Below are 140,371 nucleotides of genomic sequence, written 5' to 3'. Positions count from 1 at the left end.
AAGAGCTGGCCTAGTAATAAGATATATTTTGTACAAAAATACCAGTGTTACCATGATGAAACTTGAATCATTAGACTTTTGAAAGGGGCTTAATTTTGGCTGCTGGTATCTTTACCTTTGAAAGAACTTCTAGTTGTTGAGCGATGCTCGCCTCCAGGGCACTGTGCTCACCATCAGGTATCAGGCTCCATTTGCTTGTCACCTTTGGTGACTCTTCAGAATACATATGGCGTTTGGGATGAGAGGACCATGACAAGCCATGTCACTGTCGTTTTGGACCATACAGTAACTTTCCAAAGTTAGATTGGATGACGCAGAAGTTAGCCTTATGACAGCTAGGAACTGTTTCACATGGCTACAGACTGGATAACCATGACAGTTAGTTACAGTCAGCCTCACCCGTTTCATTAATTTGTTTGGATGATGGTTTCAGTGAGGCTGAGCGGTACCGTCAGCTCATCAATACAAGGTCTGAACAGGAAAGTCTATTCAGTGAAATCCTTGAGAGTAAGGGAAAACACATGAGGTTTCCTAGTGCTTAAAATAGAACTTTTCTACTTTGGGGGGAGATTGCCGTATCAACATGGTCTTATTTGCTACCTTTACAACGTATATATTCAAACAAGTTCTTGGGGTGTGTGTGTGTGTTTTGTTGGGATCCAGCCCTGGAGCATCCTGCCTCTCAGCTATACTCCAGTCCTGGTTTATTTTTTATTTGGAAACAAGGGTCTCACTAAGTTGATATGCGCCTCACTGAGTTGCTGAAGCTGGCTTTGAACCTACGATCCTCCGGTCTCATCTTCCCCAAGTACTGGATTACAAGTATGTGCCACCACACCCAGCAGCCAGCAGTTCTTGCTATTTCTTTTCTTCTTTTCTTTCTTTCTTTCTTTCTTTCTTTCTTTCTTTCTTTCTTTCTTTCTTTCTTTTTTTTTTGTGGTACTGGGGGTGGAATCCAGAGGCTTTCTACCTCCGGGCTATACTCCCAGACATATTTTACATTTTTTTAATTTGAAAACAGGATCTTACTAAGTTGCTGAGAGCCTCACTAAGTAGCTGAGGCTGGCTTCAAACCTGTGCGATCCTCCTGTCTCAGCCTCCCAAGCGCGGGGATTACAAACATGCGCCACCACGCCCAGCAGTTCTTGCTATTTTTGAGGTTTGAAAAAGTTCTATGGTAATGTAAAAGTGATATTATTTTTTCTAAATACATTTTTTTGGGGGGAGGTACCAGGAATTGAACCCATGTGCATTTTAACCCTCAGCCCTTTTTATTTTTTTTATTTTTATTATTTTTATGGTGCTAGGGGTTGAACCCAGGAGCATTCTACCTTTGAGCCATACCACCCAACCTCTTTTTATTTTTATTTTTATTTTGAAACAGTGTGTCTCTAGGTTGCTGAGTCTCACTATGTTGAGGCTGTCCTTAATCCTTTGGTCTCAGCCTCCCAAATACTGGGATTACCAGGTGTGTGTCACCACTCCTGGTTTATTTTTTATTTTGAAATAGGGTCTCACTAAGTTCCTGAGGGTCTTGCTAAATGACTGAGGTTAGCCTCAAATCTCAGTTTCTGCTGTCTTAGCCTCCTAAGTGTTGGAATTATAGGCATGTGCCAACCGGCATGGCTAATCTTCCCTTCATTCTGATACTCTTAAGTGCACAGATTATGGCAGAGCCCATTTTCAAAGCAGATCAAAGAGATTTAGCTGTATAATTTACCATTGGTCACCAAGAAAGTAAAAACCAAAGAACCAGATAGCTGCTGAGAGAAAATGTGATAATAACAAGCTTATTATGGGGTCTGTAGAACGGAGAACAAGAAGAATGCTTGGGGAATAGTGGTGCCAGGGAGCTGATTGGTATTAACAGAAATAGGAAAATAGAAATTTGGTTACTATACCAAAGACTTGTTTTGTTTGGCAGGTCTGGAGATGGAACCCAGGGGCATTTGATCTCCAAGCTTCACCCCTGCCCTAGTTTTTTATTTTTATTTTTAATTCTTTATTTTGAAACAGGGTCTTACTGAGTTGCAGAGGGCTTCACTAAGTAGCTGAGGCTGTCTGCGAACCATGATCCTCCAGTCTCAGCCTCCCGAATGCTGGGATTACAAGCGTGCACTACCACGCCTGGATCTATACCAAACACTTTTTAACATTTTTTGTTTTCCTTTTCTGGTGCTAGGTATTGAATCTAGGGGTGTTCTATCTCCAAGCTACATTTTCAATTCTCTTTTTTTTTAAATTGGTACTGGGGATAGAACCTAAGGGCATACTACTTCTGAGTTACACCCCTAGCCCTATTTTATTTTATTTGTGGTACTGGTGATTGAACCCAGGAGCATTTTACCTCTGAACTACATGCCCAGCCTTATTTATTTATTTATTTATTTAACTGATGGTTGACCCCAAGGGCATTCATTCTACCTCTTAACTACACCTCCTGCCTTATTTTTATGTATTTATGTATTTATTTATTTATTTATTTATTTTTTGCGGGTTTGTGGGTGGAACCCAGGGTCATTCTAACTCCGAGCTACACCCCCTGCCCTATTTTTTATTCTTTATATTGAAACCGGGTCTCACTAAGTTGCGGGGGGCCTCACTAGGCAGCTGAGGCTGTCTCAGCCTTCCGAATGCTGGGATTACAAGTGTGCACCACCACGCCCGGTTTTATTTAGGTTTTTATTTTGAAAAAGGGTCACTAGGTTGATGAGAGTCTCACTACTTGCTCAAGCTGTTCTTGAACCTTCATTGTCTTGGCCTTCCAAGTACTGGGATTAAAGGTGTGCCTCACCATGCCCAGTTTTATTTTTATTTTGAAACGGTCTCGCTAAGTTGCATAGGGCCTCACTAAGTTGCTGAGGCTGGCTGAGAACCTGTGTTCCTCCTGTCTCAGTCTTCTAATACTGAGATTACATTCATGTGCCACTCTGACCATCAAAAGACATGTGTGTGTTGTGTGTGGTATTGGGAATTGAATGCAGCAGCATTCTACCTCCAAGCTACACCCCCTCACCTGGCTCTTTTTTAATTTTCTGTGTTTTTTTTTTGTGTGTGTGTGTGTGGGGGGGGTACTGGGGATTGAACTCAGGGGCATTGTACCTCCAAGATACACCCTCAGCCCTATTTTTTAGTCTTTTTATTGTTGAAACAGGGTCTCACTGAGTTGCGAGTAGCCTCGCTACATAGCTGAGGCTGTCCGGCAAACTGCGATCCTCTGGTCTCAACTTCCTGTATGCTGGGATTACAAGTGTGCTAATTTTCTGTTTTGAAATAGGGTCTTGATAGCTTGCTGAGAATTTCACTAAATTGCTGAGATTGGTCTTAACTCCATGACCCTCCTGTCTCAGCCTCCCAAGTACTGGGATTATAGGTATGCACTATCATGCCTAACTCCAAAGATATTCTACTAACAAAATTTGTCTTGTAAAGCTTTTGTGATCGTTGGAATGCCACAGAATGTGTGTGTGTGGTGGGGGGTACTGGGGACTGAACCCAGGGGCATTCTACCTCTGAGCTACACCTTCAGCCCTATTTTATTTTTTATTTTAAAATAGAGTCTCACTAAGTTGTAGAGTTTTTCACTAAGTAACTGAGGCTGGCCCTGAACCTGTGATCCTCCTGTCATAGTACCTGCCTACCTAGTACAAGTGTGCACCACCATGTCAGGCTTTAATAATGTCCTTTGACTTTTTGTCCTACATCATTTGAATTAAAACAGACCCTTTAGCCAGGCGTGGTGGCGCGCTCTTGTAATCCCCCCGATTACGATTACGAGGGAGGTGGAGATGGGAGGATCGTGCAGGTTCGAAGCCAGCCATGCTGGTTTAAGAGACCCTGTTTCGAAGTAAAAATAGGTCTGGGAGTGTAACTTGGAGGTAGAAGGGTTTCCAGGAACCCCAGTACCACCAAAAACAAAAAACAGACCCTTTAACATGATTTATGGCAGGCAAGAAATACCAGTTCAGTTTGGGCAAGTGGTCTATTTCTTTCTGTAGGAGTGGGCTATTCCCAATAAAATTGTTTGTGGGTAATTTCGCAACAAAAGTCCATAAAATGCAACTTGACAGTTGTATTTTTAAAAAGAGATATCAATTTCTTGCATTTTTCTAATGTCAAAGGTTAATTTAAAATATTAATGTTGAAAAGATTAATTTAAGATATTAAAATCTACTAGGCAAGAATACCTGTACATATTGTAATTACTTTCTTTTACAACTAAAGTAATTGGATTATATTTAATGAGCTATTTACATTTAATAATTAAAAAAGACTTGTCTTTTCAGTATTCCCTATATGCAGAAAAAGGTGGGAGAAACTTACATCTAATATAATTGTCTTGACTTGGTCTAAATAGGAAAAACAACTGTGCTTTTTATTTTTATTTATTTATCCATTTTTATTTTTTTTCGGGTCTGGGGATGGGACCCAGAGGCATTTGACCTCTGAGCTATATGCCCTGCCCTATTTTTTTATTCTTTATTTTGAAACCGGGTCTCACTGAGTTGAGGAGGGCCTCACTAAGTAGCTGAGGCTGTCCGTGAACTGTGATCCTCCCGTCTCAGCCTCCAGAATGCTGGGATTACAAGTGTGCACCACCACGCCCGGCTCACAACTGTGCTTTTTAGGAAAAGGTTCAGAGTATTATTTTAAAATATACATGTATAGTTTAGGAATTACCCATAGGAATGTGTTTTGGTTCATTGTAAAAGAAGATGAAAGATTAGGTGCTTAAAAAAAGTCCCTGATGGCAAGATTGGATGAGCTGAACAGTGAACAGAGGATGAAGCCTAAAGTGGTTCTCTGGGCCCCTGCAGATAAAAGCAACCCATCAGAAGTGTCGGAACCCCAAATGCTTCGCTGTTTGAAAACAGTGGTTTGTTTGAAAAGCAGGAGCATCTGAACATGTTATCTGAGGCTGGCACTTTAAATGAGCCAGTGTTTATGTTGTTTAAAGTGAAAGATGTGAAGCCCCTGAACAGCTGGCTAAAATTGGATGGAGAGAGAGAGAGAGCAGTGTGTTATCCTCATTAACACCATTTCCATTCCATGGTAAATATGTCAGGAAGCTTTCCTGCACTGGCATGCAATCTTTTTTTCAAGAGAGAAGATACTAGTCAGGGCATGGTGGCACTTGAGCATGAAAATAAGAAACGTGGGCATATTTGTCTAACTTCTTGGTTTGGGTGTTTTATTGATGAGTTGTCAGCAGTGTGTCACAGAAAGAGGGTAAACTTTGTACACAGATGGACCAGGTTTGTGATTCATTTTGTGGTATTGGAGATTGAACTCAAAGGCCTTCTACCATTCAGCTACATCCCCAGCCTTTTGTTCTTCTTTTTTTTTTTCTTTTTCTTTTTTTTTTTTTTTTTTGGCAGTACGGGGGATGGAACCCAGGGATATTCTACCTCCAAGCTATACCTCAGCCCTAATTTTTATTCTTTATTTTGAAACAGGGTCTCACTGAGTTACAAAGGGCCTCACCAAGTAGCTGAGGTGGTCCACAAACCTGTAATCTTCCAGTGTCAGCCTCCTGAGTAGCTGGGATCACAGGCATACCACTGTACTTGGTCTGACCTAGGTTTAAAAACTGTATCTGGCCAGGCATGGTGACACATGCTTGCAATCCCAGTACTTGGGAGGCTGAGACAGGTGGATCGCAGGTTCGAAGCCAGCCTCAGCAGCTTAGTGAGGCTCTCACCAACTTAGTGAGACCCTGCTTCCAAATAAAATATAACAGGTCTGGAGGTGTAGCCTGGAGGTAGAAAGCCGTTGGGTTCGATCCCCAGTACCAGAAAATAAAACAAAAAAAACCCTATCTAGCTGGGCAAGGTGCTGCATGCCTGTAATCCTAGTACTTAGGAGACTGAGACAGGGAGATCGCAGGTTTGAGGCTAGTCTTAACAACAATTTAGCAAAATCCTGTTTCAAAATTAAAAATAAGGCCGGGCGTGGTGGCACACGCTTGTAATCCCCGCGCTTGGGAGGCGGAGACAGGAGGATCGCGCAGGTTCGAAGCCAGCCATGTGCACTGGCTTAGGAGACCCTGTTTCCAAATAAAAATATAAAATAGGTCTGGGAGTGTAGCCCGGAGGTAGAAGGGCTTCCAGGAACCCCAGTACCACAAAAAAATAAATAAAAATAAAAATAAGCCGGGTGTGGTGTGGTGGTGCACGCTTGTAATCCCCACGCTTGTGAGGCAGAGACAGGAGAATCGCGCAGGTTTTAAGCCAGCTGCGCTGGCTAAAGAGACCATTTCCATATAAAATATAAAATAGGTCTGGGAGTATAGTCCTAAGGTAAAAGGTAGAAGGGTTCCATCCCCAGTACCACCAAAAAAAATTAAAAATTAAAAATAAAATAGGGCTGGGGGTGTAGCTTGGACGTAGAATGTCCCTGGGTTCAATATTCATTGCCAGAAAAAGAAAGAAAAACCAAACTCTGTTGGACTTTGATAAATTTAGAGAACCTAGCTGAGCACAGGAGAATCTTTTTTTTTTTTTTTTTTTTTTGGTGGTACTAGGGGTGGAACCCAGAGGCTTTCGACCTCCGGGCTATACTTCCAGGCCCATTTTATATTTTATTTGGAAACAGGGTCTCACTAAGTTGCTGAGAGCCTCACTAAATAGCTGAGGCTGGCTTCAAACTTGCGCGATCCTCCTATCTCAGCCTCCCAAGCGCGGGGATTACAAGCATGCCTGGCCACAGGAAAATCTTGAGTTCAAGACCATCCTAGGCAATGTAGGCAGAGCCTGTCTCAAACAAAACAAACTCCACCCAGAATAGTTATAGAACCACTCCGAATATTAGTTTTCTCCTCTATAAAATCAGAGTACAGCTGGGTATAGTGTTGCATGCTTGTAATCCCAGGACCTGGGAAGCTGAGACAGGATTGCAGGTTTGTGGCCAGCCTCAGCTACTTAGTGAGGCCCTCTGTAACTTAGTAAGACCCTGTTTTATAATAAAGAATAAAAAATATGGCTGGGGGTGTAGCTCGGAGGGAGAATGCCCCTGTTTTCAATCCCCAGTACTGCAAAAAAAAAAAAAAAAAAAGGTTAGGTATACCTCTTTGGCACTTTGAAAGAGAGAGAAATAGCCGGGGATGGTGGCACAAACCTGTAATCTCAGTATTTGGGAGGCTGAGATGAGGATGAGACTAGCCTAGGAAACCTAGCAAGATCGTGTTTCAAAATAAAAATAAAGCCTGGCATGGTGGCACATGCTTATGATCCCAGTACTTGGGAGGCTGAGATGGAAAGAACGTGGTTCACGGACAGCCTCCGCTACTTAGTGAGGCCCTCTGCAACTTAGTGAGACTCTTTCAAAATAAAGAATAAAAAATAGGGTTGGAGCTGGGTGTGGGTGCACGTTTGTAATCCCAGCATTCGGGAGGCTGAGACCAAAGGATCGCGGTTCACGGACAGCCTCAGCTACTTAGTAAGGCCCTCCACAATTTAGTGAGACCCTGTTTCAAAATAAAGAATAAAAAATAGAGCAGGGGATAAGCTCAGAGGTCAAATGCCTCTGGGTTCCATCTCCAGACCCGCCCAAAAAAAAAAAAAAGAAAAGAAAAGAAAAAAGAAAAGGGTTGGGTGTGTAGCTCAGAGTTAGAATTCCCAGTTCTGCAAAATAAAAGATAAAAAATATAGCCAGGCGTGGTGGCTTACGCTTGTAATCCCTGCGCTTGGGAGGCAGAGACCGGATCGAAGCCAGCCGTGTGCGCTGGCTTAGGAGACCCTGTTTCCAAATAAAAATGTAAAAATAGGTCTGGGAGTGTAGCCTGGAGGTAGAAGGGCTTCCAGGAACCCCAATACCACCAAAAAAAAAAGATAAAAAATATAAATAAATAAATATAAAATAGGGCTGGGGGTGTAGCTTGGAGGTAGAATGCCCCTGGGTTAAATCCCTGGTACCACATAAAAAAGGGGAGAAATGACTGTAAAGAGGCAAGGAAGGCTTATTAGAGGTGACATATGCTTTGGGCCTTTATTAACAGAGGCTGTTTGTTGAGTCTTGTACTCTGGGGCTCAGGTGATTCTTCTGTCTCAGCCTCCCAAGAATTGGGGCTACAAGTCCTGTGCTGCCACACCCAGCTGTGTAATCCCAGCTCCTCTATTTGCTCATGACTTTAATTCTCGCTATTTGGGAGACTGAGGCAAGAGGATCTGCAAGACATTTCAGGAAGATATGACACATAACAAGGAGAAAAATTAGTAGAAACAGACTTAGAAGCAACAGATGATGAAATAATCAAATGAGGACATTAAGATTGCTGTTGTAGCCGGGCGTGGTGGCGCACGCTTGTAATCCCTGCACTTGGGAGGCGGAGACAGGAGGATCGCGCTGGATTGAAGCCAGCTGTGCTGGTTTAAGAGACCCTGTTTCCAAATAAAACGTATAAAATAGGTCTGGGAATGTAGCCCGGAGGTAGAAGGGCTTCCAGGAACCCCAGTACCACCAAAAAAAAAAAAAAAGAAAAAAAAGATTGCTGTTGTAAACATCAACATATTAGGAGGTAGCTATGTCAGCCTTACAAATAGTGGAGTATGGTTTTAGTCTCTTCTATTTATTTTATTTTATTTTTGGCTACATTTGAACCTGGGGCCTCGCACACGCTAGGTATGTGCTCTACCATTGAATTATATCTCAGACCCCTAAGTCTCTTTCACTTTTATTATCTTTGTTTTCTCATGCTGTTGATGGCTTGGTAAAATTTGAATATTCCCTTATAAGCCTGAATTATAAAATCATAGCATTTTGGGATGGAAAGAACTTTTGTTTTTCGGTCCTGGGAGTTGAACCCAGAGGCATTCTACTTCCAAGTTATATCCTCAGCTTTTGTTTCTTATTTGGAAACAGGGTCTCTCGTTAAGTTGCAGAGAGCCTTGCTAAATTGCCAAGGCTGGCTTTGAACCTGCAATCTCTTGTCTCAGCTTCCCAAGTACTGGGATTACAAGCGTGTGCCACCACACCCAGCTTTATTTTTTATTTAGAACAGGGTCACACTAAATTGCAGAGGGCCTTGCTGTACATCGCTGAGGTTGGCCCCAAAACTGATCCTCCTGTCTCTGCCTCCCAAGTATTAGGGTTATAGGTATGTCCCAGCACCATACCTGATTGAGGCAGTCTTAAGACTTTTGTTTAACATATTACCTCATCTTGGAAAACTCTCTCTCTATTTGCTATATCAAGATGCTGCCCATTTCAGACTTTTAGTCTAAGAAGTTTGTTCACTCTCTTCAGCTCACAGTGATTTCTTCATCTTTTCTGTTGCCATCAGTGACTACATCATTCATTTGATAATTAAACTTATTATTCATTTGATAATTAAATTTGCGGTATTCTCTCTTCTTTGGGGGGGCAGGGCTGGGGATTGAACCCAGGGGCATTCTACCTCTGAGCTACACCCCAGCTCAATATTTTATTCCGTATTTGGAAACAGGGTCTCACTGAGTTGCAAAGGGCCCCACTAAGTAGCTGAGGCTGGCCGAGAACCCGGATCCTCCTGTCTTAGCCTCCCAAATGCTGGGATTGCAGGTGTGCACCACCATGCCCTCTCTATTTTTTATTTTGTGTGTATGTGTGTGTGTGTCCGCATGCGGGGGGTGGGTATTGGAAATTGAACCCAGGAGCATTCTGCCTCTGAGCTACACTCGCCTGCCCTACATTTTATTTTATATTATGATTATTGTTATTTATTGTGGTGCTGGGGATTGAACCCAGGGCATGCTAACTTTGAGCTATATCCCCAGCCCAAGTTTTTATTTTTTAATTTGAAACAGTCTCACTAAGTAGCTGAGACTGGCCGCAAACCTGGATCCTCCTGTCTCAGCCTCCCAAGTACTGGGATTACTAGTGTGCACCATCACGCCTGGCCCATTTTATTATTTTATTTTATTTTTTGAGGAACTGTGGATTGAATCCAGGGGAATTCTATTCCAAGCTACACCCTCACCCTTATTTTTTATTCTTTATTTTAAAACAGTGCCTCACTAAGTAGCTGAGGCTGATTGCAAAAATTTGTTCATCCTGTCTCAGCAGCTTCCCAAGTACTGGGATTACAAGTGTGTGCCACCAAGCCCTGTTTATTTTCTGTATTCTTATTTAACTGTTATTGTATCAGTCTTCTCAACTAAATTATAAACTCTTGAGATTAAGGGAGAGACTTTTTGTCTTTTTTTTGTCTTTGAGTTTGGTTTTTTTTGGGGGGGGTGGTGTTGAGTGTTCTACCTCTGATTGATACCTTCGGTCCTGTTGTATTTTTAGTTTTGAAAAAGGGTCTTTCTAAATTGCTGGGATCCTGGAACCTGCAATTGTCTTGTCTCAGGGATTACAGGCAGGTGCCATGGTGCCCAGCTTGCGTATCTTCTTGATAAATATTAATTGATTGATAATGGTGCTGTAATTTGTAGTTAACCATTAATACAACTTGAAGCTTATTAAGAAATAGTATTTACCTGGGCATGATGGTGCACATCTGTAATCTAATCTTGGTACTTGTGAGGCTGAAAAAGGAGGATCACAAGTTCCAGGCCAGTCTCAGCAACTTGGTGAGGCCCTCAGCAACTTGATGAGACCCTGCTACAAAATAAAATAGTGCTGGGGGTATAGCTCAGAGATAAAATGCCTCTGAGTTTAATCCCGAGTAACACAAGAAAAAATGAGTCACATATAAAACTTTTAGAGCAGTGCTAGATAGATGTTAACTATTCTTTTGACATTACCACTACCACCATTACTTTTTTTGTTTTTGTTGTTGTTGTTTTACTGGGGATGGAACCCTTCTACCTCTGGGCTACACTCCCAGACCTATTTTATATTTTTATTTGGAAACAGGGTCTCTTAAGCCAGCACTGCTGGCTTCGAACCAGCGCGATCCTCCTGTCTCCGCCTCCCAAGCACGGGGATTACAAGCGTGTGCCACCACGCCCAGCCCACCATTACGATTATTTACTACTACTGTCGTCTTAGTTATATATTCTGCGGCAGGCATTGTGCTAAGCATTTTTTACACGCGTTATTTTACTTTTCTTCACAATAACTTTACCAATTAGGAATTATTGTACTAATTGAACAGGTTGGGAAATAGGCTGAGCGATTAGACTGCTTGTCAGGGTCCCAACTATTAAATGTTAAATGTGGCGGTGGTGAGTACAGCCCCGTGTGTGTCCCTTGATGGTGGTGCTCCTGGTGTGCCCTGCTGGCTGGGTCTGAGGGTGGGAAGAAGAGAATGGGCACTTATATTTCCCTTTGCTGCGGCCTGTTCATGCGCTCCCCGTTTGAGGGGGAGTGGACTTGGCGAGAGGAGGCAGAGGCACTGCCGCTCTTTACTGTTGACTCTTAGTTGCTGGTGTCCTGGCCCTTAGCGACAGACACATTCGTGTGTGACACTTTCTCAGGAATGAATTCACTCCTTGTTACATCTGGTAGAACAGAATCATTGATAAAGAATTGCCTGGCATCTTGCTCTGTAATTATTCTCCCTGTTGCCAGATGTCCTTGTGATTGCTAGGTTCTCCTCACTCGCCCTGGATGTGAACTGTTGTGCCTCAGGACCGCAGCTTCTGCTTGCCCTGAGTCCACAGGGAAGGTTTGTATATTGCCCTGAGCTGTCAGCAGAACATTTTGCTCAATTTCCTTTTTTTTTTTTTTTTTTTCTGTACTGGAGATGGAACCCAGGGGCATGCGCCACCACGCCCAGCTGTAGTCAGTTTCTTTTTTAGCTATTCCATCCCAGAGAGGTAGCAATTACTGCAAAGAGAAGCTTGAAATACGGAGTGAGACTTCCAGAGAGTAAAAGGGATGGTTGGATGGTGGGCAAGGGGAAGTGCCCACCATCACAGAGGCTGATGTGCAGGTTGGCTCTGGGCATCTCCTCTATGCAGTGGGTACTCCAGTGCCTTGTTATAGGGAGCTTAGCCTACTACAATGCTTACTATCAATTGTAAGAGCCAGGAAAGAAAGGTCACATGGTACGCTCTTCACTCCTAAGTCGGGAAGTATATGGGGCAGAGACCCTTTCATAAAAGCCAACTGTTTGTCTCCACGTTGCATTCGACTTTGGCGCTCCCTTTCTCTAAGTCTAGAATAATGCCCAGGTTTGGCTTGCTTTTAGGTACTTGTCTGGATACTTAGGTACCGCCTACTAGACTTCACTCTCCTCTGTTACTGGCAATAAATAAAAAAGGGATCATTTGAACATGAAAAATACTGGGGCTCATGTGAGTGGCTTTAGTAATTCTTTGAACTGATTTGTCAAGATTTACTTTTTTGTGTGTAGGAGAGTTATTTTTCAGATTATCTTAGTTTTTTATTTTAAACTGCTGTGTGATTTCAATGCTGAATTGTGGCTGAATTTGATCTGGTACCCATAAATGTTAGGAGTAAGATTTCTTTGTCTACTTACTTACTTGTGATACAAATCCATAACTTTTGTGTGTGTGGGGGGGTATTTGGGGCATTCTAACCCCAGCCCTGCTTTTTACTTTTGAAACAGGGACTCGCTAGGTTGTTGAGTCTCACGACTTACTGAAGCTGTCCTCAAACCTGCTGTCCTTCTGTCTCAGTCTCCCAAGTACTGGGGTTACAGGTGTGTATCTCTGTGCAGTTATATTATTTAATCAATGTAAATGTAACCTATGTAGATGTGAGCGGTTAGAAGTGTCTCCAACAATATCATTTTGGTGATTTGGATATTGCTAGAAGATGACATTAGGTTGAGAAAGTAAAATGAACTCTGTGTCTGTAACTAAAAGTCATTAATGACAACATTGTAGATCCTGTGAAATTGAAGTGAATTTCTAACAGGGAATTGGGCCAAGATGAAGATACAAGAAATATGTAAATAAATATATTTTTCAGAGCTGAGAATAGCTTGCAAAGAAAATCTCAGTTTAATATAGTATCTCTCAAGCTTTTTTTTTTTTTTTTTTTTTTTAGCATAGTTCACAGCTGAACTAGAGGGATGAATTGAAAATACTTCCCCAATTGCCACTCATCATTAGACTAAGAACTAGAGCCCAGGTTTTCAACTCAGTTTAAATGTATTTTCTTTTGGACAACCAGATGGATATTACTAAAAAGAGAGCCTAACTTTGGTCACTGATGGGGAAAATGTGGAAAAGTTGATACTAAAAGAAAGGAGATTTTTTTTTGGCCAGGCACAGTGGCTAATGCTAGTAATTTTATTACTTGGGAGGCTGAAGCAGGAGGATCACAGGTTCACATTCAGCCTCACTTACTTAGTGAAGCCCTGCACAACTTAGTTAGACCCTGTTTCCAAATAAAGAATAAAAAATAGGACTGGGGTGGATCTTGGAGGTAGAATGCCCATGGATTCAATTCCCAGAGCCACAAAGAAAGGAAGGGGAGGGGAGGGGTGGGGTGGGGTTTTAGTGTGTGCTGCCTGTGCATGTGGTACTGGGGTTTGAATACCAGGGGGATTCTACCTCTGAGGACCCTCAGCCCTGTTTTATTTTTTGTTTGGAAACAGGGTCTCATTAAGTTACAGTGTGCTAGCCTTGAACATTTGATCTTCTTGTCTCAGCCTCCCAAGTACTGGGATTACAGGCATGCATCACCACGCCCAGCACAGACAAAAGCAATTTTGAAGGTTAAAGTGATCCCCCAATTTTAATTTTAAGAACAATGATATGATTATTGCCTGAAGAGTAATAAAGATAATAAAAAATGGAATTGCCCCCCAAAGATATAGAAAGCTCTGGAATTAACCAGGTATGAATGGTCCCTGATAGATGTAGTGTGCTCAAGAAGTAACATGCTAGCATTTAGAATCCCTTATGTGGATTGATTGTGGGCCCAGAACTGGCATCATTCTTTTATAAAAGTGGCGATTTCTCCTGGCTAGATCAGAGGTTAGCTGTTTTTCTTGGTTTTCACAGCTGCATACTTTCTCTGTCCACACTAGGAGTTCCATTTCTGCCCTGGTAGCTGTTTTGGACATTGTTTTTGTGACCTAAACTGTCAGTTATTCCTTGTGTCTGGAGTCTGGTTATATTTGTCAGTCCAGCCCCACCCTGAGTTTCAACAGGAAGTGGGTGGGTGCTTATGCCTGTCATGAAGATTCTCATTGTAGTTTCTGCATGGTGGTGAGGGCTGCTGTGTGCAGCAGTAAATCCGTGTGTGTGTGTGTGTGTGTGTGTGAGTGTGTGTACAGGTACATGTATGTTACTGAGGATTGAACCCAGAGGCATTCTACCTCCAGCCCTATTTTTATTTTGAAACAGGTTCTTGCTGGGTTAATGAGAATCTCACTACTTGCTAATAGTCTTTGACTATCGATTATCCTTTCTCAGCCTCTCAAGTGCTGGGATTGCAGGCATGCGCTACCAGGCCTAGCTAATTTTGTACTTTACTGGCTTATATTACAATAGGACCTATGTGTTGTCTGTTCTTTTTTGTTTGTTTGTTTTTGTTTTGTTTGATTTTTATGATCCTGAGGATTGAACTCAAGGTTTTGCTCATGCTAGGAAAGTACTGGGCTACATCCTCAACCCTTTGTTGTTGTTTTTGCGGAACAGGGGTTGAACCCAGGGGCGTTCTACCTCTAAGCTTACACCCCAGCCCTATTTTTTATTCTTAATTTTTTTTTTTTTTTTTTGCAGTATTGAGGATCAAACCCAGAGGCATTCTGCTTCTAAGCTACACCCAGCCCTATATTTTAGTCTTTTTATTTTTTGAAACAGGGTCTCACTGAGTTGCAAAGGGCCTCACTAAGTAACTGAGGCTGTCCCTGAACTGCAATCCTCTGGTCTCCCTAATGCTGGGATTACAAGCAGGTGCCATCACTGGTTTATTCTTAATTTTGAAACAAGAGTTTCACTAAATTATGTGGGGCCTTACTAAATAGCTGAGGCTGGCTGGTGTGCCACCATGCCCAGCCACAACCCATAACCTTCCCCCCTTCTTTTTTTTCTTTCTTTCTTTCTTTTTTTTTTTTTTTGAAACAGGGTCTCACTGAGTTGCAAAGGGCCTCACTAAGTAGCTGAGGCTGGCCGTGAACCTGTGATCTTCCTGTCTCAGCCTCCCAAATACTGGGATTACAAGTTACGCCACCACACCTAGCTGGAATGTGTGTGTGTGTTTCACATGAAGAAATTTTGCCTCTTGCAAGAGGAAGCAGCAAAGTAAACCTCTTCTCATATGCCTCCATCCAAAATGCTGCGAAGTGTAGAATAGTGGGAACTGCTGAAGTGAAAGCAGAAGTTCTAATTGCCACAAACACAACATCCCCACATGTCCACCCTGCTGCTGCTGGCCAGCATTTTGGAGGTGCGTTTCGTTTCGTAGAGGAACTGCCCTGGGAAGCATTTCTGTTGTGGTTATTGCTGTAGCTCAGATATATTTGCTTTGGGGATGTTACCATAGAATTCTGCAGGTGTTATCAGTGATCTTGGCTCACAGTGCAGTACTATTTATTCATCATAAACACCTAATAATAAACAGCATTGCCAGAATGACCAGTCATCTGTCTTCTGTCCTGGTAACAACAGTAGTTCAGAGTGTGAGGTGCAGATGAGAGCCTCCTCCCTCCCTCTCACCTACAGTCTGCCTTTATTACCTTCCTTGCCCCAGCACCTTCATCTCACCTCACTGTAGGCTGTTGGGAACAGACACCTGCAAGTTCAGAAGTCCAGCAGACTTCAAAGTCTGTGTTTTAATTTACATTGACCAAATGTGTTATCAAAATATTCCGTTGTAGCTGGGCATGGTGGCTCACGCTTGTCATCCCGGCATTTGGGAGGCTGAGACCGGAGGATTGTGGTTCACAGCAAGCTTCAGCTACTTAGTGAGGCCCTCTGCAACTCAGTGAGACCCTGTTTCAAAGTAAAGAATAAAAATAGGGCAGGGGCTATAGCTCAGAGGTCGAATGCCCCTGGATTCTATCCCCAGACGGGGGTTGGGGGTGGGGGGAATTCCATTGTAAGGCCCGGGCATGGTGGTGCAAATAAAAAAAAGTATAAAATAGGTCTGGTATAGCCCGAAGGTAGAGGGTTTCCAGGAACCCCAGTACCACAAAAAAAATATATATATATACACACACACACACACACACACACACACACACACACACACACACACACATATGTATTCTATTGTAAACCGGGCATGGTGGTGCAGTTATTATCCCAGTACTTGGGAGGCTGAGATAGGGAGGATCGAAGGTTCGAGGTCAGCCTCAGGTACTTAGGCCCACCGCAATTTAGTGAGACCCAGTTTCAAAATAAAGAAACCAAGCATGGTGGAGCATGCTTGTAATCCAGCTTTTGGGAGGCTGTGACAGTAGGATCGCGGTCCATGGACAGCCTTTGCTACTTAGCGAGGCTCTCTGAAACTTAGTGAGACCCTGTTTCAAAATAAAGAATAAAAAATAGGGCTAGGGAACCGGGCGTGGTGGCACGCTTGTAATCCCCGCCCTTGGGAGGTGGAGACAGGAGGATCATGCAGGTTCGAAGCCAGCCGCGAGCAAGCGTTGGCTTTTCGAAGCCAGCCGCGAGTGAGCGTTGGCTTAAGAGACCCTGTTTCCAAAAATAAAAAGTATATTAAAAAAAAAAAAAACGTCTGGGAGTGTAGCCCGGAGGTATAAGGGCTTCCAGGAATCCCAATACCACAAAAAAAAAAAAAAAAAAAAGGGCTGGGGAGAGCTGGGCATGGTGGCGTATGCTTGTAAAACCAGGATTTGGGAGGCCGAGGCAGGAGGATCCTGCTTCGTGGCTAGCCTCAGCTACTTAGTAAGGGCCTTTACAACTCAGTGAGACCCTGTTTCAAAAGAAAGAATAAAAAATAGGGTTGGGGGTATAGCTCGGTGGTAGAACACACACACACACACACACACACACACACACATACACACACACACACACACCAGCTTTTATCTCCGGGCTGGGCATGTAGCTAAAAAAAAAACAAAAAAAAAAACAAAACAAAAAAAACAATTTGTGGTAACTTCCAGTATACAGACTTGTGGAATTCATTTTCCCCCAGTACTGGGAATTGAACCCAGGGCCTTTCTATCTCTGAGCTACACCCCCCAACCTTGTTTTTTTATTCTTTACTTTTTTGAAACAAGAGTATCACTAAGTTGGGGAGTGCCTCACTAAATAGCTGAGACCTTTGGGAAGCTGCACCCCCCTGTCTCAGCCTCCCAAGTATGTAGTAGCACATGCTTGGATTACCAGTGTGCACCACTACACCCAGTTTGTTTGTGTGTGTGTGATTGTTTGTTTGTGGTACTGGGGGTGGACCCCAGGGGCCTTCTTCCTCTAGGTTATACCCCCTATAACGTATTCTTTTTTTTTTTTTTTTTTTTTTTTTTTGTAGTACTGGAGATGGAACCCAGGGGCATTCTACCTCCGAGCTACACCCCCAGCCCTATTTTTAATTTTTTTTAATTTTGAAACAAGGCCTCACTAAGTAGCTGAGGCTGTTGGTAAACCGCTGTCCTCCTGTCTCAGCCTCCCGCATGCTGGGGTTACAAGTGTGCGCCACCACGCCCGGCTTGATTTTTTATTTGGAAACAGGGCCTCCATAGGTTGCTGAGAGCCTCACTAAGTTGCTTTGGCTGGCTGCAAATTTGCAGTCCTCCCATCTCAGCCTTCCAAGTACTGGGATAACAAGTGTGCCCAGCTGAATCTCATGTTTGAGGGGACCTGAAAGAGTCTCTTAATCTAGTTTCTATTTCATGATTTCTGTCATGACACTGAGAGTCTGGACTGGGGAGTATATTGCCACGTCGTAATTGGAAGAGATTTCTGACCGAAGTCTTTTGTTTGTTTTTGGACTCATTCCCTAAGGATGAAACGAGCTAGGAGTGAAGATGGGGATTGCTGCTGGATCTGAACTGATATTTGGAATTGGTTGGTCTAAAATTCAATTTTTCCTTTGGACTTCTTTGGGTAGCCCCCTCCCAGATCAGTCTGGGATTAGCCCAGGGTATAAATAACTTAATCCAGAAGCTCCGTCAAGAACATTCTTTGGGCCATTCTGGATGCCACAGGTCCTGGTAAATAATGGAAACCAGGCCTGGAGAAGGAGCTTGATTAATGGCTGCGATCCACACCGCCCTGCAGTCCCTAAGGCTTGCCTCTGATGTGTGGTCAGAATATGTGACCGTTTGTTAGGTGAGGAGGTTATGGCAGGCAGCTTAGGTAGAAGTCAGTCAAGACATTTAGATCTAGAAAGCTGTGTGTGTGTGTGTGTGTGTGTGTGTGTGTGTGTGTGTGTGTGTGTGTGTGTGTTACTAGGGATGGAACCTAGCGCATTCGACCTCCAAGCTACACCCCAGACCTATTTTTTATTCTTTATTTTGAAACAGGGTCTCACTGAGTTGCAGAGGGCCTCACTAAGTAGCTGAGGCTGTCCAAAAACAGAAATCCTCCTGTCTCAGCCTCCCAAATGCTGGGATTACAGGCTTGTGCCACCATGCCTGGCTGATCTAGAAAGCTTCTTAAAGATCGTTTAATTTAGTCCCTTTATTTTGTAGATGAAGAGACTGAGCCCAGCATGAGAATTATAATATCTTTGGTTTATGAGGCAATGTGAACATTATTCAATTTGACCTTCCAGTACCTTCTTTATTTTCTAGGAATTTCTCCCTCAATGTGCGATAGTTGGTCATTCAGAAGCCGAAAATACTTATAACCTTGAAAGAAAACCTACTCTACTACAGAAAAGCTTTAATTAAAAGAAACTAGAAGCCGGGCATGGTGGCGCACGCTTGTAATCCCAGCATTTGGGAGGTTGAGACTGGAGGATCGCGGTTCGTGGACAGCCTCAGCTACTTAGTGAGGCCCTCTGCAACTGTGAGACCCTGTTTCATAAATAAAGAATAAAAAATAGGGCAGGAATGTAGTTCAGAGGTCAAATACCCCTGGGTTCCATCCCCAGACCCGCAAAATAAACAAACAAATAAATAATAAAAGAAACTAGATAGCTAGTTACTTTTCCTGTAACTCATTTTAGCAGTTATAATTTAATTCCTCTCTTGTAATAGCCCCCAAGGTAAAACCTCCTTAAATCCTTGAATTAGCAGAGACAACCATAGCATATAAGTACCCTAGTCAAAGTAAAGCATGATTGAAAAAGACCTCTACTGATTTTATAAACACAGAGCATTTCACTTTTGCATGTATCAATAATTTTTTAACAGTACTGGGGATTGAACCCAGGCGTGCTCTACCACTAAGCTATATCCAGAGTGTGTGTGTGTGTGTCTCTCTCTCTCTCTCTCCCTCTCTCTCTCTCTCTCTCTCTCTCTCTCTCTCTCTCTCTCTATATATATATATATATATATATATATATATATATATATATATATATATGTTAGGGATGGAACCCAGGTGCATTCTACCTCCGAGCAACACCCACAGCCCCCATTTTTTATTCTTTATTTTGAAACAGGGTCTCACTGAGTTGCAAAGGGCCTCCTCACTAAGTAGTAGCTGAGGCTGTCCACGAACATGGATCCTCCTGTTTCTGCCTCCCAAATGCTACTTTTTATTTTGAGATAGGGTCTTACTAAGTTACCAAGACTGTCCTTAAACTTGAATCTTCCTGCCACCGCCTCTTGGGTATCTGGGGTTACAGCATGTACCTTTGTGCCCTGCTCCATAATTTCTTCCAGCTAAGAACCTTAATTTTGGTTCTACTTTCTTTTTTCTTTGTCCACCGTTAGCACTAGCATTTAGCTCTTTTCAATGACACTTTTAATAAGGAAACATACATTTTACACTTTGTGAACATAACTGTACAAACCGCAAGGGGAGAGCAGCCGGTGGGGCTGAAGAGCTGGACTCCTGCCGCCCCTCTGGTTCCGCAGCGTGCCTGCTGCTGGAAGGTTTGCTCCTCTCTTTCTGAGCCTGCAGTGAGTTTCCCATTTGGATTTTTTTTTGGGGGGGGGTACTGGGGGTAGAACCCAGGGGCTTTTCTACCTCTGGGCTATACTCCCAGACCTATTTTCTATTTTATTTGGAAAGAGGATCTCACTAAGTTTCTGAGAGCCTCACTAAGTAGCTGAGGCTGGCTTCGAACCTGTGTGATCCTCTTGTCTCAGCCTCCCAAGTGCGGGGATTACAAGCGTGCGCCACCACGCCCGGCTCCAGTTGATTTCTTACCTCCAGCTTTCTTGCCCCAATGTTGGATGATTTTTCTAAAATGCAAATCTGACTCTATACTTCCTTAATTCAGTGGTTTCTTAACACCCAGTGTTCTTTAGATTTCCCTGTAAAGTGCTACTGATGTTGGAGGTGCCTTTTTTCTCTTTTCTCTTTCCTTTGCCTTTCTTCTAATTTTTTTTTTTTTTTTTTTTTTGAGTGCTGGGGATTGAACCAGGGGTATTCTACCTCTGAGCTACACCCAGTCCAATTTTTCATTTTTTTAATTTTGAAACAGAGTCTCACTGAGTTGCAAAGGACCTCAATAAGTAGCTAAGGCTGGCCACAAACTGATCCTTCTGTCTCAGCCTCCCAAGTACTGGGATTACCTCCCAAGTACTGGGATTACAAGTGTGCGCCACCATGCCCAGACTTCTTTTCTTCTTCCTCCTCTCCTCCTCCTCCTCCTCCTCCTCCTCCTCCTCCTTCTTCTTCCTCCTTCCTTCTTTCTTCTTTTTCTGCAGGTTTGGGGATGGAACCCAGGGGCATTCAACCTCTGAGCTACACCCCCAGCCCTCTTTTTTATTCTTTATTTTGAAACAGAGTCTCACTAAGTTACCGAGGGCCTCACTAAGTAGCTGAGGCTGTTCGTGAACTGCTAACCTCTTGTCTCAGCCTCCTGAATTCTGGGATTACAAGCGTGCGCCACCACACCCAGCTTCCTCTCTTCTTGTATGCAGTTCTGGGGATTGAATTCAGGGGCATTCTACCTTGAAGCTACACCCACCCATGTTTTATTTTTAGTGTGAAACAGGTCTCACTAGGTCGATGACAGTCTCACTACTTGCTGAGGCTGTCCTTAAACCTGTGATCCTCTGTATCAGCCTCATAAATACTCGGATTATAGGTGTATATACCTTACTTAGCTCTAAAATTTATTATTTAATAATAATAAAATATAAAATATTTTCAATTATATATAAAATGTTATATTTATAAGGTAATAAATATAAAAGTAATTTGTGGGGGAGGGTACTAGGAATTGAACCCAAAGGCATTCTACCTCCAAGGTACACCCCAGCATAATTTTATTTTTTTATTTGGAAGCAGGTTCTTGCTAGGTTTCTGAAAGCCTTGCTATATTGTCATGGCTGGCTTTGGACCTGCAATCCTCTTGTCCCGGCCTCCCCAGCACTGGGATCACAGCGTAAGCTACCATGCCTGGCTCTCCACAGTGACTTAACCTAGGCATCTGGAATTCAATTTTCATTAGGTGTTCAGAGGGAAAGCCTGGAATGCTCAGGCAGTGGTCACATTCAACACAGAAGTTCGAGGTGGTCCAGCTCCTGTAACTCCTCTGAGAAGCTCCTGTAACAGTGGTCCAATGGATGGAGACAGTTTCTTGTTACCTCCTCCTTTCCTCTCCAGCTCTGGGTATCAGATTCAGGGCCTGGCGCTCTACCTCTGAGCTGCTTCCCTAGCCATCCTTTTGTTTTATTTAGAGAGAGGGTCTTGCTGAGGTTTCCAGGCTGGTCTCAAACTTCCCATCCTCCTGCCTCAGCTTCCTGAGTAGCTGAAATTACAGGCATGTGCCATGGCACTTGGCTCATAGGGACTGTTTTCAATCATTCCTGGTTTTTCTCTCCATTCCTAGATCTTCCAGAAAGTTTAAAATTTGGGAATCAAAAATTATCCCAAAACTGGGTACGGCAGTGCACACCTATAATCCCAGTACTTGGGAGGCTGAGACAGGAGGATCTCAGTTTCGCAGCCAGTCTCAGCAACTTGTGAGGCCCTCTGCAAATTAGTTTCAAAATAAAGAAAAAAAGCTGGGCGTGGTGGCACACGCTTGTAATCCCACGCTTAGGAGGCGGAGACAGGAGGATCGCTCAGGTTCGGAGCCAGCCGTGCTGGTTAAGAGACCCTGTTTCAGAAATATAAAAGAGGTCTGGGAGTGTAGCACGGAGGTAGAAGGGCTTCCAGGAACCCCAGTACCACCAAAAAAAAATTTTTTTTAAAAGAAAGAAAAAAATAGGGCTCAGTTTGTAGCTCAGGGGTAGAATGCCCTTGGGTTCTATCCCCAATTCCACAGGAAGAAAAAAAAAGATTATCTCAAGGATGTTGTGCAGAGCCCTGTCTGGTTCTTTTATCTGTTGTGGTTGCTGGCCTCAAAACCTGCAGTCCTTCTGTCTCAGCTTCCCAAGTACTGGGATTACAGGTGTGTGCCACCACCATCTTGAGTTTCTTTTATCTGTTCGCTTCCTTTCGTCTCCCCTCCCTACCTCCCTTCCTGTTGAATTCAGGGCATTCTACCACCGGGCTTCACCCCCAGCTTTTTATTTTGAAACAGGGTCTCTCAGATGGGCGTGGTGGCACACACTTGTAATCCCAGTACTTGGGAGGCTGAGACAGGAGGATTGCCAGTTCACAGCCAGCCTCAGCTACTTAGTGAAGCCTTCTGCAACTTAGGGAGACCCTTTTTCAAAATAAAGAATGAAACAGGGTCTCCCTAAGTTGCTGAGGGTCTCATTAAGCTGCTGGGCTGGCCTCGAACCTGTGATCCTCTGTCTCAGTCTCCAAGTACTGACAGGTGTGCACCACCAGGCCTGGCTTCCCACCTCCTTTTTTGTTGTATACTTGTTTCCCTATGTGTTACTAAAGATTTCATCTTAGTACCTAATATAATTTATATGAAGTAAAAGAGGGAAAGAGATAAAATGAGGAAGCTGGAGTTTGGATTAGAAAACCTGTTGAGTCAAGGGAGGAACTTAGCAGTGAAACAGAATGGAAATCATTTCCTAAGAGAGTAGACAAGTATTCAGGAAACACCTCTGCACCCCAAAGATAGGCACAGCTGCCACACAGTGACTATTAAAGGGAGGTTCAAAGTTCTAAGCAAACAGCTGATTCTCTTGGTTCTTAGGCTGTTGCTGGTGGTGACAGGAAATCTTGTTCCCCAAGCTGCTGGCTTCCTGTTTTATTTTTACTTGTAGCAGCTCAAAATGTCCACAACAGGGAGCAGGCTGTTCCAAAGAGCTCAGCTCCCTCTTTGAGCCCCAAAGGGCTTTTTTTTTCCTTGGGCAGACAATATGTTGGTTTGCTTTAAAGATCTGTGGTGGTTAGTTTGGTTTAAGCATTTTGTGTTCACAGTCAACTCTTTTGGTGATGAGCTGGTGTTTTAAGATTTGATGTAAGTAAATCTGTTTTGCTTTTGTTTTATTTTGAGAGGAGCATATACTATTGGGGACTTGGTTTTTTTACCTTTATGCCTTATCTTTTCATGTGAAATGAAGTTGCCATTTTCCCTAGCATTAAAATCATTAGTCTATTTTAGATGTCTTAAGTTTCATAAGAGACAGAAACAGGACCAGCTCAGTGTACCTTGAAGGTAGTCATATACACTGTGTTTAAATTAAAACCTTCTCCTAAGTTTCTGAGGTTAGGAATTTGTCGTCTAAATCTAAAACAATAGCTCAGCATGAGGCTGAGGTGCTGGGGATTTCCTAGGGAAAGGACCCATCCCCTGGTATGAGGCTGTAGCTGGAAAGCTTCCGGACCTGCCTCAGACACTTCCTGCTGTCTCCAGAGCCCTTTGGCCCAGGTGTGTTGAACCGGATGGGAGAGAGAAAGGGAGCCTGGTGTTTGGGAGCTCCTGGGTAGAAGAGGAAGGATCAGGGAATCTGAGAGCATAGTTGGCTTAGCATCCTGTTTGACATATTGAACATATAAAATTTTCCTTGATAGTCTTTCATTCTGTCAGTTTACAGACTAAACTTTAGTAGTGTTAATAGATACTGGCAGATAGTATTTAGTTGTACATTAACAGTCATCTATCCAGGAAGAACTAGAGAAGTATGTCCTGATGTACATTGGAACCACTGTTGGCAGTCTGATTTCATTGTGGAGACTCTCAGATGACAGAAGTTCTTTTTTGATCCTCATAATTGGTGGCCTAGAATCAGCTCTGTCTTGGGTTATGGCCACTACCATCCAGTGCCCACTGCACGGGCTGTTTTCTGGCCCCGCCTGTGCCTCTGGGAGCTCTTGTTAGTTGGAGCAGTAGCTGTCACTTGAAGGTTTTCCTGCTGCCTGTGCACTTCACCAGCAGGCACCAGTTCAAAATTTCCAAACTTAAGTAGCAAGTCTTCTAATAGCAAACCTTAAAAAGGATGGGGGCGGCTGGGCATGGTGGCGCACGCTTGTAATCCCAGCATTTGTAAGGCTGAGAGGAGGATCGCAGTTTGCAGTCAACCTCAGCTACTTAGACCCTTTGCAATTCAGTGAGACCCTGTTTCAAAAATAAAGAATTAAAAATAAGGCTGGGGATGTAGCTTGAAGGTAGAATGCCCCTGGCCTGGGTTCCATCCCCAGTATGACCAAAAAAAAAAAAAAAAAAAAAAAAAAAAAAAAAAAAAGGATGTGGGCGGGAAATTAAAAAGAAAAAAGGGGAGAGTAAAGATTTTATTTTAAAAGCTGTTTTAGAAGCTGGGCGTGGTATCACACATTTGTAATCCCAGCATTTGGGAGTCTGAGGCAGGAGGATCACAGTTCCCAGACAGCCTCAGCTACTTAGTGAGGCCTTTTGAAACTCAGTGAGACCCTGTTTCAAAATAAAGAATAAAATAGGGCTGGGGGTGTAGTTTGATGGTAGAATGCCCCTGGGTTTCATCTCCAGTAACCCCCCCCCAAAAAAAAAAAAAAGCTGTTTTAGATAACCAGGCACTGTGGCACACACGTGTAATCCTAGTACTTGGAAGGCTGAGACTGGAGGATCCAGATTTGCGGCCAGGCTCAGCTGCTTAGTGAGGTCCCCTGCAACTTAGTGAGACCTTGTTAAAGGATTAAAAATAGGGCTGGGAGTGTAGCTCGGAGGTAGGATGCTCCTGGGTTCCATCCCCAGTACCACACACACAAAAAAGAATAAAAATAAAAGCTGTTTTAGATCAGCAAGACAAAAAAAGACTCACACAACCCTAGTGTGCCTGGAATTTGTGGTTGAGTAATACTTTCCTGTTATTTCTCTTTTAGGTTGTTTTTCATCATTCAGAACATTGCCTGAAGCAGGTCCACCATGCCGTTAGTAACGAGGAACATCGAGCCAAGGCACCTGTGCCGTCAGACGTTGCCTAGCGTTAGAAGCGAGCTGGAATGCATGACCAACATCACCCTGGCAAATGTCATCCGACAGCTGGGCAGCCTGAGTGAGTGCCTCCGAGTCTGTGCTTTGCCCTCGGGGTCGTTGGTACTCTCTATTTAGTTTACTTCTCCCATGTTCCTGTTTCTCCCCCATCTGCCTTCCCTAGGTAATGGGAAAATGTACCCATCCCCCTTCCCCAAAAAGAGGCTCCTTTTTTGGTAGAGATTCTTCTCTATCCTTTCTTCATCTATTACCACCCTCTAGGTTCCCTCCCCTTCCCCCTCCACCTGCTTCAAAAGAAATCTGTGGGAAGGGGAGCAGGAAGGGCTGCAGCAAAACTGCAGATGGAATGACAGAGCAGAATTCTCTGTGTGTAAAGTGGGAGGTTCACAGAGCAGTGTCTTGGGTCGGCGGCGAGTGTGCCTGTAATTACCCGAGCTGTTCGATGTAGCCTGACTTTGTTGAAGCCTCGAATGTGCCAGTAGTGTTCATCTACCCATACCCTCCCCCAGCTTTCTGCCCAAAGAAGAAGAAAGCAAACATACACTCAAATTCCGGCTGACTCGTCTACCCCGACACACATTTAACTGTGCTGCAAGCCCCCAGGTCCAAGGTCAGGGTACAGATTACTTCTGCAATCTCTAGGGTATTGGGAGTTTTGCAAGCTGTGTGAACACACACTGACACAAATAGTAGCTGGAGCCGTTCTCCTGTAGGAGGAAGACGAGGTTAGCCCAGTTTGTTTTGGAGCCAAAAGAAAGCCAGCTCAACTATAATTTTTTTTTTGACAAGAATGAATGAGACTACTTTGGGTGGGGTACCTGCATGTGGTTTGGATTTCATTCTGAATCAAGCTAACTTTGTTTACTTTGAGCTGGGATATGGGAAGGGCTTGGATCACACTGCATTTGTCTAGTGCCACCCTAGCTCCCATAAGTACCTCCATCAAAATGACATTTTAGTGCTCTTCCTTAGCAAAGGCTTCTCAGTATGAATTGTTTCAGATAATTCACCCTCCTATCGTATCACTGCCCTTAGTGAAGACAGCAGAGTATCTAGAAAGCCTGCAGTCCCCCACATAGTAATGAGGCCCTGCCTTTCAAATAGGAGCCCGAGAAAACAGGGCTCCATGACCAGAGGGTGTATGGAGTCTGAGATTCCTAAGCCTTCACCTAGTTCAGGGCCCATCTCAGTTGATCCAGGGCTTAGGGAAACCTGGATGGGGCGTCAAAAGAGATGAAACCCTGACGGTGCCTGTCGTGTACAGAGGAATGCTGACAGCGCCACAGCCGTGCTGCCGACAGCAAGGCCCAGGAGAGCTGCGAGAGCCTCACTGCTTTTCAGAGCCATCACTCTGCTCTGTCACCTGAGAGGGCCGAATGGGTGGAAGTCGATCACACAGGCTCCTTCTCTGTACGACAAAGAGCATCTCGTAGCGATGCTGCTTCTCACACAGCAGGAGTTATGCTCCCTCTAAGGTGTTTGTTCCAGGATAGCGTTCATGGGCACCACTGCAGAGCCTCCCACTTGTGATCAGACCACTCCTGCCTTGAGGACACTGATCCAAGGGCACGGGTCAGCTTGTGCCTGCAGAAACAAGACTCTCTCACATAATGGACCAGCTGACCCTTTACTCATCCAGTAAACATGTAATTTCATGTGCTGGATACTGAGAAGATACAATGATAAGAATGGCCTCTGCCTTCCAGGAGCTCATAATCTACCAGGGGAGAGAGAAATAAATAATTCCTGAGGGGATCGTGGGGAAAGGGTGGGGAAGAAACTTACTTGATTGACTGGATTGTTTGCGTTTGCCTGGTTTTGGTAAGATCTTGACATAATCTCAATAATCCTATGAGGATAGGAAATTGTATTCCCATTTTTCAGATGAAGAAATTAAAGGTCAGAAAAGAAAGGTAACCTCCTTAAAGAGACACAACTAGCAAGCTGCAGAGTCGACCTTCACATATACTTTGGATTTTGATCCCGAGGATGGAACTCAAGATCTTGTGCATTCTAATAAGTATATGTTCTACCACTGAGCTACACACTTAGCCCCCAAAATCAATTTTAAATTTAGACTTTTTTGTATAAGGGGATTGAACTCAGAGGCATTCTCCATCCCCAGCTTTTTTAAATTTTTTTGCTTTGAAACAGGGTCTCACTAGGTTGCTGAGAGTCTTGCTAAATTGCTAAAGCTGGCCTCAAACCTGCTATCCTCTTGTCTCAGCCTCCCAAGTACTGGAATTACAAGCGGGTGCCATCATGCCCGGCTTCGGCTTCCATTTTACTATCTTTTTTGTGTGTGTGTGGTACTGGGGATGGAACCCCAGGGGTAGTCTACCTCCAAGGCACACCTCCAGCCCTATTTTTTATTCTTTATTTTGAAACAATATTTTTTATTCTTTATTTTGAAAGGTTTCACTTGCAGAAGGCCTCACTAAGTAGCTGAGGCTGGCCAGGAACCTGTGATGCTCCTGTCTCAGCCTCCCAAGTACTAGGATTACAAGTGTGTACCACCATGCCTGCTTTTAATCTTTTAAAATGGAAAAGGAAGCTGGGTATGGTGGCACACACCTATAATCCCAGTACTTGGGAGGCTGAGCCAGAGAATCACAGATTTAAGGACAGCCTTAGCAAGTAGTGAGACTCTCATCAACCTAGCGAGACCCTGTTTCAAAATAAAAGTAAAGTAAGCCAGGAATGGTAGCACACGTTTGTAATCCCAGCATTCAGGAGGCTTGAGACCTGAGTGAAAGGTTGAAAATAGAGTTAGGGAGTTTAGGAGGTAGGTAAAAACACCAACCGTGTTATCAGAGACCACTGCTTTATTCAGACCCAAGCCAGCACCCTCCAGGGAGTCAACCAGCCATGAGGGAAGGGACCGACGGGCCACACATCTGGAGAGTTGTGTATAGTCCTGATCGGCCAGCTGAGTCACATGGTGGATAAGAGGCACTGATGTTTTATAGGCATGCCGATTCTCACGACATCTGGAGTCTCGCGTTATTGGGTTGTGCCTCCTGTTCCTGCTTCGAGATCACGCGGGGGGGGGGGGGGGAAACCCGACTTATCATCAAGGATCATGGTTCACGAACAGCCTTAGCTACTTATTGAGGCCCTTTGCAATTCAGTGAGATCCTGTTTCAAAATAAAGAATAAAAAAATAGGGCTAGAGGTGTAGCTCGGAGATAGAATGCCCTTGGGTTCCATCCCCAGTACATAAATAATAAATAAATAAATAAATAAATAAATAAATAAATAAATAAAGTAAAATAAGACTGGGGGTGTAGCTCAGAGGTAGAATGCCCCTGGGTTGAATTCCCAGTACTACTAGATAAACAAGTAAATAAATAAAGAAAAGGGAAAAATAAGTGAAGAAAGAATGAATTATCAACGACTGTAGTTTTCCTAAGACGGACCATGTCCTTTCATACTTCATGCAGTGCTTTTGCAGACAGCAGCTCTTGCCCTCTTGGTCTGTCTGGCCACTTCTGGCTGATCCTTCAATACCAGCTCAGGGATCTCCTCCAGGTTCTTAAAAGAAGATCTAAGTTGCGGCCTCATGAAGTTGCTGAGGCTGGCTGCGAACTTGCCATCTTCTTGTCTCAGCTTCCTGAGTACTGGGATTACAAGTTTGTTTGTTTGTTTGCTTGTTTGGTGGTACTGGGGTTTGTGGAAACCCTTTTACCTCTGGGCTACGCTCCCAGACCTATTTTATACTTTTTATTTGGAAACAGAGTCTCTGAAGCCAGTGCGGCTGGCTTTGAACCATCCTCCTGTCTCCGCCTCTCAAGCACGGGGATTACCAGCGAGTGTGCACCACCACGCCCAGCTACCCCCTCCCCCCAGTATTGGGAATGGAACCCAGGAGCATTCTGTCTCCAAGCTATACTCCTACCCCTATTTCTCGCCTTTTTCTTTTTCTTTTTTTTTTCTTTTTGGATACTGGGGGTGGATCCCAGGGGCATTCTACCTCCAAGTTATACCCCCAGCCCTATTTTTTATTCTTTATTTTGAAATGGTCTCACTGAGTTGTGAAGGGCCTTACTAAGTAGTAGCTGAGGTGGTCCTTGAATCGTGATTGTCCTTTCTCAACCTCCCAAATGTTGGGGTTAGTAGCATGCACCATCACACCCAGCTCTCCTATTTTTCATTCTTGATTTTTTTATTTTTATTTTTATTTTTTGGTGGTACTGGAGGTGAAACCCAGAGGCTTTCTACCTCTAGGCTATACTCCCAGACCTATTTTTTAAATATTTTATTTGGAAACAGGGTCTCACTAAGTTGCTGAGAGCCTCACTCAATAGCTGAGGCTGGCTTCGAACCTGTGCATCCTCCTGTTTCAGCCTCCCAAGTACCAGAATTCTAGGTGTGCGCCAATGCACTGTGTTAGCCAGGACTTGTGCTCAGTCTTGTGGCCATGCCAGAGAATGGCGCCCCTGCATGGAGCACTAGCAAGTCAGGCTTCTGCAGTGCTGTTTCTGACTGACTGCATGGGGTGAGGGCTGGCACAGGGCCTGAGGGAGCTCCAGGCTGCCCATTCAGACTTCAGCCAGAGCACTTTTACTATTTTACTTCCACATAAGTGTTCTACTAGGGAAAAATGTGAAGATTGCTCTGAAATCTTTTACAAAATGTGATATGTTATAAATGCCCTGATGGGTATTGGATTTATTTTGGTAATTGGAATGAGTGACATTTAATTCTTTTTTTTTTTTTTTTTTTTGGTGGTACTGGGGTTCCTGGAAGCCCTTCTACCTCCAGGCTACACTCCCAGACCTATTTTATATATTTTTTTTTTAATTTGGAAACAGGGTCTCTGAAGCCAGCATGGCTGGCTTTGAACCTGTGCGATCCTCCTGTCTCCACCTCCCAAGTGCAGGGATTACAAGCGTGCGCCACCACGCCCGGCCTGAAATTTAATTGTAAACAAACCACTTGGTTCTGTTTTCAAAAGTTATAATCATATTTAACACTTGAAGAATCGGGGCTTTATCAAATCACTGATGGGAATTATATTTTAAAATTTATCTTAAAACAGAATATTTAGATAGTCATGCTCATTTTTTCCCCTTTAAACAAGCCAGGCGTGGTGGCGATGCTTGTAATCCCAGCATTCAGGAAGCTGAGACAGGAGGATCACGGTTCACGAACAGCCTCAGCTGTTTAGTGAGGCCCTTTGCAACTCAGCGAGACCCTGTTTCAGAATAAAGAATAAAAAATAGGGCAGGGGGTGTAGCTTGGAGGTCGAATGCCCCTGGGTTCCATCCTCAGACCCAAAATAACATAAAATAAAATAAGAGTATCTTGCTATTTTGCCCAGACTGGTCTTGAACTCATGGGCGTGGCCTCTCCTCCTGCCTTGCATGTCAAGTGGCTGGGACTGCACACTAGTGCCACCATGCCTAGCCCTGCCCAAAGGCACATATTTAAAAGTCATCTAGGCAGGGTGTGGTGGTACACACTTGTAATCCCAGTACTTGGGAGGCTGAAACAGGAATATTGCAGGTTCACAGCCAGCCTTAGCTACTTAGTAAAGGGAGGCCCTCTGCAATATAGTGAGAGCCTGTTTCTAAGTAAAGAATAAGAAATAGGGCTGGGGGTATAGATTGAAAGTAGAATGTCCCTGGGTTCAATCCCCAGTACCAAGTAAAAAAGGAGGAGGAAGGAAGGGCTGAGGCATAAATCTAGGTCTTCTGATTTGAAGTCTGTTGCTGCTCCGTGTCCCATAGTGCAATTGATATGCCTAGGACCTGAACTATTGTAACAATGGAAAACTTCACCTCTTTTTTTTGGGGGGGTGGGGTCTGGGGATGGAACCAGGGGCATTCTACCTTCGAGCTACATCCCCAGCCATATTTTTTATTCTTTATTTTGAAACAGGATCTCGCTGAGTTGCAAAGGGCCTAAGTAGCTGAGGCTGTCCACCAACCGCAATCCTCCGGTCAGCCTTTCAAATGCTGGGATCACAAGTGCACCACCATGCCCAGCTCCTCACTCTCTCTTAAAAAGATTCCCAACCCAGCTACTTAGGCCTTTGACAACTTAGTGAGATCCTGTTTCAAAATAAAGAATAAAAAAAAAATAGAGCTGGGGGTGTAGTTCTAAGGTAGAATGCTCCTGGGTTCAATCTCCAGTACAAAAAAAAAAAAAAAGAAAAGTTACCAATTTTATATATTATGGTTCTTTGTAAGTTTTTTGATGTTGCTATTCGGTGGTACTGGGGATTGAACCCAGGATCTCACATGTGCTAGCTAGGTAAGCATTCTACCACTAAGTTACATCCCCAGCCCTTTTTACATTTTCGTTTGTTTACTTTGAGACAGTGTCCCTAATTTGCCCAGGCTGACCTCAAGCTTCCTTCTGCCTCAGCCTATTGAGTATGTGGGAGGACTATTCATGCCCATCTTTGTAAGATTTTATCTTGAAAACCACTGTGCCATGTTAAATCTCCCCCTCAGTGTCACTGGCCCTTTACTAAGGAACAGAAAATCCTGGGTTCTCTTTTGGTGACCTCAGGGCAAGTTGATTTGGGGTTTTCTTTTCCTCCAGAACAGTTGGATATTTTCAAGTCTAGTTTATTTTTCACACATAATAATGCATGTTTCTCTGCTTTGGCTTCTAGACACAATTTCCTATCCCCTGATAAGAGCATGTACTGAGTGGTTTTGTAGAAACATAGCTGTGTTATGGGCAGGGATCAGATACCTGCAGAGTAGAAATGCAGCTTGTTAACCACCTTGAGTCCTGAGCTCAGGGGCTTCCTGTAGTTGCTTAGATCACAGAGTCATTCATATGCAAGGACTTGCTCCTTCCTTGATTAGAAACTTCTTATTGACTTAAATTTACCCGCAATTCAAAATAAGCAGTTGATTCATTGGATCCTTACTCTCCAGGTTTAATGTGGGAAAAGTAAGCTGCATTTCTCTCTGAAGGTGTGTTTTACCCCCTCCTCAAATATGGACTAAGCATTAACGTAGTTTAGAAGCTAAACATGACAGCCTGCTTTAAATAAATAGTTCTTTATAAAAATTATTTTTGGGTTGAGCACAGTCCCTTCGCCTGCCCTCCTCACCTCACAAGTACGAAGCTCAGATGGTATATTCATATGCAGTCCTTTTCATTCCTAGTAAGAATGTGCTTCGTGGCTTGGAATGACAACATGGGGGTAGTGTCATATTGCTCTTCTGTCTGTTTGGCTGCAAATTCTCCCTGCATTCCAGGGTTGAAAGCACAGAACTCTTTTCTTTTTCTAAAAAACAAGACATGTGGAAAGAGACCACTGGTATGTTTTTCAGGGAGGGCTTGAAAGTTTCAACTTTTTACTTGTTCCCTGAGATATAGATTTGAAAGATTATACCCTAGAGCAAAGACTTTGAAAGTTGAGCCGGGCGTGGTGGCGCACGCTTGTAATCCCCGCGCTTGGGAGGCTGAGGCAGGAGGATCACACGGGTTCGAAGCCAGCCTCAGCTACTTAGTGAGGCTGTCAGCAACTTAGTGAGACCCTGTTTCCAAATAAAATAGAAAATAGGTCTGGGAGTATACCCCAGATGTAGAAAGCCTCTGGGTTCCACCCCCAGTCCACCAAAGACTTTGAAAGTTGTAGGTTATGGAACATAAAGTGACCTTTTCACCTCTTAGAAGAAATTACATTTCTCTCTTGTGGGATGTTGGTAAGTCTGAGGCCCTCAAAGATACTAATGTTGGTTGTACAGTGGACTTTTGAAGCTCCATTGAGGAAATTTCTCAATTACTTAATTTTTCATATTAATTTTGGACACCCAGTAGGTCCTCTTAACTCTCAATCTTTTTTCCAGAACCATTTTATAAGGTGTTTTACAGCCAGGCATGGTGGCACATGTTTGTAATCCCAGCACGTGGGAGCCTGAGACAGGAGTCTCAGCGGTTGTTGGACAGCCTCAGCTAATTAGTGAGGCCCTTTGCAACTCAGTGAGACCCTGTTTCAAAATTAAGAATAAAAAATAGGACTTGGGGAATAGCTTGGAGGTAGAATGCCCCTGGGTTCCATCTCCAGTACTGCAAGAAATCAAAAATTAAAAAATAAAGAATATTCGGGCATGGTGGCACATGCTTGTAATCCCAGCATTCAAGAGGCTGAGACGGGAGGATTGTGTTTCACAGACAGCCTGAGCTACTTAGCGAGGTCGATTTGCAACTCAGTGAGACCCTGTTTCAAAATAAAGTAAAATAAAGAATAAAAAATAGGGGTGGGGCGTAGCTCGAAGGTAGAATGTCCCTGGGTTTCATCCCCAGTCTCCCCCCCCCCCTCTCTCTCTCTCTCTCTCTCTCTCTCACACACACACACATACACACACACACACACACAAAGGTGTTTTACACAAAATAGCAAGGGATGTGTAGACTATATTGTCTACACTTCAAGATGTTTTTGTGTATGGGGGCTACTGGGTGTTGAACTCAGGGACATTTTGCTTCTGATCTATATACCCCAGCCCTATTTTATTTTTTATTGGTAAACAAACAGGGTCTCATGAAGTTGGAGAGGGCCTTGCTGAGGCTGACCGTAAACTTGTGATCCTCCTTTCTCAGCCTCCCAGTACTAGGATTACAGCCGTGTACCACCACACCTGGATTTATTTTTTATGTTCTTATCATCCACAGAGTTGCCGAGTCTGGCCTCCTGTCTCGGCCTCAGCACATGCCCAGTCCAGGACTAATTTTGCGTTATACCTCTTGGTTTCATTCAGCCAGCTATGGGGTTCGTGACAGTTCAGTTGCCAAGGAGGTCTGTTGCTGTGAAGCATATGCCGACTGCCCAGGCTGAGGAGCGCATGCCTCGTCTCCAAGAGCAAGCACAGGAGAGCGTGTTTGTGGAGTTGGGGCTCGCCTTTAGTGGCCAGCTTTGATGACCATTTATGGCGTTACTCTGCTCTAGTGACTTGGTTCTCTGCTCTTTCCAGGTAAATATGCAGAGGACATTTTTGGAGAGCTCTTCACTCAGGCAAATACGTTTGCCTCCCGGGTAAGCTCTCTTGCTGAGAGGGTCGACCGGCTACAAGTTAAAGTCACTCAGCTGGATCCCAAGGAAGAAGAAGGTAAGGAAGTTGAGCTCAGCATCTCCAGGCTCTGGTGAGCAGTTTCTGACAATTTTTCCCGTTTTACAAAAAAGCAAGAGGAGAAATCACAGAGACCTATGGAATTCTGCTTTGAAATGCCAGAAGCCTGGGTAGTGTAAAGAAGCCTTCCTAGCTCTGCCACACCCCACACACTCCCTTTCTCCCATTCCCCCATTCCCTCCTTCTCAAATTTCCCTTCTCTTTTGCTACCATAAAAGTACTTGGAAGTCTCATTTCACCTACGAAGGCGGCCTGCTAGATCTGGCCACATAGTAAACCTTTGTGTTGCCTCATGTTGTTCAGTCGTGGAATGGCTGGGCTGCTGACAGCCTCGTGGGGCTTCCCCAGAGGGGAAGGAAAAACGCCTGGCTGCAGACAGCCGCGGCCAAGAAACGCAGCAGCTGAGGCCTCTCTGACTAGTGTGACTCAGTGTTTGTTCAAATAGCCTGTCGTCCATTTTCTAATGCCTTCCATCTTCTCTCAGTGTCACTACAAGGAATCAACACCCGAAAGGCCTTCAGAAGCTCTACCGTTCAGGACCAGAAGCTTTTTGATAGAAATTCTCTTCCGGTGCCTGTCTTGGAAACCTACAATACCTGTGACACTCCTCCCCCTCTCAACAATCTTACCCCTTACAGGTAACAGCTGACTCACTTGCCCCCTTCTTAGCTTGTGGTTAATAACACTAGATTGTTTAAAATATCTAAAGCCGTTGATTGCACCAGAGGATTGTATTTGAAAAGGTAACCAGCACTGGATTGGGTGGCACATGCCTGTGTTCCCAGTACTTGTGAGACTGAGCAAGAGGATCCCAGATTTGAGGCCGGCCTCAGCAACTTAGCAAGACACAGTTTCAGAAAATAAAATAGAGCTAGGAGTGTAGCACAGCGATAGAATGCCCCTGGTTTCCATCCCCAGTACAAAAAAAAAAAAAAAAAAAAGCTTACTACCTACCCCAGAGTTGCTTGTGGCAGCAAAAGCTAAAGTTTACCTTCAAAGCAGTTGTCACTTAACATTGTTTGGTTTTGGAATTCATGGTGAACGTAATGCAGATTGAAAGTTTGCTGTAACATTGCATGTCGCAGAGTTTAGTTTGGTATAAGCCAGGTTCTTCTTGGATTCTATCCAAGGAATTTAGTTATTACAGAACCAAGAGGATCCCAGGGGCAACGTTCGCGCCGGCTCCCACTGACTTGGGAACCACTACACTTACCAGATGTTTGGGCCAGTTAGTGGGGCCAGCCTCATGACTGGCGGCTCTGGGCCTAGAGGGGTCCTTCCAGAGCTGAAGGGGTTAATTGGTATTCTTCCAAGTGAGTGTTATTACTTTCTTTTGAACACCCTTGTGCAAGGACCTACACTGCTGTGGAAAAAGAAGGTAACCTTAGAGACCACGTGAAGCCCCTCCCTCATAATGGTTGGGTAGTATTGTCATCCTGCACAAAACCACTGAACAGAGGCAGACACTGAAATTTATCTTGGTCGTATTCATAAATATCTTTGGAATTGGTAAAAAGTAATCACAGATAGCTAGAGGCAGATGCCTTCTATCAGACATGGGCACACTGCAAAGCAGAATGTGTGTGTGCACATGTGTATGCTGTTCACACACACACACATGTAAAATTCAAGGGCACCAGTCTGATTTGGGGAACCTGAAATAGGAGCTTGGTAGCTTCCCACTAAAATACGAAGTACAATGGCATCCCTTCTTTTTATTACTGTGTAATATTATGCTTGCCTCTGGGTTTCTAAAGGGTCTAGTAAATAGTAAGGACAGGAGTTTGACTATAGTCGCCATCTTTTAGTCTAGTTGGGTTTGGGCAGACAAGTTACAGGGCGGAAGGACACATACCTGATAATGTTGAAGGGAGTATGATATAGGACTTCTGTGATAGGATAGGATAAACAAACTATATTAAAAAGAGTTTAAGCTGGGCGTGGTGGCACACGCTTGTAATGCCAGCACTCGGGAGGCTGAGACAGGAAGACTGAGGTTCAAGGACTACCCCAGCTGCTTAGCCTCTGCAACTCAGTGAGACCCTGTCTCAAAATAATAAAAAATAGGGCTGGGGGTGTAGCTTGGAGGTAGGATATCCCTGGGTTCCATCCCCAGTGTCACAAAAAAAAAAAGAAAGAAAGAAAAAAGTCTTATTTTTCAGGTAACAGTATTTTCCTTTTAAACAGATAATACCAGAATTAGCATCTCCTCAGTTATCTGAATTTAGCCTAACAGAACTGATTTAGCCTAACAGAACTGGTGTATCTAACTCAGAATAAGATTTCTTTTCTTTTCTTTTTTTCTTTTCTTTTTTTTTTTTTTTTTTTGTGGTTCTGGGGTTCCTGGAAGCCCTTCTACCTTCGGCCTACACTCCCAGACCTATTTTATACTTTTTTTAGTTTTGGAAACGGTCTCTTAAGCCAGCGCGGCTGGCTTCAAACCTGCACGATCCTCCTGTCTCCGCCTCCCAAGCATGGGGATTACAAGCGTGTGCCACCACGCCCGGCTAGAATAAGATTTAATATAAAGCCAGTCGTAATGGTGCACCCTTGTAATCCCAGCATTCGGGAGGCTAAGACAGAAGGATCGCGGTTCGCGGGCAGCCTCAGCTACTACTTAGGCCCTTTGCAAGTCAATGAGACCCTGTTTCAAAATAAAGAATAAAAAAAGCCGGGCGTGGTGGCACAAGCTTGTAATCCCCGCGCTTGGGAGGCTGAGACAGGCGGATCGCGCAGATTCGAAGCTAGCTTCAGCTACTGAGTGAGGCTCTCAGCAACTTAGTGAGACCCTGTTTCCAAATAAAATAGAAAATGGGTCTGGGAGTATAGCCCGGAAGTAGAAAGCCCCTGGGTTCCACCCCCAGTACCACCAAAATAAATAAATAAATAAATAAATAAATAAATAAATAAATGTAAAGGAAGGCACCTTCTATTAAAAAATAAAGAAAGAATAAAAAAATAGGGCTGGGGGTGTCTCTTGAAGGTAGAATGTCCCTGGGTTCCACCCCCAGTACCACACACACAAAAGATGATTTAATATAAAAATCACTAGTTGTTGATTTGTAAATGCATTTGTGATAGGATTGTAAGGCAGGGAATAGAACTGCCTGTTCAATTATTTTTCATTCAGAATAACATTAAATGCTCACCCCAAAGCACGTGCTTTCTGGCAGTGGGGGTGATTAGCCATGCCAAAGTGGAGGATTCCAGCCAGGGTCATTGAACCTGGCAAATAGCTCTCCTATGGACACTCAGTAGCTCACTCTGTACTCTCCACAGCTACTAAGAGATGGTGATTAAACCTTGGGGTCTTAGCCGAGCATGGTGGTGCATGCTTGTAATCCCAGCATTTGTGAGGCTGAGACAGGAGGATTACGGTACGAAGAGAGCCTCAGCTCCTACTTAGTGAGGCCCTTCGTAACTCAGACCCTGTTTCAAAAAGTAAAGAATAAAAAATAGGTCTGGGGGGTCTAGCTCGGAGGTAGAATGCCCCTGGGTTCTATTCCCAATACCACACACACAAAAAACTTGGAGTCTTAAAAACAGCTGGCTCAGCTGGGCATGGTGGCGCACGTTTGTAATCCCAGCATTCAGGAGGTTGAGACCAGAGAATTGTAGTTCGTTGACAGCCTCAGCTACTTAGTGAGGCCCTCTGCAACTTAGACCTTGTTTCAAAATAAGGAATAAAAAATAGGGCAGGGGGTGTAGCTCGGAGGTTCCATCCCCAGGGTTCCATGCCCCTGGGTTCCATGCCCAGATCCGGGAAAAAAAAAAAAAAAAAACAGCTGGCCATCTGTTCTCAGTGGAGCCCTCTTGTGGTTGGGTGGTGATGCTAAGATATTCTAGCAAGATGGTGCACTGGTTATCTATGTGTAAAGGAGTAACAGCTCTACACCTATACACATTTGTGCATACTTATGTACGTGTGAGCCTGCACATAAGTACATAGGTTTCAGGTGGGTGGGAAGCCACTAAGGCTTCTTACAGAGGGGAAAGAAAACCAGCAGCAGAAATACCCTTGAATTTGCCAGGGTATCTAGGCATCCACAGGGAGCTGTCTATGGCCATGCAGTTTATTAGAGATAATCAGGATTCCTGCTGTGATCGGCTGTTTTTGCCCTAACCATATAAACTCCACTATCAAGAATTGAAGGTAGCCAGGCGTGGTGGCGCACGCTTGTAATCCCCGCGCTCGGGAGGTGGAGACAGGAGGATCGCGCAGGTTCGAAGGCAGCCTCAGCTACTTAGTGAGGCTCTCAGCTACTTAGTGAGACCCTGTTTCCAAATAAAATAGAAAATAGGCGTGGGAGTACAGCCCAGAGGTAGAAAGCCTCTGGGTTCCACCCCCAGGACCACAAAAAAAAAAAAAAAAGAATTGAAGATAAATAGCCAGGCGTGGTGGTGCACGCTTGTGATCCCAGTTTATGGGAGGCTGAGACAGAAGGATCGCACAGGTTAGAAGCCAGCCTCAGCTACTTAGTGAGGCCCTGTTTCCAAATAAAATATAAAAATAGGTCTGGGAATATAGCCTAGAGGTAGAAAGCCCTAGGCTCCATCCCCATTAGCCACACACACACACACACACACACACACACACACACACACACACACACACGACTAAAGGTAAGGTAAAGGATTTTTCTGTTGTTTTGTTTTCTGTGGTACTGAGATTTGAACTCAGGTATTCTGCCTCTGAGCTACACCCCCAGTTTTTGGTTTTTAATTCTTTATTTTGAAACAGCGTCTCACTAAGTTGCAGAGGCCCGATTAAGTAGCTGGGGCTGGCCGTGAACCTGCCATCCTCCTGTCTCAGCCTCCCAAGTGCTGGGATTACAAGGGTGCGTGCCACACCTGGCTAGGTAAAGTTCTAAAGAAGTAGACAGATGTCATTCAGGGGCATTGAAACATTGCTGTGGGAGTGCAAATATGTAGTCGATTCGAATGGCTTCTTGACTTTTTGGTATAAAAACTGCTAACTGGTAGGTGTTTGGAATATTGGATTTGGTTGGGAGCTCATCTGTCTACTGACAGCTACTTGTCTTCATTTCTATCCCAGGGATGATGGAAAAGAGGCACTCAAATTCTACACCAACCCTTCATACTTCTTTGATCTTTGGAAGGAGAAGATGCTGCAGGACACCAAGGATATCATGAAAGAGAAGAGAAAGCATAGGGTGAGGGGGAAGGGGCCTCTGTTCTACACATCAGGGCACGATTGTGGAGGGGGATAAAAAGGCAGCCAGTCTTATGTGAAGTAATTCCGAATGGCTGCTTGCTTGGATGCCAGGTGAAACTCTTAAAAAAAATGTGTCCACACTAAGCACCACCAAGATGAAAGTATAAATCACACCAAAAATGTGTTTGTTCCCCCTAGTGCTATTAACAATTGAGTATATTCAGGCTGAGTTTTAGAAATTGACTTTTCTATTCACCATTTATTTCTCTTGCAATTTGCACCTGACTCTGCTGGACACTCGAGCTAGGCTTAGTCCCTTCCCCGCCAGTTTTGCAGCTCATTTCTCATATACCAGCACAAGGTTTCTGCAGCATTTGATTTGCAACCAGAGCAATTTAACACCTTCACTCCTGGTTGGGATGGTTTGTGGAGATGCCCCTTTCTCCTTAGGCTCCTGGTGCTGTGTGTGACCTACCAGCTTCAACCTCCCAATCCCATTAGCATGGCTGCCAGCAGGCCCAAGAGAATGCCAGAGGCTAGTGCAGCTGCCCAGGCTGGGAAATTCTTCATTGGTTTTGTTTTGCTTTGCTTTTTTAACTCTTTCCTTGCCTGTGTCCCAGATATCTGCAGCTGTCGTTCCTTCTCATCACTCTTGACTGACTTCTGTGGCAGAACAAATAACAAATAGCGGTTGACTAACTTCCTAACATTTAGAGCTGTTCAAAGACATGAAAGAGTTACCAAGAGAGGTCGCTGGTCTCCCTGTGCTAGAGGTGTTTGAGTATGGGGCTAAGCAAATGTTTTGCCAGGAGGTGGTTTGAATTAGATGGCCTGCAGGTCACTGAAACCCAGCAGTTCTATAAATTTTGCTGTTATCATATATTGTCTAGGCAAATCATCTCTTAAATGTACATCTGTGGAGATGGGTGGAATTTTAATGAAGAACTTTGGAAAATATTTTCCAATGGCTTTTCTGTTCCTTTTTATTATAGAAAGAGAAGAAAGATAATCCAAATCGAGGGAATGTAAACCCACGTAAAATCAAGACACGTAAAGAAGAGTGGGAGAAAATGAAGATGGGACAAGAATTTGTGGAATCCAAAGAAAAGCTGGGGCTTTCTGGGTAGGTGATGCTTTTGCACTACTGATAGTGTTCTTCGAAGGGGCTGGGACAACAGTCTAGAGTCCTGACATAATACCTTTACCACCCCCTGAAGTCTGGCTGTGTGTTTTAGATCAATACCACTATTAATCAGCTACTTTTAAGTGCATCCATCTGCTGATTAAAATTTGCTAAGTATATCAAGAGACTCAGCAATTTAAATGAGGTGACTGGAGTGTTCTGGAGTAGAAGGCCTATGGCTTCTAGTGCCCTTACTTTGCCAGACACCAGCATCGCTGTGAAGGTCCCAGGGGAAAGCCTGGCAGGGGAAGAGCAGTGGCCTGGGAGCCCGTTGCCTCAGAAGCATGGACTTGAAGGCATTCTGAGGGAGCGGGGGCCAGGCAAGGAAATCACGCACATCACCAGAGCAACTTTTCACTTAGCCTTTGTCAGTCTTGGGAGAGAGCTGGCTGAGGACTGAGATGCAGACCTCGCGTCATCGTGGGAACGGTTGCCCAGCCACTGTGGAGGCTGTATATCTCTGGAGAAATAGGAGATGTCAGTCTGGTCTGACCCTATTTCCCAATATCGAATTGCTCTAGAAGTGTAAAGGGGGAAATGGTGTTTAAGTTTGGCTTGATGTTTATCCTGGTGACCGACCTGTGTGACATTCAAAGCCAAGTCACCATGACTGCTTGGCATGGGTGTCACTCTGTTTTTTCCCCTCTAAGTACATTGCATCCGGGCTGTCAGAGAACCATGCCAGCCCATGCCGGGTGTCTAGGGATGATAAAAGAAAAAAGTTGAGTTGTTCTTGCTTTTAGGAATAACTCTACCATGAAAATCTTGAATTTTAACAATCTTGACACTTCTGACATTTGTTCTTTCTGGAGTAAGAGATTTGTTTTAAGGACTGATGAAGATGATGAGGTAAAATGAACCTTTCTTTGTACAGGGAAATCAGCCCCAAGGGTACCTTTATTACCTTCACCTCCCATTAGAAGGGGCCATTTTGCCGGGCGTGGTGGTGCACGCTTATAATCCCCGCGCTTGGGAGGCGGAGACAGGAGGATTGCTTAGGTTCGAAGCCAGCCACGCTGGTTTAACAGACTCTATTTCCAAATAAAAATTTAAAAAATAGGTCTGGGAGTGTAGCCCGGAGGTAGAAGGGCTTCCAGGAACCCCAGTACCACACACAAAAAAAATAATAAAATAATAAAGAAGGGGCCATTTTGTTCTGTGGCCCCGTCCTATCCAGACAGGCATTTGTCATAGGTTTGGTGTCTCTAAGGCCAGAATCGTAATACCAGCCATCATGTGTGTCTTTTTCTGTGGGGTGGGAGTAATGAGGACAAACGCCACAGCGGGAGTGTGCCTCCAAGTTTTCTGTTGTCCAGGAGGATTGGAATTGGGCGGCTGGCTTGTCTTTCTGGCATGCTTAATGGTGAACCTATCAAGAGATATGCCAAGCCTACAGGGCTCCAGGCTTTCGGGATTTTCCACATCAGAGCATCATTTGATTCAGTTAGTTCTCTAACTCTCTTTTCCCTGGGATCTGTTTTTGATGAGTTCTTTAGAACCCAACAATGGTGGGAAGAAGGGGGAGGAAAGCAGAGCAGGCCAAATTTTACTAGTTGATGCTTGGTGAATTTGTGCTTGTGTGCAGGCTTATTGCTTGGCGCATTTAGGCTTGTTTGACGTTTTGATGTTGTTCGCCCAGAGTGTATTCACGCGAGGCCCAGTGCTCTGGGGGACAGGTTTTCATGAGGCAAGTCCTAACACCCTACTTCAACTGGTGGCTCCTTGTGTCTGATAAGAGGCCTGGCAGGCTACATTTACCCCCACATAGCAACCTGCGTTCATCCTTGGCTCGATTTTGCAATCAGATGCCTCCTTAGCCTTTGAGACTCCAGAGGCTGGCGACCTCAGTCAGGCTGCGTGCCAGTCACACGCTGGCCACTCGGCCTGTGGGGCTTGGCTTCACCCTTGGCACAAGCCAGGCTTTGGGATTCAGGTGTAGCTGCACCTACATTTGGAGAGAATTTAAAAGAACTGGGTTTGACAAGGCTGGCACCAGGAAAGGAACAGCAGGGTTTTGATCATCTGGGTTGAATTCCATTACTACAAACAGTCCAGCAGAAATATCTGGGAGGTATATGACAACAGAATGTTTAGTCCTAAACTAAAACCTCAGCATGATGGAAAATATATGGGGAACCTGCTTATTTCTCCCTAATAGCTTTTGTATCTAATAATTTTTGTGGTATCTTTTATGAAGAAGAGAGGTCAGCACTCAGGGGCTTTCAGTGACAGTGTGGCTTGGGTTCCTTGTCAGGTTCCCACCCACCCTGGTGTACCAGAATGGCAGCGGCGGCTCTGTTGAAAACGTGGACGCCAGCGGCTACCCGCCGCCGCCGCAGTCAGACTCTGCCTCCTCACCTTCTCCTTCCTTCTCTGAGGACAACCTGCCTCCCCCACCAGCAGAATTCAGGTAAACGGTGGGACCCCTTCTACATCCTGAGAGCTTAACGCCCAAGAACAAAACCACTAACATAACTTCAGGTGCGTCTGACTAGATGAGAGGAATAACTGATATTTACCACACGTTGTCAAGGGCCAGGCATTGCTGCATGCTGTTTGTGTGACTCGATCCTGCTGAGTCCTCTGGAGATAGATAGGTCTGTTATTACCCCACGGTACAGATGAGTAAACTGTGAGGCGCAGAGGTCAGCGAACTTACCTACATCACACAGCCCGCAGAAACCAGCCAGGATGAGTCACTCTGCTTCCCAAGACTGTATTCGTAACTCCTCGCTGTTCTGACTGTACGGGACAGTTGCACTCTCGTTTGTCACTCTGTTTTAATTCAGTATGAAGCAATGTGGTACAATCTACTGGCCATAACATAGTTAGCAGACACCTTGCTCAGAATCCAGGAACCTGCAGATTGCCATGTGGGTGGACTCTCCAGGAAGGCTGAATGCAGGGGAAAGGGGTGTGGAGCACGGCGCCTGCTTCGGGGTGTCAGCGCCCGGCAGAGCCACACAGGGAGGAGAGTGCCGAGGGGCTGAGGAGGCCTGAGGGCTGCTTAGACTGCACTGTTCTCTCGGGGCTTCTCCGCTTCTGACGCCTGACAGACGAGAGCTTTGAAAGGTGCACTTACTCCTTGGACACCGTTTAATTGTGACGGGGTGTGCTGAGGCCCACTCAGAGGGAGCGCCAAAGCAGTGCTGTCCCTCGCCCCCGCCCATTCTTCTTGGCTCTTGAAACCACTAATCCCAAATCTCCTGCCTCCCAAATCACTTCCTGCTGGTTGCCCTGTCAGATGCAGCTAAGGCTTGAAGGTCTGTGGAAAATTCCAAGATGGATGCTTTTCTAAGGAGTAGCTGTTAGTGCCAGGCAGATACAAAGGCGGAAAAAAGAAAATCTTCATCCTCACACGTGGCCTGAGACCTTGGAGCTGTAGCCTCAAAAATCTGATCCCAGGAGAGGTGGAGCCTTAATGTTTTCAAACCCAGGTCAAGAGTCAGTGACACCTGCATCTCCCATCCTCAGATCCTCACATGGCGACTCACCTAAATCTATATCCCACTCAGGTTTGGTCAGTTAGGCTTGGGTTCCTGCCCTCACCAGGTCTGGTGAATGCTAATAGCCCGAGAACCAGAGCCCATCGAGAAGGTGGTATTTGAATTTTCATTCCAGTTCTTTCTTGTATGTATTCTTAGGCCTGGCTCCAGGCTTAGACTGACGACCTCCCACAGACCATTTCTTTAGAGGAGGGTCCGGGAGGGTGGCTTCCTCTGGAGACCTAAGGTTAGAGGGGGACCTAGAGATGAGTCGGCCAGCCCCTACCTGATAGGGGAGTCCCAGGTCTACTTCCTGCAGGTAGGTTTCTGAGTACACTCCTCTGCTGGGAGGAAGCACATTGCAAGGCCACCCGTTTTCTTGGTCTGTTCTGACCATTCCCAGATGTTTCCGTATGTTTGAGCTAAGGCTAAAAGTCAGTGTCAACCAAAAGGAGCCCAGTTGGGTGTTTGCATCCTGAGAGTAACGACAGGTCTCTTTTCTTTGACGTTATAGCTACCCGGCAGACAACCAAAGAGGATCCGGCTTTGCTGGACCCAAACGATCCAGTGTGGTCAGCCCAAGCCATCCCCCTCCAGCACCTCCTCTGGGCTCTCCACCGGGCCCCAAACCCGGATTTGCCCCCCCACCTGCCCCTCCCCCTCCCCCTCCAGTGGGTGTCCCACCTCCACCGCCACCTGTGGGATTTGGGTCTCCAGGTACCCCTCCCCCACCTTCCCCCCCATCTTTTCCACCGCACCCTGATTTTGCTGCCCCTCCACCTCCTCCTCCACCACCAGTAGCTGACTACCCAACCCTGCCACCACCTCCATTGTCCCAGCCTGCAGGAGGAGCCCCTCCTCCCCCCCCTCCGCCCCCTCCCCCAGGACCCCCCCCTCTCCCGTTCAGTGGTGGGGATGGCCAGCCTGCCGCACCACCACCACCTTCTGAGGCCACCAAGCCCAAGTCCTCTTTGCCTGCTGTGAGTGATGCCCGTAGTGACCTGCTTTCTGCCATCCGTCAAGGTAAATCCCAGCACCGGATCAGGGACCTTGAGGTCTCTTTCTGAAACTGGGGTGACTGATGAGGGGGTGATGGAGGGGGCTCAATATCTTTCCCAGAGAACAGCTTTCAATAAGTGCAGAGAGATGGGGACCTCAGACCTCAGGGCAGCCTGGCCAAAGGCTCCACCTAAAGATACAGAGATTGAGATTTCTTTCTACATTGGTCTAAAGTAAGCGGGTGTGGTGGCGCACACTTGTAATCTCAGTACTTGGGAGGCTGACACAGAAGGATCAGATTCAAAGCCAGTCTCTTAGTGAGGCTCTCAGAAACCTAGTGAGAGGCTGGCGTGGTGGCACAGGCTTGTCATCCCAGCTTTCGGAGGCGGAGACCAGAGGATCATGGTTCACGGACAGCCTCGGCTACTTAGTGAGACCCTCTGCAACTCAGTGAGACCCTTTTTCAAAATAAAGGATAAAATAGGGCTGGGTTGTGGCTCAGAGGTAGAATGTTCCTGGGTTCAATTCCTGGTACTATAAAAAAAGAGAGAGGAGAGGGAGAGAAAAGAAAAAAGGAAAAAAAAAAAAAAAAACCCAGTGAGACCCTGTTCCAAATAAGAAATAAAATGGGGCTGGGGGTATAGCTTGGAGGTTGCCTCAGGGTTCAGTCCTCAGTATCAAAACCAAAACAAAACAAAAAGAATTATTAACCTGGAGCTTGTAACCCCAGTACTTGGGAAGCTGAAACAGGAGGATTGCAGGTTCATGGCCAGCCTCAGCCATATAGTGAGGCCTTCACTATGAGACCCTGTTTCAAAATATTTTAAAATGTGGCTGGAGTGCAGCTCAGAGGTAGAATGTGCCTGGGTTCAATCCCCAGAACCACCAAAAAAAAAAAATTCTTAACCTGGGATCTTAGAACTTAAAAGTGTATGCTTTGCATGGTCGTGCTTGCCTGCCATCCGAGTACTTAAGAGGCGAGACAGGAGTGTGGCAGGTTTGAGGTCAGCCTCAGCAACTTAGGCCCTCCGCAGTGAGACTATTTTTCAAAATAAAAGGGCTGGCTGAAGGTGTAGTTCCGTGATGGCATGTCCCTGGGTTTGCTCCCTAGTACCAAGAAAAAAGGGGAAAAAAAACTTTGTGTGTCTGCATAGACTTTTTTTTCCTGAGGGAAGCTTCCTCGTGTTTCATCAGGTACTCAAAAGGTACCCAGTAGAAACAAGCATCACCACTGCTCTCAGTCACTACCTGTCCTCCTTCTCTGCTCTGTCTTCATACCTTTCCTCTTTCCTCCTCTCTTCTCCCCATTTCCACTCATTCCCTTCCTTTATCTTTCCTCCCCTCCTTGTGGCTGTCTCACCCACCTGGAAACATTCAGAGCCAGGTCTGGTCCCAGGGCTCGGTGGCTTGCATGTGTGAGCCCCCAGGGATGTGCAGTTAGAGGAGACAGAGCCACTGAGCCCGCTGCAGCGGTGGCCTGGTGTGCTCCCCGCTCAGAGCCTCGTGAGAAAGTGCCACCCTCGGCAGCCAGGAAGAATGGCAGGCTTCCTCTCAGACACATCTGCGAGAACCTGGTCTCACAAAGCCCTCCACTCTCTCCCTGCTCACGCCCTCTCCCAAGGATGCTTCCTTCCTCTGTGCGTCCCACTCCCCCGTCCGTGGCCACTCTTCGTGCTGGGTGGCCCTGCAGCTGGGGAGGTGCCTTCCTGACCCTCCCTCCCTCTTTGCCACAGGCTTTCAGCTGCGCAGGGTTGAAGAGCAGCGGGAGCAAGAGAAGCGCGATGTTGTGGGCAACGACGTGGCCACCATCCTGTCACGTCGCATCGCCGTGGAGTACAGCGACTCGGAGGACGACTCCTCTGAGTTTGACGAGGACGACTGGTCGGATTAACACTGACCTGCCGCCCGCCTCCTCTTTTCCCTTCCTACCTGTCTTCTCTGATGCCGGCCCCAACAGTCCCATGGGAGAAATGGGAGGGGGGGGGGAAATAATTTCAAGGGGCCAAAGCCTTCCCTGAAGCAACCAAAGATATTTCCAGGTGTTTCCTCCAAATCGACATGCTTCCTCTCCCTGTAGTCGGGTCCGTGGCTCCTGAGGTTCCACGGCTGAGACGGCCCCTCCTCCCCGGGTGGCGGCTGCACATTGGAGACCCCAGCGCGGGCTCATTTGGTCGGGTTGCAGTTGGAGATGCTGCCCTGGCCTAGCCGCTGTGTTCAGCTGTGGCCTTTTCCCAAAATTCTTGCCCTCAGCTGCTTCAAATCATGCTCACCATCGTCTGGTCCGCTGTGTGGGCACCGCCGCCCTTGTATGCTGTGTCCGCTGAGGGCAGAGCGGCTGAGCACCGGAGCCAGGCCGCCTCGCCCACTCCGCCCTATCAGCAGTGCGGACACCTTTTGCTCAGCAGTCTCCGCCTTAGCTGTCCTGGACTCCAGGAGGCAGCGGGCCTCTAAAGAATCTTTCACTCCTCTCCCCAGAAATGGAGCTTTGCAGGCTGAAGCCGGCGTCCCGCTTCCAGGCCTCTTAGGAGCGCGGGCCAGGTGTCCTTCAAGTGCCCTTCCTCGCCATAGGTGCCTTCAGGCTGCGCAGCCCAGTTTTATCCTCTCAATTTCCATGACCAAACTTGCTCCGACACTCAGGAACCTGGGTCTGTTGGCAGTCAGGAGTGAAGCTTAGAGACTTAGAACTGCAGGACCCGAGGGACAGCGGAACTCCTTAGGTCCTGCCCTCTTGATGCTGAGGCCCGGAGATGGGGACGACTTGCTCAAGGTCACACACTTGATAGTGACAGAGCAAGAGCCCAGAATTCTGATTCCAAGTCACCTGTGCTTTCTGGGACCAAATAATGGGCACCTGCTGGAGTCTGGGCAGAACAGTCTTGGCTCTGTGCTGCTCCAGACCTCCCTGTAGGCGGGAGTCCCAGTCGGAGCGCTCAGGGCCTGAGCCAGCCCTGCCAGTGCCGCTCAGACCCGCACAGCCTCTCGTAACCCTCTGCTGCCCCTTCCTGTCGCCAGCCCCCCCTCCCCCCCGCAGGGCCTGGCGCTGTGCTTCCAGGGGCCGGAGTGGAGTCGGGAGGGAAGGAGGGACAGGCAGCTTTGACAGGTGCTGCTTTCAGTTCTGCTGCAGCTCCTCCCCAGCCCCCACTTAAGCATAGATTCTGCCAGCTGTAGCAGCGTCAGTCCCTCAGGCTGCCAGCCGCCTCAGGTACCTGCCCGGGGGGCTGGCAGCCATGAAGAGGGCTGAAAGGCAGAGGGACTCGGGGTCCTCTTCCCAGCTCCCCCTCACTGTGCACGCTAATGTTCACTGTCCATCCTCGCCAAGCTAATGCACAGGTGCTATTATTTAGGAAAAAATTGGTCCGCTCTAGCCAACAGTAAGGTTTCTTTTCTTCTGCCCCAACTGTTACGTTGTCTCTTATGCTGAACTCGGCTTCTCCTGGCTTCTCTGGCTTTCAGAGCCTGAAACAAAGAAAACAGGATCTGTCTCTCCCCACACAGCAAATGGTTGTAGTAATTGCCAGAGCCCTCATAAACCCCTCCGGCTTGAGGAGAGCATAATCGTGGCTGCCCTTGCTGAATGCTGAACGCTCTCTCTGCCTCCTCTCTTGAACTCAGGACGTGGGGACTGAGCCTACAGATGCCAGCAGGCCCTCCTGCTGCGGCTCCTCCCGCTCCCCCGCACAAGGCTTGGCACCCAGCTCCATGCCGAGCACATCAGGCTGCGCCTGCCCTGCCGGGCTCCCACTGCACTTTACAAGCCGAAGGTGCTTTAATCAGAACCCCGAGATGACTGTTGAAGGTGCCCGGCTGCGGCCCAGCAGCACCGGAGAGGCAGGCGGAGGGCAGTGGTTCTCCCAAATAGGAGTCCTGGGGCCTGGCCAGGCCAGGGTTTGCGCCTAATGGCTTTGAGTAAATTACCCCCATCCTCCTCCTTTCCGGAAAAGGGGGAGCCAGAGCCACTCACTAGCGCTCTGCTCTGACCTTGAAGGGGGCGGCATTGGCCTGGCTTCTGGAATGGACAGTCCACGGTGGAAAGGGCTGGGGGCAGGAGGAGGTGGGGAGGGGCCCTGCCTGCGGAAGGTAGGATTAGATCATTAGCTCAGTGACCTCCTAGGGTTTCGATGTGCTGTGTTCTCATCCTACAGCTGGTTTGGTAATGATCTGCAAGTCCCGGAGAGCAGCAGCACAGCTCTGCCTGGCGCTCTCATTAAAATCTATGCAGCCAAGCTCGGCGCTTTGTAGCAGCCGGCCTTGCGAAGCCGCCTCAGCTCAGGGGCTGGGGACCTAGTCAGCTGAGGGCCCTCTGGGCTCTGCTTATGCATCTGTGCACCAAAACACGTGCTTCTTGAAACCCAAAGCCCTTTAAGATGATAAAGGACTCGACGCAGGTAGACGCATTTTTGGAATCCTGTAATTGTAGAATGTAAAGTTAGTATTTTAACTGGGCCGAGGCTGGTAAGGGTGTGGAACAATGGCCCATAAGGACTCTTAAGCGCTGACGCCAAGGAGCCACCTTCCTTCCTGGCCGGCCTCGCCCGGGGACCTGCCCCCATTCTTGTGGCCCAGGGGCCCAGCTTCCCGGCGGCAGTGTCACAAGTGACTTGTGGCTTTGCCTTGGTTGTGAGATGATTTCATTCCGGGGGGGGGGGGAGTCGGTCCCTGGGAGGCTCAGAGCAGCTGGCCCAAGCACTCGAGCGCCCTCAGAAACGACCCTGGCCAATGTCAGCGCAGAGCCCAGGCAGTGTTGTCAGGGCTAATGTGAAATCTCTTCCCGTGGCGCCGGTCCTCCAACTCTGCAGCGCCAGCTTGGACAGATTGAGGTCTCTGTGGCTTTGGTGACCCTGCTTAAGCATCCCCCCCCCCCCCCCCCGTGCCCTCTCCGCTCAGGACCGCCTCCCTCTGCAGCCCCTCACCTGCCCTCAGGGCCCGGGCCAGGCCTTGCTTGGAGGGAGGTCAGCCTTCCTGGGGTCCTGCGGCCGGGGCCAGGCGCCCCACAGGAAAGTGCTCCGCTCTCCTGAATGTTCGCTTTAGCTGGGCCTCACCCAGGGAACAGTTCTGTATTGACTTCATTCAGTTAATTCACCGAGAAGCTAACCAGTTTTTACTTTGAGTCTAGAATGATGTACACGTAGGAGAGGAAGCTGTAATGCTCCCAAAGTGCCTTGTTTTCTCTTATATAAATATATTTATAAGGACATATTCCAGTGGGTTCTTGGGTGTGCTCACCACATCAAGATTTTAGGGAATGAGCAGATAAGTAGGGTATTGTCTGAAAACAAGCCCGCTTCTGGGGCTTTTCGGTTGGGCATCTGAGCAGTGGAGTTATGCCACACCCCAAAGGGACCTTCCTCCGCCGCCCTGTTTCAGACCCTAGAAGGACATCCAGGTTTTAAAAGCCCTGTGGCTCCAAGCCTGGTCTCATTTCTTCCCTGTGGGGCTCATGTGTGTGCATATGTACCCCAGTGACCTGAAGAGTCCATGTAACTATTTTATGTATACACTTGAATACTTAAATGCCAACATTTTCAATAATTTGATAAAGTCTTTGTAGCCACTCAGCCCTTCTGTGTGTGTGTGTTTCCTGGGAAAAGGGCTCAGAGGTGGCAGCACTGGCAGCCAGGGGTGGTGAGCTTGGGAGGGGTCCAGCCTGGGTGGGCTCAGGCCAGGAAGCTTCTGGGTAGAAACCTTTTGGGGGCCCAGGCCCCTAAAAGCGTGTGCTGGGGGAAGCGTGTGCTGGCGAGAGGTGGCTGCCGGCAGCTCCTTAACCAGGCGGGAGGAACACAGGCTGCATGCTGATGCTGCCCAACATCTGGCCGGCATCTTGTCTGCCTCTCAGACCCAAGCAACTTACCTTAAATAGAACGATTTACAATGGAATCCGATAAAAGGTTTAGGCGGCTGCACGCCCCCTCTTGCCTGGGGAAGGCGAGGGGGCTGGGTTTATATTCTGACCCAAAAAAATGACCTACCCAGGAAGCAACGGTTGTTGGGAGCACAGCTGCTGCGGTAACTGTCCCTGGGGGTAATTTATGAGCAGACACCCAGTTCCGGCCCGGCAGACGCAGTGGGGTGGCCTCGGGGAGAGGGGTGGGAGCAGGGATGGTGACACCCGGGTCACGCCTGCTGTCCCAGGAGAGGGCCAGAAGTTCTGAATTGTCAGCAACTGCGCCAGCCCGCCAGCCGCCCTGAGCTCATCGCTGGCGGTGGGGTGCGGGGAGGGGGCGTGCAGCCAGCCGGCCCTGCCGAGCCCCCTCCTCCACCCGCCCGCTGGGCCTGTGTTTAGTCAGCACTTGGCTGCCCGAGCCTGGTGACTGACAGGCAGCCAGCCGCCCTCCCTGGCAGAAGACAAAATGGTGTCGGGAGCCGCCCTTGCTAGGGGATTGGAACGGAGGAATGTGGTTCTGGGAAGAAGAGGCCTGAACTTGGGTCTGGCTCTGCCCTCCCTGGAGCCACGACCCTGCGCAGGTTGCTTCCCCGCTCTGGGCTAATCCTGAAAAGGAGCACTTAACTGGGCGCCCACTACCTCCCAAAGACTATATGCTCAGTTTTGATGCTAAGAGCTGAGGTCCCCCATTTTACACGAGAGAAAAACAGGTTGATGGAGGCAAAGCGGGTTGCCTAAGGTCACCTAGCTGCCCAGGAGCGGCCACGCCCCGTGCCAGGCCTCACAGCCGAGCGGTCCCCATCCCACGCACAGTCTTTGGTGCCGGGGGCTTCTGGAAGGTTTTGGCCACCCATACTGCTGTGCCGTTTTACAGCTAACGGGCGAGGACCACTTTTGCTCCTTGAATCAAGCAGGCTCTGCTGAGGCTCAGCTATCCTAGACCTTTGGAGGGGCGGTAGCTTGTCCCCTCATCTACCTGAAACCAGGAGCAAGCTGGGGCTTCGTGTTTTGCCCAGTACATATACACACGCGTGTGCATGTACACACTTTGCACGCATGCAGAGACGTGAGTGCAGCACACTGCAGACCCCGGCCCTTGCGCCAGCAGGGACACAAATCAGCAGGTTACGGGAACGCACAGTTGCAGAGCCCCTTCCCTGCTCGCCGTTCCAGTTGCTCACTGCCCCCTCCTGGCCGCCTGCGGGCCCGGGCAGCCTGGCTCCATTTGCTCTGGGTGGACGCAGCCAGCTCCCTTAGATTAGGGGGTAGGGGCAGTTTCAGGTGCTCCCCTGCAGGAACGTGGTCTAGAGGGGGTTCTGGAAGCTTAAGGACAAAAACAGCCTTTAACATCCCAAGGAATCTTTCAGGTAGAATTGTGCGCCCCATGGTGACAAGGGCAGGTAAGACTTGGGGGAGGGGGGTCCTGCATTGAGACCCCCACAACTTACAGAGAGCACACCTGCCGGCCGGCAGAGTGGGGGGCTCTAACTGCCACCTTGCCGCCCCTGCCTGCCTCAGGTCCCTAGCCTGTCCAGCGAGGGGACCGTGACCTGGGTGTGGTGCCTTCCCTCTGGCCTCTCACGATCTCAGAGCCGATGCCATTCCCAAATATGTGTCTTAGAAGTGCAACACATCTCTCGGCAGGACTCCCCAGAACAGATGGAAAGGTTATCAACACAAAGCCTTTTATCCCTGCTTTGCAGACATGGAAATACGGCACAGAGAGGCACAGTAACTTGCCCCAAGTCAGCCAGCTGGCAGCAGACCTGGACAAAGAAACCCTTTCCATTCTAATGCCTCAGAGACTAAGCAACCTGTGGGCTTGTGTCAAGAGCCAAGGGGCTAGGGCTACGAGGACTAAAGCCAGAGGCTCTTCTCTTTGGTCTGGGAGCCCTGACGACTCCTGTGGCTGCCTGAAGGCTTGGGGGAGCCCAGAGGAGGTGCCAGGCTTAGGTAGTCTGCACAGCGCCTGGGAAAAAGCAAAGTGCAGCCTGGGCGGGTTCCCCGCTTCCTCCCCCACCAGTAGTTGGAGCAAACCTCCAGTTTTCTTTTATGCAAAGCCAGAGACGGGGCTAAAGGGGCTTCTCCAAGGTGATGTTCATTCACACCCATGGGTGGTATGTACCCACACGTCTGGACTCCGCTCACACCCATGGATGTCTGTGTAGCATGCAAGATGTGTTTGCACGCCTCTGCGACTGCGTTTGTATGGCCAGTTGAGTTCGCGCGTGTCTTTTGGGGGAGGATGGGGACTGAGCCCAGGGCCTTGCACGTGCTGTCACACTGAGCTGCACCGCGGCCCTGGGCGTGTCTGGGTGTACATGCATAGGTGGTGTCTGCCTGTTGGGCAGGAAACTAAGTGTACAGTAAGATCTTGTTTGCACACATGCTCAGGATGTTCCCTGAGTGTGCTTGGTGTGTGCCAGTGTTCACATGCTTCAGTGTGCAGTGGGGTAGAACATGCCTGAACACGTGGGTGGAGCGTGTGTAAATGCACAAGCAGGAGCGGCTTTTTGTGACGGTCCGCAGAATCACAGGAATGCGCTCCCGAGTCTCAAGTCTCCCCCCGACCCTGGCTCTGTCGGGCCCTGGGCTCACAGCACCCCATGTGCACACTGTTCCTCAGGCCCATCCTGCTCGGCCAATTTGCAGCTTCTTGCTCCCAGCTCCAGAGAAGGCCTGCAGCAAAGTCAAGGGGCTGGTGGCCAATTAGCGAGGGGGCTAATCGGGGATCTGGGGCCCCTGGGGGCTGGGAAGCCCAAGGCAGGCACCGAGGTTGGTGAGGCAGGAGCTGCCTGCTGTGGGCTGGGGGAGGCCCGGCCAGCCCGCTGGTGCTGGAAACCAGGGTCGGGGTGGATTTCTGATTGCTGGGCTTTGACAGCAGCGGCGAGTGTGCGTGTGTGTATGCTGTGTGCAGTGGTATGTATGTGCATTGTCCTCGAGCGGGTCTTGCATAGTCATATATGCATAGCGATGGATACCACCCGTGTACACGCATGCAGGTTGGATGTGTGCAAGTGTGCAATGGGTTTGCTTATGTAAGCATGTCTAGATCCGTATGCCTGTATGTGTATACAAGGGTGAGTCTGAACACATGTACAAGGGTGTGTACACATACAAGGTACGTGTGGCAGCGTCTGCTTGCTTGTATATAGCTGATATGGCTTGTGCACCTCTATCTGTATGCATGAGTGTGCATGCAGTGTGCCGATGTATCTGAGTGTACACTCAGGTCTGTGTGTGCATGTGTGCTCTGAACAGCCAGCGCCTGGCCTGTACCTGTGTGTGCCCTGTGTGGGTGCCCACGTGCTCACAGGGCTCCGCGTGGAAGGAGCTGGGCTGCGGGGCTGGCGGTCTCCAGGCTCCGGGAGGGAATCTGACAGACGAGCCCTGCTGCAGCCCCCAGCCCCGGGAGCCTGTTTTCCAGCCTGCGGAAGCTGTGAGCCCGTGAACTCATCTTATATTAATAGCTGCTGTCTCCTCACTTATTGCAGGGAGAGGCGGTCACGGCCCCGGCGAGGGCTTGGCACGCAGGGCTGCTCCCCTAACACATACAGGACCAGGGGAGAAAAGGGGCAGAATGGACCCTAGTCACATCCCCCAAGGGATCCTGCTGCCAGCTCCCCTCCTGGGCCTCTGTAGCTGGGTGGGATCCGGCCTGGGGATTAGAAAGCTGGCAGAGGCGGAAAGGCTGGGAGGTTTGGTTACCACTCACCAAACACACACACACACACACACACACACACACACACACACACACACACACACACCATGCTGAGCAGCAGAGATGCCCAAGGCTGAAGGAAACAGATGAGGCTCAAACATTGGAGGGGGAGCCAGTCCTGCCCTCTGGAGCTCTCAGTTTGGCCCCAAAGATACCATCTTGCTCTCGGAGGCCCCAGCCTAAGAGAAGAGAGCCCGCTCTTGAGAGTTCCTGGTCTGAGGGGGAGACAGGAGCTTATATCCAGGAGCCCCTCATTCTGAGTAGAGACAGAGACATGCTTCCAGGTAGGAGCCTCAGTTCCAGGGGATGGGTGTGTCTTCTCACAGGGGCCCTGTCGGAGGGGCAAGACTTCTCCACGTAGTCTTCAGGGGACCCGTAGGAAGGTGCGTCCTATACATGACATCTTCACGGCCACAGTAGGGCTCAGCCAAGCTGCGGAATCCCAGCGGGGCCAACGCCAGCCAGCCCTACCACACAGGGCCGTAGATGCCTCAGATACACTCCCCCAGACAGACCTTAGGCCCCCGGGGACCAGCACAGACCCAGGCCCTGCCTGGGCCCTGGAACCAGAGGCTGGGATGAGGACACAAAGGGCCAGGCCACACCCAGCTCCAACGGCACCCAGCCCCTCCCAGTGGGCCCTGGGGGCTCCTCAGGAGCCAGGGGGGTGGCAAGCAGCTTCATCCTCCAAAGGTCTGGTGTACCCTGAAGACCCCTAGCCTGGGCACAGGTCACCCCCCACTTGAGGGTCCTGGCCTGGTCTTTCTAAGCCATTCCCAAACCAAGAAGGAAACAGATTGGGGACAGATGACCTGTGTTCAAATCCCAGCTCAGCCGGATGTGGTGGTGCACACCTAGAATCCTAGTATTTGGGAGACTGAAACAGGAGGATCACAGGTTCAAGGAGAGCTGCAGCAACATAGAGAGGCTCTCAGCAGTCTAACAAGACCTGGTTTCAAAACAAATAATTTAGCCGAGCATAGTGGTACACGCCTGTAATCCCAGTACTTGGGAGGCTGAGACAGGAGGATCACAGGTTCAAGGAGAGCCTTACCAACACAGCAACACCCTCGGCAACCTAGTGAGACCATGTTTCAAAAAAGTACATATATATCTCCAAGTATGGTAGTGCATGCTTGTAATCCCAGTACTTGGGAGGCTGAGACAGGAGGATTGCAGATTCAAGGACAGCCTCAGCAAGTAGTAAGACTCTCATCAACGTAGCAAGACCCTGTTTCAAAATAAATAAATAGGCTGGGCATGATGGCGCATGGTTGTAATCCCAGCATTCGGGAGGCTGAGACCAGAGGATCGCAGTTCGTGGACAGCCTCAGCTACTTAGTGAGGCCCTCTGCAGCTTTATATATATATATATACATGGACTGAGGCTGCTGCTCGGTTCCATCCCCAGTGAGCAAGTGGGGACATTAGCACCCATCTGATGGAGCCATGATGGTCCTGTGAGAAATGCCTGGCTCCACGCTTGGCCAGTGGAGGTGCTGTGGAGTGTGTGCTGGGGTCTCTTCACATGGTCCTCACAGGAAGAAAGGACAGGACTCAGCGTGGCCTGGTGTACCCACCCCTTGGACTCCTGTGGCCACTGCTGGGGAGGGGCCTTGGATGCAGGCCTACAGGGGGGGACAGGGCAAGATCTGCACCTGAAACAACCGCGTGAGCGTGAGTAAGTAGCTGCCGCTCTTTGGACCCCAGCCTTTCTGCTTGGTGACGGCGTGGCAGGCCAGAAGTGCTCCAGGGGAGGCCGAGACAGGAGGATTGCAGGTTCAAAGCCAGCACACATGACTTAGCATGACCCTGTTTCCAAATAAAAAATGGGGCTGAGGGTATATGTAGCTCAAAGGTAAACTATCCCTGGACTCAATCCCCACTATCATAAAAAAAGAAGAAGAAGAAAGCCAAGCGTGGTCGCGCACACCTGGAATCCCAATACTTGGGAGGTTGAAACAGGAGGATTATAGGTTGGAGGACAGCCTCAGCAAGTAGTGAGACTCTCCACAAACAGAGTGAGACTCTGTTTCAAAATAAAAATAAAATGGGGCTCCATTTTATTTGAGCCCCAGCAAATAGCTCAAATGTAAAATGCCCCTGAGTTCAATCCTTAATACCAAAATAAAAATATTTAGCCAGGCGTGGTGGCACACACTTGTAATCCCAGCATTTGGGAGGCTGAGACAGGAGGATCGAGGTTCACAGCCAGCCTCAGCTACTTAGTGATGCCCTTTGCAACTTAATGAGACCCTGTTTCAAAATAAAGAATAAAAATAGGGCTGGGGGTGTAGCTCAGAGGTAGAATGCCCCTGGGTTCTATCCCCAGTACTGCAAAAAAAAAAAAAAAAAAAAATATATATATATATATATATATATATATATCACTGGGCATGGTGGCACACTCTTGTAATCCCCCCATTTGGGAGGAGGAGACAGGAGGATCACACAGGTTTGAAGCCAGCCATGCTGGCTTAAGAGACCCTGTTTCCAAATAAAAAAGTATAAAATAGGTCTGGGAGTGTAGCCTGGAGGTAGAAGGGTTTCCAGGAACCCTAGTACCACCAAAAGAAAAAAAATATATATATATATATATATTATATATATATAATATATATATTATATATATAGTTTAAAATTTTAAGAATTAAAAATAAAGATCAGGCTGGAGGTGTATGTAGCTCAGAGGGATCCCCAGTACCACACACACAAAAAGATGAAATTAGGAAAGAAGCCAGGCATGGTGGTGCACGCCTGCAATCCCAATACTTGGGAGTAAGACAGGGGATCGGACAGTCAAAGCCAGCTTCCACAGGATAGCAAGACTCTCAGAACCTAGTGAGACTCTGTTTCAAAAAAAATAATAAAATGGGCTTGGAGTATTGATTGGAAATAAAATGTACCTGATTCAATCCCTAGTTCTACAAAGAAAGAAAGAAAGAAGAAAGGAAGGAGAGAAAGAAAGAAGGAATAAAGGAAGGAAAGGAAGGAAGGAAGGAAGGAAGAAAGAAAGAAGGAAAGAAAGGAAAAATGGAAATTCTCCCAACCAGGCGTGGTGGCACATGCCTCTAATCCCAACACCTGGGAGGTTTAGACAGGAGAATCGCAGGTTTGAGGACAATTCCAGCAAGTAGTAAGACTCTCATCAACCTAGCAAGACCCTCTTTCAAAATAAAAATAAAAAAATAGAGCTAGGAAGCTGGGCCTATCAGTGTATGCTTGTAATCCCAGCATTTGGGAGGCTGAGACAGGAGGATCATGGTTCGAGGCCAGCCTCAGCTACTTAGGACCTTTGCAACTTAGTGAGACCCTCTTTCAAAATAAAAAATAAAAAAGAGCCAGGCATGGTGGTGCATGCTTATAATCCTGGTATTTGGTAGGCTGAGACAGGAGGATCTGGGTTCATGGACAGCCTCAACTACTTAGTGAGGCCCTTTGCAAGTTAATGGTGGTGCATGCTTGTAATCCCAGCATTCAGGAGGCTGAGACAGGAGGACTGCCGCCAGCCTCAGCTACTTAGTGAGGCCCTTTGCAACTCAGTGAGACCCTGTTTCAAAATAAAGAATAAAAAATAGGGCTGGGGGTATAGCTCGGAGGTAGAATGCCCCTGAGTTCCATCCCTAGTACCGCCAAAAACAAAACAAAATAAAGAATAAAAAATAGGGCTGGGGGTGTAGCTCGGAAGCAGAGTACCCCTGGGTTCCATTGGCAATACAGCAAAAATAAAAAATAAAAAATAAATAAATAGGGCTGGGAGCCAGGCATTATGGTGCACAATTGCAATCCCAGTACCTGGGGTGTTGAGAGGATCACAGGTTTGCAGCCAGTCTCAGCTACTTAGATTGTTTCAAAATAGATAACGAAATAGGGCTGGGGGTGTAGCTCAGAGGTAGAATGTTCCTGGGTTCCATCCTCAGTACCACAAGAAAAAAAAAAAAAAAATTGGGCTGGGGGTGACATGCTCCCGAGGGCCACCTGCAGGCTTTGCCCGGCTGTTGGCCGGGGCGGTGGGAGGCTGAGCTAGTCAGAGTTCCCACTTGAGCCACACCGCGAAGCTGCCCAGGCCTTGCCTGGGGAACACAATCCTCCAGGCAGCATCCAGGTCTGTTCAGAGCGGCACCTTCTCCCTCCCAAACACCCACACGCAGGTCCCACGCGCCTGGCCACTCACCTCTGCGGGAAGCTCCTCAGCTCCGCAGAGACCGGACTCGGAGGACCACCTCCCACTGGCCCTGGGGATGGAAGTCAGGGTCCACGATGTCCTGAGCTCTGGCTCAGATAGAAGGAAGTCAGAGGCCATTGCCCAGGGATGGGACTCGGACTCTGGAACAGACATTCCCGTTCTCAATCCTGATTCTACCATTTCCCATTTCCTGGGGCGGGTCGCTGAGCCTCTCCCAGCCCCTTTCCCCATCTGTGAGCCGGAGGCGATGCTACCTGTGCCAGAGAAGCTGCGCACGCAGTACCCTGCCCGCAGCACCCACCCCCACAGTAGACAGGCACTTCTAGAAGGAAGGCTTATTATTCTGAAGGAAACTGATATGCTGTGAGCAGTCAGCATCATGCCAGAGCCCAAACTGCTAATGTGGGCAGGATGTGGGCATCCTCAACCCAAGAGGAGCCCTGCCTGGTTCCTGTGTGGAGACAGGTGAGGTCCTCGCCAGGCAGTATCCAGGTCTGTTCAGAGGGGCACTGATATCCTGGGGGGGGGCACACTCTACCACTCGCCCCTGGGTCTTTGGCTCTCCAGATCCTCCTGCAGCCTGGCCTCACCCTCTGATTTTGGGCTGTCCCTCATCAGCTGTGCCCTCTACACACACACACACACACACACACACACACACACACACACACACACGGAAACATTTATCACAAAATCTTTTATTGAGTTGCTTTGGGGACAGGAACAGGGAATGCACTTGAGGGCCAGACCCCATTTGGCAGAGGGGTGGGGTGTTGGCTCTGGCCCCGCCTCCTCTAGGGCACCTCAGGGTGAGGCCCGGCCCCCAGGCCATGGCTGTGGCGCTGGACACCAGGCTGAAGTGTAGTTGGGGTTGCATTTCCTGGTCCCGGCTGCCAGGCTGGGCTGTAGTTCCCCCGAACGGCCACCAGAGGACAGCCGGGCCCCAGCACAGAGGAATTCTCGGTTGCTCAGGTGATGGCTTCTTAAAAAAATAAAAACCAGAGGCTGGTGCGCTCCCCTGCAAGCCCGAGGGGGCGGGCCCAGGGAAAAGGCTCTGATTTCTATGATCTCTTCGATAAAAAATAAGCAAAAACTAATAACAAAATACGTGGTTTCTCTTTCTCCATTTCCCCCCTCCAGAAACTGAGGTCAGAAATGGGGGTGTGAGGACTAGGGATACCCTGGTATGGCCTAGATTTCAAGAAACGGGTCTCTCTTTCCCCCTTACCACCCATAAATAAATTTATAAATAAATTTATAAATAAATAAATAAATAATAAATATACTTTCTTTGTATGTGCACATATATAGAGAGATAGATAAACCTTTTTCCCATATAGGCAACTAAGTGACTAACCTCTGACTCTTGAGTTCAGAAATTCAAAAGTAAAGTGACACGGCCGAGGACAAGTCTAGGGCTGGGGAAAGACTGAGGGCTTGGAATGGCACAGTAAAACTTCCAGCGTTCGGGAACCCAGAGTCGGCTAGGCCCTGGGACATTTCCCAGTAGAACCCTGACTACCTGGAACATTCTGGAACCAAGGAGCCAGCTGGGCCCCTGCAGGGATCTTGAACAGATCTGAAAACACCCAATGTCCTAGAACTCCAGAACCAGCTGGGTCTTGGGGGTGCGGCGGCGTGGGGGTTGGGGAACTAAGTCCCGGAGGACCTAACATTCTGGAATTCTGTGTGATCGGGGCCGCAGGGTCACCAGGGTGCCGCTAGACGTCGCTGGGGGAGCGGGATCGGAAGGGAATCTTGGAAGAGGAGCAGCAGCAGCAAATGGCCCACAGCACCTTCTGCACGTCCTGGTTGCGGAAGGCGTAGATGATGGGGTTGATCATGGAGTTGTAGGTGGCGGGGAGCAGGGTAAGATAGGTGTAGAGGGGTGGGGACTGGGCATCGCCCAGCAGGCAGTAGACGGTGAAGGGCAACCAGCAGGCAGCAAAGGCGCCAAGCACCACGGCCAGAGTGGCGATGCCCTTGCGGGTAGCCACGTAGTGGGAGGCGGGCAGCAGGTGCCGCTGGAGAGCAATCTGCTGGGCATGGCGGCAGACGATGCGGCAGATCTGGGCATAGAGCTGTAGCATGATGCCAAACACCATGAAGAAGGCGATGGCCAAGACCACCAGATGGTTCTTGGAGAGCGGAGAGACCACGCCGCACGCGGTCAGGCCGTCCAGGCAGTTCCAGGCCAGCACGGGCAGCAGCCCCAGGCCCAGGGCACCCCCCCACACGAGGGCCAGCATCACGTAGGTCCGGGTCACTGTTGTCTCCGAGTAGTAGGTGAGGGCGTTGTACAGGGAAAGGTAGCGGTCGACAGTGATGGCCAGAAGGCTGCCGATGCTGGCGGTAAAGGCCATCGCCAGCACTCCAACCAGCACCAGGCTCATCTCTGACGAGCCGATGCAGAAGACGGCAGCGAAGTGCAGCACCAGGCCCAGGCCCACCAGCAGGTCCGCCACAGCCAGGCTGCCCACCAGCAGGAACATGGGCGCGCGGAAGGCCGGAGTGCCCGCGATGATGGCCACCACCAGTGCGTTCTCGCAGGACACCAGGGTGCCTGAGATGCACAGAACCACATCCCAGGCCCCCGGGGAGGGCAGTGGTGCAGTGGGCCCCTCTGCTGGGCCCACGCTGCTCACGTTCACGTTGCCTGAGCCAGCTGAGAGCCAGGCCAGGGGGCTGCCTGCACCCCACACCATGGTACCTGCAGGAGAAAGGCCAGTGAGAGGCTGGCGGGGCTGGTAGGAGGGGGCTGGAAGCAAGAGGTGCCCCTCGGGAGGCACAGTGGGGTCTTGACCCCCCATTCAGGCCTGAGGGCTCTTCTCAGGGTAACTCGTCCTCTCCAGTGCCTCCAGATCTCTGACCTGGGCTCTTTTTCTCTGGGAGCCCTGTCCTGGGTCTCTTCACCCTCCCTTTCAACCTTCTCGGTCCCCCAGGCCTCTTCCCCACGTGTGGAGGACCCCAAGAACCATAGGTGAATGGGGGACCGCAGGATTCCGGGGGACGCCCCACAAGGCTCACGATTGGGGGAGGGAGACATCTTAGACTAAGGGCAGCTCTGCTTCCTTCCGTCAGGGAGATGACTCGGTTTCTGAGGCTCTCAGACCCCTCACGATTCTCAGCTCTGCCAGCCCCAGGCTCCGCCCCCAGCGAGCGCGTGAAGCTCCTGCCAGCCCCCACCCGACACTCCTAGGGTCACAACACCTGGAAATGCAGCCCCACATCCTCTCCCAGACTTCTGTCCCTGCAGAGACCCCTCTTTCTGCCTGAACACCTGGGTCTCTATAAGATATCCCCTGCTGGAGGTCTGGATCTTCGAGCCAGACCCCTCCAGCCCGCACACCGGGTTCTTGGGCCTAACTCCACCTCCTGCCCGGATATCTGTTTCACCTGCTGCTGCTCAGACGCCGGGGTCCCTATCCCAGACGCCTCCTGCCGGCCTGACCTCAGATGACCGCCGGCCCCTCCAGGGCCTCAGGTCCCTGCAGGATGCTCACCCTTCATCAGGTCACCCAGTTGACCGCTCCAGCACCCGAACACTTTGGGCCCCGCCTGCCGCCCCAGAATCTGCTAACCCAGAATCCCAACCTCGACCTCCGACCCTGGTCAGCCGCAGGGAGCCCTCCGCCGACTCAGTGCCCCAGCATCCTGCGTGCCCTCCCGGACGCCTGGTGCCCGCGGCAGGGCCGGCTACTCACCGCTCAGGACCGGGCGCGGCCGGGCCGCGGGGAGGTTCCGCTCGGGTCCTGGCAGCGCAAGGTGTGCGGGGACCCGGAGAAGCCCCCGCGGCCGCGGGAGAAGCGGCGTGAGTCACCCCGCCCCGCCCCCGGGCCCCGGCTCAGTGACGTCAGACGCCCGCTCAGCCAATGGGCGCGGCGCGCTGGAGCGCTGCGCGCGCTGCGCGGCATAGTAATGAGGCCTCGCACCGCCCGCTCCCCCATTCATAAAAAGCGACCGTGGCCGCGGCTCCGCCCCTCCCGGATCCGCGGCGCTGTCCTTGACGCGGCGCCCTCTGCGGGCCGGGGGTTCCGGGGGCGCGGGTGGGAAGCCCGAAGGGAATGTGGCTGGGGGAGGGGAGAGAGGCCCGCATAGGCTGTGGGGTGATGGGACCCTTGGGTGGCAGGAACAAGACGACAGAACTCAGGTGACAGTGACGGGCTGAATGGGCGTCCCGGTGAGGATGGCGGGGGTGCCGAGGATGGGGCGCCGAGGTGACGGCGGAGCACGAGGGGGCAGGGAAGTGGGTGGCAGTGACGATGGGAGCGCGGTGGATGATGTTGGAGGATGGTGGCCACGGGGCGCTGACGGCAGAGGAGGGAGGGCAGAACCCCAGGGCGACCATAGCAGTGTCAGGGGGACTCTGCAGCAGGATCGGGTTCGGAATCCCGGGGTGCAGAGGCGGCGAGGGAGAGGACCGTCAGGTGGAGGCCTTCGGGTCACCATGAAGCTCCGCGGTCCTGAGGCGACAAGGCCAAGGATGAGAGTTGTAGGGTCCTGGAATGGAGACCCCAGGTGGCGGTGGGAGTGGGCCCCAGGTGAGGGGCCCGGGTGAGGGCCTGATAGGCAGTGACCCGGCAGGTAAGTTGCTGCCAGGACAGGCCTCGTGATGCTGGGGCTGGGTGACGTCACTCGCTCCGACCCAATAGTGCGCAGCATGGGAGAGGGCCTGGCAAGATTTCAAAACTTGAATTATTTATTCAAGGATCTGGAAAGCTGGGGGGGTGGGGGGTACTTCCCCGAAGCAGCAGGAGATGGGGCTCCGGGAAGAACTTGGAAGCAGAAGGGCTGGCAGCTCAGGCCTCGGGCAGGGCAGGGTCCTCCCAGCCTCCCCTCCTAGGCACCCTGATGAGGGGGGACCCAGTAACAGGGGCCCCTTGCCAGCCCCGCCTGCCCCTTCTCCCAGGGAAGCAGCCCAGCAGATTTCTCCAGGTGTGCCAGTCCTGAGGGAGGGGCCAGCCGGCCCCTCCCTGTGTCCCCAGCTGGGATCCCTCTAGAACCATCTAGGCCTGTGGGAGGAAGTTGGTGGGAGGGGTCCGGCTGGGTCTGAGGAAACCATGGGGCCCAGATCCCAGGCCCTGACTGACTCCTTTTCCCATAGGGGCCACTGTAGCTCTCACGGTCAGGGGTTGGGGCTTTGAGTGCAGGGCAGGGAAGGCCAAGAGGCAGGAAGCATGGGGAAAGAGAAGATGGGGCTGGGGGTGACTTCCGGTTGGACATGGTGAGTTGGTGTGCTCAGTGGTGAAGGTGGTAGGAAGTAGACTAGACTCAAATCCCAATTCTTCCATTTCCTAGCTATGTGGCTTTGTAGAATTCCTCAGGCTCTCTGTGCCTGGATAGGAGTGCCATAGGATTGTTGAGAGGGGGCCCGCATGGCATTAGCACTGGCTATGTCTTGGCTACCAGGACATCACACCTATGAAGGACATCAGAGAGGCACAGGTGTGCAGGGGGAGCTGAGGTCTCGGGGCGGATGACCTTAGTCAGGGGAGGGAGCAGACCGTGAGCAGGGCCTCAGCCAACTCTGCCCTTGAAGGCCAGACTGTCATGAGTGTGTTTCTGTCCCAGGGCCTTTGCACTGGCCGTCCCTGCCTAGACATTTTGGCTTCTTCCAGATCTCTATTGTCCACCAGCCTTTCAAAACAGGCTTATCTGACCTCTGACTCTCCTCTCCACCTGCCCTCCTTTTATTATTATTATTATTATTATTATTATTAATTATTATTATATTGTGGTGCTAGGGATTGAACCCAGGCATGTTCTACCTCTGAGCTACACCCCCAGTCCTATTTTGTATCTTATTTGTTTGTTTGTTTGTTTGTTTGTTTACTTATTCTGCGGTGCTGGGGATGGAACCCAGGGGCCTTCTACCTCTGGGCTATACCCCAAGACCCATTTTTTTTTTAATTTGAAAACAGGGTCTCACTAAACTGTGAAGGGCCTCACTAAGCAGCTGAGGCTGGCATGGAATCTGTGATCCTCCTGTCTCGGCCTCCAAAGTCCTGGGATTGCAAGCATGTGCCACCATGCCTGGAATATTTTTTATTTTGAAACAGAATCTCAGCTGGCCATGGTGACATACACTTGTAATCCTAGTACTTGGGAGGCTGAGACAGGAAGATCTCAGGTTTGTGGCAGCCTCAGCAACTTAGTGAGGCCCTCTGTGACTTGAAACCCTGCTTCAAAATAAAAAATTAAAGTAGAGCTGGTGTAACTCAGAATGCCCCTAGGTTCAGTCCCCAGTAACACACACACACACACACACACACACACACACACACACACAGAACAAAAGAAAAAAAAAGAAGCAGGGTCTCACCAACTTGCTGAGGGCCTCACTGCATTGCATTGCTGGGGCTGCCTCAAACCTGAGCTCCTCCTGTCTCAGCCTCCCAAGTACTAGGATTACAGATGTGCGCTACCACATCCATCTTTTTTATTTTGAAACAGGGTCTCACTAAGTTGCTGTGCATTGGCTTGAAATCTGTAATCCTCTGTCTCAGCCTCCCAAGTCCTGCAATTACAAGTGTGCATCACCATACCCAACTTATTATTTTTGTGTGTGTGTGGTACTGGGGTGGAACCCAGGGGCTTTCTACCTCCGGGCTGTATTCCCAGACCTGTTTTATACTTTATTTGGGAACAGGGTCTCACTAAGTTGCCGAGAGCCTCACTAAGTAGCTGAGGCTGGCTTCGAACCTGTGCAATCCTCCTGTCTCAGCCTCCCAAGCGTGGGGATTACAAACGTGCACCACCACGCCCAGCTCCTTATTTTTTATTTTGAAACAGAGACTCACTAAACTGTGGAGGGCCTCACAAGGTTGCCAAGGCCAGCCGCAAGCCTGCAATTCTCCTGTCTCAGTCTCCCAAGTACTGGGATTATAAGCATGCACTACCATAACCAGCTCTCTAGCTGTTTGCTTGTTTATTTGTTTTGAGATCTCATACAGGCCCTTTAATGCAAGTCTATGTTTGGATTCGTTTTTCTTTACACAATCCAAAGAATTGCCAATCATGCTCCACCCCCACCCCACCCCACTGCACTGCCACCACCAAATACAGCTGACATCCTGTGGTCTCCTACATTGTGGCTAGTTTCTATCTTTTGTTGTTGTTGTTGTTATTGAGGATGGAACCCAGGGGCATTCTACCTCCAAGCTACACCCCTAACCTTAATTTTTATTCTTTATTTTGAAACAAGGTCTCATTAAGTTGCAGAGGGCCTCAGTAGCTGAGGCTGGCCAAGAACATCAATCCTCCTAGCTCAGTCTCCGGAGGACTGGGATTACAGGTGTGCGAGGACTGGGATTACAAGTATGGGAGGACTGGGATTACAGGTGTGCGAGGACTGGGATTACAGGTGTGCGAGGACTGGGATTACAGGTATGGGAGGACTGGGATTACAGGTGTGCGAGGACTGGGATTACAGGTATGGGAGGACTGGGATTACAGGTGTGCGAGGACTGGGATTACAGGTGTGCGAGGACTGGGATTACAGGTGTGCGAGGACTGGGATTACAGGTGTGGGAGGACTGGGATTACAGGTGTGCGAGGACTGGGATTACAGGTGTGAGAGGACTGGGATTACAGGTGTGCGAGGACTGGGATTACAGGTGTGCACCGCGCCAGGCTTGCTAGTTTCTATCTTGGTTACTGTTGCTCCCCAGGCTGAAGGACATGGTGGCCATTTTTTTCTGCTGAAGTAGTTGGTTGGTCATAAACTTCCTAGTCTAGATAGTTACGTGTCCTTCACACGAGGCTGCTCCTCAGACAGCCAGGGAGGAAAGAGTGCCCTGTGCTTCTAACCCCCGGGAGTGAAGCAGGTCTAGGAGGCCACAGAATCTCACAGTGCTCTCCCTCCCACGAACCAAAGCTGCTCCTGCTAATGGGACCATGAAGGAAGCCATCACTGCCAATCAGGCCTCCTGTCCCTGAAGGCCTCACTCTAGAAGAAGCGGCAGCCTCTGCCCTACCCCTCTGCTCCCTCCTCACCAATGACACACCTCTACTCCTCACCTACCAGGCGCCAGACCAGAGCCCCGTACTTCCTTGAGAAGAATCCTGCAACAGTACGGTGCGTGGTGATGCTCCACTTCAGAGGCGAAGGGACCTGCTTCCAGGGAAGCCACGGGCCTTGCCTCAGATTCCCCAGTAAACAGCAGAGCTGATATCTGAAGGCAGGAGCATCTGTAAGCAAGTCCAGGGAGCCTGCCACCCTAACCTGTCCCCAGGAGCCTTGCTGACAATACCTGCAGTTTCTCAGGTGGCCACCAGATGGCCGTGAGCCTCTAGTCCAGGTGAGACTTCTTCCCTCTCCTCTCCAGCAGTCCTGACTGTTCTAAATGAAGAGATGTGTCTGCGTGTGTGTGAGACATGGACCATCTCCACATTTGAACACCTTGTCCAAAGGGGTCTAAGCCAGGCATGGTGGCTCACGCTTGTAATCCCAGCATTTGGGAGACTGAGACAGGAGGATCACGCAGGTTCGAAGCTAGCCTCAGCTACTTAGTGAAGGTCCTTTGCAACTCAGTGTGACCCTGTTTCAAAATAAAGAATAAAAAATAGGGATGGGGGCGTTGCTCGGAGGTAGAATGCCCCTGGGTTCCATCCCCAGTACCCCCCCACAAAAACAAACAAACAAAAACCAGAGCCAGGCGTGGTGGCGCACGCTTGTAATCCCCGCGCTTGGGAGGCAGAGACAGGAGGATCCCTCAAGTTTGAAGCCAGACTTGCTGGCATAAGAGACCGTTTCCAAATAAAAATATAAAATAGGTCTGGGAGTGTAGTCTGGAGGTAGAAGGGTTTCCAGGAACCCCAGTACCACCAAAACAAACAAACAAACAAACAAACAAACAAAAAAACCAGGGGTCTAGCCAGGAGTGGTGGCGCAGGCTTGTAATCCCAGCATTTGAGAGGCTAAGACAGGAGGATCACAGTTCGCAGCCTCAGGTACTAAGTGAGGCCCTTTGCAATTCAATGAAATGCTGTTTCAAAATAAAGAATAAAAAATAGAGCCAGGCGTGGTGGCGCACGCTTGTAATCCCCGCGCTTGGGAGGCTGGGACAGGAGGATCACACAAGGTTCAAGGCCAGCCTCAGCTACTAGTGAGGCTCTCAGCAACTTAGTGAGACCCTGTTTCCAAATAAAATATAAAAATGGCTCTGGGAGTATAGCCCGGAGGTAGAAAGCCTCTGGGTTCCACCCCCAGTACCACCAAAAAAAAAAAAAAGAATAAAAAATAGGGCTGTAGTTCAGAGGGAGAATGCCCCTGGGTTCCATCCCTAGTACTGCATAAATAAATAAATAAATAAATAAATAAATAAATAGCAAAAACAAACAAAACAAAACCCCAGGGGTCTGGACATTATCACTGCATTATTTTTTTTTATTTTGTACTGGAGAACCCAGGGGCATTCTACCTCCAAACTACACCCCCAGCCCTTTTTATTTTTTATTTTGAAACAGGGTCTTACTGAGTTGCTGACACTGTCCTCGAACCTATGATCCTCCTGTCTTAGCCTCCCAAGTACTGGGATTACAGGGGTGCACCACCACCCCTGACCCGTTCATGCAGTCAGTAGTCCGTGATGGCCCCTCTGGCCTTGGGTTCTGGTGAGTGTCAGGGACAAAGAAATGATCTGGCCATATTACTGAATTTCCAGTGTTCAGCATATACTGAGCATCTACTACTTGCCAGACACAGAGGATATAGCTTGAACAAGAAGCCCTGCACTGGGCTCACAGGCCAGTGCCCCAAACACACACGTGAACGGTCACGGCACGGTGCGGTATCACTACTGATCAACATCTACTCAGCCTGTCCCATGTGCTGGGAGTTCCCTGGGGAAGAAAACATGGTTCCTGCCTTCGTGGAACTCTTAGCCAGAAAACAAATGGGCAATTAATTATACATGTGATACATGCTTCAAAGGAAAAAGCAGGTGTTGTGATGTGGAATAATCAGGGAGATTTTATTTTTTGTGTGTGGTACTGGGGATGGAACCTGGGGCATTCTACCTCTGAGCTACACCCCCAGCCCTATTTTTTTATTTTGAAACAGGGTCTCACTGAGTTGCAAAGGGCCTCACTAAGTAGCCGAGGCTGTCTGCGCACGCAATCCTCTTCCCTCAGCCTCCTGAATGCTAGGATTACAAGCGTGCACCACCATGACCGGCTCAGGGAGACTTTTTTTTTTTTTTTTAAGCAGGGAGAAAGGCACTGGGAGAGGAGTGGAGGGTCTCAGGGAGAAGGCCTGGCGCAAGTCCAGCCCCGGGAAGGGACATGGAGGAGAAGGGAGGAAGCCAAGGAACAGAGGAGCCGAAGGAGCAGGAGGAGAGGGAAGTGGCCTGGAAAACCCCGTGGGTCATGGAATGCACCGGCGGGGCTGAGCAGGGGAATCATGTGAACGTTTTTTTCCAAGGCTCACTCTTTTTTCTTTTTGGGGGGTACTAGGGATTGAACCCCAGGGGTGCTCCACTACTGAGTAATACCTTCAACGGTTTTAATTTTTTTTTTCAGAACTGGGAGTTGAATCCAGAGACATTCTACCTCCAAGCTACACTCTCAGCCCTATTTTTTTAATTCTTATTTTGAAACAGGGTCTCCCTGAGTTGCAGAGGGCCTCACTAAGTAGTAGCTGAGGCTGTCCACGAACTGCTATCCTCCTGTCTCAGCCTCCCAATTGCTGGGATAATAAGTGTGTGCCACCACGCCTGCCTTGGCATCAGCCCTTCATATATTTTATTTTGAGACAGGGTCTCACTAAGTTGCTGAGGCTGGCCTCAACCTGTGATCTTCCTGTCTCAGCCTCTCAATACTGGGATTACATGTGTGCGTCACCGTGCCTGGCTCCAAGGATCACTGTTTTTGTATAGCTCAGAGGTAGAATGTCCCTAGGTTCAATCCTCAGTACCCCCAAAACAGAATTATTTTGCTGGGCAGATAAAATCAGAGATGGAGGAGGTGTCCCCAGGGAAGAGAGAAGAGCTAGAAAAAGGTACGTGGAAGGGTGCTGTTTTATCTTGCATGTGTGTATGTGTGGTGCTAGGGATGAAACCCGGGGGTATTATACCTTTGAGGTACACCCCCAGCCCTATTTTACTTTTATTTTGAAAGAGGGTCTCATAGATCTGCCAAGCACAGAAAGAGAAGGGACATACGTTTCCTCTAATATGCCCAAACTAGGGAGCATAGGGGATACCAGAGGGACTCCAGATAATGGAAGGGGAATCTTAGCACAGTTCTAATGGAAAGATAGGAGAGGAGGAAGGCTGAACTTGATTAATGAGGGCCTACATCCGAATATGTGTAAAAGTATGAATATGGCATGGTTACCCTGGACGATCATGGGTGGGAGGGGGGAGGGAAAACGGGGGTAGGGGAGACGGCACTGAGTACAGTTTAAATATATACCATTTATTTTCAATTAAAAAATGTATAAAGCAAAAAAAAGAGAGAGAGAGAGAGAGAAAAAGAGAAGGAGCAAAAGGCCCTAGCAAATCACAATGTAGCTACATTGAATAAATTTTGTCTTTTTTTGTTTTTGTTTTTGGTGGTACTGTGGTTCCTGGAAACCCGTCTACCTTCGGGCTACACTCCCAGGCCTATTTTTTATATTTTTATTTGGAAACAGGGTCTCTTAAGCCACATGGCTGGCTTCGAACCTGCGCGATCCTCCTGTCTCCACCTCCCAAGCGCGGGAATTACAAGCGTGTGCCACCACACCCGGCTAAATTTTGTCTTTTGATTGATTAGAAAGAAAGAAAGAAAGAAAGAAAGGAAGAAAGAAAGAAAGAAAGAAAGAGGGTCTCACAGAGTTTCTGAGAGTATCACTTAATTGCTGAGGCTGTGCTCAAACCTGCAATTCCCCTGTCTCAGCCTCCTAAAAACTGGGATTACAGATGTATGCCATTTTACCCAGTGAAACCATGGTTCTTTTTTTTTTTTTTTTTTTTGGGTCTGGGGATGGAACCCAGAGGCATTTGACCTCCGAGCTATACCCCCTGCCCTATTTTTTATTCTTTATTTTGAAACAGGGTCTCACTGAGTTGCGAAGAGCTTCACTAAGTAGCTGAGGCTGCCCTCGAACAGCGATTCTCTGGTCTCAGCCTCCTGAATGCTGGGATTACAAGCGTGCGCCACCACGCCCAGCTTTTTTTTTTTTTTTTTTTTTTGTACTGGGGATCAAACCCAGAGGCATTCTACCTCTGGGCTATACTCCAGCCCAATTTTATTTCTTATTTGGAAACAGGGTCTCACTAGGTTGCTGAGAGCCTTGCTAAATTGCCAAGACTGGTTATGAACCTGTGATTCTCCTGTCTCCAACTCCTAAATACTGGTTTTACAGGCATGTGCTACCATGCCTGGTGAGACCCTATTTCAAAACAAAACAAAATAAACAAAGAGGGCTACCAGGGAGGGAGAATGCCCCTGGATTTAGCCGGGCATGGTGGTGCACTCTTATAATCCCAGTTCTTGGGAGGCTGAAACAGGAGGATCAAAAGTTCAGACAGCCTCAGCCATTTAGTGAGGCCTTCCACAATTTAGTGAGACCCTGTTTCAAAAAAAAAAAAAAAAAGAATAAAAAATGAGGCTGGGGGTGTAGCTTGGAGGTAGAATACCCTGGGTTCAACCCCCAGTACCCACCCAAAAAAGAATGCCCCTGGATTAAGTTCCCAGTACTACAAGATAAATTAATAAATAGAGCCTGGCATGTTAGTACACACCTATAATCCCAGTATTTGGGAGGCTGAGACAGGAGGATTGCAGCTTTGAGGACAGCCTCAAGCAATTTAATGAGGCCCTCTGCAAGTTAATGATACTCTGTTTCAAAATAAAGAATAAAGAGCTGGTGTGGTGGTCTTGTAATCCCTGAGCTTGGGAGGCTGAGACAGGAGGATCACACAGGTTCCCAGCCAGCCTCAGCTACTGCTTAGTGAGGCCCTTTGCAACTCAGTGAGACTCTGTTTCAAAATAAAGAATAAAAAATAGGGCTGGGGTGTAGCTCGGACATAGAATGCCCCTGGGTTCCATCCCCAGTATCACAAAAAACCAAAAACAAAACAAAAATAATAGTAAAGTATAAAATAGGTCTGGGAGTATAGCCTGAAGGTATAAATCCCTTGGGTTCTACCCCCAGTACCACCAAAAATAAAATAAAATAAAGAATAAAATACTGGAGCCCAGTGTGGTGGCACATGTTTATAATCACAGTATTTGGGAGGCTGAGACAGGAGTATTGCAGATTCTCAGCCAGCCTCCACTATTTAGTGAGGCCCTCCAGAACTTAGTGAGACCCTGATTCAAATTAAAAAATAAAATAGGGCTGGCGATGTAGCTCAGAGTAGAATGCCCCTGGGTTCAATCCCCAGTAACACACACACACACACACACACACACACACACACACACACACACACACACACACACGGCTGGGGATATAGCCCCAAGGTAGAATGCCCCTGTGTTCGATCCCTAGTACCACAAAATTAATCAGTTAATTAAATAGGGCTGGGGGTGTAACTCAGAGGTAGAATGCCTCTGGGTTCAATTGTCAATACTACAATAAATAAATAATCCCTGCATGGTGGTGCACGCTTGTAATCCCAGTACTAGGGAGGCTGAGACAGGATGATCGCCGGTTTGTGGACAGCCTTAGCTACTTAGTGAGGCCCTCCACAACTTAGTGAGGCCTTGTTTCAAAATAAAGAATAAAAAATAGGGCTGGGGTATAGGTTGAAGGTAGTATGTCCCTGGGTTCTACCTCCAGTACCGCAAAAATAAATAAATAAAATAAAATATAAAATAGGGCTGGGGGTGTAACTCAGACGTAGAACTTTCCTGAGTTGAAACCCCAGTAACACGAAGATAAATAAACAAGTAAATAAATAAATTATAGGAGTATGGTGTAGTTTAGAAGACTCCTGGGTTTAATTCCCAGTACCAAAAAAAAAACACAAAAAACAAAAAGCAGTAGCTACTTACCAGTTTTCGGGAAGCTGCGGATGGGAAGCGCTCCTCGAACCCGCTTCACCTAGTCCTGGACCCCGCCCCCTTTGTCCAAGCCCCGCCCAAGACCACGGCCACACCCCCATTGACCCCGCCTTTGGCTTCGCCCACCTGACGCGTCCCGGTGGCCACGCCCCCGTTGCCCAGGTCCCGCTGCGCACAGCTCCCTGGGGCAGAGTGGAGAAGGGACGCGCCCCGCGCTGCCCGCCGACTCCAGCCCCGCCCGCGCCATGGCTGCGCCGCGACCCCGCGCCTTGCGGGCTGCGCTGTGTGGCGGCTGCTGCTGTCTCCTCCTGTGTGCCCAACTCGCTGTGGCTGGTAACGCAGGGCAGGGGCTGGTTAGGGCCAGGCGGGGGCAGGTGTTCATGCCCTTCACCCGGCCGCCTCCCCAGGAGCAGTCTGGCCTTGAGGGGAGGAGGAGGGCACCTTCCGTTGGTGCGCAGGGCCCCACGGTGGAAGAAGGGGGCCCCAGCAGTGCATATATATATTTGGGCTCCAGGTGTTTCGAGAGGCGATACCTCCAGGAGCACATAAAGGAGGAGGGCTGGCGGGGGGCGGGGGGGATGAGGCCAGTGTAACCCTGTGCTTGAGAAAGCTACAGGTGTGTGCAGAGGGGTGAGAGCCACAGCCGTGGGGGAGGTCTGCAGCTTGTCTTGGGGCCCAACTCCCACCCATTCCCAGGCAAAGGAGCTCCAGGCTTTGGGCGGGGCGCCCTGGTCCGCCTGAACATCTGGCCAGCTGTCCAAGGGGGCTGCAAGCATCTAGAGCTCTGTGAGCGGTGTGTGGAGGGGGACCGAGCACACAACCTCTCAGGCTGTGTGTGGCATCAGTGTGGACCGGAGGAGCCAGGTACGGAGCTCCGCAGTCCCCAGCCTGAACCCCAGGGCCTCTGTCCTTGTCCCCAAACCTCTGCCCTGCCCCTTCTCCCACCAGGACACTGTGTGGCCCAAGCTGAGGCGGTCAAGGAGGGTTGCTCTGTCTACAACCGCTCAGAGTCGTGTCCAGGTAAGGGAGTTTACACCAGCCTAAGCCAAGTCAGAGGCAGGGGGCTGAACCCACAGCCAGAACCCTGCTCCAGGAGGAGCCAGACCCCCTCAAGGTGTGGACTAACACAGCACAGTTTCAGTTCTGCCTTTAGCTCACAGAGGAATCCTTTCCCCCCTCTGATCTGTTTCCTCATCTGTCAATTGGTCCAGGTGTGTGCAGAGCATTAGCCCTTCCCCTGACGTAAGGCATAATAGCTGGAGATTGGGAAAGGCAGAGGGAACTAGAGGGGGCTTTCTGGAGGAAGTGGCATCAGAGATGCACCTTGTAGGTAGAGAGGGAGACCAGGTGCGTCTGGTGGAGGGAATTGTGTGATCAGGCTTGATGGTGTGTTGGCGGTCTGGAGCTGGGATTAGGCTCTGATCTGAGTTGGCTCCAACTGCTAGCAGGTGCTGGGGTCTTGATGGGGGCGAGGAAGGAGGAAAGCTGTTGTATTATGGATTCCCTGTCTCCTCAGCTGCCCACCATCACCCCACCTATGAACCGAAGACAGTCACAACAGGTGGGTGCTCCCCTGGAGGGTGGGTGGTGGGAGGACCCGAGGTGCAGGGAATGACACAGCTGGATCCAGGCACTGACTTGCTCTGGGCTTCCGCCCTCTCCCAGTTCCTCCTCCACGCCTGCTTCCATAGCTGTAAAGTGGGTCGGAATACCTAGCTCACAGAGCCCCTGTGAGCCTTTTTATAAGTCTATAGAAGACCCACTTCAGTGTCTGAGGCATTGAAGGTGACCACTTGTGGCTCACACCTGGAATCCTAGTGTTTGGAAGGCTGAGACAGGAGGATCCCAAGTTCCAGGACATCCTCAGCAATTTAAAAGAGGCTCTCACCGAACTAGGGAGACCCTGTCTCAAACCAAAAAATAAAAAGGGCTGGGGGTACAGCTCAGAGGTAGAATGCCTCTGGGTTCAATCCCCAGTACTGCACACACATACATGAGAACTCGGGACGACACCTCAGAACCTGTGCGGCTCCAGTTGCTGGTGAGATGTTCTCAGTGGGTACCTGCCGCACCCTGCTGGCCCAGAGGGTCCCAGAGCAGAGACAAGAACCCCATCAGGAGCCAAAATAAGCTTCTTGTCTCTCTCTCTATCCCTATCTCTCTCTATATATGACCGCACCCTTGGTCCCCACTGCCCCTCAGGGCCTGGAGGTCACCAGACTTGGCCAGGATGGCTGAAGAGGCTCTTGGTTAATTAAAGCCGGAAACTGATCTAGAGGCTGAATTATTGATGCTTGGCTCGCTGGGCTCGAGCCCCAGATCTGCCATGCAGGGCTCCTCTCTTCCCTTTCTGCCTCACTTCCCCGGGAAGGGGTCATCCTCTGCCATCTGTATTCTCAGACCCCCTTATACCACATATGCCCTCTGGGAAGTGGACCTTACCCACTCCCAGCTGGGCTCCTGGCCGCCCCAAAATCATCCTCCACCCTTTTGCCCTGCCCTGGGCACCTGGCCCAGGGCCTGAAACGGAATCCGTGTTGGGAGTTGAAGCCACCCAGACCAGCCTAGCACCTGTGGCCCCAAGGCTTCTGGGGGGGAGCTGGAGGTAGGCGGAGGAGCACTCTCCTGCCTGCTTGGCTTGCCTGTGAGGCGACTTCAGCCAAGCTCCGCCATCGGCTATTCTCCCCTGGGGCTCCCCTCCCACTGTGCTCCTTTCTGTCTGAGAAGGGCCCAGCTTGGGAGTCCTGGAAGTGGACCGCGTTATCTGCATCTGGGTTCTGGGCCCTGTGACCCCTCTGGACAGGTGCCTGAGGTCTGGGCCCATCTTTGCCCTGTGGGAGCCTGAGGGAGCTCAGTTGCTATCTGGTCCCACTCACCTATTGGGCCTGGGTGATCGGAGGCCCAGAGAGGGTGTGTGTGTGTGGCATAAGGCCACAGAGCAACTTAGCAGCTGGGGCACTGTCCCCTGCACCTGGCCCTTCCCCACTGCCTGCAGCATCGGAGCTGGGCTTCCTCATGGGTATCCTAAGCCCCATAATGGGGACCAGGGCCTGGAAGGGCCAGTGCCAGCTGCGCAGCTGGGACCCTGATCCATTGTGGCTGGCAATGACCCCCTCCCCCCTCGCCCTGCAGGGAGTCCCCTGGGTCCTGATGTCCACAGCCCTGGCTTCGATGGCGCCAGCTTCATTGGGGGCATGGTATTGGTGCTGAGCCTGCAGGCCATGGCCTTCTTCCTGCTGCGCTTCCTCAAGGCCAAGGACAGCACTTACCAGACGCTGTGAGTACCGGGCAGTGCAGGCCGCCCTGTGCTCCCCTGCTCCCTCGCAGTGCCCCCAGCCCCTCCCTGAGCTGCACTCCCTCCCCTCTGGTCAGGCTCTCTGGCTAGATGTTGGCTGGGACCAAGACTCAGCCAGGGCCCAGTGCTGGAGCTGGCTGAGCCCTGTCTCTGTTCCCTCACGCTGCCAACAGGGAGGAGAACCAGTAGGTGACAGCCAGGCCAGTGCTCCGCGGGGCCCGCGTGCTTTCCTCTGCCGGGGGAGTGGCGAGCCCTGGAGTGGCGAGCCCTGCGTGCTGTGGGTGGGTCGCCTCGGCTTGTGTTACAGTGTTTGCTCTTCCAGCTGTGCCTGCTCCAGGCGTGGGGGGTGGGAGTCCTTGCCCAACTGAGACAGGACACCTCCCCAAGTGTCCTCTCTGGGTGGCCTCCTCAGAATCTGACTCCACGCTGAGGGGAAGGAGGACTCAGAGGCTGCCCTCTTGGCCACCTTGGGGGCCTGGGAGTGGGCAAAACCTTGGCTGTCAGCTTTTGGGCTCCGCGACACTGAGTGCGCTCCATATCCGATGCCTGACATCCCTCCTGTCCTGGGCCTGTTACCTGCAGCTGAGAGCTTCCCTCAACCGCCGGTGTCTCCTCTGTCAACATGCTGGGCCCCCAGCCTGGTCCCTGGGGTCTGGGCCACCTCTTCTCACCAACCTAGCCTGGCCTCTACCCCCAAATAAAGGAGCTGTTTCCAGTGCCGTGCCTCCTGTCCTCTGTCTCAGGCTGTGTGGAATAGATGAGGGTGATGGCTATTGTCCTCTCCTTAGTAGGAACTCTGCTGAAGACTGTGGCTGTCTTCTTTTGATATATTTTTGTCTGGAAGGGTGCAGTGGCACATTAAGAAAGAGCAGCCAGGCAGGTGGCACATGCCTGTGATCCCAGTACCTGGGAGGCTGAAACAGGAGGATTGCAGGTTTGATGCCAGAGCGTGGTAACTTAACAAGACCCTGCTTTTTCAGTACTGGGGATTGGACCCAGTGGGATTCTACCCTATTTTTCATTCTTTATTTTGAAACAGGGTCTCACTAACTTGCAGAGGGCCTCACTAAGTAGCTATGAACCTGTGATCCTTCTGTCTCAGCCTCCCAAGTAGTGGGAGTACAAACATGCGCCACCACAGCTGGTTGACAAGACCCTGCTTCAAAATAAAAAGTAAAAAAGAGCTGTGGGAGCCGGGCGTGGTGGCGCACACTTGTAATCCCCACGCTTGGGAGGCGGAGACAGGAGGATCGCACGGGTTTGAGGCCAACCTCAGCTACTTAGTGAGGCTCTCAGCAACTTAGTGAGACCCTGTTTCCAAATAAAATATAAAATAGGCCTGGGAGTATAGCCCGGAGGTAGAAAAAATAAAAAGAGCTGTGGAAGCTAGGCGTGGTGGCACACACTTATAATCCCAGCATTTGGGAGGCTGAGCTGAGACAGGAGGATTGTGGTTCACAGACAGCCTCAGCTACTTAGTGAGGTCCTCTGCAACTTAGACCTTGTTTCAAAATAAAAACAAAAAATAGGGCTGGGGGCATAGCTCAGAGGTAGAATCCCTCTGGGTTTAATCCCCAGGACTGCAATAAATAAATAAATAAATAATAATAAAAATAAAAAAGGAGCTGGGCATGGTGGCGCACACTTGTAATCCCAGCATTTGGGAGGCTGAGACCTGAGGATCGCAGTTCGAGGACAGCCTCAGCTACTTAGTGAGGGAGGGCCTCTGCAACTCAGTGAGATCCTGCTTCAAAATAAAGAATAAAAAATTGGGCAGGGAGTGTAGCTCAGAGGTCAAATGCCTCTGGGCTACATCCCCAGACCCTCAAAAAAAAAAAGTGTTGGGAGTATAGCTCAGAGATAGAATGCCCCTGAGTTTAATTCACAGTACCACACACACACACGTGCGCGCGCGCGCGCACACACACACACACACACACGTGCGTGCACACACACACAGACACGTAATTAAATAAAATAATAAGAAGAAATTAAGCCGGGTGTGGTGGCACACACTTGTAAGCCCAGTGCTTGGGAGGCGGAGACAGGAGGATCGCACAGGTTCAAAGCCAGCCACGCTGGCTTAAGAGACCCTGTTTCCAAATAAAAAGCATAAAAGTAGGTTTGGGAGTGTAGCCCAGAGGTAGAGGGCTTCCAGGAACCCCAGTACCACCAAAAAAAAAAAAAAAGAAGAAGAAGAAATTAAGATGGGAAATCCATATGAATGCAGACATGTGGAGAGATGACTGAGGAGCCCTGAAAGCCAGGATCAGAAGTTGAACTCTAAGTCAGGCGTGGTGGTGCACGCTTGTAATCCCAGCGCTTGGGAGGCTGAGACAGGAGGATTGCACAGGTTCAAAACCAGCTTCCGCTACTTAATGAGGCCCCAGTACCATAAAAAAAAAAAAAAAAAAGAAGTTGAACTCTAGCCAGGGATGGTGGCGTACACTTGTAATCCCAGTACTTGAGAGGCTGAGACAGGAGGATGACAGGTTCGAGGCCAGCCTCAGCTACTTGTGAGGCCCTCCACAACTTAATAAGACTCTGTTTCAAAATAAAGAATAAGCCGGGCGTGGTGGCGCACGCTTGTAATCCCAGCATTCGGGAGGCTGAGACAGGAGGATCGCTGTTCGAGGACAGCCTCGGCTACTTAGGTCCTCTGCAACTCAGTGAGACCCTGTTTCAAAATAAAGAATAAAAAACTGGGCAGGGGGTGTAGCTCAGAGGTCAAATGTCCCTGGGTTTCATCTCCAGATCCGAAAAAAAAAAAAAAAAAAGAAATAGGACTGAGGATATATCTTGGAGGTAATATACCCCTGGGTTCATTTCCCAGCCCAGCACCCCTCCAAAGAAAAAAAAGAAAAAAGAAAAAAAATTTTTGAGGAGAGTGGTGTAGTTCAGAGATATACTGTCCCTAGGTTCAATCCCCAGTACCAAAAAACAAAAACAAAAGTTGGACTGTATCCTGGTTGGACAGGCAAGGCCGATACCGGTTCTCTCCAGGGCTGGGGAGGAAGCCCTCCCCCTGCAGGCGCCAGCCTGGGTGGGGTGTCCCCAGGAACAATGGGAGGAAGTCTTGCTTTAGAGGCTGGCACCGCCCGGCTCCTTACAAGTAGGCACCCTTGCTCAGGTGGCCTCGGCAAGATGGGGCTCCTGTGGACTCCGCTCTCCTTGTTGCTCCTGTTTGGGGGGCTGGCCTGCCTGAAGACCCAGGACCAACCCACCTGCCCAGGTAGGGGCCTAGGGCGCTGCCAGCAACCCACTGCTCATTCCTTCAGGCCCGGAAGCAATCCTGGCTCTGCATGCAAATATATGCAAATAGATGCAAATAGTGCATAAGCATTCCAGCTCAGGAGGCCAGAGCCTGCAGCTGGAATCTGGGGGTGGAAAGGGCACTGCAGAGGGGTCCAGGACAGACGCGTCCCCCCGGGCCCACTGGCCCTGTGTCTCCCTGCAGAATCCAAGCAACTGGAAGCCAGCAAAGTTGTCATCCTGTCTGGTTGTCCTGGAGCTGCAGGAAGTCCTGGGGAAAAGGGAGCTGCAGGTCCCCAAGGTAAGTGCCGGGGAACGGGCATGGGAGCAGGCATGTTGTAACGGGCTTGGGTAACGGGGGAGGCAGGAGGTACAGCGAGCGCTGTCTGTGTTGAGATGTGAGAGGGGCAGGAATCTTCTCTGTACCAGGAGCCTCAGCTCTGCCAGGTGGGTGGAAAGTGAGGCTCCCGGAGGGTAAGTGTTTGTCCCCAATCACAGAACCAGTAGAGGGTGGAGATGAGATTGCAACCCCTGACCCCAGAACCCTGGCGTCTCCGGTCCTGGGTGTGGGCGAGGCTCACGGCTTCTCCTTCTGGGATTTCAGGGGAGCCCGGACCACCGGGCAAGGCGGGCCTCAAGGGCGAGCCTGGTAAGTGTGGGGGCCATGCTTCCCCTCCTTTCTCTGCTCTGTCCCTTGGCAATCAGCTGGAAGTGCCTTCCTTCAGGGGGAGGGAGGTTGGGAAAAGTGGGGAGCACGAGGAGAGGGCCTGGGCCCCCAGCCCCTGGTGGCCCCTGGATACCCCCATTAGGTGCTCAGACCTCAGAGCCAACACTCGGTCCTTCTTTGGGGCAGGAGATCCAGCGAACCTGCTCCGGTGCCAGGAGGGTGAGGCGGCCTGCCCAGGAGCCAGGGACTCGGAAGGAGGCAGTGCTGGCGTGTTGGGGCCTGGGCCCCGTCCTCCCCGCATCCCTCTCTATAACCCCTCTTCAGGGGCCCAAAAGAGCCGACAGGGCTCTGGGATCCCACACTCATTCCCATACCTGGGTAGGGAGGTTTGGGGAATCTCTTGGGGAAACCCTCAACCTATCTCCCCTTTCCCAGGCCCCAGGAGTTGCCAGGAGCTGCTGAGCCGGGGTGCCACTTTGAGTGGCTGGTACCACCTGTGCCTAACGGAGGGCAGGGTTCTCCCGGTCTTTTGTGACATGGACATTGCTGGGGGCGGCTGGCTGGTGAGTGAGAAAGGCTGCCAGGCCAGTTCTAGAGGTCACTTCTGCCCCTTGGCCTCTAGGGGGAGCCAGAGCCTGCCAGAGCAAGGCACTCCCTAGAGGAACTCACTGATGGAAGTTGGCAGAGCTCCCAGCTGGGCCTGAGCTGAGAAGGCTTCACAGAAGAGGTGCCATTTGAAAGGACCTTAAAGGCTGTGTAGAAGTTCTCTACACAGATGAGATGAGCAGGAGAGCTTTTGAGAGCTTTCGAGGTAAAGGCAAAAATAGCTGGGCATGGTGGCGCATGCTTGTAATTTTAATATTTGGGAGGCTGAGATAGGAAGATTATAGGTTCAAAGCCAGCCTCAGCAACTTAGTGAGACACTCAGCAACTTATTGAGACCCCGTTTAATTTAATCTAATTTTTTATTTTGTGGTACTGAGGATTGAACCTAGGAGCATTCTACCTCTGAGCTATATTCCCAGCCCTATTTTTAATTTTTTAAAATTTTGAAACAGGGTCTAATTCAGTTGCCAAGGCTAGCTTTGAACCTGTGATCTTCCTGTCTCAGCCTCCAACGTGCTTATAATTTTTTTCTTTTGCGGGTCTGGGGATGGAACCAGGGGCATTTGACTTCCGAGCTACACCCCCTGCCCTATTTTTTATTCTTTATTTTGAAACAGGGTCTCACTAAGTTGCAGAGGGCCTCACTAAGTAGCTGAGGCTGTCCGCGAACCGTGATCCTCTGGTCTCAGCCTCCCATATGCTGGGATTACAAGCGTGCGCCACCACGCCTGGCTTCAAAGTACTTATAGGTGTGCCATACCACGCCTGAGTCCCTGTTTTTGTTTTTTGTTTTTGTTTGTACTGGGGATTGAACCCAAAGATATAACCTTCAAGTTATATCCTTAGCCTGATTTTTTAAAATTTCTTGTTTGGAAACAGCATCTCACTAAATTTTGGAGCGCCTTGCTAAATTGCTGAGGCTGGCTTTGAACCTGCACTCCTCCTGTCTCAGCCTCCCAAGTACTGGGATTACATGTGTGTGCCACCCTGCCTGGCTGACTTATAAGGTTTTGGTGTGCAGTTGAGTGTCAGTGAAAGTTAATAAGGAAATCAAGTTTATCAATAAATGCACAAGCAAAGCTTATTTGGGAGATTCATGTTTTATCCACAAGCCCACAGCCCAATGAGAAGGGAAACATCCGCCCACCTGACCTCAGCTACCGCTCCCCTGGCTCCCCGCACCCCATGACCCCAGCCTGGAGGCCCTCTCCGCCTCCACAGGTGTTCCAGAGACGACAAGATGGCTCTGTGGATTTCTTCCGCTCTTGGTCCTCATACAAAGCAGGTTTTGGGAGCCAGGAGTCGGAGTTCTGGCTGGGGAATGAGAATTTGTACCAGCTCACACTCCAGGGTGAGTTCCCAGAGGTTAAGGGACCTGAAGGGTACGAACTGCCGTCCCGAATCCTGCCTGGGGACCGAGTGTCCTCCATTCCAGCCTCTGCTTTCTCCCAGGTACCTGGGAGCTGCGGGTAGAGCTGGAAGACTTTAATGGCAGCCACACTTTTGCCAACTATGCGTCCTTCCGCCTCCTCGGAGAGGCGGACCACTACCAGCTGGTGCTGGGCCGGTTCACAGAGGGCAATGCAGGTGAGTGAGCCCGCAGGGACCTGAACAGGGACAGCAGCGGGAGGCCACCTCTTTCCTTGCTGCCGCTGCTTCAGTGAATGACCATGGACAGTTTCTTCATTCAAGAAATGACAATCAGCCGGGCGCGGTGGCACACGCGCTTGTAATCCCCGATCTTGGGAGGTGGAGACAGGAGGATCAAGTAGGTTCAAAGCCAGTCTCGCTGGCTTAGGAGACCCTGTTTCCAAATAAAAAATAAAAAAAATAGGTCTGGGAGTGTAGCCCGGAGGTAGAAGGGTTTCCAGGAACCCCAGTACCACCAAAAAAAAAAAAAAAAGAAGAAGAAAAAAGAAAAAAGAAATGACAGTCGTGAATGAGACAGGATGGTGCAGGAAGGAAAGACTGGGGGCTCTGGAGGCAACGGACCTGAGTTTAGTCCAGCTTTGCCATTTACTATGTGACCCTGACCAAGGTCCTTCCTGGTCAGAACCTCAGTTTCCTTGTCTATACAAAAGCCAGCTATGGTGGCGCACGCCAATAATCTCAGCACTTGGGAGGCTGAGACAGAATTGCAGGTTCAAGGACAGCCTCAGCAAAGTAGTGAGACTCTCATTAACCTAGTGAGACCCTGTTTCAAAACAAAACTAAAACAGGGCTGGGAGTGTAGCTCAGAGGTAGAATGCCCCTGGGTTCCATCCCCAGGACTATAAAAAGAAGGGGGCGGGGAGGCGGGCCGGGCTCGCCTGCTTCTGAGGCCTGAGGAAGCTTAATATTCTGTGCTCCTGGGGAGGAGCCCGGGAAGGCCTCTTTCAGAAAAACAGTGACTATTGAGGAGAGATGTGAAAGGGGGAAGTGGTTATGGGGAGGTGCCTCAGGGGAGCCCCCTTTCCTGTCCGTACACCCAAGAGGTTCCTCCCAGCTACAACTGCTCAGGCCGCTGAGCGGGGCTGAGAGGAGACAGAGGAGCCCAGGGAAGCTGGGGATGGTGGAGGGGGAGCAGGGAGAAGAGCTGGTGGCTCTGGAGCCAGACAGTCTAGGGTTCGAGTCCCACTGCCACTGTGACTGGCTGAGTAGCTGCGGGCAAAGTGCTACCATCTTAGGAGGCTCGCAACACCCACCTCGCCGCCGCTTTAAGGCTCCCTTGGGGTAATGTGGTGTGGGTCCCCAAGGTGCCTTCCATTCTCTTTCTGCAGGCGACTCCCTGAGCTATCATAATGGGAAGCCATTTACCACCTACGATGCCGACCGCGATGCTCTCAATGGGAACTGTGCAAAGACGGTCCACGGTGCCTGGTGGTATGATGCCTGCTATCAATCCAACCTCAATGGACGCTATGCTGCGTCTGAGGCCACTGCCCACAAGTACGGCATTGACTGGGCCTCCGGCCAGGGTGTGGGCCACCCCTATCGGAGGGTTTGGATGATGCTTCGCTAAGGCCTCCTGGCAGTCCCCTTATCTCTCTGGTGCAGCTTCCGGTTCCTCAACCACCTCCCCACTGCTCCTCTGCTTCCCTGTCCACATTAAAAAAATAAAATCATTTTAACCCTTTCTTGGCTTTTAGGACTCTTTCAGTTACTGGAGAAAACCTGAGTGGACAGAGGAGAGACATAAATTTTAGCTCTATTGAAGGACAGACTTCCAACTGGGTGTGGGGATGCACATCTATAATTTCTAGTACTTAGGAGGCTGAGACAGGAGGATCAAAGTTTTGAGGACAGCCTCAGAAGCTTACCAATAACCTCAACAACTCAGCAAGACCCTGTTTAAAAAAAATCCAGAGCTGGGCGTGGTGGCGCACGCTTGTAATCCCCGCGCTTAGGAGGCTGAGACAGGAGGATCGCTCAGGTTCTAAGCCAGCCACGCTGGCTTAAGAGACCCTGTTTCCAAATAAAATATAAAATAGGTCTGGGAGTGTAGCCCGGAGGTAGAAGGCTCCTGTGTTCCATCCCCAGTACCACCAAAAAAAAAAAAAAAAAAAAAAAATCCAGGCGTGGTGGCACACACTTGTAATCCCAGTACTTGGGAGGCTGAGACAGGAGAATTGCAGGTTCACAGTCAGCCTCAGCTACTCAGTGAGACCCTGCAAAACTTAGTGAGACCCTGCTTCAAAATAAAGAGTAGAGCTGGGCGTGGTGGCGCACGCTTGTAGACCCCGCACTTGGGAGGCTGAGACAGGAGGATCGCACAGTTCGAAGCCAGCCTCAGCTACTTAGTGAGGCTCTCAGCTACTTAGTGAGGCTCTCAGCTACTTAGTGAGACCCTGTTTCCAAATAAAGTATAAAATAGGTCTGGGAGTATAGCCTGGAGGTAGAAAGCCTCTGGGTTCCACCCCAGTACCACCAAAAAAAAAAAATAATAATAATAAATAAATAAATAAATAGTAGAGCCAGTAATGGTACATCAATCCAATCTCAACGGACGCTATGCTGGCACATGCTTGTAATCCTAGTATTTGGGAGGCTGAGCAGGAGGATCTGGGCTCTAGGCCAGACTCAGTTACTTAGAGCTTCAGCTACTTAGTGAGGCCCTCTGCAGCTCAGTGTGACCCTGTTTCAAAATAAAGAATAAAAAATCAGGCTAGGGGTGTAGCTCAGAGGTAGAATGTCCCTGGGTTCCATCCCCAGCACCACAAGTAAATAAATAAATAAATAATAGAATATTGGATCTGGGCGTGCTGGCACATCTTTTGGGAGACTGAGAAGGATCGTGGTTTGCAGACAGCCTCAGCTATTTAGTGAGGCCCTTTGCAACTTAGTGAGACCCTGTTTCAAAATAAAGAATAAAGCTGGGCGTGGTGGCACACACTTGTAATCCCAGCGCTTGGGAGGCTGAGATAGGAGGATCGCACAGGTTCGAAGCCAGCCTCAGCTACTTAGTGAGGCTCTCAGCAACTTAGTGAGACCCTGTTTCCAATAAAGTATAAAATAGGTCTGGGAGTATACCCTGGAGATAGAAAAGCCCCCGGGTCTACCCCTAGTACCACAAAAATAAATAAAAGAAAGAAAGAAAGAATAAAAACAAGGGGTTGGGGTTGTTGCTCAGAGGTAGAATGCCCCTGGATTCCATCCCCAGTACCACAAAAAGAATAAAAAAAAAAAAAATAGGGCTGGGGGTTTAGCTCAGAGGTAGAATGGCCCTGGGTTCCATCCCCAGTACTTCAAAAAAGTGAAATAAAAAATAAAATAGAGCTGGGAGTGTAGCTCCGAGATATTATGCCCTGGGTCTAATACCCAGTAACACACACACACACACACACACACACACTTCCTATCAGGAAGGTGGGACAGCCTCTTCAGGTGACGGGGTCTCTGGAGGTGCGCACGTCAGTGCCAGAGGACACTCTGGAGGAACTGAAGGAGATTCCAGAACCCACCGACCATTGGGGCCCTCTGGTCCTGCAAGCGCTCAGCCCCTTTTGCTCCTCCTTGTCCCTTGTTTCCACCCCAGCCTCTGCTCTGGGCCAAATTCTCACCCTCTACTCCTCCTCCCATCCCATGGGAAGCTGGTGTGAACCCGGGTACATTTTTCCTCCATGAGGCAACAGGGCAATGAAGCAGCAGCCGCGGAGCTGGCATTTACCGAGCCTTTGATTGGCCCAAAGCCACGTCATGTTGCGTGGTGGCAGAAATAAGTAGTTGAGACAGGAGGGCCTGGGTTTGCATCCTGCCCTTTGATGTAGATGACTGATCCTGGACAAGTTATTCAACTTCCCAAAGTCCAGGGTTCCTGACCTGAGGCTCCACTGAGGCTGGCTGTCGCCTGGGTCACTAAGTCACACGAGAGAATTAAGAGATTCTTGGGGACCTTAGGCTGGGATGCTGCTCCAGTTCAAAGGACTAGGGCTCCCATTTATTTATTTACTTACTTACTTATTTATTTTGTGGTACTGGGGATGGAACCCAGGGGCATTCTACCTCCGAGCTACATCCCTAGCCCTACTTTTTTATTCTTTATTTTGAAACAGGGTCTCACTGAGTTGTGAAGGGCCTCACTAAGTAGCTGAGGCTGTCCTCCAACTGCTCATCCTCCTGTCTCAGCCTCCCAAATACTGGGATTACAAGCCAATCTGCTAGGCTAGGGTTCCCCTCTAAAGAGTGGGTAGGGAAATGTGTACAGTGGGAAGTGCTTCTCAGGCCCCACTGTCAGGCGTGGGGTAGAAGTCACAGGTCAGCAGGGCTCAGCAGCAGGCAGGTGGAGTCTGGGCCACAGCGGCCCCTCCACTCCATAAGAGCTCAAAGGTCAAGCCCCTTCCAGGGTAGAAGGACCTGGACACTCACTCTTCACCGTGATGTCTTGAGGATCCATTCATTCCACAGATGCCTGCCGGGCAGGGCCCACAAATCCTGCTTGTTCTCTGGCCCTGGCCTGGACACCCATCTTGGAGTGAGCGGCCCACCGTAGTTGGCGCGCACAGGGGCACAGGCTGTTCCGGAAGCGGCCAGTGTCAGAGGTTCTGGCGGGAGGGGAGAGGCCGATTCCCCAGCGCCCGGGAGAGGCGCTGCCCCGGGGCTGAGGGTGGAGCTTTCCCAGTCGGGAAAGGGCTGGGCCGGGCCTACGAGTGAGGGCACAGAGTGACGGTCGGCGCTCCCCTGAGAGGTCCGGGTGGCGGACCCTGCGAGTCCCTGGGTCTCCTTGTGACTCTGAGCTGCGGAACACAGATGCCCTCGATCCCAGGAACCCGATCCCAGATCCTCAGGACCTTGCAAGCCTGAGCTCAGATTTCTCCCCGGACTCCAGAGTTCCGGAACGGGACGTCCAGCCGAGATCGGATCTCCAGAATCCGTAGGAGAGTCTCGGATCCCGACCCCGAGGCCCCAGGATCCCCGGCCCCAGGCTCCTGCCGGCCCCGGGTCCTCGGCGCCCCGCGCCTGAGCGCCCCCGCATGGCGGGGCCGGGCGCCGGGGCCGGGCCGGTGGAGCGCGCGGGCAGCTGCTGGCAGGACCCCCTGGCCGAGGCGCTGAGCCGCGGCCGAGCGCTCGCCGGGGCCCCGGGCCGGGGCTGCGCGCGGAGCCGGCCGCTCAGCGTGGTCTACGTGCTGACCCGGGAGCCGGGGCCCGGGGCGGAGCCGCTGCCCCTGCGCTGCCTGCGCGAGGCCTGCGCGCAGCTCCCCGGGCCGAGGCCGCCGCCGCAGCTCCGGAGCCTGCCCTTCGGGACCCTGGCGCTGGGCGACACCGCCGCGCTCGACTCCTTCTACAACGCGGGTGAGCGCGGGGCGGGGCCGGTGGGCGTGGCCTGGGCGTGACCGGGGCGGGGCCTCCTCCGGGGCGGGGCCGGGCGCAGTAGGAGGTCTAAGGGGCGTCAGGTGAGCTAAACCTGAAGGACTTGAGGCGGGGCTTGACCACCGCGCCGTGTAGGGGATCCGGGTCTTGCGCCTCGCCGGTCTTGGGAGTGTGTTCAGAGCAGACCCGGCTCGGGTTCAGGGCTGGGGTTTAAGCCCCCTCCAGTGGGCGGGGCCTGGCGGGTGGGGCGGGGCTTGGAAATTCTAAGCAGGGGCAGGGCTGGGGCGGGCAGGGCTGGAGGACCGCCTCTGGAGCGCGCACGCGGAGCTCTGGGAGGCGAGTCCTGGGCGGGAGCTTGGACTAGGGAAAGGGCCGCTCCCGCGTTTCGGGAGTCCTAGCCCTGCTGCTCCCAAGGATGGGGTTCAGGGAGCGGAAAGGGAAGTGAAGGGACCCATCGGGGCTGGATTCTGGACGAGCGGGCTTAACTTCCAGGACGCCGCAGCCTGGGAAGAACGGGCGGGGCCGCCAACCCGATGCCTGGTCCCCAACCTTATTTGTTCATCCGAGTCAGGGAACCGTGCTTCCTGGACGTCCATAAAATGCAGCCTAAAAACGAAGGCTGACCCGGCCGACCACAAAAACACACACAGAGTCATCCGATGGACTCACAAATCGTAACCTTGTTGACTCACACAGGCCCTTGCAGGCCTTGTTACACAAACAACTGGCCACAGTAAGTTACACGCACATGCACACGCACAGTTGCGTCTACACACACTGATGGTGCCTGACGTCTTCAAGAGACCGGGTTGAGAACCCAGAGGAGAGGATTCCGTGTTTGCACAATTGCCTCCCACCAGGCCTGAAACAGGCTCTGAGATGGCGCACAGCCTCGCCCCCGCCCTGGTCGGTGCTTACGGGCTCTGTGTGGAGGCGAGGGCCCCACCCTCATCCCCAAGCACCTCTTCCCTCCAGCCCAGCTCCTCCCGCAACACCACAGATAGCAGCACTGTGTAAGTTCTGGGGGGACACTAAAAAGGGGAAGCAGGTCTAGAGCAGAGCTGGACCTACCTGGGGCCCCGCAGCAGGGCAGTCCAGCTGGCCTGCGTCCTGGAGCTCCTCCCCCGCCGGGGCATAGGGGCTCAGAGCCTGCACCCCTGTGCCACAGATGTGGTGGTGCTGGAGGTGAGCAGCTCGCTGGCACAGCCCTCCCTGTTCTACCACCTCGGCGTGCGCGAGAGCTTCAGCATGACCAACAACGTGCTGCTGTGCTCCCAGGAGGACCTCCCTGACCTGCAGGCCCTGCGCGTAGGTGGCGGGAGGCTGGTGGGCAGGCGCAGGGCTGGGGGAGGCCGCCTTAGAATACCAGTCTGACTGTCTGCCTCCTGCAGGAGGATGTTTTCCAGAAGAACTCGGTGAGCAGAACCCACCCCTCACTCCAGTGTGCTCTCTGACTACTGTCGTGACCTCTGGCCCCACCCCAGCCTTCCTAGCCTCTAACCTCCCCGAGGCCCTTTGACATCCGTGGGACCCTCCGTTCCCTGAAGCCTCCTTTTGTGAAGTGTGCCCCTTTTCTGCTGTTCCACTCCTCACGTACTGACCTCTGACGCCACCCCCGCGCTCTCTAACCGGTGCTGACCTCTGACCTCTCCTGATTCCCGCCTCCTTCTCAGCAGGATTGCGTTGGCAGCTACACACTGATTCCTTACGTAGTGACGGCCACCGGTCGGGTGCTGTGTGGCGACGTGGGCCTCCTGAGGGGCCTGGCCGATGGGCTGGTCCAGCTAGGGGTGGGCACCGAGGCCCTGCTCACTCCCCTGGCGGGCCGGCTTGCCCGGTTGCTGGAGGCCACACCCACCGACTCCTGGTAATGGGGTCTCACCAGGAGGGAGCAGCAGGAGGCTTGTGAGGGTACAGTGGGCTGGGCTGAGGGACAGGTCCCCCATTCTCTCTCCCTCCCTCCCTGGCCTGGCCATCAGTGGCTATTTCCGGGAGACCATTCGGCAGGACATCCGGAAGGCTCGGGAGAGGTTCAGTGGGCAGCAGCTGCGGCAGGAGCTGGCCCGCCTGCAGCGCAGACTGGACAGCGTGGAGCTGCTGAGCCCGGACATCATCATGAACCTGCTGCTGTCCTACCGCGACGTGCAGGTGTGTGGGCAGGCGGGCAGGCGGGGGACAGGCGTTTGGCAGACGAACCCAAGTTCAGGTCCCGTCTGTGCCCCCGGCTCACTGGTGGCTCTGAGCGAAGCCCCTAACCTCTCTGGGCCTTCATCTCCAGAGGGGATGACGATGTCGCTGCCTGTCAGGCAGTTGTGAGGTTGGAACATGGGCGTTCCCCATGTATGGTGCAGCCTGTGTGCCTGCCACGCCTCGGGAGGTGTGCAGGGGGTGGTGGGGCATCAGGTGCGGGCAGGACCCCTGCCCAGGGCTGCACTGTGCCCGTGCTCACTGTTGCGCACACAGGACTACTCAGCCATCATTGAGCTGGTGGAGACGCTGCAGGCCTTGCCCACCTGTGACGTGGCCGAGCAGCACAATGTCTGCTTCCACTACACGTTTGCCCTTAACCGGTGAGTGGCGGGGCAAGGCGTGGGTCAGAGCTACAGGCGGGTCTGGGATCCCTGCTCTCCAGGGAATCTGCTATGTCAAAAGGTCCCTGTTAGGCAGGCCTGGCACACATCCGAAATCCCAGTACTTAGGAGGCTGAGACAGGAAAATCGCAGGTTCAAGGACAGCCTCAGCAAGTAGTGAGACTCTCAGTAACCTAGCAAGACCCTGTTTCAAATAATAATAAAATACGGCTAGGGGTATATAGCTTGGAGGTAGAAGGCCTCTGGATTCAACCCCTAGTATCAATAAATAACAACAAAAAAGTCCCTGTTCTGGGTTACTGCTTCCTGATGGGTGAAGGGGAGGTGGTTCTACCCTTGATATGGACACAGCTGTCCATGGTCACTGATCCTTGGAGTCACTGCAGCTAGGAGTCATTTGTATCTGGGGTCACTACCCCTAGAAAGATCAGTGCTGACCGGGGGCTATTACTGCCAGGCTCCTGAAAGGGTCCCTTGCATTTAGGATGCTGGGATCCCTGGACAGAGTGGGTCAGGGCCATCAGGCAGGTCCTCAGCCCATCCTCCCCTGCCCTTAGGAGGAACAGACCTGGAGACCGGGAGAAAGCCCTGGCCGTGCTGCTGCCGCTGGTGCAATGTGAGGGTGCAGTGGCCCCCGATCTCTACTGCATGTGTGGCCGTGTCTACAAGGACCTGTTCATCAGCTCTGGCTTCCAGGATGCTGGGCACCGGGAGCAGGCCTATCACTGGTAAGGGGCCCGAGAGTGGGCAGAGGGCTGACACAGCGGGTCAAGGGTCCTGGCTATGGCTGCCGTCTGTCCTCTGTCCCTCAGGTATCGCAAGGCCTTCGACGTGGAGCCCAGCCTGCACTCGGGTATCAACGCGGCAGTGTTGCTCATCGCTGCGGGGAAGCACTTTGAGGACTCCGAGGAGCTCCAGCTGATAGGTGAGCCCAGATCCCAGCCTACCATCTCCCAGGAGGACCCAGAGGGACCTGGGGACAGTTCATCCCTTTTCCCTGCCTGCGCCCACACCAGGGTCCTCTAGCCTGTCCCAAGCCCACAGGAGCCTTTGTGTCCCAACTGTCCCCAGCCTCACCCTGTGTTCGTTACACACTGAATTCCACATCTGCTTGTGCCCAAACCCTCACTCACGCCTGGACTCCTACCCTGCCCGAGGTCTGGCCACCCCCACCTCTCACACCCACAATTGCGCCTGGCCTCAGCCACCCCCCAACCCGCCTCACCCAGCCACCCCCCTCTCCCCTAGGCATGAAGCTGGGCTGCCTGCTGGCCCGCAAAGGCTGCGTGGAGAAGATGCAATATTACTGGGACGTGGGTTTCTACCTGGGAGCCCAGATCCTGGCCAACGACCCCGCCCAGGTGGTGCTGGCCGCAGAGCAGCTGTACAAGCTCAATGCCCCCATATGGTAAGTAGCCCTTTCTGCACTCCTGGCCCTGCCTGAGCTCTGGGCTCCTGCACTCCTATCCTTTGCAGTGTAGCCTGAACCCGAGTCATGACCTGTCCATCTTCAGACCAGTGCCAGTGACGCCTGGGCTGAGCTGAGGACGAGGCTGTGCCTGCAGGTACCTGGTGTCAGTGATGGAGACCTTCCTGCTCTACCGGCACTTCAGACCCTCACCAGAGCCCTCCCGAGGAGCCCTGGGTCCTGCTTGCTTCTGGCTCCACTTCTTGCTGCAGTCCTGCCAGCCATTCAAGGCAGCCTCGCCTGAGGGGGACCAGTGCTTGGTGAGGCCCGTGACAGCGGGGCGCCTGGGAGAGGGGTGGCCCTTTGTGACCCACCCCCTTCCATCGCCCATAGGTGCTGGTCCTGGAGATGAACAAAGTCCTGCTGCCGGCCAGGCTGGAGGTTCAGGGCACTGACCCAGTGAGCAAAGTGACCCTAAGCCTGCTGGAACAAGAGGCCCAGGTGAACTTTGGGCTGAGCCCCTGGATCACGCTCCTACCTCTTCCCTCAGCCCCTCTCCCCACCCAGCATCTTCCATCAAACCTTCTCCCTGCTTCAGGAGGACCCCTCCAGCTGGATCTTCCCAGTGGCCTCCATCTGTGGTGTCAGGTGAGAGGCGGGACCTGCGAGGGCGGGGTACCGGGGGCGGCTTTGCTCACTGGGAGGCGGGGCTGCGAGGGTGGTGGTGGTGGTGGGGGGCTTTGCTCACTGGTCTCTGCCCTGTTTCCAGCGCCTCCAAGAGGGATGAGCGCTGCTGCTTCCTCTACGCGCTTCCTCCGGCCCAGGACGTCCAGCTGTACTTCCCCAGCGTCGGGCACTGCCAGTGGTGCGTTGGGCTTCTCGGGGCCGGGATGCCCAAGGGAGTGAGGCAGTGCCCCCCAGGGGCTCCCAGAAGCGGAGGGGATCATTCCCATTCAAGAGGGTCCTCTCACTACCACCAGGTTCTGTGGCCTGATCCAGGCCTCCGTGACGAATCCAGATTCCTCGGCGCCTACAGAGGAGGGAGAGGGCGTGGGAGAGGTGCTGGAGGTGAGAACTAGACCTGGGGCCTCTGGGAAGGGGAAGGGCTCTACTGAACCCTCGCTGCATCCTGCAGTTTGATTATGAGTTCACGGAGACCGGCGAGCGGCTGGTGCTGGGCAAGGGCACCTACGGGGTGGTGTACGCGGGCCGCGACCGGCACACGAGGGTGCGCATCGCCATCAAGGAGATCCCGGAGCGGGACAGCAGGTGTGGTGGCTGCGGCCTATTCCCTGGGGCAGAGTTGAGAGACTCCTGTGGGTGGGGCCGTAGGCAGGGAAAGGGGAGTCCCAGCCGGGAGTGGACTTGGGTGGAGGGGAAGGGCTGGGAGGCGGGGAAGGTTGGAGGGGGCCTGTGGGCACGTCTGTCCTGTTCTCTGGGCCCTCCTCTCCAGGTTCTCTCAGCCCCTGCATGAGGAGATCGCTCTGCACAAACGCTTGCGCCACAAGAACATCGTGCGTTACCTGGGCTCAGCCAGCCAGGGCGGCTACCTCAAAATCTTCATGGAGGAAGTGCCCGGAGGTACCTGCCCTGCGTGGGGCGGGAATGAAACCCGGGCTCGGGAATGGAGCCAGGCAGGGGTGGGGAGCCCTCGGGGAAACGAACCCTAGCGTGTGTGGGTGGTGTCACCCAGAATTCGCTGGCAGAGCGGCTTTGGGTGAGGGAGCCTGGGCCAGGGCGTAGGTGTGTCTGGGCCTTGAGCAGAGAGGTGTAGGTGAAGTGAGTGGGTGCCAAGGAGGAACCTGGACTGTGTCTGCCCAGGCAGCCTCTCCTCCTTGCTGAGGTCGGTGTGGGGACCCCTGAAGGACAACGAGAGTACCATCAGCTTCTACACCCGCCAGATCCTGCAGGGACTCGGCTACCTGCATGACAACCGCATAGTGCATCGGGACATCAAGGTCAGCGCGGTGGCCCGCCCACGGGCCTGCTGGGGTGGGCAGACCAAGGCTGGCAGTTAGATTAAGTGAGTGGAGACTTTGCAAAGGGCAGGGAATTCGTCAGGAAGATTTCTTAAAGGAAAGTAGTTCAGATCTGAAGCCAAACGGGGTGTCAGCTCCCCTAAGGACACACACTAGCGTGGGGTGGCATGGGGTTGATAGAAGCTGGGCCACTGAGATCTCCAGGAGATGGGGCCAGGGGCCCCGCCCAGCAGCCACTCAGCAGTGTCCACTCTAATCAGGGCGACAATGTGCTTATCAACACCTTCAGCGGGCTACTCAAGATTTCTGACTTTGGCACCTCCAAGCGGCTGGCAGGCATCACGCCCTGCACTGAGACCTTCACAGGTAACGGGGTGAGGGGTTGTGGGTGGGGACGGAGAACTCTTGGAGCCTTCCAGGGAATAGGCTTTCTCCCGGACAGGGAGTCAAGAGTTCTAATGGGGGAGGGAGCCCAGGGCAGGTGCTGGTGGTGACAGAATCTAGAACGGGAGCTTGGATAACTGATGAAATTGAGGTTAGCACTTAAAACAGGGCCCTGGTGTCGATGCAGGCCAAGGTGAGTGTAGAGCTCCCGGGAGGATGTGATTCAGGACACATAATGGAGCCCCCTCGTGGGCTACATGTGGTGGAAACCGTGGTGGGTGATAGAGCGGAGGGTGGGGGGCGAAACTTAGGATAGATGTTCGATGACCAAGGTCGGCCACGGGAGCTGTTTTAGATGATGGATTCTGCATGGGTGCAGGGATGATGAACCTCGACTCCTGTGCTAAGGCCTAGAAAGCCTGTTTCTCCTCCTCCCGTCCTAGGGACCCTGCAGTACATGGCCCCAGAAATCATCGATCAGGGCCCGCGAGGGTACGGGAAGGCAGCTGACATCTGGTCATTGGGCTGCACTGTGATAGAGATGGCCACAGGTCGCCCACCCTTCCACGAGCTAGGGAGCCCACAGGCTGCCATGTTTCAGGTGAGACCCCCTTGGGGCCTGACCCAAGGAAGTTGGGAGAGGCCTGACTAGGCATTGAATACTTCTTTTTGTGTGTGTGGTACTGGGGATAGAGCTCTGGAGCCTTCTACCTCCAGGATACACCCCCAGATCTATTTTATTTTTTATTTGGAAAGAGGGTCTCATTTATGTTGCCGAGGCTGGCTTCGAACCTGGGGTCCTCCTGTTTCAGCCTCCCAAGTACTGGGATTACAAGCATGCACCACCACACCCGGCCTGGCATCGAATACTTCTAATCTTGCCTCTTGTTTGCCTTCCCTGTCCCCTCCCAGGTGGGCATGTACAAGGTGCATCCGCCAATGCCCAGCTCTCTGTCATCTGAGGCCCAAGCCTTCCTTCTCCGAACTTTTGAGCCAGACCCCCACCTCCGAGCCAGTGCCCAAGCTCTGCTGGGGGACCCCTTCCTGCAGCCTGGGAAGAGGAGCCGCAGCCCCGGCTCCCCTCGGCGAGCTCCTCAGGCCTCAGGTGCTATGCGGGGTGGAGGGAGCCAGCACACCGGGAAGCCCGGGAGCCGTGGAGGCTGACGGCATGTCCCTGCCTCAGATGCGCCTTCAACCAGCCCCACTCCTTCAGCCGACCCAGCCACTCAGTCCCAGACATTCCCACGGCCTCAGACACCCTCTCAGCACCCACCCAGCCCTCCAAAGCGCTGCCTCAGTTACGGCGACACCAGCCAGCTCCGGTAAGTAAGAGCCTAGGGCCCTGGAGTAGGTTTCGGTTCTCTTCCCCTGGTTTTGCCTTGGGGGCCTGGGCATTTTGATCACTTGCAAAGATGGTATCTGGTGCCTACCTGTGCCCTCATTTCCCCTGCGAGGTAGGCAGAAAGGTAAGGGCTGGGATTCCAACCCTGCACCAGAGGTGCTGGATGGCATTCCTTGCCCTTCATCAGCCGCTCCCCATTTCCCAGGGTGCCGGAGGAGCCCGGGGCAGAAGAGCCGGCATCCCCGGAGGAGAGTTCCGGGCTGAGCCTGCTGCATCAGGAGAGCAAGCGCCGGGCCATGCTGGCCGCGGTGCTGGAGCAGGAGCTGCCCACATTGGCGGAGAATCTGCGGCTGGAGCAGGAGCAGGTGGGCGGCCCGCCCAGGTGCCCCCTGGTGGTGGAGCGTGGACTAGACTGCCAATGGCCTGTGTCTAACATCCCAGCATTACCGCCTCTGGCTCGAGAGGGAACACCCGCCCACCCATCCCTCTCCATTTTAGGATTTGCGTCTGAGCAGGAAACATGTGGAACAGCTGCTCCGCTGCCTTGGGGCACACATCCATACTCCCAACCGCCGGCAGCTGGCCCAGGAGCTGCGGGCCTTGCAGGGGCAGCTACGGGCCCAGGGCCTTGGGCCTTCGCTTCTAAACGGACCCCTCTTCGCCTTCCCAGAAGCGGTGAGGGAACTTGCTAGCTCGCAGTTGGGGCTGCCCAGTAACAGGTAGTGGGCTCCCTGGCCCTGGAAATATGCAAAGACTCGATGTTCCAAGAATCTGTGTCTCCTCCCCAGCGACGGGTCTCTATCCGCCCACCAGCTTCCCAGCGCTGCCTCCCTAACACTAAGACCGCACACCTCCCCACCTCTGGGTGGGAGACTCTCTAGGCCTTTCCAGCTCCGGCCCCACCTCTGTTGGAGGCTCAGGTGTCTCAGTCACACCCTCCCTCCCTCCCCAGGTGAAGCAGATCCTCCGCAGGCGCCAGATCCGCCCACACTGGATGTTCGTGCTGGACTCACTGCTCAGCCGCGCTGTCCGGGCAGCCCTGGCGGTGCTGGACCCAGGTAGGCAGCGCTGGAGCCCGGGGCTGCGGCCAGGGTGTGGCCCGTGGGGGCGTGGTGAGCACAAAATGAGTCTGGTAGGAGCCCATTGGGTACTGACGAAATGGACACCTCCCAGACGGGCCCTCCTGGTCACTGCCCCGTGCCCTCTCCCCAAGCTCCCTTTACACCAGTGCCTGGGGGCCCCTAACTGGTGCCCCCCCCCCCCGCTTGAGCTCACTCCACTTGCACTGGTAGAGGTGGAGAAGAAGGCGGTGCCACAGAGGTCAGAGGAGCCGGCTAAAGAAGGGGAGTCCCAGCAGCAGCGTCAGGAGACCCCCGTGCTGCCAAGCCCGGGCCTTGGAGAACCCCATCAGGGCCCTCCGCCTCTGACGGTGCAGCTGGGCCTCTTGCGAGCAGAGACAGACAGGTAAAGCCCCTCCACATCGCCATAGAATCTCTGGAGCTTCAGCCCACTCACCACTCCATTCTATTCTCTCCCTTCTACAGGCTGCGGGGCATCCTGGCTGAGAAGGAGCTGGAGTACCAGGCGCTGATGCACCAGGCTCTAGAGAGAGTGAGCTCGGAGGCCAGGACCCATGCCGCGGCTTCAGACGCCCCAGGTGGGCCGGGCCCACAGGGGGACACAGTGGGGGTGGGAGGGCCCCGGCTCATCAGCTGACCTCTCCACAGCAGCTCTACCCAAAGACCAGAGCCTGGTGCAGTGGCTGCAGGGACTGAACGTGGATCCCGGCACCATCCAGACGGTGAGGGGCACATGCTGGCTACCCAAGCCCCACAACCAGAGCCCATCTCTGTCCATCTACTGGCCCTTCTTGTGTGTTCCTCTGCCACAGAGGCTCCCAGTCGTGGATGAGCTCTTAGTGTTGTACAGATGGGAAACCGAGGCCCAGCAGGGGTGTGGCCTGCCATAGCATTTTAACTGAGCAAAGCTCGCACCTGGGTCTCTGGTCACATCTCTCTGTCCTTTCCTCTCGCTCTATGGGTTCTGTTTCTACGGGTTGGTCCACGCCAGCTGCTGAACCACAGCTTCACACTCCACGCCCTGCTCACCTGTGCCACCCGAGACGACCTCATCTACACCCGGATCAGGTACTTATGGGCCGGTCCCCGATGAATTGCGTACAGGCCTCATGCTGGCTAGATCCCCACCCCTGGCTGAGGCCTGCCTGGGGTCCTCCTCGGAAACCACAGGGGCACCGGGCCTCCTGGGGACAGAGAGCCAGCGGGGACCTCCTTCTGGCTGAGCCACATGGAGCCACTGCCCCCAGGGGAGGGATGGTGTGTCGCATCTGGAGAGCCGTCCTGGCACAGCGAGCAGGATCCACACCGTTCACCCCGGGACCCCGGGAGGCTGCATGAGGTCATCAGAGGCAGGACAGATCCCCAGGTGATGAACAGAGAAGACATGAGCAGCTTCAGACACACCAGCCTCAGGACCCTAAGGCAGCTGCGGAAGGCCAGGCAGGTGGGGCCAGAACAGGGCCCGGGCCTCGTCCTGGTGGGGGCCAGCTGCAGAGCACCCAAGCAGGACCCGAGGCTATTAAACAGTGTTTTGTATCCCCTCTTGGTCACTTCAGAGGTGTGTGTGTGTGTGTGTGTGTGTGTGTGTGATGTCCCTGGAGCAGTCCCTTGGGTCTTGGGTTCCTTAATCTCACCCCTCTCACTGCCCCCCAAAAGCAGACATCAGCCTCTTACTGCCCTAAGGACAGCCTTTATTGACATTAGCCAAGAGCCGGATCCAGGGGGAGGGGTTTGGTGGGCTACGCCCTGGGGACGAGATTGGTTCTGAGGGGTAGAAGACCATCCACCCACTCACACGGCCGCTCCAGGAGGGTCTGCCACAGCCGCTTCTCCTCAGGCGTGGAGTCCATCCAGGGCACCTGGAGCCCATAGCTGCTGCCTGATGTGGACAGGTACCTCAGGTCCCAAGATACCCTGCCCGCTCCCAGATTGCACAGCATTCCCAGGCATCCCCAGTTCTCAGTGGACAGAGCTCAGGAGAGGGCAGAGAAGTGCGCCCCCGGCCAAACACAGAGCCCCGCCACCCAACTGGGCCCCCCAGGGGCCTGCTCTGCTTACTTACCAGTACCCAGGCTGAGGCGTGTGCCCCCCAGCTGGCGGCTGGCCAGGGCCCCGTGGTCCCATAGGGAGAGCTCAGCACAGGCCTGGCGCAGATCAGCAGGCCCGAAGCCATCATAAACCATGGTGTGGTTGAACACGGGGCTGAGGCTGCGTCGCACCACCCGTGTGCGTTGACGGCTGGCCCGGCTGTCGTCAGGCAGCACGAAGCTGTGGGGCGGGGTCTGGCGTCAGGTGGCCACCTCCTCGTGCTCCCAAAGCCAGGCAGCCACCAAGTCACCTCGAGAATCCCCCTTACAGCTCCTGCCTGAGGCCCAGCCCCCAGCCCTCGCTGCCCCAGAGACCTCCGTACTAGCCTTCTCTCAGACTGCATTCCTTCCTTTTATTTTATTATCTATTTATTTATTGGTACTGAGGATTGAACCCAGAGGCAGTCTACCTCCGAGCTCCACCCTCAGCCCTATTTTTAATTCTTTGTTTTGAAACAGGGTCTCACTGAGTTGCAAAGGGCTTCACTAAGTAGCCGAGGCTGTCCGTGACCACGATCCTCCTGTCTCAGGCTCCCAAATCTTTCCCTTTTTTTTTAAATTTGCCTTCAAATTTGAAACTCCTGTTCACAGGATCCCAGAGCAATGCCTCTGATATGTAGCTACTCTCTGGCTCCATGGCCTTCACTCCTGCCTCTCTGCTGACTCCTCCTGCTGAACTCGTTTGAAAATTTCTAGCTGGGCGTGGTGGCACAAGCTTGTAATCCCAGTACTTGGGAGGGTGAGATGGAGGATTGCAGGTTCGAGGCCAGTCTCAGCAATTTAGCAAGGCCCTCAGTCATTTAGACCTTGTTTTAAGAAAAAGTTAATTAAGAGCTCGGCATGGTGGAGCACGCTTGTAATCCCAGCATTTGGGAGGCTGAGATAGGAGGATCTTGGTTTGTGGACAGCCTCAGTTACTTAGTGAGGCCCTTTGCAACTCAGTGAGACCCTGTTTCAAAATAAGGAATAAAAAAAATAGGGCTGGGGGGGTAGCTCAGAGGTAGAATGCTTCTGGGTTCAACCCCCAGTACAAATTTTTTTTTTTTTTTTTTTTTTTGCGTGTCTGGGGATGGAACCCAGGGGCATTTGACCTCCGAGCTACACCCTCTGCCCTATTTTTTATTCTTTATTTTGAAACTGGGTCTCACTGAGTTGCAGAGGGCCTCACTAAGTAGCTGAGGCTGTCCGCGAACCACGATCCTCCAGTTCTCAGCCTCCTGAATGCTGAGATTACAATTATGCACAACCATGCGCGGCAAAAAAAAATTTTTAAATAGGACTGGGAGGCAGGCATGGTGGCCAACGTCTGTAATTCTGGTACTTGGGAGGATGAGACAGGATGATTGCAGGTTTGAGGACAGCCTCAGCAAGTAGTGAGACTCTCATCAACCTAGCAAGACCCTGTTTCAAAATAAAAATAAAATAGGGCTGGAGGTGTACTTTGGAAGTACAATGCCTTGGGTTCAATCTCCAGTAAAACACACACACACACACACACACACACACACACACACCTAGGCATGGTGGCTGGGCGTGTTGGCACACGCTTGTAATCCCAGCATTCAGGAGGCAGAGACGGGAGGACTGCACTTTGTGGACAGTCTCAGCTACTTGGCGAGGCTTTTTGCAACTCAGTGAGACGCTGTTTTAAAAATAAAGAGACTAAGCTGGGCATGGTGGTGCACGCTTGTAATTCCAGTATTTGGGAGGTTGGGACAGATGGATCGCACAGGTTGGAAACGAGCCTCAGCTACTTAGTGAAGCTCTCAGCAACACAGTGAAACTCTGTTTCCAAATAAAATATAAAATAGGTCTGGGAGTGTAGCCCAGAGGTAGAAGGCCCCTGGGTTCCACCCCCAGTACCACAAAAATAAATAAATAAATAAATAAATAAATAAATAAATAAATAAAGAGACAAAAAAAAATAGGGCTGGGGCTGTAGCTTGGACATACAATGCCCCTAGGTTCCATCCCCAGTACTTCAAAATAAAGTAAAATAAAATAAAAAGGCTAGGAATGGTGATGCATATCTGTAACCCCAGTACTTGTGAGATTGGGACAGGCAGATCTCAGGTTGGAGGTCAGCCTCAGCAACTTAGCAAGACCCTGTTTCAAAATAAAAAATAAGAGCTGAGGGGGGTATAGCTTTGAGGCTGAATGTCTCTGGGTTTAATTCCCCCATACCAAAAAAAGAAAAACGAAGAAGAAAAGCAAGTGGGGCCTGGTGGCACACTCTTATAATCCCAGTAAACTTGGGAGGCTGAGACAAGAGGATCGCAGCTTCACAAACAGCCTCAACAAGTAGTTTGACTCTCATCAACCTATCAAGGCTGTTTCAAAACAAAAATTAAAAAGGGCTGGGGGTAAGCTGGGTGTGTGGCACACGCTTGTAATCCCAGCATTTGGGAGGCTGAGACAGGAGGACCGTGGTTTGCAAACAGCCTCAGCTACTCAGTGAGGCCCTCTGTAACTTAGTGAGACCCTGTTTTTCAACATAAAGAATAAAAAATAGGGCAGGGGGTGTAACTCAGAGGTCGAATGCCCCTGGGTTCCATCTCCAGACCTACCAAAAAAGGGGTGGGGGCTAGGAATGTAGCTCAGAGGTAGAATGCCCTGGGTTTGATCCCTAGTACCAAAAAATAAAATAATCTAGGCATGGCACATGCTGTAATCCCAGAACTGATGCCCCGGCCTCCACTTCACTCTCTGGGGGTGGGGCAGCACCTGGAGGACCCCAAGAGTTCTTCCAGAGTACTCTGCACTACTGAACTACAGGTTCAGGGCCCAGCTCCCAGCTGGCCTTCCAGGTTCACCCCCGAGGTGCCCCTGGTCACAGCTCCCAGTAAACCCTGGAGTCACACTCACTGCAGCTCCTCAAAGCCCCCCCCCCCAGCTTCCCCGACTCCAAGCCTCTGTCCAGCGGCCCCCTTCACCACCCCGGCCGGCTGATGGCGGCTTGATCCGAAGTTGGGAGCAAAATGAAGGGACGCGACCACGGGTCACAGAGCCCCTCACCACTGTATGTACGTATCCAGGGATCCTGAGCGCGGCGGCACGAGGCCCTGGGCCTCCTTCACCCAGAAGTGCAGCTCCCCGCTTTGAGGCAGCCCGGCGCCTGCGGAGAGGCGGGGTTCAGGCCGCTGCGCGGGCGAGGGGGTACCCCGCTCCTAGCGCCCAGCCGTAGCCTGTCACTCACCCTCGGAGCCTGCAGGGACGTACTTGAGGGACAAGGAGAGCAGCCCGCGGCTGGGGAGCTCGTCCGGAGAGGGGGGCACCTGCGAGACCAGAGTGGGCTGCTCAGCGGGGGGCGGGGCGGGGCCCAGACCAGGGGGCGTGGCTGGCCGGAGGGAGGGGCGTGGGCGGGGCTTCTGCGGAAGGGCGGAGGGATGCCAGCCTCCCCCAGCACACACGGGAAGGGGCGGCGGCGGCCAACCTTAGGAGGCTCTGGGGACTGAGGGTCCGAGGGGGCTGCGGGAGGCCGCGGGTCTCCTCGTGCAGGCGGCGCTGGCTTACCCGAGACTGCAGGGGGAGCCAGGTGGGCTCAGAGTCCCAGTTCCAGGTATCCAGGGGCACTTCGACTTCGCCCAGAAAGATATTGCGACCCAGGCTTTCGCGGTGCCACACGGACAGGCTCAGCACGCGGCCGGCGAGCTCTGCCTGCGGGACGGGGTGCTGGGGACCCAAGGCGCTGGTCAGTGCAGCCTGGGCGGTGCGGGCCTGCCGCGCTCCTCCCCATCCCGCGGAGCCCCGGAGGGCGTCCGTGGGGTCTGGATCCTCACCAGGCCGCCCGCAAAACTCCCCTGCCCTTGCTCCTGCTGAATGGAGGCCTGGAGCGACCCGCAAGGTAGAAACGGGCGGCGCCTGCCCTCCCGCCCCGGCGGGCACCCGCGCACCGACGGCACCCGGGCCGCAGCCTCACCCGGAGAATCTCGTTGAAGACAGGGTTCAGGTTCCGTTTCTTCACGGTTGTCTTACGCTTGCTCTGCTTATCTGGGAGGAGGTAGCTTTTGACGTAGCTGGGGCGAGAGAGGTGAGGGTCAGATATAAACAGGGGCCTTCCAGAGATTCCCTCCTTCCCTGGGCGCGTCCCCAGCGGCCTCCAGGAACACTGCATCCATTGTGCCAGGCCTCTTGCTTATTTACGGAAATGGACTCAACCCCTAGGCCTCCCATTCCATGTCTTTCCATGTATGTATGTATGTATGTATGTATGTATTTTTTGGTACTGGAGATTAATCCGGTGGCATTGTACCTCTGAGTTATATTCCCTAGGCCCTTTATTTTATGTTTTGAAACAGTCTCATTAGATTGCTGAAAGTCTCACTACATTGCTGAGACTGTCCTCGAACTTGCAATCCTCCTTTCTCAACCTCCCAACTACTGGCATTACCAGCCTACCCGCACGCCCGGTGTGCCCTTCCCTTTTTGAAGATAAGGAAACTGAGGCCACAGAAAGTTTTGGGGGGGCGGGCCTGTGAGAGGCCCCTGTCCCAGCCCTGCCCAGGGCCCCAGCCCGCGCCCCCCGCGAGGCGGGCACTCACGGGTCGGAGCGGCGGCGCCGGGCTGCGGCCAGGCCCTGGCACTGGATCACGTGCACGCGCAGCTCGGCGGCGCCCGGCTCGTAGCGCAGCGCCAAGTGCACGGAGCCGCGCACCTGCACGGCGCCCGCCTCCACCTCCCCGGACAGGCTCATCTGGCTGCCGCTCAGCTGCGAGCAGGGTGGGGTCAGGGCGGGGCTGCAGGGCGGGCATGGGGGCTGGGGGACCGCGGAGCTCACGCCCGGGGAAGGCGGGAGCCAGGGAAGAGGAAGGGGCCTTTGCAGGGGGCTGGCCGGGGACTGGACGTCGGTCCTGGGGTGAGGGAGGGGTCAGGCAGGGGCTCTCTGTCGGGACTGGGCTGGGCTGGGGTGCCCCAGGCTCCCCTCACCGTGGAGGAGCTGAGGCTGGACACCGAGGAGCTGCTGCTGAGCATGCGGTCGAGCGAGGGGCCGTGCCCCGGGGCCCCCTGCCCGTTCTCCAGCACCTGGGACTCCGCCTGGGTCTGGAGAGCCGGGAAGTGACTGGGGCGCCCCCTCCCGCCCCGCCTGCTCCCATCGACGCCACCCCCCGCGCCCCGGGCCCCGAATCCGCGCCAGGTCTTGAGAGCAGCCGCGGGCCGTCCCGCCTACCTGGGCCGGCGGGGGCCTCTGCACAGGCGCTGGCTCCGGGGCGGCCTCCTCCGGGTGCACCTGCTGGCCCCCTTGGCCAGGGGCTGGGGTGGGACACAAGCTGCTGAGCGAGCCCCAGCCCTGCGAATCTGGGGGAGCTGGCTCACAGCCCTGGTGACCTGCAGATCCAGGCTCGTGTTGCCTGGGGACACCCACGGAGGCCACGCCGGCGCGGGAGGAGGGAGGTGAACCTGGTGGGGTCACTCAGCTGCCTCTGGACCCCGCAAACTCTGAGCACAACGCTCCCACTCACCTTTCTGGGGCTCCGCCTCATGATCTGAAGACGCTGGGGAGGCATATGGTGTGAAGAAGTCAGGGCCCTGAGGAAAGCAAGGGTCGAGGTCACAGTGGGGACCAAAAAGGAGGCAAAGGTCATGAGGTCATGCTGGGGTCAGAGGTCGAGACTCCAGCCTGGCTGCCCCAGCTTCAGATTTAGGGCAACGCTGGGGGCAGGGCTGGCAAGCTGCCTGACCAGTCACTCCTGTACTTCACACTGGCATCCCCGTCCCGCCCCTCCTGATGGGCCTGACTCCCGTCCAGTCCGGGGGAGCTGAAGTAGCATCAGTCCCTGGCCTCACCCACCTCCGTCCCTCCCAATTCAGAAATTTCCTTAGAGGCTGGTCTATTCCACTGTCTGACAGAGTCACAGGGCAGGGATGGGGTGTGTTCAAGGTCTCCAGATTCCCAGGGGAGCTCCTTCCCCAGCCGTTCACCCCGACTCTCATCCCCACTCGGGGCGTTGGGCACTCGTTAAGAGCTCACGCAGTCATCGATACTCACCTGTGTCTCACTGTGCCTCTCTGCAGGGGCCTCGTCCATGGGGAGCCTGGGAGGAGAGAGGTGCTCTTCAGGGGAAGCCATTGGGTAACGGGTGGTCACCTCCCTCTTCCCATAAGGCCTCACCTGGGCTCTGGCTCCTCTTCAGTCTCTTTCCCAGCAGCCTCTGCCTCCCCATCACTGCCCAGAGCCTGGTCTCCTGGGCCTAGGTGAGAAGTCCTGTGAGCTCCATTCTCAGAAAGTCTGACCCATGGAGAGTCCCTCAGAGATGCCCACCCACCTCCCGCAGCCCGTGGGGGCAGTGCCCACCCAAGAACACAGTGTCGGGGCAGCCAGGACCGGAGCCCAAGGGCCCTCTCTCCCTGTCCACCTACAGCCAGCACCCGGGACTGCAGGAGGCTCGCCCTGCCCTGCCCAGGGCTCCCCTCACCCCTGGAGCTCTTCTTCCTGCGGATGGAGGCTCGGACGAGGTCAGAGCCGAAGTGGGCATGCTGGTGCCGTTGGGAGCGAGCTTCCTGGAACCAGTCCCCGGTCAGGACCCTCAGCTGCCGTGGATCTGCCAGCGAGGCCCGCAGCTTGCTGGACAGGGCGGGCATGGCTGTCACTACTCACTCAACCCACATCCCTGCCACCCACTCTGCCAGCTCTATGCCATGACAGGGCCTCGGTAGCAGAGCAGACTGGACCCCTGCTCTGGAGGAGCCCAGGCTGCTGGGGAGACCCAGTCTCCACTAGACAAGCCTGCTGTGGTGATAGGGGCTGGCATTCCACGTGGGAATCCAAGAAGGCTTCAGAGGAGGGAACATGTGAACCCAACCCCCACCCCTTTGGTGCAAGGGATTAAATACAGGGGCATTCTAGCTCCAAGTTAAACCCCCAGTCCTTTTCATTTTGAAACAGGGTCTCGCTAAGTTGCTAAGGGTTTCAGTAAGTTGCTGAAGCTAGCCTTGAACCTTTGATCCTCCTGTCTCAGCCTTAGGTATTAGGATTGCAGGTGTGTGCCTTCATATTTTGCTGTAAATTGCTTCTTTTTTGTTTGTTTCTGTTGTTGTTACTGGGGATTAAACCCAGGGGCATTCTACCTCTGAACTACACCCCCAGCCCTATTTTTATTCTTTTTTTGGGGAGGTACTGGGGGTGGAACCCAGGGGCATTCTACCTCCCAGCTACACCCCCAGTCCTATTTTTTATTTTTTATTTTGAAACAGGGTCTCACTAAGTTGCAGAGAGCCTCACTAAGTAGCCGAGGCTGGCCGCAAACCTGTGATCCTCCTGTTTCAGACTCCCAAACTCTGGGATTACAAGCGTGTGCCACCACGCTTGGCTTCATGTCCAAGCTTTTTTTTGTGTGTGTGTGTGGGTTTGGGGATGGAACCCAGGGGCATTCGACCTCTGAGCTACAGCCCCTACCCTATTTTGTATTCTTTATTTTGAAACCGGGTCTCACTGAGTTGCAGAGGGACTCACTAAGTATCTGAGGCTGTCCGTGAACCGTGATTCTCTGGTCTCAGCCTCCCGAATGCTGGGATTACAAGCGTGCGCCACCACGCCCGGCTTTTCAACCTTTGAATTGTTTCTTTTCTTTTTCCCCTCCTTCCCTCCCTTTTTTCTTGCTTTCTTTTGGTAGTACTGGGGAGTAAACTCATTCCACCTCTGAACCACATGCCCAGCCCTATTTTATTTTTTTATTTGGAACCAGGATCTGGCTAAATTGTTAAGGGCCTCACTAAATTGCTGAGGCTGGCCTTGGAATTGTGATCCTCCTGTCTCAGTCTCCAAAGTACTGAATTGCAGACAGATGTGTGCCACCATGCCCTGCTTTCGGATTGCTCCTTCAAGGACAAATTGGCCCTACAGTGAAGCAACTAAGGTGACCAATCAGAGGGTGTGGAGTAGGGGAGGATGGAGCCTCTTTAAAACGCAGGAGGTACATAAGCAAATGTATCAAAGTTAATCACCAAACAAGCATGGGATGGAGGGAGGGGGAGGGAATGGGATGGGAACTGGATGAGGGCTAATCAGATGATGTGTGCTTGTATATCCCCTCAAGTCTGGTGTTCCAATGTGATGTATGATTACAATGCACCAATAAAAATAAATTAAAAAAAATAAAAAAGGACGAATTGAAATCTGGATAGAGAAGGGTAGTAATCATTCATTAAGTAATTACTATAGGCCATACTGTTATCATCTAAGACAGGACGACTTGGCCCCGTTTTACAGAGGAGGAGAGTGGTGCTCAGTGTCAGGCAAGTTAGGCAAGTTGCCCAAGGACAGACAGAAGTGTCTGTCTGTCCTCTAGGGCTGCATGTCTCCCCTACCACTATGCTCCTCTGGGAAAAAGGATCGGCCGGGCGGCGCTTGGAGGTGAGGGTGTGTTCAGGGCCGCTGTCTGCAGCAGGTGCTGTGTAAGTGCTGGGTGGGGCTTACAGAGAAAGGGGAGTTAGGGAGGCTGCCCGGAGCCAGGAGGGGGGGCCTGTGGGCCACTCTGGGGCGCTTGTCCTTGACCCTAGGTGCTAGCAGTCTGGGACCGGTGCTCCAGCTGATGCAGGGTGAGGAGCTGATTCAGCTCTCCTGGGAGAGGAGAGGAGCTCTGAGCCGCCCAAGACACCGAAGGGGGACCAAGGACCACTCAGGTAGCTGGGGGCAGTGAAGCCACGGGTGCCTGAGACCCCTCCTCCAGGCCCATGGCTGTCCCGCCTCACCTGACCCGCCCCTCCTCCAGCTGGCGCAGGTGGGCATCTCGTTTGAGGACATCGGCAATGGCCTCCTGCTCCTCCTCCGTCAGGAAGCTGAGATCCAACAGTCCCTCCACCTCAGGCTCTGCTCTGTGCGCCATGAGAAGGAAGGGCAGGGCCCAGAGCCTCTCCTGGGATGAATGGCCGCTCTGGGGCATCAGCTGGGGCTGTGCCCCAGCAGGGCACGTGTGGCTTCCTAGGAGCAGAGCAAGGGTCAGATCGACCTCTTCACAAATATTCAACATGTCCCGGAGCCTTTTTTCTCTCCAAATATATGCCCAGGTAGCATGCAGAGTACAAGTCCAGGAAGGTTGAGGAGGTCCAGGTGAGCGCAGGGATATGCTCAGAGAAGTATGTGGAGACACCCACCCCCAGACGTAGGACACACAGACGGCCTCGGTGGCACAAGCGCACACACTGCTCCACTGCGGTCACATAAGCACACTGATATATGCCACGACAAGCACACACAGCCTGTTCCCCCATGAAGGGACCCAAGCAAATAGAAAAGACCCAGGCTGGTGGGCATGCCCAGGCATTCCTAAACCTGCACCCAGCATGTGCACCCACAGCAAGTCAGGGCCACCTATGCGAGAATGAATCTGAGGACAAAAACATGGCCCTGGATATCCTCCAATCCGACAGACGTTTGCCCCACATGTTGCCCTCAAAATGGGTTGTGAGCTCCTTGAAGCTAGGGACAGGTTAGCCCCTCAAAGCCAGTACTTCTCATGCAACCAGTAGCTGATAAGAGTCTGATTAATTAAGTGCAAACATACCCCTGCACACACACAGGAATGCATGCATACCACCACCCACCCAGAAGCACAGGCACACATCAGCTAGTCCCCCTGCCCAGGGACCTCCGGCCTGGGCCCGCCCCCTGCACCTCCGCCCTGCCCTGGCCTGTTTGGCCTTCCTGTCTGAGGCAACCTCCTCCCCAGCCTCCACCCCTAACTTCCTCCCCCAGGAGGTAACCGCAGCACCTACTCTCACTGAGGCTGCCGGCCTGGGATGCCTCTGCCCCAGCCCCGGCCCTTGTGCACAGAGCTCTCGAGCCCCTCCGTCCTGGTCACAGGGCTCCCCCAACCTCAACCTCAAGACCTGGCCGGAGGCCTGGGCTGGCAACGCAGCTCAAGCCCAGGCACCATGGTAACTCCGGAAGAAAATGTTTGCCCAGCGGAGAGGGGCCTGTGGACGTGGCAAGGGGCCTGGGGCTCAGTGGCCTGAGGCTACTGGGCGCTCTCTCCTCCCCGCCCCCTCTAAGCAGCGCTCCAGGTGGGGCCTGCAATGGGAGGAGGGCAGCTCAGAGGCAGGTCCTGGCCTGCTCCATGCCTGCTGTACCCTGTGCCCGCCCAGCTGAGTCAGTGTCCGCGTCCCACAAGCCCTGACCCCGGAGCCTGGATTTCTGCACATCTGTCTGTATCCGTATGTCCTGTGTGAAGGCCTGTGCACGGCAACAGTTGTGCTGGCCCTTGCACACGCAAGCTTTTCTGTGGCACCGTGTGTGTCGGTCTTGGCGTGGCCCGGGCCTCTGTGAGGGACCTGGGAGCGTTGTGAGCCGCGGGGTCTGTGAGCCAGAGCAGTTTGTGTAATGTCACCGAGTGGCACCGTGTGCTGGCTTCTTGTCTGAGTTGTGTTTGGTGACTCTCTAGGTGACAGCGCTATGTGGGCGTGTACACTGTGCATTTCCTCTGTGTGTGTGTGTGTGTGTGTGTGTGTGTGTGTGTGTGTGTGGTGTGTATGCTGGCACCCCAGGGCCACCAGGCGTGCGTCCTGAGTGTGTCAATGGGGGACACTTGGCGGAACGGAGCCTGCCCTTGTCCTGCAGGTTTGCCTGGGCTGGGCCCTGGGCACCTGAGCCATGTCCAGCTCCTCAAGTCCTTCCAGAGTCACATCAAGTTTCTGGTCCTCCCTACTCGGAGTCAGCACTATGGGACAGACCTGTGTCCCATCTGCCTGGCCTGTCCAGCCCCAACGTGGTCCTGCCTCCCCCACCCCCAGGGTCCCAAGGTGCCAAAGGGTGCCGGGGTCCCAGGTGGCAGTGCCTGCCCTGGGACAGCCTTGGGCAGGAGTCTGGGCACCACGCTGTGTTACCTGTGGGGGTCCAGGGCGGAAGGGCGCTTCCTCGGTGACTCTGGCTCTCCTGGCAGTGGAGCTTCGGAGGCCAGCAGGGCTGGGGCAGGACTGACTCGCCCAGCAGAGCGGCCTGCCTAGCCAGGAGGAGGCGGGGAGGAGGCACCTCAGCGGGGCCTGGTGCAAAACCGGGCCTGGATCGCTGGCTCCCCAGGTTGCGCCCCAGGCAGCTCTCAGAGAACCCAGAGCAGGCTGGGTGGGCCTGGAGGCCGGGCTTGGCCTCGGCCCCTGCAGCTCAGGCAGACCCTGGCCCTGCAGAGCCTGGGGCTGATTGCCCAACAAATGGGACAACCCCATGCTGACCACCGAGGTGTTAACGGGAAATTTCTTTTTTCTTTCTTTTTGTGTGGTACTGGGGATGGGACCCAGGGGCATTCTACCTCTGAGCTACACCCCCACCCCAGCCCTATTTTTTATTCTTTATTTTGAAACAGAGTCTCACTAAGTTGTAGAGTTCTCACTAAGTAGCTGAGGCTGGCTGTGAACCTGCAATCCTCCTGTCTCAGCCTCCCAAGTACTGGGATTACAAGCGTACGTCAACACCCGGCTCAAAGCTTTCTTTTTTTCTTTTTTCATTTCTTTTCATTTCATTTTCTTTCTTTCTTTTTTTTTTTTCTTTTTTTGTGGTACTGGGGATGGAAACCAGGGGCATTCTACCTCTGAGCTACACCCCCTGCCCTATTTTTTATTCTTTATTTTGAAATAGGGCCTCACTAAGTAGCTGAGGCTGTCCACGAACCGCGATCCTCTGGTCTCAGCATCCCAAATGCTGAGATTACAAGCCTGCGCCACCACGCCCAGCTTATTCTTTATTTTGAAACAGGGTCTCACTAAATTGCAGCGGGCCTAAGTAGCTGAGGCTGGCTGAGAACCTGCGATCCTTCTGTCAACCTCCTAAGTAGTACTGGAATTACAAGCGTGGGCCGCTATACTGAGCTCCTACAGATTTCTTATAAACACATGTCTCCACTTACATGTGCAAGGGGTCATCATGATGCTCACCTCCTCCTCTAAGAGCTCCCCAAATGGAAGGAGAGTGGCCGCCAGCGTCTCCTCGTGCCTTCCAGCAGCCCTGGAAGGTGTCACACTTGTCTGTCCAAGCCTCCGCTTCCTTTCCTCTCTCCCACCTGCCCCTCTAGCTGGGCTCTCCTGGATGCGATTCCCAGCTAAGTCTCCTGCTTCATCTCTGCCTGAATCCATCTGGTCTCTGCCCACCTGAAGCCTCCTGTTTCCAAGTTCCCATCCCTTTCAGGGGCCGGGACACATCCGCGAGGCTGTGCCCTCCCCCTCCAGGCGCTGCTGCTCCATCTCCCTGTTTCCCTGCCCCACTTGTTGCCCTCCTGTTGCCAGGTCTCAGGCGCTGCTCAGTCCCTTGTGGGAGCCTCCACTCCTCTCCTTGCCGCCAAGCCCAGACCCCAGCTCCTGAACACCCGGCTGGCAGAGGGCCTCTGCCTTGTGATCAAGTTTGGAAGGTGCCAGCAGCCACCCCGAGTCTCCAAGCTGGTCCAGTCTCCCTTGGACACTTTCACCGATAGAAGTCTCCTCATCTCTCAAGACAGCCCATCCACCCTTTGGTCTGTCCAACCCCTCAGCCTGACCCTCGGGAGGGCCAACAAACCTGGCTGATTGTCCTTTATTGCCCTATTCTTCAGAGCCTGGTGAGACTCCCCTTCCAACACCACTGGTCTGGAGCCCCTCCCCATGGCTGCGCAGCCCAGCCCGCCTCCAGGCGGCGCCCTGGGGAAGAGGCAGCTCTGTGCTCAGTCTCGTCCCCACGGGCAAGCCTGGCTCCCACTGAAGAGGGAGTCTCAGGACTGTTGTAAGGAGCTTCCTCTCTTCACTTCCAGCACCTGCTTACCCTTCATTTCGGTCACAAAATGAAGCAGGTGCTTGGAGAAATAGCCCCTCCCCACTTCACTCCTGGGCTCCAGCAGGCGTGTCCAGGGCGGCTCTGGGTGGGGAGTCTAGAGCCCTGCGTTCCTCCTACCTCTGTGACCTTGAACAAATCACTTTACCTCTTGGTGCATCTTTTCATCTGTAAAGGGGACAACAGCACCTACCTATAGGGCTGCAGTAGGACAAATGATTTGATGTTTACTTCAGGGCCTCATATAGTACAGTTCAATAACTAGGGTGACGGGGTGTGCGTGCGCACTGCCAGAGACCAAACCCTGGGCCTGTGTGTGCTAGGCAAATTTTTTGTCTTTTTTTTTTTGCAGGTCTGGGGATGGAACCCAGGGGCATTTGACTTCTGAGCTACACCCCCTGCCCTATTTTTTATTCTTTATTTTGAAACCGGGTCTCACTGAGTTGCAGAGGGCCTAAGTAGCTGAGGCTGTCCGCGGACTGCGATCCTCCAGGTCTCAGCCTCCCGAATGCTGGGATTACAAGCGTGCGCCACCGCGCCTGGCCCGCTTTTCTTTCTTTTTTGAGACAGGATCTCTCTCCACTGCCCACACTGGCTTCGCATTCCTGGGCTCAAGCGATTCCGTGCCTCAGCCTCCCCAGCAGCTGGGACAGAAAGTTACCAAGCTCGGCTCACTGTTGGTGATATCCATGGCTTCTGTTTATGTCGTATCTCCTCAAGGCAAATTCTAGGTTCTGCTGGACAGGAGTATTTATTTATTTATTTATTTATTATTTTGGCGGTACTGGGGATGGAACCCAGGGGCTTTTCTACCTCCAGGCTATACTCCCAGACCTACTTTGTACTTTATTTGGAAACAGGGTCTCATTAAGTTGCTGAAAGCCTAAGTAGCTGAGGTTGGCTTCGAACCTGTGCGATCCTCCTGTCTCAGCCTCCCAAGCACTGGGATTACAAGCGTGCGCCACCACGCCCAGCTTATTTTTTATTTTGAAACAGGGTCTAAGTTGCGGAGGGCCTCACTAAGTAGCTGAGGCTGGCTGCAGATCGCAATCTTCATCTCAGCCACTCAAATGCTGGAATTACAAGCGTGTGCCACCACGCCTGGCAGTAGGTGTTAACGATTTCTGTCAGTTCTGCTGTGGCTGTCCTCAGTTATCCCCTTCCCTGTCCCCAACCAACTCTCAGACCTTGAGCAAACAGGCGCGAAACAGGTTTTGAAACTAAAACTGCTCTGAGGTGTGGAGGCACCCCTGCCTTGCCTTGGCTACACCCAGGATGGGAGCCAGCCTTGTGGGGTCTGGGACAAGCTGGCAGGCGCTGATTCGGGTGCTGGGGCCAGTGGCTAGAGCCTGCCCTCAAGGTCACCCTAGGCTGGCATGGAGGAACTCAGGACGCAGACCAAATCTTTTTAGTTTAAATGAACTGACAGATGGGCAAAGGACTTTGCTGAGGAAGCATTTTCCCCTCTGGTGCTGGGCACCTAACCCAGGACCCTGAAAGACGCTAGCTAAGTGCTATACGCCGAGCTGCATCCGAAGCCGACGCAGCACCCAGCTGGGCCTTCAGCAGGTGGAAAGCAAAGGCCCAGGTGGCAAGTGCTGCATTCAGGGTGCAGGAGTGAGGAGTGGGGTGGGGCCGGCAGCCCCAGGACAGAGGCCAGGGGAGTGGGCCAGTGCTGCCATTAGGCATCTGCTGCCTGACGCTGGACCCAGCCAGTTCTTTCTGGATCACTCCAACCTTCACTCCTGGTTGAGTGTCTTGGGATCTAGGCTGCCCAGTGTAAGTCCTGCTCAGTCCCAGTTCCAATCCTTCTGCCAAGCTCTTCCCAGCCAGGAACATGGCGGTGGTGTGGTGGTTTCAATACACACTTGCCTTCAGGAGAGTGCTAGGAATGATGGACATCAAAGAGTGGGGAAGCTGGGCGTGGCGGCGCACGCTTGTAATCCCAGTACTTGGGAGGCTGACACAGGAGGAGCATAGGTTTGTGGCCAGCCTCAGCTACTTAGTGAGGCCCTCCAAAACTTCGTGAGACCGTTTCAAAATTAAGAATAAGCCGGGCGTGGTGGCGCATGCTTGTAATCCCAGCGCTTGGGAGGCAGAGACAGGAGGATCGCGCAGGTTCAAAGCCAGCTGTGCTGGCTTAGAAGACCCTGTTTCCAAATAAAAAATATATAAAAAAAATAGGTCTGGGAGTGTAGCCCGGAGGTAGAAGGGTTTCCAGGAACCCCAGTACCACAAAAAAGAAAAATAATGAAAAATAGGGCTGCAGGTGTAGCTCAGAAGCAGAACGCCAGAATTCAATCCCCTGTACTGAAAAAAAAAAAAAGGAAGAGTGGTGAATTCCAAGCCCAGACACGGGGGGGACATACCTGATGGATGTCCAGCAGGGGACATGGACTCAGCCATGGTGCTGGAGGGCCACAGCTACTCAAGGACATCAAGAAGGTCTGAGATAAAGAGCCGGGCCACAGAGAGGAAGAACACAGACAGCACCTGGACTCAAAACTCTTTATTGTCCCACCAGGGGGCCCCTCACAGAGGCCATGGGTCAGGGCACAGCCCGCCTGCTCCCCGGCAGCACAGGCTGCTCCACACGCACCTGGTCGGTCCAGGGGCCTCTCTGCAGTGTCAGCTCCACTCACCTGGCCAGCCAGGCTCCAACGCGCACAGGGAGATGGGCCCAGTGCTGGGGCTCTGGGAGAGGGTGAGGAATGGGTCGGGTGGGCTGGAGGACACCGGGGTACGGGGCACACAGCACCCTAGAGCAGCTTCTGGCAAACACTGGAGGAGCCCCCAGGCCTCCTGGACCATTCTCTAGGCCACTGGGAGGCTTGAGGACAGCTTAGCTTATAGACTTCCTGGCGTACCGACTCCACCTCGGGACCACACTCCCAGTCAGGCTCTGGTCCGGGTGCCACCTCGTCCGGCGGGTCCTCACCGGCACCGGGACCAGGCTGCGGCAGGGGGAGCTCTCAGGAGAGAAGGCCTTGCCTTCCCTTCCCAACGGGGACAAAAGGGCCCTCAAGGGCGGTCACGAGCCGGGGAAGGGGACAGGGAGCCGAGTAGCCAGTGAGCCACGACAAGCAGATGGCCAGCCCACACCTGTCCTTGGCTTCCCAGCCCCCAGCAGCCCGGGTAACACCGCAGGCCACTCCTGCCGCTCCAGTCGAGCAGAGGATCTGGGATCAAAAGGAGCTGCGCCCCGGGAGCCTGGTGGGTTTGCAGACATCACCGCAGGTTAAAGACCAGGCTGACGGTCAGGATGATGCCCAGGAGGAGGACGAAGGGCAGCCAGGTCTTCACGAAGGCCCCGACACTGACAGGGAGAAGAGTATGGTGGATGGTGAGTGGGGTGCAGCCCGAGACCCCCCAGCCCAGCGGGGTCGCCACCCTAAGGCAGGCCCTGGAGCCAGTCCTCGGCCCTAAACGTGGTCAAGCAAGGGACAGGACCTGGCCTTGTGCCACACTGGAGGCCCACGGCTCCTGGGCGCGCCTCACCCGCCGCTCAGGTGGGGGTGCACGCGCTCTGGGCTCGCTGCCTCCTCCTATAAGCACTCACCCTGGGGGACGGGCCCCCAGCACGAGTACTGGAATCTCAGTTGTGCGTGGAAGCCGTGACTGGCTGTGGCTGGGCCAGGGCCTGGGTCAAGCCTGGCTCTGCCGCAGCCTGTATCTTTATGTTCTCCCCAGGGTTTCTAAAAGACTTCTGGGACCCCGAAAGCCTCCTTGTCTCTTCCCAGCACAAAGAGGAGGCTCCATCTCTTTCTCTTTTTCTCTTTTTCAGTACTTGGGACTGAACTCTGGGGTGCTTTGCCACTGAGCTACACCCTCAGGCCCTTTGTATTTTCATCCTGAGATGGGATCTAAGCTGCTGAGACTGCTCTCGATGTGATGTTCCTGCCCCACTGCCAAGCCACTGGATCCTGGTGTGCCCTGGCCCAGCCAGAAGCGCCTACTGATAAGCATGACTGAGAGGAAGTTTGGGACGGGTGGCCAGATGAGCTCAAGTGGCGCTGGCCCCGAGCCTGGGCTCTGCTGTGGCCATGCTGTGGGACCACGGGCAACTCACTCAGCCTCTCTAAGCTCTGTCCTCCCGTGAGCTGGCCCGATGGCCTACACTCACAGGTCAGGAGGCCTGACTTCAAAGGCCCTCCCACCCACACCCGCCTCTGCATGGGCTGCACGGGAAGAGATGCCGTGGGGGCGGCCCAGCACCCCATGAGGATCTACTGTTCACTCTGCCCGAGCAAAGGGTTCTGCAGACTCAGGGCTCCCGAGGAGCAGCCACTCCTTCCATCTTGAGGCAGGGTAGACCCAAGGCCTCGCCGTGAGCAAGTGACGCACTGGGTCGAGCCCAGGTGGGCTGGACTCGAGCACAGCCACCTCCTCCTCCGCCAGGAGCTCACTAGCCACAGACCCAGCCGCCCTGCTGACCGCATGCTCGGGGCCTCAGTGGATTCACGAGGGAGGCTCACCTCACGTACTTCCCGTAGAGCAGGCAGAAGAAGCAGAGGGTCACCATGTTCCAGTTGGTGCTGTTGTTGTAGCGCATCAGGTTCAGGGCCAAAGCCACGTGTGAGTGGCAGTTGTCACAGCAGAGATTGTGCTGGAGACACAGAAGGGCTGGGTCGGGACGGCAGGGGCAGCCCTGGGCATCTCGGGAGTGCCCGCCGTCCGGCACACCTACCATGCGGTGCTTGTACTCCTCGGAGGCGTCGTGCACAGCCGTGTCCCAGGCATTGGGCCCGCTCGTGTACACCTGCGTGGGGTCCAGCTTCCAGTACCTGAGCAGGAGAGGAGGCTCTGGGCACTGCTGGCTCCTGTGGCCCACTCCGTGGCCAGCTCTGAGCCAGAGCCGGGACAAGAATAACAGAGCAGACAAGTGTGACGGGGCGAGATGCCCTATACCACGCGCGGTCCTGGAGGACGCGGAAGCCAGCGCAGAGGACGCTGTGGTCTGAATGTGTCTCCCTCCCTCCACTCTTACGGCAAAATCCCAACCTTCATGCCCAGGTACTAGGAGTTGTGAGGACTCTGGGAAGTGACTAGGCTGTAGGGTCTCACTAACTCACGAAGAAGTTAGTGAGTGGGTACCCGAGGCCCGAGGTCTGCGTGTGAGGGTGCCATCAGCGCCTCTATCCTGCCTCCACCCCAAGGTGGGAGAGGACATTTCTGTTGCTTATAAGCCACCCACTCGATGGCGCTTCATGGCACCCTGAGGCTGAGGGGTGTGAGCAGGCTTTCTGCAGGTGACACCTGAGTCTAGTCTGAAGAGGGAAAGCAAGGCACAGGAAGGGGGGTGGGCATTCTAAGCTGAGGGAAGAGCTTGAACTGAGAGGTGCACAAAACCATACAGTGTGTCCCAGAAAGGAAGTGGCCGAGCGCTCCAGGGAGAGTCAGGAGAGATGGGTGAGGGAACGCAGGCAGCTGAGGCAAGGGCAGCAAGTGGGCGTGAACCCCAGGGAGCCATCCAATAGCAAGCGCTCTCCCCAGGAGGGTGGGTTGGGGGCAGCCAGTGAGAGCTCTGCTCCAAGCCCTTGAGCAGGGGTGGGGGGAGAATTAGAGATCCCCTGGCTATTGGAGGGGGTCTCAGTGTCAGAGCCTAAAAACAGTGAGAAAATATGATGGCCTGGACTGGGGTTGCTGTCTCCTGCCTGGAAAAAGATGCCCTTAAATCTGTCTTTCAAAAATAAAACAATAAAGCCGGGCGTGGTGGCGCACGCTTGTAATCCCCGCGCTTGGGAGGCTGAGACAGGAGGATCGCACAGGTTCGAAGCCAGCCTCAGCTACTTAGTGAGGCTCTCAGCAACTTAGTGAGACCCTGTTTCCAAATAAAATATAAAACAAGGTCTGGGAGTATAGCCTGGAGGTAGAAAGCCTCTGGGTTCCACCCGTAGTACCACCAAAATAAAATAAAATAAAATAAAACAATAAAAAACAAAGCTGGGCGTGGTGGCACATGCTTGTAATCTCAGAACTTGGGAGGCTGAGACAGAAAAGATCACGCAGGCTCGAAGCCAGCCTTGGCTACTTAGTGGGGCTCTCAGCAACTCAGTGAGACCCTTTTTCCAAATAAAGTTATAAAATAGGTCTGGGAGTATAGCCCGGAGGTAGAAAAGCTCCTGGGTTCCACCCCCAGTAGCACCACACAAAAAACCCAAAATAACAACAAAAAACAATACAGTGTTTGTAAAAAACAGCCTAGCAAGCAGGGCATGGTGGTGCACACTTGTAATCCCAGCATTTGGGAGGCTGAGACAGGAGGATCACAGGTTTGTGCCCAGCCTTAGCTACTTAGTGAAGTTCTTTGCAACTCAGTGAGAACTTGTTTCAAAATAAAGAATAAAAAATAGGGCTGGGGGGTGTCACTTAGAATGCCCTTGGGTTCCATCCCTAGTACTGCCAAAAAATAAAAAATAAAAAAAAATAATAATAATAAATGGGGCTGGGGTTGTAGCTTGGAGGTAGAAGGCCCCTGGGTTCAATCTCCAGTACTGAAAATAAAAATAAATAAATAAATAAATCCCAGCCCTAGCAGCAAACACCCAGCCAGAGACCCCTGGACCACACTGCCACCTGAGGAGTCAGAGTGCGAGCTGGGGGTCTGCTCCAAGCTGCCTCCTCTGCAGCCTTGGGCCCCAGGGCACCAGCCACTGTTCTGAGAAGACTGCCGACTGAGCCACTGTCAGCAGGCCCGCAGCTCAGGCGAGCACTCAAGGCGGAAGAGTGAAGACCCAAGGCCCCGCCCGAGGACACCAGCTCCTAACGGCGAAGCTGCTCTACTCCCTCCAGGCAGGACGCACCGGTGAAGATCACAGTGCCTCCCTCAGCCCTAGATAGCCTGTGGCGAGACCAGCTCTGCCTCTTCTCACAGACCTTGGCAAGCCCTTCCTCCCTCAGCCTGCTCTGGAGTAGAAAGCACAACCTTGCAGGGCTGGTGGTGCAGGGAAGCCTGCTGGGCTGGCGCGGCAGATGCTGGGACAGGGCTGCTGTCCCTGGCTGACCTGGCCGGCCCTCCCCTCCATACTCTGTCTTGATGCACCAGGAGGGCCCGGCCCAGGGCGCCAACAGGCGCTCATCACTTACTTGGCGGGCTTTCCAAAGGCCATGTTGTCTTCCTGTTAGGGACGAGAGCAAAGGTCAGTGGGGACCTACATCAAGACCGTATGACAAACCTGGATCAGTAGCTGCAGTGCAGTGACCTAGAAGGGGGCGTGCCGGGTGGCAGGAGAGGGCACAGCCCTGCTAAGGACGCGTGGCGTCTGAAGTGGCAGCAGTGCAGTGGCTTGCGTGTGGGAAGGAGGCAGTGTGGTACCCAGGGAGCTCCCTGGCCTCTCTGGGCACTGTTTTCTCAAGTTCTCCCATCAGTCTTCTCTGATTCTTTGGTCATGAGTAGGAGGTTGGTTTCCTTTGTGGCAGAAACGCCAGCCCCCGGGGCTCACAGGGAACCAGCTCTCTGCCTGGCAGCGTGACTGCGGTCGAGCAGGATGGGCCTGCTGGGTCAGCAGAAGCTTCCCACGAGGGAGACACTGTAGCAGACTCACCACCTAAGACCTGGGGTACAGGAGTTATGCAGATAGGGTCTGCATTCAGAAGTAGGGACCTTGCTGATCAAAGAGCTGCTGTAACAGAACCATAACAATATACAACAATGTTTTTAAATGCAAAGTGGTAGGCCTTGTGTTAAGATGGTCATGACATCTATTACTATAAACAGGCTGGCTGATACCACCACGCCCCTTTGTGCCAGTCAGATACCTAGAAACAGGCAGTCACTGCAGGCTCATCTGGAGCTGTCCCCTGGGCCGGTCTTAGCCCATCCCTAGGAAACAGCTGAGCACAGACGGCTCATTCTAGAAGCCCCACCCCAGGAACCACGGCAGCCTCCTGTCCCCTGCCCTGCTTCCACCTCCTGCTGGTCTGGAGATGTGGCTCTGGGTGACCCGACTCCACTCTTGCCTCCAACCCTACCCATGTCTCAGCACCCAGGGGTGGGGGCAAAGGGCTGGGTCAGTTACTTAAGAATCCTCCTGGCCACACTGCTTTTCTAGCCTGAAGCAAGAGAAGGGGGAGAGGAGATCCGTGGAGGGCAGAGGGCTGGGCCAGGGCCTCGGGTATCTGCATCTTCCTGGGCCTGGGGAGGCAGCCAGCCTTCCACACAGCCTTGGAACCCTCCAGGAAGGGCTGGAAAGAGACTCACCGAGACAAAGTAGGGGCCAGCAAAGTCCCGAATGACTCCTGTGGATGTGCAGATGCCCATGTGGCCAATGATGGGGAAGAACCACCTGTGAGAGGACAGCACTTACTTAGGGGCTCTCGGACACTTAGAGGCCGGGCCGCCTTCTCAGGGAGCATGTGAGCGTGAGAGTGTCCATCAGAGCGGCCCGGGGCGGGGAAGCACCAGCACGGGGGAGTGCTCTGCACCGTGCCGGAAGGCTGCAAGTGAAAGCAAATGACGCTGAGCCCTGGCGAGGAGGGGCAAGCAGGACGCTCACTCGGTGCTGGGCGTCAGGTGGTCTCCACTGCTGTGGAGAGTGGGCACGGCGCCCGGGCCTTACTAGGCTCCACCCCACAGACACGGGTACTTGTGCCCACCAAAGCCATGTAGAGCGTCCAACAGATCTTTCATTAAAATAGCCAAGTGGGCATAGTGGCACACACCTGTAATCCTAGTACTTGGGAGGCTGAGACAGGAAGAACACAGGTTCAGAGGGCCAGCCTTAGCAACAAAGTAAGACACTCACCAACCCAGCACAACCCTGTTTCAAAACAAAAAGCAAAACAAAAGGCATAACCCAGAAGTAGAATGTCTCTGGGTTCGACACCCAGCACCACAAAATAAATACACACATACTTACATAATTTATACATAAAATAAAATAGCCAGAACCATTTGTCAAAATTCATTGAACAGCTGGGCGTAGTGGCACATGCTTGTAAACCAGTACTTGGGAAGCTGAGAAAGGAGTGCAGGTCCAAAGGTAACCTCGGGTGTATCCTTGAACCTGTGGTCTTCCTATCTCAGCCTTGCAAGTATTGGGATTACAAGTGTGTGCCCCCATACTGGGCTTTCATTTTTTATTTTGAAATAGGGTCTCACTAAATTGCTGAGGGCTTTGCTAAGTTGCTGGCTATGAACCTGCAATCCCCCTGTCTCAGCCTCCCAGGTATTGGGATTGCAGGTGTGTACCACTATGCCTAGTTTAAACTATTTTTGTGTGTGTATGATACTAGGAATTGAACCTAGGAGCATTCTTTCTCTGAGTTACACTCACAGCCCTATTTTGTTTCTTATTTTGAAACAGGGTCTTACTAGGTTGTTTAAGGCCTTGATAAATTGCTGAGGCTGCCCTCAAACCTGTGAACCTTCTGCTTCAGCCTTCCAAGTACTGGGATTATAAAACACCTGCCACCACACAAGCTTAAACTATTTTTGCAAGCAAGACTGGAAAGAGTTTATTTTCTTCCCTCATTCCCTCCCTCACCCACCCACCCTTTCTTTCTTTCTTTCTTTCTTTCTTTCTTTCTTTCTTTCTTTCTTTCTTTCTTTCTTTCTTTCTTTCTGTGGTACTGGGATGAAACCCAGGGGTTTTCTACCTCTGAGCTACACCTCCAGTCCTTTTCTTTCTTTCTTTCTTTCTTTCTTTCTTTCTTTCTTTCTTTCCTTTTCTTTTCTTTTCTTTTCTTTATGTATTTATGTATTGTGGGTCTGAGGATGGAACCCAGGGGCATTCAACCACCAAGCTACACCCCCTGCCCTATTTTTTATTCTTTATTTTGAAACAGGGTCTCACTAAGTTGTGGAGGGCCTCACTAAGCAGCTGAGGCTGTCCATGAACCGCAATCCACCTGTCTCAGCCTCCCAAATGCTGAGATGACAAGCGTGCGCCACCACGCCCGGCTTATTCTTTATTTTGAAACAGGGTCTCACTGAGTTGCAGAGGGCCTCCCTAAGTAGCTGAGGCTGTCTGCAGACCGCAATCCTCCTGTCTCAGCCTCCCGAATGCTGGGATTACAAGTGTGCGCCACTGTGCCTGGCTGACTGGGAAGAGTTCTAAGACTCTGGAGTTCTTCCCTGAATCATGCCCTCTAAAGCAGTCACACTCTATTCCTGGCTTTATTTCCTTCACAGTATCCATGTAGTACCATCTGGAATTATCTCGATTACTTGCATGTTGACTGTCTCTCCCAGCATAATGTAGGCTCTGTGAGGGGATTTTGCTTTGTTTACTGTAGCAGCTCCTATGGCAGTGCTTGGCACATAACTGCAACACACTAAATATTTTACTCAATGACGAGCATATTGCCCTGCATTAGAGTGTAGGAAGAGCCAAGTGTAGTGGTACACACCTGTAATCTCAGCTAATGGGAGGCTGAGACAAGAGGATCCCAAGTTTCAGGCCAGCCTGGGTAACTTAGAGAAAGCCTATCTTGAGAGCCGGTCTTAAAATACAAAAGGAAGCTGGGTGTGATGGCGCACACTTATAATCCCAGCATTTGAGAGGCTGAGTCAGGAGGATTGCAGTTCGTGGACAGCCTTGGCTACTTAGTGAGGCCCTCTGCAATTCAGTGAGACCCCGTTTCAAAATAAAGAATAATAAATAGGGCTGGGAGTATAGCTTGGAGGTAGAATGCCCCTGGATTCAATCCCCAGTACCAAAAAAAAAAAAGGACTGAGGATGTAGTTCAGTGCTTGTCTATCATGTACAAGGCTCTGAGTTCAATCTCCAGTAATGCCAAGGGGAGAGAGAGAGTAAAGAAGGTATAGTTGAATAGGAAAAACAGCATAGTACCCTAACTGTTGTTCCTAATTGCCTATTTCAAAATAGCTAATAAGAAAGAATTTAGATCATTTCTAATACAAAAAAGGTAAATGTCAGCAGGCATGATGGCGTTTACCTGTAATCCCCGTATGGGAGGCTGAGACAGGAGGATCACAGGTTTGAGACCAGATAAGCAACTCAGTACCTAGGGAGACCCTGTTCAAACAACCTAGGCAACCTAGGGAGACCTGTTTCAAAGTGTGGTGGCGCACCCCATCATTTGGGAGGCTGAGACAGGGGGATTGTGGTTCTCAGACAGCCTGAGCTACTACTTAGTGAGGCCCTTTGCAACTCAGTGAGAATCTGTTTCAAAATAAAGAATAAAAAGTAGGTCTGGGAGCCAGGTGTGGTGGTACACACTTGTAATCCCAGCATTTGGGAGGCTGAGACAGGAGGATCCGGCTATGTGAACAGCCTCAGTTATGTAGTGAGGTCCTTTGCAACTCAGTGAGACCCTGTTTCAAAATAAAGAATAAAAAATAGGGCTGGGGGTGTAGCTCAGAGGTAGAATGCCTCTGGGTTTCATCCCCAGTACTGAAAAAAAAAAAAAAAAAAAAGGCCAGGGATGGTAGCTTGGAGCTAGAATGCCCCTGGGTTTCATCCCCAGTACTGCAAAATAAAATAAAATAAGGAAAAGTCAAAGAGATCCTGGGATAACATGACAGGCTTTAGCAAAACCAGTATGGTCTCTGAATCTACTTCCTAATCACTTTCACATTAGAATTTTATTTTAAGCTGGGCATGATGATGCACGCTTGTAATCCCAGCACTTGGGAGGCTGAGACAGGAGGATCACGGTTCACGGACAGCCTCAGCTTCTTAGTGAGGCCCTCTGCAACTTAGTGAGACCCTGTTTCAAAATAAATAATAAAAAACTCAGGGCAGGGGGTGTAGCTCAGAGGTAAAATGCCCCTGGGTTCCATCCCCACACCCGGAAAAAAAAAAGAATTGTATTTTTTTTATAGCAGTAATCCCCATTAGAAGTTTTCTCATCTGTTTTTGTTTACTATTTACTCTTTCTACCATGACTTGAACTCTGAGAGCATCACCAAATCTGCTTTATTCCATACTGTATACATCTACAATCATCTGGGAACACAGGTGTCACTTAGCAAATGTGTCAAATGAACTGGGTAGCCGGGGGTAGTGGTGCATGTCTAAAACCCCAGTACTTGGGAGGCTAAGGAGTGAGGTTTGTGGGCCAGCCTCAGCAACTTAGCAAGGCCCTCTACAACTCAGTGAGATCCTACTTCAAAATTAAAAATAAGGCTGGGGGTGTTGCTCAGAGGCAGAATGTCCCTGGTTCAATTACATACCCAAAGAATACTGATTAAGTTAATGAATACATATTCTTAATTTGTGTGTATGTGTGGTACCAGGAATTGAATCAGGAACACTCTACCTTTGAGCTACATCCCCACTCAGTTACACCCCAGCCCTTTTTATTTTTTATTTTGAAGTGGAGTCTTGCTGAATTGCTGAGGGTTAAATACTGGGATTACAGGCAAGTTCCACTTTATCTGGATCAAATTTTCTCCTGGTAGTGGGGATTGAACCAGGGGCATTCTAACTCTGATCTACACCCCCAGCCCTATTTTTTTTACTCTTTTTTTTTTTTTTTTTTTTTTAATGTACTAGGGATGGAACCCATGGGCATTCTACCTCTGAGCTATACACCCAGCCCTATTTTTTTTAATTATTTACTTATTTGTTTATTTATATTTTGAGGTACTAGGGATGGAACACAGGGGCATTCTACCTCCGAGCTCTACCCCCAGCCCTATTTTTTTATTCTTTATTTTGAAACAGGGTCTCACTGAGTTGCGGAGAGCCTCACTAAGCAGCTGAGGCTGTTTGCAAACCGTGATCCTCCTGTCTCAGCCTCCCAAATGCTGGGATTACAAGTGTGTGCCGCCACGCCCGGCTTTTATTCTTTATTTTGAAACAGGGTCTGAGTTGCAAAGGACCTCACTAAGTAGCTTCGGCTGTCCGCAAACCATAATTCTCCTGTCTCAGCCTCCCAAATGCTGGAATTACAAGCATGCACCAACACGCCTGGCTTTTTTTTATACTTTTAAATTTTTATTTATTTATTTATTTATTTTTGTGTACTAGAGATGGAACCCAGGAGCATTCTACTTCTGAGCTACATCCCCAACCCTATTTTTTAATCTTTATTTTGAAAAAGGGTCTCGCTGAGTTGCAAAGGGCATAAGTAGTAGCTAAGGCTGTCCAGGAACCGGGATCACTAAGTAGCTGGCTGACAGAGAACCTGGATCCTCCTGTCTCAGCCTCTCAAGTACTGGGATTACAAGCGTGCGCCACCACACCTGGCTTGGGTGCTCTTACATAAATGCACAAGCATTTGAAAACACAAACAATTTAACTATTTTACGATAATACAAAAACTAAACTAGGTGTGGTGGTGCATGTCTATAGTCTCAGCTACTTAGGAGCCTAAGGCAGGAGGATCACAAGTTTCTTTCAGGCCAGCCTGGGCAACTTTGCAAGACTCTATCTCAAAGTAAAAAATAGAGAAGGATATAGCTCAGTGGTAGAGAGCCCCTGGGGTCAACCCCCAGTACTGCAAAATAAATAAATGAGAACTTAAGGTCATTTTAGGATCAACAACATGTAAAGCCAAAAATGATCCTTTCTCCACACTACCACTTAGCTTTTTCTGATAGCGGGAACCAATCTATCCCATCAAGAAAGAGGGTATAAGATGGAACTGAAAGATGGTAAGTTACGGTTTGAAGACTGAGTTTTGAATGCCTTTGCATGCTGATGTGGGACCTGGACCAAGATGATGCCACAAGAAGCTTAGCTTCACCAGTAAAGAAAATTTCTGTCTTAGAAAGTGGTTGGCAGGCCAGGTATGGTGGTAGTACACGCCTGTCATGGCAGCACTTGGGAGGCTGAGACAGGAGAACTGTAGATTTGAGGATAGCCTCAGCAGCTTGGTAAGACCGTTTCAAAGTAAGAAAAGGCTGGGGATGTGGCTCAGGGGTAGTATGCCCCCTAGGTTCAATTTCTACACCTCCAAAATAACAAAGAGACTGACAGACAAGCAAGTGGTGGGCAAATTCAGAAAAAATGGAAGTAAAGGCGTTGTTATTATTACCAGCTGTCAAGGCTGAAGTAGGAGGGCAGCAAGCAGCAGCTGCACATCTGCTTCTCTCCTGACAATTGTTCATAATCAGAACATTCCGCTGAAAGCCAGACACCTTGGTATCTAAACCTGGTCTGCAGCTGAGATGGGGTTTGAGACAAGGGGTTGGTCTCTCGGACCTCTGGTGGCTCCTCCTAGGCTGACTGACATCCCAGAGGCCGTGGTGGGCCCAGGAAGCTCTCACTCTTGTTCCATATGCAGCATGACGCCTTGCATACAGTAAGTGACCAGTAAGCATTTGCTCAATGAACGAAGTGGTGAATGAATGAAGATGTGTCCTCAGACCAGGTTAGAGACTCCTAGCCCCCGGGCTTTTCCCGCCAATCTTTCTCCCCGATGAAAACCGGTGTAAGGAAGGCAGGGAGCGTGTCCCAACTGGCAGCGCGTGGGCAGGGGATTCTGGTGGCCCGGCGAGAGGTACCGGCCAGACCTGGGGGAAGGGCTAGCTTCGCGCCGGGGCCGGAGCTGGTCGGATCCGTCCAAGGACGTCAGGTGGGCCTTAGCTCTCTCCGGGCCCTTGTCCCGGAGAGGACACCGAAGGGGACTCACGTGAGCACCGGGATGGGTGTCCACACCACGCAGTAGGGAAAGCGGCTCCGTTCCACGTCCATGGTGACGCCGCCGGAGCCGTGGTACTGCTTCATGTCCGTCTCGGCCTCCGTCGGAGCCTCCACTTCCGCCATTCCGGGAGGGGGCGTTGGTGGCGGCAACAGGAGCGAAGAACTCCCTTCCGCTTCCGCCATGCTGTGCGTACCCTGCTGCAGCCGGCCCCGTCGGCGCGGCTCGGCAGTGACGTCACTTCCGGGAGGTGGGTCCGCTCCGCGAGGCCTTCCCACCGGGAATTGGAGCCGCGTCTTTCAGGGCCGGGCCACACTCGCCCCTTCCTCAGCCTGGCCCGCGGCTCCCCTTGGCCGCCTGCGCTGCCCTCAGGCAGCCTGCAGTGCAGCGCCGGAGTTCAGCGCGCTAGGTAGTACCACTTATTAGGTGCCAAGCATTTAACACGCGTTTCTAATTCCCTAAGTGATTAGACATGTAAATTTAGGTATTTCCCCCACTGGGCAAGAAAGAAACTGAGGCTCTATAGGTGAGGTGAGGGGCCACAACTCAACCCTAAGCCTTTCAATCTTTGCCCTTTTCATTTTGTGGCCTCATTAGGTAGTGCAAAGGAAGGTATAGCCGAATCGTGTGTGTGTGGTGGTGGTGGTGGTGGGGTAACGGGGCAGAGAAGACCTGCCGGGAAGGTAAGATGTTTGAGCTGAGTCTTGATGTTTGCCAGGTGGCATGGGTTTAGGGAGGGGGGTGGTGGCTGCAGCAGTGCCAAGAAAGGACGGCCAGGGGGAGCACTGTGTGCAGGAGAATGTGAATACCGTCCTGGCTGGAGGAAATCACAAGACTTAGATGTGACCCCTTCATCTTACAAATGGGAAAACAGAGTCAGGGGAAGTTAAGCAGTTTGAGATCAGACCCAACAATACTTACAAGAGGCCAGGCTCCAATCTTAGAGTCTTTTGGGTTTAGAAAAATGCCAAGACAGACAAAGGAAATGAAACCTGCTGAGGTGGGGAAGTGGGGAAGACAAAAAAGGGAGCTGCTAAATATCAGAATAAAGGAATGTAGCTGGCATGGTGGAACACGCTATTGAGATTGGGCATTCCCAGTACTTGGGAGACTTAGGAGGATGGCAGATTTGTGGCCAGCCTCAGCTTAGTGAGGCCCTGTGCAACTCAGTGAGACCCTGTTTCAAAAAGAAAGTATAAGCCGCGTGTAGTGGCACAGGCTTGTAATCACAGTACTTGGGAGGCTGAGACAGGAGGATCATGCTTCTCAGACAGGCTCAGCTACTGCTTAGTGAGGCCCTTTGCAACTCAGTGAGATCTTGTGTCAAAATAAAGAATAAAAAACAGGGCTGGGGGTATAGCTTGGAGGTAGAATGCCCCTGGGTGCAATCCCCAGCACTGGGGAAAAAAAAAAAAAAAAAAAAAAAAGGAATGTATGGGCAAATCCACTCAGGGAGGTGGGAGCTAGGTCTTTTATTTATTTATTTATTTTTTATTTTTTTTGTGGGTCTAGGGATGGAACCCAGGGGTATTTGACCTCTGAGCTACACCCCCTGCCCTATTTTTTTATTCCTTATTTTGAAACTGGTTCTTACTGAGTTGCAAAGGGCCTCACTAAGTAGCTGAGGCTGTCCTCGAACCGCAATCCTCCTGTCCCAGCCTCCAGAATGCAGGGATGATAAGCGTGAGCCACCATGCCCGGCTTGGAGCTAGGTCTTTTGGAAATATCTTTCTTCCACTGAATTACTAACTTAGTGTGCTGATCTTTGGAAAATCTGCTGTCCTGTTTTTGGCACCTAATACTGTGGTGCCATTTTGGGTATGTGTATCTCTGCTCTGGAACTCTAAGGTTCTCACCTTCAGTAGCTAGCACAGTTTCTGGTGCAGAGCAGATGCCCACTAAATATTTATTGATTTTTTTCAATGACTGAATGAAGGCTTCACAGGTATCACTGTTGAAAATGATCCTAACCCACTCTTTTCCCTGGGCCTGCATCATCTTCCCTTGGACCTGGACAGCTGCAGAAGCTTGAGCCTCTGTCCAAGGCTCGCCTTCCACCCTCGCCTTCAAGCCACACCTTAGCTCTCACCGGGTGTCGCAGCCCCCCTGCCTGTGTCCTTGCCTCCCTGCTCCTGCTCGCCTTCTCACCCGAGACAGATGGGAAACCTCCATCAAAGGCTCACACTGCCTTCCAGGCTCGGAGAGTCACAGCAGGGGCCTGGTAGAAGCTCCTCTTACCAGGAGAGATTGGGTCAGGATTGATGGGGTTCAGGCTCCCCCTCCCCCAACACACACTCCACGAAATAGGAATGGCCATCTGGATCCACTTATGGGGCTGGCTGGGGAGGGAAGGATGGCAGCGCGGGAACTGTGAAGCTGGCAAGCCTTTGAGGGTAAGGAGCTACTTGTTTGAAGGGTGAGCTAGGGGCACTTTCTGTCTTGCTGGAAGTCAGGGAACCCCCTCAGGCAGCCCCACGGAAGGAGCGGTGCTCACAAGCCTCCTCTCAGCCCATCTCACTCATTGTGGTGTTCAAGGCTCCAGTGCTGATCGCAGATTCCTCTGCAGCTGCGTCTCTCCAGGGCTCCTTCAGACATGCTCGCAGAGGGCCTCGCTGGCCTGTTTGCCCTTCAGAGAACAGCCCTGCACCGCGTGCCCCGTGCCTCGGCCTACACTGTTCCATAATCAGGGATGCCCTTCCCTCCTCTCTACACCCTGGTCAAGGTTTCAGGCGGGCAAACACTCCATTTGCTCCCAGAGCGCAAAGGCTGTTTCCACCTATTGAATATTCATGTGAGCATGCATTAGCATTAGCTGTTTACATGTCAGTCTCCTCCAGAGACTGAACTCCTGGAGAAAGGGCCTGGCTGGATCTGCTGGTGGTCAGGTAGAAGGTGCTGGGGAAGGGCCCTGAGCTATTTATTGTTTTTTTGTTTTTATTTTTGTTTTTGTTTTTTTGCGGGTCTGGGGATGGAACCCAGGGGCATTTGACCTCTGAGCCACGCCCCCTGCCCTATTTTTTATTCTTTATTTTGAAACAGGGTCTCACTGAGTTGCAGAGGGCCTCACTAAGTAGCTGAGGCTGTCTACGAACCGCGATCCTCCGGTCTCAGCCTCCCAAATGCTGGGATTACAATAAATAGCTCGGCCCTGAGCTATTTATTGACCACAGATGGTCTCAAGGGAAAGGAACACTGCAACCAATATGCCTGCAATGGAGAAGCAGCCAAGGCAGGGGTGCCACTGCTGGACAGAGGAGCTGCAGGGCTGCTGTGCCTATGGCCCATGGAATGGCAGGGTCCTGTCTTCTGCTCTCATTACCCTGATACTGGAGACTGGGGGCTCTTTCTGCAGTATGGCTCTAAAACTTATCGTGATGGGGGGAGAGAACCCAATGGGTTAATATAGTGCAGGAAACCATTTTTAAAACTGAATCTCTGACCCTTTGGACACCAGAGTTCACAAAACTACTTCCTTCTTCACTCTATATTTATTCATGTTATTTTGCTACTGGGAATTGAACCCAGCGGCATTCTACTTTTAAGCCACACAAGCTCTAATTAATATTTTTGTGGTGCTAGAGATTGAATCTGGGCTGGGCGTGGTGGTGCACGCTTGTAATCTCAGTACTTGGGAGGCTGAGACAGGAGGATCACACAGGTTTGAAGCCAGCCTCAGCTACTTAGGCTCTCAGCAACTTAGTGAGATCCTGTTTCCAAATAAAATATATAAAATAGGTCTGGGAGTGTAGCCTGGAGGTAGAAAGCCCCTGGGTTCCATCCCCAGTACTACACACACAGAGAGGAGAGAGAGAGAGAGAGAGAGAGAGAGAGAGAGAGAGAGAGAGAGAGAGAGAGAGAGAGGAAGGGAAGGGAGAGAAAGAGAGCCTAAGGGGGTATTCTAACTCCAGCTTCAGAGGTAGAACAGTTTTATTTTTTGTTTTGAAACAGGGTCTCATTAGGTTGCTGAGGGTTTTGCTAAATTGTTGAGACTGGTCTTGAACCTGTGATCCTCCTGTCCCAGCCTCCCAAGTACTGGGATTACATATGTGTGCCACAGTGCCCAGCTCCTTCACTCCATTTTATAGATGGGCACGTCTGCCCTTGGTTATAGAAAGCCCAGCTAGTACCTACTTTGTGGTGAGCCGTAAAGCATGAGGTTTTAGACATGCTAGCCGGCCCAGCATTGAACCTTAGCTATTCAGTGGCTGTCACACACACAGGAAAGCAGCTGAACTCGTCAGAGCATCAGTTTCCTCACCTTTAAGCTAGGAAATGACAACTGGAGTCCTGTCTGGGTTTCGTGAGGTTTGATAGCTCACGCTGCATGGTGCCTGGACAAGGTAAAGGCCCGATGCTAAACCGGGTGGCAGTTACAAGCACACCTCTCTATTGGAGAACCTATAGCTGCTTCAGAAGCACTTGATTTTTTTGTGCTCCTGGAGATTATTGTTACTGTTGTGTCTGTGTGTTTCTTGGGATTGAACCCACAGGGCATTCTACCTCTGAGAGACACCCCCAGCCCTATTTTATTTTTTATTGGGAACAGGGTCCTGCTAGGTTGATGAGAGTTGCACTTTTAATTTTTTATTTTTTTTGCGGTACTGGGATGGAGCCCAGGGGTATTCTACCTCTGAGCTACACTCCCAGCCCTATTTTTTTTTATTCTTTATTTTGAAACGGGGTCTTACTGAGTTGCAGAGGGCCTCACTAAGTAGCGGAGGCTGTTTGCAAACAGTGATCCTCCTGTCTCAGGCTCCAAAATGCTGGGATTACAAGCGTGTACCACCACCCCCGGCTTAGAGTTGCACTATTTGCTGAGGCTGTTCTCAAATCTGTGATCCTCCTGTCTTAGTTTCCCAAGTACTAGGATTACAGGTGTGCACCACCATGCTAGGCTTGGTACTGGGGGTTTAATTTAGGGAGATTCAACTCTTGATCTATATCCTCAGCCGTGTGTGTGTGTGTGTGTGTGTGTGTGTGTGTGTGTGTGTGTGTGTGCTTTACTGGGGATTGAACCCAGGGGCATTCTACCTCTGAGCTACACCCCACTTCATTTTATTTTTATTTTGAAACAGGGTCTCAAGTAGGCTGATAAGAGTCTCACTACTTGCTGAAGCTGTCTTTCAGTCTGGGATCCTCTTGTTTCAGCCTCCCAAATACTAGGATTACAGGTGTTTTTCACCATGCCCAACCCAATTTTTAATTTTTTTATTTTTTGCAGTATGGGAGGGGTTGAACCCAGGGACATTTTACCTCTGAGCCACACCCTCAAGCCCTGTTTTTCATTGTTATTATTATTATTATTATTATTATTATTATTATTTTGTGGTACTGGGGATTGAACCCAGGGGCATTCTACCTCTGAGCTACACTCCCAGCCCTATTTTTAAGTCTTTTTTTTATTTTTTTGAAACACGGTCTTACTGAGTTGCGAAGGGCCTCCCTAATTAGCCGAGGCTGTCTACAAACTGTGATCCTTCATTCTCTGCCTCCTGAATGCTGGGATTACAAGCATGGGCCACCTTGGCTGGCCATCATTCTATAGTTAAAATTTTTTTTTTTTTTTTGTGGTATTGGGAGTGGAACCCAGGGGCCTTTCTACCTCCAGCTATACTCCCAGACCTATTTTATATTTTATTTGGAAACAGGGTCTCACTAAGTTGCTGAGAGCCTCACTAAGTAGCTGAGGCTGGGTTTGAACCTGTGTGATCCTCCGGTCTCAGCCTCCCAAGCATGGGGATTACAAGCGTGCGCCACCATGCTCGGCTCATTGTTTATTTTTAAATTAATTTAATTTAATTTATTTATTTACTTTTTTGATGGTACTGGGGTTCCTGGAAACCCTTCTACCTCCAGGCTACACTCCCAGACCTATTTTTTTTTTAAATATTTTTATTTGGAAACAGGGTCTCTTAAGCCAGTGAGGCTGGCTTCGAACCTGCGTGGTCCTCCTGTCTCTGCCTCCCAAGCACAGGGATTACAAGCGTGGGCCACCACACCTGGCTCATTCTTTATTTTAAAACACGGTCTCACTAAGTTGTGGAGAGCCTCACTAAGTAGCTGAGCTGGCTGTGAGTGAACCTGTGATGCTTCTGTCTCAACCTCCCAAGTACTGGGATTACAAGCGTGTGCCACCATGCCCCGCTGTGTTTTAAGTTTTTGTAATCACATTGGGCTTTGTCTTAGGCACAGAGACTGGCAGCAGGCCTCTGGGGCCGCACTTCCCCACCACAACATGGATCCTGATTTCTTTTTTTTTCTTTTCTTTTTTGGTGGTACTAGGGGTGGAACCCAGAGGCTTTGTACCTCCAGGCTATACTCCCAGACCATTTTTATATTTTATTTGGAAACAGGGTCTCACCAAGTTGCTGAGAGCCTCACTAAGTAGCTGAGGCTGGCTTCCAACCTGTGCGATCCGCCTGTCTCAGCCTGCCAAGCGCGGGGATTACAAGCGTGCGCCCCCACGCCCGGTGAATCCTGATTTCTAATGTCTGTTTTACTGTGCATTCATCGTGTGGGCTTCTCTGAGTTCCAGGCTCTCCATCAGCAGGGCCAACGAGAGTTTGGGATGGTTCACACATGCGGAAGGCTTTAGAAGGGGAACACCATTGATCTTACCGTCTCTGTAGCTTTGTCTCTCCCAGAAAGTCATAGAGCTGGAATCAAAGAATATGAAGCCGGGCGTGGTGGCACATGCCTATAATCCCAGTATTTGGAAGGCTGAGACAGGAGGATCACGATTCCTGGTCCCTCTGCAACTCAGTGAGACCCTGTTTCAAAATAAAGAATAAAAAATAGGGCTGGGGGTGTAGCTCGGAGGTAGAATGCCCCTGGGTTCAACCCCCAGTACCACACACACACAAAAAAAAGGGAAGGAAGGAAGAACGAATGAATGAATATGTAGCCTTAGCTGAGTGTAATGGGGGCACACCTATAATCCTGGTTCTTGAGAGGTTAAGAGAGAAGGATCCCAGGTTCAAGGCCAACACCAGCAATTTAAGGAGGCCCTGTATATTTTTTTTTTCTCATGGCACTGGGGATAGAACCCAGGGGCATTCTGCCTTCTAGCTACACCCCCAGCCCTACTTAAATTTTTATTTGGAAATAGGGTCTCATTAAGTTGCTGAGAGCCTTGCCTGTTGCAGGGGCTGTACTGGGATCTGCAATCTTCCTGTTTCAGCCTCCCAAGTACTGAGATTACAGGTGTGTATCACCAAGCCCAGCTGCAAGACTGTTTCAAAATAAAAAATATAATATGGCTGGGCAGCTGGGCATCGTGGCACATACTTATAATCCCAGTACTTGGGTGGCTGAGATAGGAGGATTGCAGGTCCCAGTACAACCTCAGCAACTTTGTGAGACTCTGTTTCTAAAGTAGGGCTGGGGGTATAGCCCAGAGACAGAAGGCTCCTGGGTTCTATTCCCAGTATTACAAAAAATGGGGGTGGAGTTCAGAGGTAGAGTGCCCATGGGTTAAATCCCTGGTAAACACACACACACACACACACACACACACACACACACACACACACACACACTTTTTCTTTTTTGGTAGTAGTGGGGATTGAGCCCAAGGGGCATTCTATTTCCAAGATATGCTCTCAGCCTTACTTTCTTTTTATTTTGAAATAGGGTCTCACTAGGTTGATGAGAGTCTCACTATTTGCTAAAGCTGTCCTCAAACCTGGGATCCTCCTGTCTCAGGCTCCCAAGTACTGGGATTATAAACATGCATCACTATGCCCAAGTTAGACTAGCTTCTTTCACCAAGCAATAGGAATCTAAGTCTTCTCTAAGATGGGTGTGGTGGCTCACACCCATCTTGTAATCCTAGGACTTGGGAGGCTGAAACAGGAGGATTGGATTCACAGCCAGCCTCAGGTACTTAGGCCCTCAGCAACTTAGACCCTGTTTCAAAAGAAAAAATAAAAAATAGGTCTGGGTTCAATCCTCAGTACTGTCCAAACACTTTTTTTCTCTCCATAGGAAAAGTATAAAACTTTTTTAAAATAACAACAAAAAATCTAGGTGATCTTGGATTTGGTAATGAACTTTTTTTTTTTTTTTTTTTTTTGGTGCTGGGTATGGAACCCAGAGGCTTTTTACCTTTAGGCTACACTCCCATACCTATTTTCTGTTTTATTTGGAAACAGGGTCTCACTAAGCTGCTGCTGAGAACCTCACTAAGTATCTGTGGCTGGCTTTGAACCCGTGCGATCCTCCTGTCTCAGCCTCCCAAGTACTGGGATTACAAGCGTGCGCCACCACGCCTGGATGAACTTTCTCTTTCTACAGTACTGAAGATTGAATCCGGGGGCATCTTACCTCTGAGCTATACCCCACCCCTATTTAATTTTTCTTTATTTTGAAACAGGGTCTTGCTAAGTTGTTGAGGCTATCCTCAAACATGCATTCCTCCTGTCTCAGCTTCCCAAGTACAGGGATTACAGGTGTGTGCCACCACGCATAGTTCCTTGAACTTGTGAGCCTCCTTTCTCAGCCTCCCAAGTGTCGTGTGTGTGTGTGTGTGTGTGTGTGTGTGTGTGTGTGTGTGTATATATATATTTTTTTTTTGTGTGTGTGGTGCCAAGGATTGAACCCAGGGCCTCATGTATGCTAGGCAAGCACTACTACTGAGCTACAGCCCAGTTCTCTTCATTATCCTCTGGTGGCTTGACAGCTCGCTCCTTTCTTCCTTCTTTCCTTCTTATGCGGTACTGGGGATTAAACCCAGGGACATTCTACCTCTGAGCTACACCCTCAGCCCTATTTTAATTTTTGAAACAGGCTCTCAATAGGTTGATGAGAATCTCACTACTTGCTGAGGCTGTCCTTGAACTTGCGATCCTCCCATCTCAGCCTCCTAAATACTGGGATCACAGGCATGAACCACCACACCTGGCTTCCAGACCTCTTTCTTTTCTTTCTTCTTTCTTTTCTCTTCCTTCTTTCTTTCTTTCTTTTTCTCTCTTTCTTCTTTCTTTCTCTTTTTGGTGGTACTGGGGGTTGAACCCAGGGGCATTCTACCTCTGAGCTACACTCCCAGCCCTATTTTTTATTCTTTTTGAAGCAGGGTCTAAGTTGTCCAGGGTATCACTAAGTAGCTGAGGCTGGCTGCAAACCTGTGCTCCTTCTGTATCAGCCTCCCAAGTACTGAGATTACAAGTGTGTGTCACCACATCTGGCTCCCAGATATATTTTCTAAAAATTTGAAACAGGGTCTTGCTAAGTTGCTAAAGGTCTGTTGTCTTAGCCTTGCCAGCACTCAGACTATCCCCAGTCCTTTACATTTTTTAGTTTGAAACAGGGTCTTGCTAAATTGCTGAGAGTCTTGTTAAATTGTTTAGGCTGAGTCTGGGATCCTCTAGTCCCAGCTTCCCATGTCCCATTTGCTGGGATTACAGGCATGCACTGGCCCGCCCAGCTTCCATTTACCTTTTATTTTTTTGTGGTACTGGGGATTGGAACTCAGGGGCATTCTACCTCCAAGAGACACGTCAGCCATATATATATATATATATATATATATATATATATATATATATATATATATTATTCTTTATTTTGCAACAGGGTCTCACTAAATTGCAAAGGGCCTCACTAAGTAGCTGAGGCTGGCTTTGAACCTGTGCGATCCTCCTGTCTCAGCCTCCTGAATGCTGGGGTTACAAGCGTGCGCCACCACGCCCGGCTCTACATTGACCTTTTAAAGGATATCTTGGTTACTTCCAGCTTTTGAGGATCATGAATAAAGTTGCTATAAACATTCATGTACAGATTTTTGTATGAATGTTTCAATGTCTTGGGTAAGTACCAAGGAATGTAGCTGGATCATATGGTGAGACTATGGCTTTGTAAGAAGCTGCCAAACCTGTCTTGGAGTGGCTGCAGCACTTTGCGTTTCCGCAGCAGTGAATGAGCTCCTGGCGTTGCGAGTCCTTGCCAGCATTTAGCGTACCACTTGTTTTTTAGCTAAACTAACGTGTGTAGTGTTGTTTCACTGTTGTTTTTGTGACACTGGGGATTGAGCCCAGGGGCACTCTACCACTGAGATACTTCCTCGCCTTTTTCTTTTTGTTGCCGATTATGAGGCTGGCCTTGAACTTGGATCCTCTTGTCTCAGTTGCAGGGATTATAGGCATGACCCACCATGCCCAGCTCACTGTTGTTTTAATTTACAATTCTTTAATAACATAATGATAAACAAACATCTTTTTATCTGCTTTTTAGCTACACACACACACACACATCTTTGGTGAAGAGTTTGTTCAGATCTTTTGTCAACTTTTAAATGATTTCCAACTGTTACGTCTTAAGAGTGTGTGTGTGTGTGGTGTTGGGGATTGAACCCAGGGGCATTCTACCTCCGAGCTACATCCCCTGCCCTATTTTTTATTCTTTTATTTTGAAACAGGGCCTCACTAAATTGTGGAGGGCCTAAGTAGCTGAGGGTGGCAGCGAACATAGATCTCCTGTCTCAGCCACTCAAGTACTGGGATTACAAGCATGTGCCACCACACCTGGCTTTAAGAGTTCTTTGTATATATTTTTTTAAAAGATTTTTTTTTGTGGTCCTGGGGATAGAACCCAGGGGCCTTTACCTCCGGGCTATGCCCTTGACCTATTTTATATTTTATGTGAAAACAGGGTCTCACTAAGTTGCCGAGAGCCTCACTAAGTAGCTGAGGCTGGCTTTGAACCCGTGTGATCCTCCTGTCTCAGCCTCCCAAGTACTGGGATTACAAGTGTGAGCCACCATGCTTGGCTCTCATATTTTATTTTTTGGTGGTACTGGGGTTCCTGGAAGCCCTTCTACCTCCGGGCTACACTCCCAGACCTATTTTATATTTTTTTTATTTAGAAACAGGGTCTCAAGCCAGCGCGGCTGGCTTCGAACCTGCGAGATCCTCCTGTCTTCGCCTCCCAAGCGCGGGGATTACAAGCGTGCGCCACCACGCCAGGCTCGGCTCTCATATTTTAGATATGTCCTTTACCTGATAAAGTATTTTGGAAATCCCCACCCCAATCCAATCCTTGATGAAGTCTAACTTACCACTTTTTCTTTCATAGATCCTGTATTTGGTATTGTATCTAAAAGTTTATTGCTGCTGGACATGGCGGCACATGCCTATAATTCCAGTACTTGGGAGGCTGAGATAGGAGGATCACAGGTTTGAGGGCAGCCTCAGCAATTTAGAAAGGCCCTCAGCAACCTAGCAAGACCCTCTTTCAAACTAAAAAATCAAATAGGGCTAGGGATATAGCTCGCAGGCAAAATGCCTTTGGGTGCAATCCCTAGTACTGTAGAAAAAAGGCTATTACCAAACCCAAGGTCACCTAGATTTTATTTTTTGGGTTAACTTTTGTGAGCAGTATACGGTTGGTGTTTGATCTACTCTGTGTATGTGTGCGTGTGTTCAGTACTAGGGACTGAGCTTCATGTATGCTAGACAGACATTGCACCATTGAGCTATACCCCAGCCCTAGACTCACTTTTTTCTCTCTCTGTGTACTAGGGATGAAACCTAGGAGCATTCTACCTCTGAGCTATGCTCCCAGACCTATTTTTTTTATTTTTAATTTATTTATTTTGTGGTACTGGGATTGAACCCGGGGGCATTCTACCTCTAAGCTATACTCCCAGTCCTATATTTTTTTATTCTTTATTTTGAAACAGGGTCTCACTAAGTTGCAGAAGGCCTCAGTAAGTAGGTGAGGCTGTTTGTAAACCATACTCCTCCTGTCTCAGCCTCCTAAATGCTGGGATCACAAGCATGTGCCACCACGCCTGGCTATTGTGTGTGTGTGTGTGTGTGTGTGTGTGTGTGTGTGTGTGTGTGTGGTACTGGGGATGGAACTCAGGGACATTCTACCTCTGAGCTATATCCCCAGCCCTATTTTTTATTCTTTATTTTAAAACAGGGTCTCACTGAGTTGCATAGGACCTCATTCAGTAGCTGAGGCTGGCTATGAACTGCAATCCTCCTGCCTCAGCCTCCCAAATGCTGGGATTACAAGCATGCACCACCACACATGGCTATTTTATTTTTTATTCTTTAATTTGAAACAGGGTCTAAGTTGTGGAAAGCCTAAGTAGCTGAGGCTGGCCATGAGCCTGCGATCCTCCTGTCTCAGCCTCCCAAGTACTAGTACTGGGATTACAAGCATGCGCCACAGTGCCCTGTTTAGACTCTTTTTTTTTTTTTTTTTTTTGGTGGTACTGGGGATGAAACCCAAGGGTTTTCTAGCTCTGAGCTACACCCTCAGTCCCAGCCCTCTTCTTTATTTTGAAACAGGGTCTCACTGAGGTGCAAAGGGCCTCACTAAGTAGCTGAGGCTGTCCGCGAACCGTGATCCTCCAGACTCAGCCTCCCAAGTACTGGGATTACAGGCATACACCACCACGTCTGGTTTAGACCCTTTTTTTTTTTTTTTTTTTTGGTGGTACTGGGTGTGGAACCCAGGGGCTTTCTACTTCTGGGCTATACTTCCAGACCTATTTTATATTTTTATTCATTTTTATTTTTGCAGGTCTGGGGATGGAACCCAGGGGCGTCTGACCTCCAAGCTACACCCCCTGTCCTATTTTTTATTCTTTATTTTGAAACCATGTCTCACTGAGTGGCAGAGAGCCTCACTAAGTAGCTGAGGCTGTCCATGAACCGTGATCCTCTAACCGTGATCCTCTAGTCTCAGCCTCCCAAATGCTGGGATTACAAGTGTGCGCTACCATGCCCGGCTACAATGTATTCAATATTGATTCATTAATTGTAGCAAATGTACACTAATGACTAAATCACACTAATGCAAGGTGTTAATAGAGAAAACTGAGCCAGGGAGAGAGGGGTATATGAGACTCACTGTATTATTCTGCTCACTTTTCTTTTTTTTCTTTTTTTTTTTTGTGGTACTGGGGGTGGAACCCAGAGGCTTTCTACCTCCGGGCTATACTCCCAGACCTATTTTATATTTTATTTGGAAACAGGGTCTCACTAAGTTGCTGAGAGCCTCACTAAGTAGCTGAGGCTGGTTTCAAACCTGTGCGATCCTCCTGTCTCAGCCTCCCAAGTGCGGGGATTACAAGTGTGCGTCACCACGCCCGGCTCACTTTTCTTTAAGCTTAAAACTGTTGTAAAGACCTGGGCATGGTGGGGCACACTTGTAATCCTAGCATTTGGGAGACGAAACAGGAGGATTATGGTTTGCGGACAGCCTCAGCTACTTAGTGAGGCCCTTTGCAACTCAGTGAGACCCTGTTTCAAAATAAAGAATAAAAACTAGGGCTGTGGGTGTAGCTCGGAGGTAGAATGCCTCTGGGTTCAACCCACAGTAAAAAATTGTAAAAAAGTAAAGGCTACCAGGTGTGATGGTGCACGCATGTGATCCTAGTACTTGGGAGGCTGAGACAGGAGGATAGCAGGTTCACAGCCTCAACTACTTAGTGAGGCCCTTTGCAACTGAGACCCTGTTTCAAAATAAAAAGTAGGGCTGGGGATGTAGCTCAGAGGTAGAAAGCCCCTGAGTTCAACCCTGTTCTGGGAAAAAAAAAAAAAAAAAAAAAAGGTAAAAGCCAAGCAGGATGTGGTGGCCCATGCCTGCAATCCTAGTACTTGAGAGACTGAAAGAGGAGGAGCATAGGCTAGTGGCCAGCCTCAGCAACGTAATGAGACTCTCGACTACCTAGCAGGACACTATTTTATTTATATTTTTGTGGTATTGGGAATGGAACCCAGGAGCCTTCTACTTCTGGCTACACTCCCAGACCTACTTTATTTTTTACTTAGAAACAGGGTCTCACTAAGTAGTCCAGAGCCTCATTAAGTTGCTACGGCTGGCTTTGACCTGTGAGCTTCCTGTCTTAGCCTCCGAAGACTGGGATTACAAGTACACACTACCATGCCTGGCTGGGACCCTGCTTTTTTTTTTTTTTTTTTTTTTTCTTTTGCAGTACTGGGGATGGAACCAGGGGCATTCTACCTCTAAGCTATATCACCAGTCCTATTTTTTATTCTTTATTTTGAAACAGTGTCTCACTGAGTTGCAAAAGGCCTCACTAAATAGCTGAGGCTATCCTCAAACCATGATCCTCCTGTCTCAGCCTCCCAAATGCTGGGATTACAAGTGTGTGCCATCACGCCCAGCTGGGACCCTGTTTTTTTAAAAAAAAAAAAAAAAAAAAGTCAGGCTGGGAGTGTAGTTTGAAGGTAGAATGCCCCAGGTTTCAGTCCCCAGTACCAAAAACACACACACACACACACACACACACACACACACACACACAGAGGCCATGCTGGTGAAGTGGCACACACCTGTAATCCCAGTACTTGGGAGGCTGAGAAAGGAGGATTACAGATTTGACACCAGTGGATGGGAACTAGAACCTGTTTCAGAAAAAACAACTGAGCCGGTGTGGTGGAACACGCTTGCAATTCCAGCATTTGGGAGGCTGAGATGGGAGGATCGCAGTTTGAGGACAGCTTCAGCTACTACTAGTGAGGCCCTTTGCAATTCTGTAAGATCCTGTTTTAAAATAAAGAATAAAAAATAGGGCTGGGGGGTATAGCTCAGAGGTAAAAGATCTCTAGTTTCGATCCCCAGTCTTTCTCTCCTTCACACACACACACACACACACACACACAC

At 51.1% G+C, this 140,371-nt stretch overlaps 7 protein-coding genes across 8 annotated transcripts; 4 read left to right on the top strand and 3 right to left on the bottom strand.

Annotated features, from left to right (window-relative positions):
- Positions 1-25,182: 25,182 nt before the first annotated feature.
- Positions 25,183-47,083, top strand: WASF2 (WASP family member 2; the record flags this gene model as incomplete). Its single annotated transcript, XM_080690700.1, has 8 exons — positions 25,183-25,312; positions 34,194-34,328; positions 34,834-34,987; positions 39,406-39,523; positions 40,518-40,648; positions 42,963-43,118; positions 44,708-45,216; positions 46,926-47,083. The coding sequence occupies 8 exons, from the start codon at positions 25,183-25,185 to the stop codon at positions 47,081-47,083; spliced, it is 1,491 nt and encodes a 496-aa protein (XP_080546826.1).
- Positions 47,084-60,704: 13,621 nt separating this feature from the next.
- On the bottom strand, positions 60,705-61,688 carry GPR3 (G protein-coupled receptor 3; the record flags this gene model as incomplete). Its single annotated transcript, XM_080692614.1, has 1 exon — positions 60,705-61,688. The coding sequence occupies one exon, from the start codon at positions 61,686-61,688 to the stop codon at positions 60,705-60,707; it is 984 nt and encodes a 327-aa protein (XP_080548740.1).
- Positions 61,689-73,223: 11,535 nt separating this feature from the next.
- Positions 73,224-76,259, top strand: CD164L2 (CD164 molecule like 2; the record flags this gene model as incomplete). Its single annotated transcript, XM_080691851.1, has 5 exons — positions 73,224-73,311; positions 73,675-73,842; positions 73,927-73,998; positions 74,495-74,539; positions 76,111-76,259. 5 exons carry the CDS (start codon positions 73,224-73,226, stop codon positions 76,257-76,259), a joined length of 522 nt encoding a protein of 173 aa, XP_080547977.1.
- Positions 76,260-79,417: 3,158 nt separating this feature from the next.
- FCN3 (ficolin 3) lies at positions 79,418-83,799 on the top strand (the record flags this gene model as incomplete). 2 transcript variants are annotated; one of them, XM_080692857.1, is made up of 8 exons in its annotated part: positions 79,418-79,505; positions 79,731-79,826; positions 80,130-80,174; positions 80,379-80,411; positions 80,628-80,755; positions 82,020-82,149; positions 82,251-82,385; positions 83,558-83,799. In XM_080692857.1, 8 exons carry the CDS (start codon positions 79,418-79,420, stop codon positions 83,797-83,799), a joined length of 897 nt encoding a protein of 298 aa, XP_080548983.1. The 2 variants fall into 2 exon arrangements, with proteins under 2 accessions (XP_080548983.1, XP_080548984.1); XM_080692858.1 differs by lacking the exon at positions 80,379-80,411.
- A 3,430-nt stretch (positions 83,800-87,229) lies between these two features.
- On the top strand, positions 87,230-97,705 carry MAP3K6 (mitogen-activated protein kinase kinase kinase 6; the record flags this gene model as incomplete). The annotated part of the gene is made up of 29 exons (XM_080691363.1): positions 87,230-87,566; positions 88,753-88,892; positions 88,976-88,999; positions 89,261-89,451; positions 89,564-89,732; positions 90,048-90,154; positions 90,733-90,903; positions 90,988-91,100; positions 91,424-91,583; positions 91,741-91,903; positions 91,977-92,084; positions 92,182-92,231; positions 92,353-92,448; positions 92,564-92,651; positions 92,719-92,852; positions 93,037-93,164; positions 93,405-93,541; positions 93,823-93,928; positions 94,390-94,547; positions 94,859-95,051; positions 95,130-95,268; positions 95,494-95,653; positions 95,787-95,963; positions 96,241-96,346; positions 96,581-96,752; positions 96,833-96,945; positions 97,016-97,089; positions 97,359-97,435; positions 97,615-97,705. The coding sequence occupies exons 1-29, from the start codon at positions 87,248-87,250 to the stop codon at positions 97,703-97,705; spliced, it is 3,864 nt and encodes a 1,287-aa protein (XP_080547489.1). The 5' UTR covers positions 87,230-87,247.
- A 401-nt stretch (positions 97,706-98,106) lies between these two features.
- Positions 98,107-107,333, bottom strand: SYTL1 (synaptotagmin like 1; the record flags this gene model as incomplete). Its single annotated transcript, XM_080691362.1, has 14 exons — positions 98,107-98,242; positions 98,426-98,635; positions 101,470-101,569; positions 101,651-101,729; positions 101,968-102,126; positions 102,374-102,470; positions 102,996-103,162; positions 103,381-103,494; positions 103,622-103,779; positions 103,914-103,980; positions 104,441-104,486; positions 104,564-104,636; positions 104,868-105,016; positions 107,143-107,333. 14 exons carry the CDS (start codon positions 107,331-107,333, stop codon positions 98,107-98,109), a joined length of 1,746 nt encoding a protein of 581 aa, XP_080547488.1.
- Positions 107,334-114,406: 7,073 nt separating this feature from the next.
- TMEM222 (transmembrane protein 222) lies at positions 114,407-125,916 on the bottom strand (the record flags this gene model as incomplete). The annotated part of the gene is made up of 6 exons (XM_080692678.1): positions 114,407-114,494; positions 115,654-115,784; positions 115,866-115,962; positions 118,265-118,296; positions 119,379-119,463; positions 125,723-125,916. 6 exons carry the CDS (start codon positions 125,914-125,916, stop codon positions 114,407-114,409), a joined length of 627 nt encoding a protein of 208 aa, XP_080548804.1.
- Between the last annotated feature and the right edge of the window lie 14,455 nt (positions 125,917-140,371).

The sequence above is a fragment of the Muscardinus avellanarius genome, assembly GCF_963383645.1.
Source record: "Muscardinus avellanarius genome assembly, chromosome: 3".
Lineage (NCBI taxonomy): Eukaryota > Metazoa > Chordata > Mammalia > Rodentia > Gliridae > Muscardinus > Muscardinus avellanarius.
The sequence above is the reverse complement of the archived record's forward strand: the minus strand, read 5'-3'. Positions and strand labels throughout refer to the sequence as shown.